Source organism: Panthera tigris, chromosome C1 (assembly GCF_018350195.1).
Source record: "Panthera tigris isolate Pti1 chromosome C1, P.tigris_Pti1_mat1.1, whole genome shotgun sequence".
Taxonomy (NCBI): domain Eukaryota; kingdom Metazoa; phylum Chordata; class Mammalia; order Carnivora; family Felidae; genus Panthera; species Panthera tigris.
In genome coordinates, this window is record NC_056667.1 from 2,065,754 (window position 1) to 2,171,926 (window position 106,173).

General features: G+C 61.2%; 4 protein-coding genes and 1 non-coding gene across 9 annotated transcripts; 2 read left to right on the plus strand and 3 right to left on the minus strand.

Annotated features, from left to right (window-relative positions):
* The first annotated feature begins 8,409 nt into the window (after window positions 1–8,409).
* On the plus strand, window positions 8,410–12,423 carry TPRG1L (tumor protein p63 regulated 1 like). Its single transcript, XM_042996195.1, has 5 exons — window positions 8,410–9,040; window positions 9,151–9,242; window positions 9,328–9,504; window positions 10,309–10,462; window positions 11,075–12,423. Exons 1-5 carry the CDS (start codon window positions 8,843–8,845, stop codon window positions 11,267–11,269), a joined length of 816 nt encoding a protein of 271 aa, XP_042852129.1. The 5' UTR covers window positions 8,410–8,842; the 3' UTR covers window positions 11,270–12,423.
* Window positions 12,424–13,004: 581 nt separating this feature from the next.
* WRAP73 (WD repeat containing, antisense to TP73) lies at window positions 13,005–35,224 on the minus strand. 2 transcript variants are annotated; one of them, XM_042996193.1, is made up of 12 exons: window positions 35,066–35,224; window positions 31,409–31,561; window positions 30,795–30,911; window positions 25,477–25,549; window positions 24,114–24,217; window positions 23,314–23,400; window positions 22,871–23,005; window positions 22,714–22,791; window positions 15,133–15,238; window positions 14,276–14,401; window positions 13,657–13,848; window positions 13,005–13,312 (listed from the first exon to the last, which is right to left on the minus strand). In XM_042996193.1, the coding sequence occupies exons 1-12, from the start codon at window positions 35,132–35,134 to the stop codon at window positions 13,170–13,172; spliced, it is 1,383 nt and encodes a 460-aa protein (XP_042852127.1). In that variant the 5' UTR covers window positions 35,135–35,224; the 3' UTR covers window positions 13,005–13,169. The 2 variants fall into 2 exon arrangements, with proteins under 2 accessions (XP_042852127.1, XP_042852128.1); XM_042996194.1 differs by lacking the exons at window positions 30,795–30,911; window positions 31,409–31,561.
* Window positions 35,225–35,397: 173 nt separating this feature from the next.
* Window positions 35,398–39,045, minus strand: LOC122241365. Its single transcript, XM_042997272.1, has 3 exons — window positions 37,933–39,045; window positions 36,062–36,633; window positions 35,398–35,426 (listed from the first exon to the last, which is right to left on the minus strand). Exons 1-3 carry the CDS (start codon window positions 38,232–38,234, stop codon window positions 35,398–35,400), a joined length of 903 nt encoding a protein of 300 aa, XP_042853206.1. The 5' UTR covers window positions 38,235–39,045.
* TP73 (tumor protein p73) lies at window positions 37,502–99,787 on the plus strand. Of its 4 annotated transcripts, none has more exons than XM_042996212.1 (14): window positions 37,502–37,620; window positions 57,085–57,179; window positions 57,508–57,628; window positions 77,919–78,161; window positions 89,596–89,782; window positions 90,136–90,251; window positions 92,248–92,357; window positions 92,675–92,817; window positions 93,054–93,142; window positions 93,417–93,541; window positions 97,222–97,370; window positions 97,622–97,757; window positions 98,084–98,177; window positions 99,381–99,787. In XM_042996212.1, the coding sequence occupies exons 2-14, from the start codon at window positions 57,118–57,120 to the stop codon at window positions 99,705–99,707; spliced, it is 1,902 nt and encodes a 633-aa protein (XP_042852146.1). In that variant the 5' UTR covers window positions 37,502–37,620; window positions 57,085–57,117; the 3' UTR covers window positions 99,708–99,787. The 4 variants fall into 4 exon arrangements, with proteins under 4 accessions (XP_042852146.1, XP_042852147.1, XP_042852144.1 ...); XM_042996213.1 differs by lacking the exon at window positions 37,502–37,620 and adding an exon at window positions 48,624–48,725; XM_042996210.1 differs by lacking the exon at window positions 37,502–37,620 and adding an exon at window positions 51,890–51,961.
* On the minus strand, window positions 44,204–44,288 carry TRNAR-UCG. Its single transcript has one exon. It is a non-coding gene; the product is annotated as a tRNA-Arg (tRNA).
* Window positions 99,788–106,173: the final 6,386 nt, after the last annotated feature.

The window sequence follows — 106,173 nt, forward strand, 5'->3', positions numbered from 1 at the left end:
CAGATATGTTCAAGTCCTGACCCCGCTCCCGCGAGTGCGGCCTCATTTGGAGATAGGGTCTCTGCAGATACAGCAGGTCAAGATGAGGGCATGGGGTGAGTTCTCGTCCAACGAGACACACAGGACACAGGGGACAGGGCCATGTGACAACAGACGCAAAGGTTGTGGGCATGAGGTCCCAGGCGGAGGGACACCGAGGACTGCCAGCCACCGCCAGACTCTGGAGAGGCCAGGGCTGTTTCCCCACAGGCTTCAGAGGGAGCGGAGCCCTGCAGACACGCCGGCCTCGGGCCTCTGGCCTCCAGCACCGGGGACAAGTCCCTGGTGTTCAGACCCCGGAGTGGGGGTGGGGGGGACCTCCGTGTGGCAGCCTGGGAGCTGGTGCACCAGCCGATGCTATTTGTCACCTACCACGACACGCACACGTCATCTCTCGTCATTTCCGCAACTTGCGGGCCTACTGGGTGCCCCCCACACCCACCCGAGGCTCGGGCACCGGGCCAGCATCCTCCTCCTCCTCCTCCCGTCCATTGCTGCTGCCATCCTGGGGACCTCAGGACCCACCCATCTGACGGGTCCCGGGCCCCTGCCTGCCCAGTCTTTCGTGCCAACACCGCAGCAACCGGTCCCAAGACAGAGACTGGGGCTGGCCACCACGCAGAGCGTCCTGTCTGTGGCATCTCGCTGCCAGCACCCACCCGTGGGCCACAGCGCCCGGTCGCCCAGCTCTTTCTCTCCCTACACCGACGCGCTCCCTCCGGGCTCTGGCTCTTCGTACCTCCCTCTATTGGGTGGCTACCTGGCCCCCGTATGCAGAGGGCAGGGGGACCCCAAAGAAAGAGGCAGATGCTCCCGGCTGGTGATTGGTGGGCAGCAGGTGTGATAAGCTACTTACGAGGCTGGTCTTGGGCGCCGCAGGCCGAGGGGATCCCCGCGCCCACCCGCCGGAATCTCACGACAGAGGCCTCCGCGGGGCTCCCGCTGTGGGAATGAGGGGTCACAGCCCACATCCGGGCGGGGGTGAGGGGCCGGCTCCAGGGTCCACCGGCGGTCACGTCCTCTCCGTGACCTCCTCCCACGCCAGGCCCCCGGTGACCCGTGACCGGCTCTCGGTCTCACAGGCCCCCTCCTCCGCAGCGGGCCCTGCGTGGTCAGCAAGGGGCGGCACTAGCCTGGAGGGGGCTCGTTCGGTGGCTTTCTGGCTCCCCTGGGGGCAGAGGCCACAGCAAAAGTGTGGGCACATGCAAGAGAAAACACACATCGGGACGGGAATTCCCAAAATAAGTGACAGTGTTTTCCACCGAGAGCCCCATGATCGGACCCACTGGTTTATGAGATGCCCTGGGCTGGGGGTCAGACGGTTCAGGGCGCTGCCCTGTGTCCTCAGTGTGACTTCATGAAGACGACGCCGTAGCAGACCCCTCGGGTCTGAACACACAACTCCTCGAGAGGCACGAGGCGAGTCCAAGGCCATCCTATATCCTGTTCCGGAGCGCGGCTCTCCTGTCAGGGACCCCGCAGTGCTTTGTTGGCTGTCCCTCACGGCTTGTGGGCGGCTTTGGCGAGGGCCTCTGCGCGCTGTGGCGCCTCCCGGCCCGTAGAGGGCAGACACGGCTCCCGCCGACCCGACCCGCTGGAACGAGCACAGCTGGTCTCCGGGTGGGGGAGGTGCTGCACACACGTACGTGTTGGGGGGGGCAGGGCGGCATGGTCAGGTGTGACGACTGGGCGGGTGGGTGCACCCGGCCAGGACCCCCCGTTTCACGGTGTGTGTTCCATTCCAGCCACCGTGCGTTTCCACCGGCCCAGCTTGTGCCAGATACAGGGGTCCCAGGGAGACTGCGGGGGCCCCCCTCACGCATTCCGGGGCCACCCCATCGCAAGCTCAGGCAGACAGCTCCTCTCCCAGGCGTGACGGGCCCAGGGTTCCCGGTAGCGCGACGCGTTGATCCAGGGTCCGGGGGCAATGGCTGCTTCCCACCCGTTCCACAGGGGGCCGGCCGGTGTTGGGTGCCTCTGCGGGGGTCCCCAGGCTGGCCCGTGGGGCACAACAGGCCCTGAACTGTGTAAGAACCCGACAGTAACTCAGCGACCGGCAAAGTGATTACCTGTCGGGAATTAATCTGTGGGTTCCATATCCTATGTTTCCTTCCTACGACCCCTGCTGCTTGCCGGTTAGGGGGGCGGGGGCTCCACATCGTGGCCTTTGAAATGTGACCCCCAATCACCGTCTGTTCGACAAGGGTATCCATCCGTGGTACTCAGTGGCCCAATGGTGGCAGCCTGGTTTGTGTGGTGACAGGAGGCCTGGGTTGGGCCAGATGCAGCCTCCGCGCGAACCGGGGCTTGTAGGGAGCCTCATTCAGAGGGCGGCACCGGTCTGTCTATAACGTGCCGGTCCCTTACTAGCCGGGGGTTCCGGAGGACGGCCCCAGGCTCCTTGGCCTCCTTGGCATTAGGCCACCTCGCCTGGGCACGGTCGTGGCCATTCTTTCTGGGCGTGACCTCTGCTGGGTCTACTGGGGGTCACCTGCTAGGGTTCATCCTCGGGCTAGGGTGTCAGCTTCCTGATTGCGGGTGGGGGGGGGCAGGGGGCCCAGTGCCTCCCGAGACAGGATGCGGAAGACGCTGGTGGACCACCTGAAGCTCTCACGGCTCAACCCGAACGTCCTTCCACGTATCCTGACCCCACAGAGGCTCATTCACGACCGTCACCCCTCGGCTTCCGAGCCCGAAGGCCCTTCCCTTTCCAACAGCCCGCCAGCACAAAGGGTTAACGGCCAGAACCCACGAGTGGTCACCAGCCAGACCGCCGAGTTCCGCCCAGAGGCGGCTGTGGTTGGTCCCTGTTGCCGTCCACACGGTGTCACTGTTGGGCTGAATGGTAACTACGGTCCGTGTGGACGGATTGCCTTGAACAGACCCGTCCGTACAGTGGGCGTCAGCGGGCGTCGGCGGAATCCGTCATCTGTCTCATTCCCTCCCCGCGGGCTGGCACGGGGCGGGGCACGTGAGGATCGGCGCCCGCGGGCTCGAGTGGCACCCGCATCTCCGGAGACGGCGGGCTGGCGGACGGGGCGCTGCTCTGCGGCACACAGACACGCCGCTTGCTGAGCGTGGGGGTTTGCGCCCGGCCGAGGTGCGCGGGTGGGCGACGTCCTCACCCACGCGTGGCGGGCGGGGAAGGTCTCGCCGCCATCGGCTGTGCCTCCGTGGGGCGCTCCACTGGAGGAGCTCGGGGCACACCGCTCAGGGCTGCTGCTCTCGGGGGCCCCTTCCAGAGCTGGGACCAGAATCCTGGGGACAGTCGTTGTCTCTGCCACAGCCCCCAACTGGTACCTCCCGGTGACACAGACACGCCCTACTGGAAGGGCGGCCCTGCTTGGGAGACCCCAGACCTTTCACCTGCTTCTCTCGTGTTCTCAGAGGCTGCTCCCCGCTCTGTCTCCGGCCCCCCATGCCCCTTCTTCCCCAGGTGACCGAAGGGACAGAAGCGCCGTGCCGGGTGGGGATAAAAGTCCTCCCAAGCCCCCAAATCCCTACACAGGCTCGCACCTGTTTCCTGTCCCCAGGGGTTGGATAGGCTGGCATCTGATCCATCACACATTCTGGGAAGGTGTGCATCTTACACGACCACAGCTCCCCAAAACCTTACGGGGGGGGTGCCTGGGCTCCACCTCCCCCCCCCCCACACACACAGGTGCTCCAGCAAGGCCCCCAGAGTGTCCTGCTGCAGGGACAAGCCTTCACATGCAAACGCCGCATCACCAACGTAATGGGGGGAGGACAGGGACAGGACCGCTACCCCTTGACATGGTGGGGGGCTGGCAGGTAGCCCCCGGTCCGCTGCTGCCCCTCCCGTGTGAAGGCAAATGGACTTTAGTTCTCACAAGCCTGCACTCGCCCGAGTCTTTTCCATGAATCTCCTTGAAGAGGAAGTACGTTTGCCAAGCGTTCGAGTAAAGCCATACGCGTCTGCACGTGAGAAAACACGAAACACTTACAAATCGCCACATCTACACATGTGCTGAGGGGGCCTTGTGACGCACCAAGGAGGAAAGTTGGACATTCCCGTGACACGTACCGTTTTTTTTTTTTAATGTTTATTTTTGAGAGAGAGAGAGAGAGAGAGAGCACGCCGGGGAAGGGCAGGGGTGGGGGGCGGGACAGAGAATCCCAAGCAGGCTCTGAGCTGAGCACAGAGCTCCATGCGGGGCCCGAACCCATGAACTGTGAGACCACGGCCTGAGCCGAAGTCAGACGCTTAACTAACTGAGCCACCCAGGCGCTACCCCCCCCCCCCCCCGTGACATACGCCTTAAAATTATGGCTGATGCCTTCTTACCGGGACACATCAGATTTTTAGGAATTTTGTATATAAATCTGCCCTAACACAAGTCTAATGTCCCTGCTCTCTTGACCGCACTTCCCACGGGAGTTAACGTGTCCAGTAAGCCTCATTAGCATAATCTCTCTCTGCCAGGAGAGAGAACCCGTCTTTTGAGATGTTTCAGGGACCTCCGCAAAATCCCAAAGATAGTTCAAGGCCAACGAGGCTTCACCCAGAATTTGACTTTTGGGATCAGCTCTCCATTTAATGAAAATGACAATGAAAGGGGCCCTGGGGGGCTGGACCGGTGGTTGAGCGGTAACTCTTGATGTCAGCTCTGGTTAGGATCTCAGGGTCCGTGGGTTCAAGCCCCACGTCTGCTTCAGATGCTCTGTCTCCCTCTTTCTGGCCCTGTCCCACTCACGCACTCTCTCTCTCTCTCTCTCTCTCTCTCTCTCTGAAAAATAAATGGTAAGAAATTAAAAAACATAAAATGACAATGAAAGGCTTCAAAGGCAATACGGAAAGTTACACAGTTATTAAAATAAACCCTTAGTTCTTTTAATAGAGAAGACTCCATTTCCGGAAGTAATCAAAGACCTGATAAAAACAGCGGACACAGGCAAGTATTTTAATAAAACACAGAATCTTTGTCTTCTAGGTAGATGACCTAAAAGGTAAAGGAAAACCTTTCATAATTCCATCAAGAGAGACCAATCACCCAAGAAACTTTTGTCCTTTCACCAGACGGAAGACAATTTTCGATTCTTCCTACGAACATCATTGATACGAAAGCGTATTTTTCTGTAAGGCGACTGAACAGAGCCCTTTTACAAATTACTTTCCACAGTACCCTCGGGGGAGACAGACGTCGCACACAGGGAACACTCATCTGTACACGTCCACAAACATGCAGACGGGCACGGACACTCCAGCCGTGAACCTCACAACAGCGTAACAGTGGAAACCCACCGCAGGGGCCTCGGGCGCAGGAGCACAGGCTCTGAACCTCGGGGCATCCTAGCTTTGTGGACGGGACAACCTCTCTGGGCTGTTTGCTCCTCGGGAAAAGGGGTATCCCTGCCCCCCATGCATGAGTGTTGGGAGCAGAGGCAGTATCTGCGATACAGCGGCACTCAGGACCAGCGTAAAAAGAGTAACCACCGGGGCGCCTGGGTGGCTCAGCCGGTTGGGCGTCCGACTTCGGCTCAGGTCATGATCTCACAGTCTGTGGGTTCGAGCCCCGCGTCGGGCTCCGTGCTGACAGCCCAGAGCCTGGAGCCTGTTTCGGATTCTGTGTCTCCCCCGTTCATGCTCTGTCTCTGTCTGTCTCAAAAATAAATAAACGTTAATTAAAAAAAATTTAAAAAAAGTAATCGCTGACACAGACACGGCTCTTGACACGGGCCCGGCAGAGTGCCAGCCGCGTCACGGGCACGGTCTCATTTGGTCCCCCCGTGGCCATTGGAAGTAGGAACTATTATCTCCCAGAGTCAGTACGAAAGCAAACGGGGGCACAGAGGGTTGAAGGGAGCTGGCCCTCGTGGCCAGAGGTAGAGGAGGCAGGGTCCAGGCCCAGACAGCAGGGCTCCCGGGCCCCCACGCCAGCTGCTATCCTTGATGGGTCCCCGCTCTGCTCCAACTCCCCTGGGTGGTGACAGGAGACCCGAGAGAGGGGTCAGCAGGCCCCCCAGGGGCCCACCCCACAGGGACAGGGCAGAGCATACTCAGCCCCGGCTGTGGTTGCCAGAGAAGAGGGGCTCCCCCAACCCCCGCGGGGACAGGGCCCAAAGAGGGCGTCACCGGCCCTGGGGTCAACAGAAGGCAGCAGCGTCTGTCCCACCCTACCTCAGCAGGCCAGAGGGGATAGAAGCACTTTGCCGCCCACATTTGCACATTCACTTAACACTCTGAGATCTCTGTGTTTTTTTGCAGGGAGCCAAGTACCAAAACTACGCTGGTATTGACAGAGTCGGAAGTTAGCTAGAGAGGAGCTGGGGTCAAGGTGGCAGTAGGAGTGATTCTGTGGTTTCCAACCTCCGGGGCGGGGGGAGGGGGGCTAGCCACCCAAGAGGAACAGGTGACGAACGTGCGCCCTGCTTCCCAGCCTCGCCTAGCCCTTAGTTTCACTACAATATATTGACATTGCCGTCTGGACCTCTCCCCGCCCCCACTCACGCCTCAGGGGGGAGGACGGGCCTTGATGGTTCCAGCCAGGACCTAGTAGGGCCCCAAACTCCCCCTCCCAACCGACAAGAAACCACCTCAGCGGGAGACCACCCTGGCTGTGAGCCATGAAAGACAGCCCTGCACCTGGTACGGTTGCCCCCCTGGGCCCGCCCCCTCCCCCATCCTGAGAGTGCACCGTCCGGGACAAACCGCTTTGTGCTCGCTACCTTCCCTCTGGCTGTCTGTACTCGAGGCAGAGTCCTCACATATGTCTTTTGCCGAGAATGCAAGCACCGAGCCCTCTGGTTCCCAAGAGGCAGGCCCTCCCGCCAGTAACGGTACCCGTGGAATCTGGTGCCAGCTTGGCGATGCTGACATTCGAGGGCAGCAGCCGGTGGTGCCGAGGGCCCGCTGTGTGCGGGGCTGCAGCGCCCTCCCTGGAGGGAGGTCCTGGGAGACAGGAGGTTGGGCCATCCTTGAACTGTGAATCTCGTACAAACCGAGAGGGCATCCGAGTCTGCACGGCCCCCGGAGGGGCTTAGCTCGTGGGCAGAGCTGTGCCAGCCTAGGGGATGTCCCCAGAACTCTCCGAACCTGCTCTTGCACCTGTGGCGTGTGGCCAGCCCTGGGCTCTGGTGAAATCTGAAGAACTGTGGCTGTAAACCCCAAGGTGCAACCATATGCAAAGGGCTGGTTCCACTGAACTTTCCTAACTAATAAGGCACGCGCACAGAGGAAAAAGCGAAGAACAAAACAGTAATCGAGTCATGGTGAATGGCGACGTCTCCCAGGGAGGGTGGTCTTAGACCCAGTGTGGCAGGATGGACCCAGTAGGGGTGAGGCAAGGCTTTCGGGGTTGGGGGAGTGGGGAAGTAAGAGGGTGGCCTGAGTAGAAGCAGCGAAGTCCCAAGTGACCAACTGGGGGAGGATTTGGAAGGGGCTGCAAACTGTCACGGATGCACAGCCCTTGGGTGCAAAGAGGGTGGTGAGGAAGTCCTGGGGCCCGTGGGGGCAAAGGCCGAAGCTGGGGCCCCTGACAGGGAGGGCAGATGCCTAGGGTGGCACCAGCCCTGGGCAAAGAGGTCACCCACAGGAGGAACACATGTGGCTCTAGTGTCCAGAGGACAAGAGCTGGGACCTGCAATGGATCTTTGACGCGTGGCTGTGGTAAGTGACCCGGCTGTGTGCCTCAGTGTCCTTTTCTGTGAAACAGGGATCAGAGGAGGGCAGCTTCCTAGGCTCAGTGAGGACTCTAGGCTGGTCACGGCGCTGGGCGCACCGCCCGGCTGCTCCATCTCGGGCGGCGAGCTGTGCTCAGGACAGAAGCGGGCCCGCAGCTCCTCCAGGAAGCCCAGGCCACCTCGGCCTTTTTGGACAGGGCCTCTAGAGCCCGCGGCCCTTCCCGGCATCCGGGCGCGTCCCGGGACGGTGAGACGGGGACCGCGAGGGAGGGTTGGGGGGCGTCCCGGGGGGAGGGGCGGTGACCGCGGGGGGCGGGGAGGGACACGGGTCGGGTGTGGAGGGGTGGGGGGGGGGCGGAGACCTCTCGGGGCGCGGGGGACGCGTGCGGGGAGAGGGGCGGTGACGTGAGATGGTGATGGAGGAGGTGGGGCGCGTCCGATGGGGAGAAGGGGCGGTGACCCGGTGGGGGGGGGGGCGGTGACCGCGGGTGTTGGGGGGGGCGGGGGAGACGGGTCCGGGGGTGGAGACCGCGGAGGGGGACACGTCGGGGCGGGGGAGTACGGAGATCGCGGAGGGGGAACGGGCCAGGGGCGGTGACGGCGGGCGGGGGACGCGTCCGGGGGTGGCTGGCAGTGAGCAAGGGCCGGGGTCGCGTCCGGGGGACGGTGAGGTGAGACGGTGATCGAGGGGGTGGGGCGCGTCCGGTACGGGGAGGGGCGGTGGCCGCGGGGGCGGAGACCAGAGACTACGGGCGCGTCCAGGTTGGGGCGGTGACGAGGGGCTGGTCGCCCCCTTTACTGGGATCGGGCACAGTCAACTCCTGACGCACCCTCTGCGTCTCCCTGGCAACCAGCCGCGGCCCCGCCCCTCCCCTCGCGTCGCGTACAGAGGAAATGGGCGTGCGCGCGGCGTGCGCTTCCGGCTTGGCGAGGGGCGGGAGCGATTGTGAACGGGCGGCGCGTAGGGCCAATCGCGGAAGACGGCTGGGGAAGAGCCAATCGCCAGGGCCGGCGGGCGCGGGTAGGGGGCGGAGCCTCGGGCGGGGCTGGCGAGGCCGAGCCAATCGCACCGGCCCTCGGGGCGGTAGCTGCGGCGACCGAGACGGCGGCCTCGTCGGGCCTGGGTCCGGGGTCGGGGTCTGGGGCGGCGGCGGGCGCGGCCATGCTGCAGCTGCGGGACTCGGTGGACTCGGCCGGCACGAGCCCCACGGCGCTGCTGGCGGCCGGCGAGGAGGTCGGGGCGGGCGGCGCGGGCGGGGGGCGGCCGGGGGCGGGCACTCCGCTGCGCCAGACGCTGTGGCCGCTCAGCATCCACGACCCCACGCGCCGCGCCCGCGTCAAGGAGTACTTCGTCTTCCGGGTGAGGCGGCCGTGGGGCCGGGGCGGCCCGGGAGGGGGGTGCTGGGATGGGAGGGGAGCGGGGCGGAGAGTGACACCTCCCCCCCCACCCCCCGCCCTCTGCCCGCGCAGCCCGGCACCATCGAGCAGGCGGTGGAGGAGATCGGCGTGGTGGTGCGGCCGGTGGAGGACGGCGACATCCAGGGCGTGTGGCTGCTGACCGAGTGAGCGGGGCGCGCGGGGCGCGGGGACCGGCCGGGTGGCCTGTGCGCGGGGCGGCGCCCGGTGACTCGTGTCGTCTGCGGGCAGGGTTGACCACTGGAACAACGAGAAGGAGCGGCTGGTGCTCATCACAGACCAGGCACTGCTCATCTGCAAGTACGACTTCATCAGCCTTCAGTGCCAGCAGGTGGTCAGGGTCGCCTTAAACGCGGTGGACACCATCTCCTGCGGAGAGTTCCAGTTTCCCCCCAAATCGCTCAACAAGTAAGACTGTGGGACACAGAGCCTGAGTACCAGGGCCTGTAGCAGGTCCGTCCCAAATCGGCCCCCTGGTTGTCCTGGGTCTGCCATTCTGCGCCAACATAAAAGCGTCTGCTTCAAATCGATAGTTTCTTAGAATAGAAGCAAGTGGGCAGCAGGTGCATTAAAAGGAATTCTGGCACAGAAGACAGCTATCAGGCTGGTAGTAAGATGAACTTGAGGTCTGTTGAAGCAGAGCTGACGTGGTGCTCTTAAGATGAGAGCCACATCCGGTGTGTGTCACCTCTGTCACATCAAGCTCTGCTCCGGTTAAATTTTAACAGAAAAAAAAAGCATCGCTTTTATTTACTGATGTTACTAAAGGTAGAAGATAGTTACTGACCTGCTTTCAGAAGGGCGGATCTTGAAATACGAGAAGCCTGGACTTTAATACAAGGTAGAGCTTTGCTGCAGGGATGTGATCGGGGCTGTACCCAAGTCAAGACCGCTAACCGGCCGTGGGGCCTCCTGGACAAAGGGCCTGAGGCTACAGACAGGTTGTTCTCGCGGTTAGCCTGCCTGCAGCGCCTTCCCGTTGCTGTTGAACTGCACTAATAGCATAAAGGGTGTTGGGCCCAAACCAAAACAACGGCGTCGGTTTGTAGTATTCAAAGTGCTCGGTGCAGGTGACTGGAGACCCCCGGCTCTGAGTGACACAGGTCCTGTCCGCGGTCCCAGAGCAGCCTCCTAACGTCACACCCCGTACCTGCCAGGCTGCCAGGGAGCGCTGTGGCCTGCTGGGTGACGTGAAAGCTTCTTTCTTTGTAGGCGAGAAGGTTTTGGGATCCGCATTCAGTGGGACAAACAGAGCCGCCCTTCCTTCATAAACAGATGGAACCCCTGGTCCACCAACATGCCCTATGCCACGTTCATAGAGCACCCCATGGCTGGTGCGGATGAGAAAACAGCGTCTCTGTGCCAAGTAAGACCGTGAGGGCAGCGCTGTCCAGCCGTGATGGCGACACTCTAGGCCTGTGTGGCTGTTGAGCACCTGGACTGTTCTGTGTCCTAGTAAAACTGAGAAAACAAACTTTTAAGCTTTAGACATTTTAGCTAACTTACGTGTAAATAGCCCCATGTGGCTAGTGGCTCTTGGTCAGGGTAGCTGTATGACATAGCCCCTTGTGGCCATGGTCACCTTGGAGAAGGGCCCGGAAGGGCTCTGGGCAGTCTGTGCTGGGCCAGCAGGCTGCGTGCTCGCCGGCAGAGGAGGCCCTGGGGCCACCGGTGAGGGGAGTTGGGCCTCCCTCGCCAGTCGCGCACTTGGCCTGCTCACTAGTCTGGCGGGTGGTGGTGAGGATTGAGTAGGTCCCTGACGACACAAGTGCTCTGTGAGGCCTGTTGTCTGTCCCAGTGAGCACAGAGCTAGGATCTGACGTTTCCAGAGATGCGAATCGAGGAGCTGAGGGGAGGGGCTGCCAGGGTGTGGCTGGAAAGGCACGTCCTCCGAGGGCAGGGACGGGGCTGGCACAGGAAGGGGTGGTCCGTTCCACGTGTAGACCACTGACCGGCAACATGATTTCTGTCTTTACAGCTGGAAAGTTTCAAAGCTCTGCTAATCCAAGCTGTCAAGAAAGCCCAGAAAGAGAATCCTTTGCCAGGACAAGCCAGTGGCGTGCTGGTCTTGGATCGTCCCCTCCTCATCGAGACCTACGTGGGACTCATGTCCTTCATTAACAACGAGGCTAAACTGGGCTATTCCATGACCAGAGGCAAAATAGGCTTCTAGATGGCGCCCAGAGGTAGACTTGGGGACGCGGGGCCTCAGACCCGGGCCAGCTCCGCTGCACCGGCAGAGTCGGGGCTGTTAACCTCTAGGGATCTGAGTGTGATTAGAATAGTCGAACGCATTCCCTGCTATCCCTGGCTTTTGGAAGTCTGGTAATAGGAGTCACAGACAAAAAAGCAAGGTGAATCCAGCGGTCCCGCTCGTGGCTGGTGTTCCGTCTTCTAGAACTTGTTTCCGTGTTTCTCCCAGTGTCTCCATTCGGCTTCTCGTGGTCCTGCCCAGCCCTCCAGCATGTGAATAAACATGTACCCCCACCAGAGCCTCCCCCCTAGCACTCCACCCGAGTGGATGGTTCCATCCAGGGAGGGCCCCAAACCCCAGTGCCTGGAGTGGCAAATAAGTTTATACTTAGTGTCAAGTTTTGTATTTGGAAATCTAATCCATTTTTTTAAAGCTAAGTGCAAAACAAGCCAGCAGACTGGTGAAGTAAACAGGGGACAGTCTTGTCGGCTCCCAGATGGACCGTTGCTTTTGTGCAAATACGTCTTTGACCTGAAGTCACGCTTTTTCTGAAGTTATATCGTGTTCGTATTTGTGGCATCTTTTCCAGGCCCTAAAGCTTGCAGGAAATCATTTTTAGACAATTCATTAATTTGAGTCACCTTGGTAGGTAGTTGTTTGACAGCCCTACGTGCTTTACGTTTGTACGGTCACGTTCGTATTTAAGATGGGGACTGCTCAGTTTGCTTTTGGAGAAATGCCCTTTTGAAAAAGGAACCGTGGTATTAGATTCTCATGAAGCCCCTAACGCCCGGCTTGGTTACCGCAGTGCCCACGCAAATGCGAGGCTTTACTGGTGTTGCCCTGAACGTGCCTGGGGCTTGGCGGCCCGCCGAGCACGTCCGTGTGGGAACCGTGGCCCCCCCGCCCGTGGCACCCACACATCGTCGGCTTGCTGGCTTGACTGGAAGCTTTGATATCAACCCCAAGCGCTGGTGCAGGGCGTCCTCCCCATTTACAGCTCTGGTGTAGCTCTAACCCACGTGGATGTGATCCAGATCATAGCCTGTCCACGTCGAGAGGCCGCCGCCTCCATCCTGCCTGGGTCCTGAGCCTTTGCTTTTGGTCTCACAGTAAAGACGTTTACAACCGAATGGACATCGTTCTTTCTTTGAGATCGTTATTCAAAGTAGGGGCGACAACCAAGAAAAGCCACCTCTGAAGTGTGTACGTTAAAGCTTTGTAAACCTGCCACCTTGCTGTGCACGTTCAGGAGGATGCTAGGGAAGTATGGTCCCCTGAGTTCGCTCACAGAAAAACCCAGAGTGATGTGCCAACTGTCTAGCTTTTAGGAAGACGAGTCCAGGTTTGGAGCCCTGCTTCAGTCATCACAAGCACCTGAATGTAGAGGTGGGGGGACTCTGTGCGGAGCCGGCCTTGACCCGACGGCCCTGGGGCCGGCAGCTTCTGTCCCCGCGCCCCAGCACGCACCCCATGTGAAAACCGAGCCCGCTCTCCAGAAGGTTCAGTGACCAGGAACGGGGGCGCCAGAGCAGAGCAGGATGTCTGTCTGAGGGGGAAGTTGCTGCTTGGGGTCAGTGACTTTCTGTAAGACCGTGAACCCAAAACCTGAAACAAACCAGAAAACCTTCCTATGACTTAAACCTGTCACGAAAACAAGCATCAGCCGTCTCATGAGTTAGCAAATGTTTATTTTAAATAAAAATTAGTCTCATACCATACATATTTACAGGAATGCTATACAAAAATAAAAGCCGGTCATTTCATCTGGGCCACTGTTGGGGAACGCCCCCGCCCCCCAGAAGCCCCGCACCTTCCCCGTAGCTGCCACGTGCCACGGTGTTCTCTCGTCTCGGCTGGGCCTGGGCACTCGCAGGTCCTACGTGTGGTCACCCGGCCGTCCAAAGGCCGTGCCAACCCCGTCCTCGGTTTCCAGGAAACACAGGCAGAAGTGGTCCTTACTGAGGAGGGCCAGTGAGTCCCCGTTTAAATGCCAGCACAGAGAAAGCACCTGAAAGTCACCTGGAGAAAGACAGGCAGCCGGAGGGTGAAAGGGTGAGGCCAGGGTCCCAGGGTGAGCGCGGCCCCAAATCCTGTGGCCGAAGGACAGGCCTGGAGAGACCCAGCTGCAGCCCCAAAGCTCAACTCGGGTGGGCGTCTCTGTGTCCCGTGAGAGCTCGAAGCGGTGGACCCCCACCCGGTGTGTGACGCCGGGGACCGGCCTGAGGTCTCCCTGGATGTGCCAAGAGGGACCGACCGTACACCCGAGGCGGTCGCCCACACGAGCCACGGTGCCCAGGTCGGCTGGGAGGGGCTCATCTGTTAGGGTTCTGCCTACAGCCGGTCACAAGCGCCACCGCGCTCACCTTCCCCAGGCACCTGCACGGACACGCAGCCCGCTGGCGACCACAGGTACACCTTGCCGCCTCCCGTGCAGATGGCCAGCCGGGGCTGCTGCGGGTCCCACTGGAAGGAGCGCACGGGGGACAGCTGCTCCAGCACCACGAAGAGCCTCAGCTTCTGAATGTCCCAGATCCAGACGGCGTTCGGGACACTGTCTGAGGAGGGAAGACGCGGACACCCTGCTTCAGTGTCCCCGCCTGTGATGCACGCTGGGGGGCAGGCCCCAAGCCCCGTGGACGTGGCTGCTCCGGTGTCTACGAGCCGGACGGTCCCCCCGCCCAGGCTTAGAGCCCACAAGGGCGGGTTTGGCGGTTTTTACAGCCCTCAAAACACGTGAGCCCCCTTCCCGCACGAAACGGGCCGTGGCTGTGGTGGCGCCCGGACCCTGCTCTTCGCCCGACGGCAAGCAGCAGGCGGAGGCACCGAGACACCGCACCTCCGGAAGCTTCCGTGGGCACAGCCTCCCGGCAGGAGGACGCGACGTGCCGGAAGCCCGTCACCGGGGTTTCCGCTCACCCGGTCTTCATGCCTGGGCACCGGAGGAAACGAGGAGGGGCACGGCCCGCGAGTGCGGCCACTGACCGCTTCTCGTCGCCAGGAAGTAGCTGTCCGGGCTGAAGGCCAGCGCTCCGATGCCGATTTTCGGGTTCGCTCTGTCGGCAACAGGCTTCAGGGTCTGTAAGGAGACTGGCACGGAGGCGATCTCATCTAGAACACGGAAAGGGAGGGGACAGGAGCCGCTGGCCTCGTCCACTCAGTTCAGACAGAAGGAAAAGAGGACTTCACGTTAACCCATGGAGGAAGATTCTATGGAAACAGAGGCTTAAGGGGACCCGGCCACGGCGCTCGCTGGAGCCCCCGTGGCGGGGTCTGTGTAGTGGAGAGGACACGTGTGAGCGGGCAGGGGCGTGGCAACTCTGTGCCTTCCCCTCAGTTTTGCCATACACCTAAACTGCTCTAAAAAAGTCTTAAAAAAAAACAAAAAGCCATTATAAAACTCACGGCAAAAGGTGGTAAGGTGACGATGGAAGGCCAGGTGGGCGGGTGTGCTGGCTGTGTGTCCCCCCCCCCCCCCCGCGCCCCCATCCGGGGTGCTTACTGAGCGGGGCTGGGCCACGGACACCACACGACCTGGGGGCTGCTCCCCCACCTCCTGTACTCGTTAGCCCACCGGACGGATGCCGGGACTGAGGCACAGGCCACCTGCCCAGGACCCGCGGCCAGTTCCGCAGCCCCACCCCCTCTGGCTCCTCCAAGGGCATCTTACTGGTCCTTAAAGAACCACCTGCAGGGCGGTGCCTGTCACACTGGGACCACCAGCCCTCCCGACGCGACGGAAACATCCCCCCCCTCCCCCCCCCCCGTCAAGCGAGAGGACGCAAGCCGGGAGGTGTCGCGGTCAAAGGAGGGAGCAATCCCGCCCCCCCCCAGCTGCTCACACTTGGTCTCTGCAGGGGAGGCCACGCCGGCTGCTGCTCTGGGCGGGGGGAAGGCCAGGCGGCCCGGCGCCAGCCGCGGAGTCTTCTCGGCTTCCTTGTACACGACCTGGAAGACACGACAGTCCTGCCACCACCACCGCCCGCACATGACACGCAGGAGCAGAGGCGGTGACGCACCGGGTAGTGGTGACGCTGGACCTGGACGCGAGGCGCTGCCGTTCCTGGTGACGGACACAGAGACGCCGGGCCACCGGCGCCCACTCCCCCGCGGGGGCGCCCGGCGTGGGTCCCACCCCAAGCCCCACCCCGAGCCCGCCCCTCGGGGGAGTGGCCTGTGCTGGCTGCGGGTTCGTACGCGCCCAACCGACCGCTGGCCAGTGAGGACACAAGCATCTCAGTAGTGCCAAGTCACAGACACAGGTCCTGCGAACGAGGGGACATCTGTGTCCCGAAGCCTGATGGGCCCATGAGGCCGAGGCGATGAGGCAGCCCGGCTGCCCCCTGGCCTCAGAACAAGCTTGGGCTGCAGGCCAGGAGGGCCGAGCAAACCCTTCACGGCCAGCGTGGTTGGCCTGCTCCGCCTCGGCCTCCCACAACCATGGATGGCTTCACCCGCCTGCACCTCCAGCCAGGTCCCACCTCGGGAGCTCCGCCCCAGCCTCGCCTCCCCAGCCTCGCCTCCCCAGCTGTCCCCTCCCCCTCCCCTCCCCTCCCTCTCCCCTCCCCTTCCACACGGCTACCTGCAGCCCTACTCCTGGTGGCCTCCCTCATATTTCCCACACGTGGGACAGCTCCCCAAGGTTGGGGTCTGTCTGTCCCCTGCTAAAAAGGACACACATGCCCACCTCAGGCCCTTTGTACTTCATGTTCTTGCTGCCAGAACTGCTCCTCCCTCCGATGCCGTATCACTTCTTCCTGGCCCCTGACCCCGTGACCGTCCCTGCCTGCCCCAGGGACACCTGCACCCCACTTCTCAGGTCTGCTTCTCCAGCCCCAAACGCCCGGTGCTTGTGGGTGAGGGACCCTGGGTACTCTGCCGAGGGCAGGAACAGACCTGAGAGTGACCCATCTGGGGAGTGGGGAGGGCAGGGCAAGGACACCACTTCGGGTCCTTTGGGAATTGGTTGAGTCGAACATTTGAAATGTTACCGTAACGGAAGTTTCTGGTGATGTGAGTACCGACATCATCATGAATAATGTAAAGTGAAAAAAGACTTTTTCTACCTCCCTTCTCCAAATGTGGCTCAAATAGAAACCTGCATTCCAGGGAGGGAGGAAGATGGCGGCGAAGGACGACGCTGGGCTCAGCGCGTCCTGCTGATCGCTTAGATTCCACCCACATCTGCCTAATTTACCCCGATAACCACGAGAAGACTAGCAGAACGGACTCTCCGGAGCCGAGCGCAGACGAGAGGCCCACGGAAGAGGGTAGGAAGGGCAGAGAGGCGGTGTGTGCTACACACGGACTGGCGGGAGGGAGCTGGGGCGGTGGAGGGGCAGCCAGCCCGCCCGGCAAGGCAGAGCCCCCGAGTCTGGCTGGCAAAAGCGGAGGGGCCGGACGGAGTGTGTTCTGTCAGCCAGTGAGACATAACATCTGGAAGGTTATAAGCTAACAGCTCTGCTCGGAGAACGGGAGGGCCGGAGGACAACGGAGGGAGAGTTGTTGAGCCCCGGACGACAGAGCGCGGCTTGGCGGGGAACAGAGGCACTGGGAAGCGCCTTCTCCCTCGCCCATCCCCCAGCCAAAATCCCAAAGGGAGCCGGTTCCCGTCACGGAACTTGCTTGCACCGCGCAAACACCCAACGCTGTGCTTCTGCGGATCCATCCCTCCGACGGGTCGGCCTCCCTCCCGGTGCCGCAGGGCTCCTCCTGAAGCGGATCACCGAAGGAAACGCGAGCTGAGCCTGCTCCTCCCACCCCTGTGCGCCTTGCGGATCCACCCCGGCTAATAATACGCCAGATCCCATCGAAGCAGCACCACCAGCCGGGCAGTGTGCACACAGCCCAGACAGGGGCCACACCACTCCACAGTGAGACCTGCCCCTGGGAGAGGGGAAGAGAAGGTACACACCAGTCTGACTGTGGCCCCAGCGGTGGGCTGGGGACAGACAGCGGCTCTGACTGCGGCCCCGCCCACCACCTGTCTGTTACTCCAGACAGCACGGGGGAAGTGCCCTGCAGTTCCGCGCCACCCCAGGGACTATCCAAAATGACGAAACGGAGGAATTCTCCCCAAAAGAAACTCCAGGAAATAGCAACAGCTAACGAACTGATCAAAAACGATTTAAGCAATACAGCAGAAAATGAATTTAAAATAATAGTCATAAAATTAATCGCTGGGCTTGAAAACAGTATAGAGGACAGCAGAGACTCTATTGCTACAGAGATCAAGGGACTAAGGAACAGTCAGGAGGAACTAAAAATGCTATAAATGAGCTGCAAAATAAAATGGAGGCGACCACAGCTCGGATTGAAGAGGCAGAGGAGAGAACAGGTGAACTGGAAGATAAAATTATGGAAAAAGAGGAAGCTGAGAAAAAGAGAGATAAAAAAAATCCAGGAGTATGAGGGGAGACTTAGAGAACTAAGTGACACAATTAAATGTAATAACATATGCATAATTGGGATTCCAGAGGAGGAAGAGAGAGGGAAAGGTGCTGAAGACATACTTGAAGAAATCATAGCTGAGAACTTCCCTGATCTGGGGAAGGAAAAAGGCATTGAAATCCAAGAGGCACAGAGAACTCCCTTCAGATGTAACTTGAATCGATCTTCTGCACAATATATCCTAGTGAAACTGGCAAAATACAAGGATAAAGAGAGAATTCTGAAAGCAGCTAGGGATAAACGGGCCTTAACATACAAAGGTAGACACATAAGGGTAGTAGCAGAGCTATCTACTGAAACTTGGAAAGGAATGGCAGGAAATCTTCAGTGTGATGAACAGGGAAAATAATGCAGCCAAGAATCCTTTACCCAGCAAGTCTGTCATTCAAAATAGAAGGAGAAATAAAGGTTTTCTCAAACAAACAAAAACTGAAGGAATTCATCATCACTAAACGAGCCCTACAAGAGATCCTAAGGGGGACTCTGTGAATGAAATGTTGCAAGGACCACAAAGGACCAGAGACACCACTACAAGCATGAAATCTATAGATAACAATAACTCTAAACCCATATCTTTCTATAATAACACTGAATGTAAATGGACTAAATGCGCCAATCAAAAGACATAGGGTATCAGAATGGATAAAAAAAACAAGACCCATCTATTTGCTGTCTACAAGAGACTCATTTTAGAGCTGAGGACACCTTCAGATTGAAAGTGAGGGGATGGAGAACTATCTATCATGCTACTGGAAGTCAAAAGAAAGCTGGAGTAGCCATACTTCTATCAGACAAACTAGACTTCAAATTAAAGGCTGTAACAAGAGATGAAGAAGGGCATTATATAATAATCACAGGGTCTATCCATCAGGAAGAGCTAACAATTCTAAATGTCTATGCACCGAATACGGGAGCCCCCAAATATCTAAAACAATTAGTCAAAAACATAAGCAACCTTATTGATAAGAATGTGGTAATTGCAGGGGACTTTAATACTCCATTTACAACGCTGGACAGATCATCTAGACACAGGATCAATAAAAAAACAAGGGCCCTGAATGATACACTGGATCAGATGGACTTGATAGATATATTTAGAACTCTGCATCCCAAAGCAACAGAATATACTTTCTTCTCGAGTGCACATGGAACCTTCTCCAAGATAGATCACATACTGGGTCACAAAACAGCCTTTCATAAGTATACACGAATTGAGATCATACCATGCATGCTGTCAGACCACAATGCTCTGAAGCTTGAAATCAACAACACGAAAACGTCTGGAAGACCTCCAAAAGCATGGAGGTTAAAGAACACCCTACTAAAGAATGAATGGGTCAAGCAGGCAATTAGAGAAGAAATTAAAAAATATATGGAAACAAATGAAAATGAAAATACAACAATCCAAACGTTTTGGGATGCAGCAAAGGCAGTCCTGAGAGGAAAATACATTGCAATCCAGGCCTATCTCAAGAAACAAGAAAAATCCCAAATACAAAATCTAACAGCACACCTAAAGGAGATAGAAGCAGAACGGCAAAGACACCCCAAATCCAGCAGAAGAAGGGAAATAATAAAGATCAGAGCAGAAATAAACAACATAGAATCTAAAAAAACTGTAGAGCAGATCAATGAAACCAAGAGTTGGTTTTTTGAAAAAATAAGCAAAATTGATAAACCTCTAGCCAGGCTTCTCAAAAAGAAAAGGGAGATGACCCAAATACACAAAATCATGAATGAAAATGGAATTATTACAACCAATCCCTCAGAAATACAAGCAATTATCAGGGAATACTATGAAAAATTACATGCCAACAAACTGGACAACCTGGAAGAAATGGACAAATTCCTAAACACGCACACACTTCCAAAACTCAAACGGGAAGAAATAGAAAGCTTGAACAGACCCATAACCAGCGAAGAAATTGAATCAGTTATCCAAAATCTCCCAACAAATAACAGTCCAGGACCAGATGGCTTCCCAATGGCTTCCCAGGGGAATTCTACCAGACATTTAAAGCAGAGATAATACCTATCCTTCTCAAGCTATTCCAAAAAATAGAAAGGGAAGGAAAACTTCCAGACTCATTCTATGAAGCCAGCATTACTTTGATTCCTAAACCAGACAGAGACCCAGTAAAAAAAGAGAACTACAGGCCAATATCCCTGATGAATATGGATGCAAAATTCTCAATAAGATACTAGCAAATCGAATTCAAAAGCATATAAAAAGAATTATTCACCATGATCAAGTGGGATTCATTCCTGGGCTGCAGGGCTGGTTCAACATTCGCAAATCAATCAATGTGATACATCACATTAATAAAAGAAAAGATAAGAACCATATGATCCTGTCAATCGATGCAGAAAAAGCATTTGACAAAATTCAGCATCCTTTCTTAATAAAAACCCTTGAGAAAGTCGGGATAGAAGGAACATATCTTAAACAGCATAAAAGCCATTTATGAAAAGCCCACAGCTAACATCATCCTCAACAGGGAAAAACTGAGAGCTTTTTCCCTGAGATCAGGAACACGACAGGGATGTCCACTCTCACTGCTGTTGTTTAACATAGTGTGGGAAGTTCTAGCATCAGCAACCAGACAACAAAAGGAAATCAAAGGCATCAAAATTGGCAAAGATGAAGTCAAGCTTTCACTCTTTGCAGATGACATGATATCATACATGGAAAACCTGACAGACTCCACCAAAAGTCTGCTACAACTGATACATGAATTCATCAAAGTCGCAGGATACAAAATCAATGTACAGAAATCAGTTGCATTCTTCTACGCTAATAATGAGGCAACAGAAAGACAAATAAAGAAACTGATCCCATTCACAATTGCACCAAGAAGCATAAAATACCTAGGAATAAACCTAACCAAAGATGTAAAAGATCTGTATGCTGAAAACTACAGAAACCTTATGAGGGAAATTGAAGAAGTTACAAAGAAATGGAAAAACATTCTGTGCTCATGGATTGAAAGAATAAATATTGTTAAAATGTCAATACTACCCAAAGCCATCTACACATTCAATGCAATCCCAATCAAAATTGCACCAGCATTCTTCTTGAAGCTAGAACAAGCAATCCTAAAATTTGTATGGAACCACAAAAGACCCCGGATAGCCAAAGTAATACTGAAGAAGAAAATCAAAGCAGGAGGCATCACAATCCCAGACTTTAGCCTCTACTACAAAGCTGTTATCATCAGGACAGCATGGTATTGGCACAAAAACAGACACATAGGGGCGCCTGGGTGGCTCAGTTGGTTGGGTGTCCGACTTCGGCTCAGGTCATGATCTCACGGTCCGTGAGTTCGAGCCCCACATCGGGTTCTGGGCTGACAGCTCAGAGCCTGGAGCCTGTTTCGGATTCTGTGTCTCCCTCTCTCTCTGACCCTCCCCTGCTCATGCTCTGTCTCTCTCTGTCTCAAAAATAAATAAATGTTAAAAAAAAAAAAAAAAAAAACAGACACATAGACCAATGGAATAGAACAGAAACCCCAGAACTAGACCCACAAAAATATGGCCAACTCATCTTTGACAAAGCAGGAAAGAATATCCAATGGAAAAAAGACAGTCTCTTTAACAAATGGTGCTGGGAGAACTGGACAGCAACATGCAGAAGGATGAAACTAGACCACTTTCTCACACCATTCACAAAAACAAACTCGAAATGGATGAAGGACCTAAATGTGAGACAGGAAACCATCAAAACCCTAGAGGAGAAAGCAGGGAAAAACCTCTCTGACTTCAGCCGCAGCAATTTCTTACTTGACACATCCCCAAAGGTAAGGGAATTAAAAGCAAAAACGAACTACTGGGACCTCATGAAGATAAAAAGCTTCTGCATAGCAAAGGAAACAATCAACAAAACTAAAAGGCAACCAACGGAATGGGAAAAGATATTTGCAAATGACATATTGGACAAAGGGCTAGTATCCAAATCTATAAAGAACTCACCAAACTCCACACCCGAAAAACAAATAATCCAGTGAAGAAATGGACAGAAAGCATGAATAGACACTTCTCTAAAGAAGACATCCAGATGGCCAACAGGCACATGAAAAGATGTTCAACGTCGCTCCTCATCAGGGAAATAAAAATCAAAACCACACTGAGACACCACCTCACGCTGGTCAGAATGGCTAAAATGAACAAATCAGAAGACTATAGATGCTGGAGAGGATGTGGAGAAATGGGAACCCTCTTGCACTGTTGGTGGGAATGCAAACTGGTGCAGCCGCTCTGGGAAACAGTGTGGAGGTTCCTCAAACAATTAAAAATAGATCTACCCAATGACCCAGCAATAGCACTGCTAGGAATTTACCCAAGGGATCCAGGAGTGCTGATGCAGAGGGGCACTTGTACCCCAATGTTTATAGCAGCACTTTCAACAATAGCCAACTTATGGAAAGAGCCTAAATGTCCATCAACTGATGAATGGATAAAGAAATTGTGGTTTATATACACAATGGAATACTACGTGGCAATGAGAAAGAATGAAATCTGGCCCTTTGTAGCAACGTGGATGGAACTGGAGAGTGTTATGCTAAGTGAAATAAGCCATACAGAGAAAGACAGATACCATATGGTTTCACTCTTATGTGGATCCTGAGAAACTTAACAGAAGACCAGGGGGGAGGAGAAGGGGGGAAAAATGGTTAGAGAGGGAGGGAGCCAAAACATAAGAGACTCTTAAAAACTGAGAATAAACTGAGGGTTGATGGGGAGTGGGAAGGAGGGGAAAGTGGGTGATGGGCACTGAGGAGGGCACCTGTTGGGATGAGCACTGGGTGTTGTATGGAAAGCAAGTTGACAATAAATTTCATAAAGAAAGAAAGAAGGAAGGAAGGAAGGGAGGGAGGGAGGGAGGAAAGGAAGGGAGGGGGGGGAAGGGAGGGGAAGGGAGGGGAAGGGAGGGGAGGGGAGGGGAGGGGAGAAAGAAAGATGCATTCCAGACTTACTATTTTGGGATTGCTAATGGTGGCTGGGTGCCCGAACTCTGTGATCATTTTCCAAGTCACGTGATTAAGGATGCGCACCTGAGGGGGGAGAGTGCGCGTGAGGGCCCCTGGCGGGCGCCGTGCCCGCAGCATCTCCACGTGTGCTACTCGGTCTCACCTTCCCGTCATAGCTTCCGATGGCCAGGAACTGACTGCTGGGACTCCAGGCCACAGACTTGACGCCCAGGGACCACTCGTAGGCACAGTACGCGGACAAGAGCCGGCCGTCCAAGGAGTAGAGCAGGACCTTGTACTGCAGGAGACCGTGCAGATGTTGACACTCACCGTGACCGGAGCATGGGGGGGTGGGGGGTGGGGGGGGGATGGGGACACAGCCGATGGCCAGCGGGAGGTCAGAAGGAAGACCGGTGGAGCAGGACAGGCCCTCCCGCACAAGGGACAGTGGGGACCTTGGCCGCAAACATAAGGACTCGCTGGTCAAAGGGCTGGGCTTGGCCTCGGAGCCTGGTGAGCCGACCGAGCCTCCACATTCAGAAAGCCTCGGGTAAACACAGGTCAAAGCGCCCCAACACACAGGGTCTGCCTGGTCACCCTGCATACCTCCAGGCAGGTGTCCCACACTGCCAGCACACAGCCGTTTGGGGCCCACTCGATCCCTGCAAGGTCCTGGGTCTCTGTGTCAAAGTGCTTCCAAAGCAAGACAGAGAAACATTAAATTCGAAAGTGTTTTCTTGAACAAATACACATTTTATCACTGACGTTGGGAACACGTTTAGTATTTAATTTCCTTGTACAGAAGCGGACAATGTCTCCAGCCCTGTCCTTCTGTCGTTAAAATCCTGCCTGAGCACTCAGGAGGCCCCAGGCGGGCCCAGGTGGAGCCCACCGGGCAGGACGGTGCCCAGCACCGCTGGCTGTGATGCAGCTCCCGCGGCCTGGCACCGCCCCCCACTCCCTCCCGGTTCCGGCCTGGCTCGGCCTCACTCCTGGAAGATCAGCTCCGCGAGATCCCGCCAGGACACCCCGTGCCCGGGTCGATGGGGCCGCCTCTGTGCTCTGGCAGGAGGGTCACCGCCAGTCCGAAGGCCTCTCCGTACCCACCCGGCCCGTTTAGCTGAGCCCGGCCAGGGGAGGAGGGTCCCGCGCACCCGGCCAGGGCCCCTGGAGGCTGACCCAGAGCAGACCCTCCCGGGGCAGCAGCCCCTGGGCGAACCGCACGGCCCTGACAAGAGGACAGCGGCTCACGCCAATGGCCTGTGGCCGCCCTGCTCACCGGCAGGCCCACCCCCCCCGGGGCGTGCCCTCCGGTGACCCGCCCTCCACGAGATGGCGCTGCCGCGACCCCTCCCAAAGGTGCCCGGGCCTCGGAGACGCCCCGTGGCCGGCAGGGCACCCCCTACCCGCAGGAGCTGCCAGTCGCTGCAGACGAAGACGCTCACGTGGTCCTGGCAGTCGCGCCGCTCCGCCAGCGCCATGTAGCGGCCGTCCCGGGTAAAGGAGACCCCTGGCGGGAGGAGAGGGACACCCCGCTGCAGCCCCAGGGAGCGGTGAGAAACCAGAGGCAGGGGTCACGGGGAGGGACGGGCGCCCGCAGCCAGACGGCGGGGCGGAGAGCGAGACCGCGGCCTCGGTGCAGCAGCCCAGGGACCCCCCGACCCCCAACCCCCAACCGGCAAGGGACCTGACGGAAAACCGCAGGAACCGGGCCCCCGAAGAACCACAAAGTGTCACTGAAAATGCAGCTCCTGACGGATCGTCGTTTTTGGAGCACAAATCCTAGGGAGCTCAGCCAGCTTGTCAGCTTCTCATTACACCCAGTTTTACTTTTTTAAAAGAATATCTTATTTACTTTTGAGACCGAGAGAAAGCAACAGCTGGGGGGGGGGGGGGTGGCAGTGGCAGAGAGAGAGGGAGACGGGAACTGAAGCGGACTCCGCCCTGACAGCACAGAGCCCGACGTGGGGCTTGAACCTGGGAGCGGAGAGATCACGAGCTGAGCCCAAGGCGGACCCTCAGCCGGCCGACTGAGCCACGCAGGTGCCCCAACTTCCTACGTGTACTTTTGAATTTACTCGGGAGAAGAAAACGTAAGGTCGGAGTTTAGAAATAAGCTTTGGTTGAAAATGTGAAACCGTATTTTCCGTTCTGTGTTAGTCGCAAGGCCCCAGGCCACAGCTCACACTTCGTGAGCCACAAGAACACACGAGGCACTGCTGTCTGCACACATCGCGGCAACTTTACGATTCAGGGATGGGCACCCCACTCGCTCTCCACGGTCCAACCGAGCCCCGCGGTGGCCGGCTGGGCGGGGCGGCCGCCCTCTCCCCGGCACAGAGACCACAGAGCTGGCCAACAGAAGTCTGGAGGCTTGAAGTGCAGAACTGGGGCGGGGGGGGGGGGGGGGGGGGGGCAGGTCCTGGGACACACATCAACCGAAGGGACCTGATCCCCAGTCCTACGACAGGAAGGGAACCGCACGTAAAGCCTACTTCTCTGAGGTCCTTTAAACCACTGTGGTTCTATCTTGAAAGGGGAGCCCTTGTCCTCGGGAGACACACACGGAACTATTCACAGACGAAGCATCAGCAGGTCTGGGGCGTAGAGAAAGAAGCTGGCCACACGCTGATAAGCCGCTGAGACTACTGTGCCCGTAAATTTTCTGTATTAAAAAAGTGTCCCTCTCCCCCCCACCCCGCCCCCGCCCCCGGGCCCTGAACAAAAACAACAAGGAAACGGCTTCCAAATCAGCTTCGGCCGACTCACCCTGCTGGCAGGCTTTGGGGTATTTGATGTAAGACACGGACTTTGTGCACAAGGACCAGACAGTTATCCGCAGCTGTCGAGGAGAAGGGGTAAGAGAAACGGTGCAGGTTTAGCAGCCGGGAAGACGGCGGTTAAGTCACAGACAGGCATCAGTGACCCAGTAAGAGGTTTACTGCAGAATTAAGAACAGTAGCTGCTCCTGGGTGTCTCCCCCCCCACCCCCAGTCTCCCGTCCTTTAATTTCATGCTCCTGGTGTTTGGTTTTCTTTTTGTAACAGTATTGCGTGAGCGACACAAAGTCGAATATAAGTGCATTTAGTTTAAAATTTCAAAGTAACTGCGGTTTTCCTCTCCTAACAAACGTGCAGATGCCGGCAGGCAAGCTGTCCAGAACGGTGGGTGTCCCGGGGACTGAGCGAGGTCAACCTGCTTGGTCCTCTGCCTCAGCAGACTCGTGAGCAGGAGGTGGGGGCAGAAGGGCCCGTGTGGTGGCCTCTCTGCATGGCTGCTTCCCCACAGGGTTTCTGGGGGTGACCGCTCTGTCAGCCGGCCGTCCCCTCCTCTCCCGGCCCGCGTGCCTGGCGGGGTGGTCACGGACACCCGTCCCCAGGAAAAGCCCACAGTATAGCTTTTAAGCGTTCAAACACCCGTCTACATTTACATCTAATATTGAGGTTCTATGACCCCCTAGATCCCATTAGAGTTTAAAAGGGAATAACCAGAATTTCTTAACCCCGATTCCTAGTTTTGTTTCTAAAAACGGTCTCCGTGCCCTTCCCGTTGGCTGACGTGGCAGTTCACTACTTGACGAGCGTCCAACAGCTGACTCTGAACAAGGACAACACTGGAAAACACACTGACCTGGTTTCCAGATTTACTGTAAAGTACTATAATCAGAGAGTATGCTGTTCGCACAAAGCGAGGCTAATAGGTCAATGGAACAAGACAGAATCCAGAAACAGACCTGCACACACACAGGCAACGGGTTTTTGACAGAAGTGCGAGTGGAAAAGATCTAAACTCAAAACAGGTCCTATGTTTACACTTAGGAGCCCAAACCATAAAACTTCTAGAAGAAAACAGAATAAACTCTTTTCAGATCTTGGGTTGGGTGGGGATTTCTTTAGATGCACAAAACATAAAAAAAACAAAACAAAAAAACCTGATCCGTTAGACTCAATTAAAAGGAAACATTTCTGCTCTTTAAAAGAAGCTGTTAACTAACTGAGAGGGCAAGCTGTAGGAGAAAACACTTGCCAGGTGCGTGTCTAGGAAAGGACCCGCCTCCAGAATATAGTAGAAGAAACTTCACAGTTGAGTAACGTGACTAGCCACCCGGTAAAGAAACGAACAGACAAGTCCTACGATAACGGGCATGTGACAGAGGCCTAATGGCATTAGTCATGAGGACAATGCAAACTGAAACCACAGGCAGGGGCGTCTGGGAGGCTCAGGTGGCTGGGCGTCCGACTTCAGCTCAGGTCATGATCTCTGGGTTTGTGAGATCGAGCCCCATGTCGGGCTGTGTGCCGACAGCTAGGAGCCTGCTTGGGATTCTCTCTCTCTCTCTCTCTCTCTCTCTCTCTCTCTCTCTGCCTCTTCCCCATTTGTGCTCTCTGTCTCTCTCTTTCTCAAAATAAATAAACTTAAAACAAAAACAAAAACCACAGGGAGACACCACAACACAAGACTGACTACAGTAGAAAACCACACTGACGCGTGTCGAGGGTCGTGAGAGTGTGGACACCTGAGCTCTAACCTGGGGGGCAGCCACGTTAGCAGTCGGCAGTTTCCTGAAGCGTTCTGCACGTGCCCCCCCTGGCACCCCCTCCTAGGGATTTACCCGAGTCAAATGACGTGCGTCCCAGCAGCTCGTTCCGGACGGCGCCCAAGGGAAAGCGCCCACGGCCTGCCAGATGGTGGACGGAAAGCAGATGCCGTGTCCCCGTGCCACGGAATGGCGCCCGGCCACGAGGGACCGCCGCTGATACCCTCAGTGACAGCACAGCGCTGGGTGACAGAGGCCAAACAGAGCCCCCCACGCCACGTGGCCCCACCGACAGAGAATGTGGACAGCAAGCAGGCAGTGGCTATCCGGGAGCAGCGGTGGGCGCGGACGGGGCTGTCCACGTTCTGGCTGAGCTGCGCGCCTCAAGGGGTGAATGGTGCTCGTCGGTGGTTTTAACTGGCTTTGTGGACACGTAAGAAAAAGGTTTTCGGCTTATTTTTTTTTGAGGCAGCTACGGGCTGTTTACAACACAGACAGACACTGAAATTTAAGGACACGGGAAGGTGGAAAAGTAACAGGAGTGAAAAAGAAAAACCACGAGAGCCACAAGCTAGGCGAACAGCTGACAAAACAGGTTTGTGAGGCAAAAAGATCCACGAGGGACAACGAACGATGAGTTACAATCAAGGCTCCACTGGCGTGAAGACCTAACATCCTCAGTCCGAGCGCAGCTGGTAACAGCACCCCACAAGTACAGTAAACAAACCGACACCACAAGGGCAACGGGAGGGGGCAGCCCCACAGACACCGACACGCTACACACCCGGGGGCGTAAACAGTGCGGCCCGGCAAACCGGCGTGCCAACAGCGGAAGAGGAAGGAAAATCGGAAATTTTACGTAAACATAAAGAAATTCCGTTCTTGATAAACGTCGTTGGGAAAAAGATAGACGTGGATCCCTTCCTCACACCACACAGTCCACAGGAACCTGAAGCACATATTAATCAAGTGTGCGAGAGTGTGCATGTGTGTAAAACAAGGTATGAAAGCACTCAACCTCACCAATAGTCAGGAAACGACAAGTGAAACCACAATGCACTTCCTCTGTAGCTCCACTGGCCTGGCACCTACCTACCTATCACCTACCTATCTATCTATCTATCTATCTATTTTTGAGAGAGACAGAGACAGAATGCGAGTGGGTTCGGGGCAGAGAGAGAGGGAGACACAGAATCCGAAGCAGGCTCCAGGCTCCGAGCTGTCAGCACAGAGCCCGACGCGGGGCTTGAACTCACAGACCGTGAGATCACGACCCGAGCTGAGGTTGGACGCTCAACCGACGGAGCCACCCCCGTGGCCCCAAAGTTGTTTTTTAAAATTAGATTCATGCTGGGGCACCTGGCTGGCTCAGTTGGGGAAGTATGTGACTCATGATCTCCGGGTTGTGAGTTCAAGCCCCATGTTGGATGTAGAGATTACTTAAATAAAAATAAAACTTTAAAAAATAATAATAGTAAATAAAATTAGACTCGTGTTGTCAGGAACTTGAATGAACTTAGAAGGAAATTAGAATTTCATTCTTTTTTTTTTTTTAATGTTTATTTAATTTTGGGAGAGACAGACTGCTAGCAGGGGAAGGGCAGAGAAAGAGTGGGGGGTGGGGAGGAGACCGAATCTGAAGCAGGCTCCAGGCTCTGAGCTGTCAGCACAAAGCCTGACTCGGGGCTCAAACTCACGAACTGTGAGGTTATGACCTGAGCCAAAGTCAGACGCTTAACAGACTGAGCTCCCCAGGCGCCCCAGGACTGGCAGTCAGTTTAAATCCTGATAAAAAGCTTTGGAAAGTCGAATGCCATCTACTATAAGCAGGCAGTCCCCCAGGCTACCCCCGACAGGGTGCCTCAATATAGATCACGTACAATATACTCCCGGCACCATGGCCCCTACCCCCTTGAACACCGGCAGCAGCAGAGGGCAGACGGGTGTGCCGTGATTTCCCCTGCGAGGAACAGCAGAGTGAGCCACACCTTCCAGACGGACGAACACCGAGGGCGAAGAGAACCACCCCAGAATACAGAGGACGAACTCGCGTCAGCAAACTTGAAACAGATGCAAAGCAAGCAACAGTGTATACGCTCGTTGTGCATGCGCACACGTGCACACACACACACACACACGACCCAAAGGAAAGCAAGAACGGGTTAACACAGAACGCAGGGTCCGTCCCGCCTCTGTGGGGCATGCAGGCAGCCCTGCTCTGGGCCTCGGGGGTGGGTTGGGGCACACAGTGCTTTACCCTCGGGGACCCTGTGCAAAGGGCCTGTCACATTCGTGTACGGGAGGCAGGGAGGCCCTGGCACACGCCCGTCTGGACACTGGATTCTGGCCCCAAGAATTCTAATCACGAAGACTGTCGGGTGAGGCCGTATAAACAGTTCAACACGTCTGAAAACTTCCAAGTTGCAAACGTCTTTAAAAGGCCAACGTGTGCAGCTCTGGGTCTCGGTCCACTTTCTGTCTGACTCCGGATTTCAGCTCAGGTCATGATCTCGCGTGAGATCGAGCCTCTCACTGGGCTCTGCACCGAGCATATGGAGCCTGCTCAAGATTCTCTCTCCCTCCCTCCCTCTCTCTCTGCCCCCCACCCCCACTCTCTCTCAAATTAAAAATGAATGAAAGAATGAATGAAAAGTCACCATGTGCACCGCAAGGAAACCAAGTGCCCTGTGTCCTGCTCAGTCTCCGACAGCCTGTATGAGCAGACACCACATCAAAAGCGGGTCTGAAACCGAAACAGAAGGTACGTGAAGCCACACGGCCGGCAGCCGACTCAGCCGCCCCCTCATGGCTGGACAGAGACCTTCTCCCACATGATGCCAACTTGAAAAAGACCCGATGATGACATCCCACAGGGTCGCCCGGCACCCTCACGGCTGGGCACAGACACTCGCCCTCGCCACACGCATGCACTGTCCCCTCTGCAGCCTGGGGCGGGGCTCCTGCAGGGCACCGGGCAGCCCAGGGGGTTCGGGCCCACACGCTGGGTCATGACGCCCCCTCAAAAGGCGGCACATCGTTAACGGGATCTGCGCATTTTTCTGTCTTTGAAAACAACACTGCTGACACCAAAGACCTTCTACCCCAACACCTTATATGTGCAAATTCCCTAACTTTGGCGGGGGGGGGGGGGGGGGGGGGGGGGAGGAGCCCCAGCGAGTCTCGGACAGGACGCAGCAGTGACCGCGGTCACAGGACAGGTCAGGCATCTTAAAGATGTAAAGCTGATCGTAGTGAATTCATCTTCTATCGCTGAAGTAAAGGAACTGTTTAATTCTTAAATCCTGTCATTTAAAACCCGCGTTACTTTTCCTTAAATTTGGGCAGAAAGATCATATAACAACCGTGTCGACCTAAGACACACATCTTTCTCCGTCTCTCCCTCTCGAGATCCCCATATATGTATATCTGAAAGATACACATCGTTCTCCAAAATTCACCCGCCTGACCGCTACCCAGCAACTTCCGGAGAAAGGCGCGAGGAGTCACCCTCCTCTGCTCGCCGACGTGTGCCCGGGGCCTTTGCACTTACGTGGAACTCGGTTGTGTTGAGGATGTGGCGGCCGTCGGGGCTCCAGCAGGAGGCCACCAGCCCGGCCGAGCCCTCGTCGATCCTGCAGTGCCACTCCGGCTGCTCCAGGGACCACACCTGGATTCGCAACGGACACAAACGCAGACCCACAACATGAGCGCACGCGCGTCAAGCTGGAAAACAGCCGGTTCAACGGCACACGGCCAGGACACAGGGCGCGATTCCACATCCGCCACGAGGCAGGGCTGGAGCCGGACCGCGGCACAAAAGCCACGCTCCCGGGGGACCTCACAGTGTTGGTTTTAAAGCCCTTCGCCAGCCCTCCAAGCTCCTTCGGGGAAACTTCAGATCTGCTAGAAACGCGTCTTCGCGCTTCCCCAAACCCGTGGGGCCCAAGCTTCTAGACAGCTGTCTGCGGACACTTCCTCTTACTGAATTCTACCTGATGACACGTTAAGGCTAGTTAAGTGTTTTCCTGTTATAATTTTAAGAGGAAACCGGCTTGAGCCGCCTCGCCTTTTTTCTCAAACTACAAGGGCACAGAAGAGGCTCGCTCCTTCCCGGGGTCACCCTCAGGCAAGAGCCCCTGGCTCGGAGCCCCGCGGGCGGCGCACCTGAACCTGCCCCCGCTTGTACATGGCGCACAGGATGAAGAGGGAGTCCGCCGACCACTCGATGTGCTGGATCTGGTCCAGGCACGTGTACAGGTGGAGGATCTGGAGGGTGTGCACATCCCGGACCACTAAGCGGTACTGGACGCAAGAAGCCTAAAGACGGGGAAAAAAAAGCCCACGATGGTCTAACAGTCTCAGGGAAGGGAGCTCAGGAGTCGGTGCTCCCCGCCGTCCAGGAATGCTAGCTCCCTCTGTCCTTCCGGATGTATTTCCTGCCTGGACGGCCTCATGTTCCCAGACTGTCACCCCCTCTAAGGATAAGGGTTCACGAGAAGACAAGGTTGAAATACACAAACTATGTGTTGACACTGCTCCAGGATAAGACGTTCTGTTAAAACTCTCTACTAGGTCATTTTTTACTTTCTGACTCGCGTATTAAAAACTAAAGCAGGACACAGCGTGGGACCAGCTCTTCTGTGAACTAAGCCAGCACTCTGCTGCTTTAACCACCGGCAGACAAGGCACAGGGAGTGCGGACGGGGGCCTCAGGGTCCTTGGTGAGAAGGACCACGGAGACGTAAGGACGAGGCAACAGAAAAATACGTATTTGTCCCTGCCCCCAGGCCCTGGCACAGGACTCCTCGGGTCCTTGAAACGTCCTGGGTGGTAGGAGCGTCTTTTGTTCTAACGAGGCAACTCTAGGTGGGCTCCTGGCCACCAGAAATACCAGCCATGATTAGAAGCTTGGAATGTTCAGTCCCACTCCCCCTTCTCCAGAGAGGGGAGGAGGGCTAGAAGCGGAGTTAATAATTCATCACGAGGAATCCTCTGTAAAATGCCAACAGGACAGTGTTCAGAGAGCTCCAGGCCGGTGAACACAGGCACACAGGGCAGGTGACGCACCCACCCCCACGGGGACAGCGGCTCCTGCACTCGGGACCCTCCTGGACCTTGTCTTCTGGATCTCTTCACCTGGCTGTTCACCTGGATCCTCTCTGGTCTCCTTTAGCACAAGTGTCTGAGTTCTGTGAGCCACTCTGGCAAATCAGCCGAACCCGAGGAGGGGCCTGTGGGAGCCTCTGACTGGTGGCCCAGGCAGACAGAAGTTGTGGGGAGCTCGAGGACCCGCAGCTCTGGCTGGAATCTGAAGTGGGGGGCACAGGGGCGCGTGGGGGGGCACAGCTGGTGAAGCGCCCGCCTTCGGCTCACGTCACGATCTCACGCTTCAGGAGTTCCAGCCCCACATCGGGCTCACTGCTGTCAGCACGGAGCCCGCTGCAGATCCTGCCCCCCTCTCTGCCGCACCCCTGCTCATGCTCTTTCTCTCTCAAAAATGAAAAAAATAAATAAATAAATAAACAAGAAAATAAACATCAAAAAAAATGCAGCGGGTGGGCGGTCCACCTCGGGTCTCCAGGGGGACGGTGCCAGAATTGAGCTGTGTGGCACCCGCTGGTGGCCTGAGGGCTTGTGTGCTGTGACACACCCCCAGCTCCTGGCAAACGTGACGGGAAGTGTCAGCAGTGCGGCGAGTGTAACAGCAGCCGCGGGACAGCAGAGGCGAAGAGCGGCAGCAGGCTGACGCTTTCCCGACACAGGAGGGGACGCAGGCAGGTTTCTCTTCCACTGCGGGGACTTATTCTGAGTACTGACCGTGAAGATGTTTAAGCGTTAATCCTGTTTTCTTGAAGAGGCAGTCTGTGTCCACGTTTGTTAATAATATCTATATCTAAGCAAATTATTTGGGTATACTTATCTGATTTTAGATTATATTATAGTTTAAAAATCAAGAACTGGTTTTAAAAAAAATTTTTTTTAATGTTTATTTATTTTTGAGAGAGGGAGAGAGGGAGAGAGGGAGAGAGGGAGAGAGGGAGAGAGGGAGAGCGAGCGAGCAGTGGAAGGGCAGAGAGAGACAGGGAGATACAGAATCCGAAGCAGCTCCAGGCTCTGAGCTGTCAGCACAGAGCCCAATACTGGGCTCGAACTCATACACCCTGAGATCATGACCTGAGCCAAAGTCGGACGCTTAACTGACTGGGCCACCCAGGCACCCCAAGAACTGATTTTTAAATGTTAATTGCTTCGTTCTTATCAAGATCAAACTCAATTATTGGTTTGTGTTTTACAAACCTTTTCCTTTCCTTTTCCAAACCTTCCTTTTCCTTTTGAAAAAAACCTCGGGGCGCCTGGGGGGCTCCTTGTGATCTCGTGGTTTGTGAGGGAGTGTGAGTTCTGTGAGTTTGAGCCGTGGGCTCCATGACGCTGACGAGGAGCCTGCTTGGGACTCTCTCTCTCCCTCTCCCTCCCTCCCTCCCTCCCTCCCTCTCTCTCTCTCTCTCTCTCTCTCTCTGCCCCTCCCCCACTCGTACGCTCTCACTCTCAAAAATAAAGTTTAAAAAACACACCTCATGAGTTTTCCTTGTAAAAAGGAGAAGGGGAGGGTAACTTCAGCTGAGAACATGTGTCACATTGTAGCTTTGTCATCAGTTACAATGAGCTCCTTAAGACAGGGAGTATGTGTCATGGCATGGAAAAACCATTATCAGATCTGTTGCAAGATATTAAAAACGGCAACACAGACCTACTTTCTTCAGGATTTAGGATAGAGCTTCGAAGAACAAGACTCCAGTAACACCATATTTCCACTAGGGTGGAGAAGCCAAAAAAAAAAAAAAAAAAAAAAAGCACCAAAATGAAGCAAAGGAACATAGTCTTTCTCTTTATAATTCACTGGAATTTTCATAGACGATTTTTTTAAACAATGAATTTATGGGGAGCATTTCAAAAAATACGCCACGGTTTCTGGGGGTGAACTTTAAGCTGAAGACATTGTGTATCTCTTAGCAGAATGCTAATTTATGTATTTAGGATAATACCTCCACAAAGGAGTTCCAGTTTCAAAGAGCTGGACAAAGAACAGGAATGTTCAGGTTCAAACTGAAAAGTCATGAAGCGTCGGTGAGTTAACATACAGAACTAAACAGACACACTTTTTTTTTTTTTTTTTTTTTTTTAACAGACACACTTTCTATAAGGCTGATCTTTTCCTGAATGGACTTCCAGTGCCAATCATACCGCCAGGTCCGGAGGATACACACTGATGATGCTGGTGTGTTTCCTGCACAGACTGGCTCAGAGATTTCAGCAGCATGTGGTCGCCCCCCTCCCCTTCCGTGATGAACAGCTCGAATCCCAATCGTTCGAATAAACAGCAGTGCGGACGACTGGACTCATCCGGGCAGAGACTGCTGGTTATTTCAATCGCTTATTTGCCATATGGTGGGGGGCGGGGAGGGCTGGCAAAGACAAAGTCCCTGCACCAAGTTACAGCCAACAGAACTAGGTATGTCCCCCCATGTGTCAAAATAACAACAACGAGCTGATATCCTCTGTACCCTCAAATGTGTGACGACAACACTGCCATTACCTGCCTCTGACAGATGGAAACTGGGGTGTAGGGAGGCTGGCACCTGCCCATGCCCCATTCCCCCGGAGCCCCTGCTTGGGGCATCTGTCGAGTCCCCAGCCCCGGTGTCCGCCCGGGTCACGTGCCCTGGGTCCCCAGCCTCGGGTGTCAACCCGGGGTCCCTGCTTGAGGCCCGCACCCGCGGACCCCCAAGCTGCCCCCTCCTCCCGGGCCCCGCGGCCGCTCACCAGGTACTTGCCGTCCGGGGAGAACTTGCAGAGCAGGCCGGAGAGCTTGAACACCTCGGAGAAGTTCATGGCGGCCTCCGACCCCCGGCCCCGGGCGCTCCACTCCCGCCCGGCCTGCGGCAACCGCCAGCACCGCGACCGGAAGTGATGGAGGGCGGAAGCGCCTCGCGGCCTATCAGGGCCCCGGCTGACCGCGCAGCATTGTGGGGCTTGTAGTTCGCACGTTCCCGCGCCGCCGCGCTTCTCGCCACCAGGACGATCCGCCCCTCAGCGAGGGTTGACACCGAAAACGCGGGACGCGCGCTCAAGTTGAATTTCAGGCAAACAACGAATCATTTTTGTGGGAAAATGCTCTCAGATACTGTATGGGACAAACACCAAAAAAGTACCCGCTTATCTGAACTTCAAATGTAAACGGGCGTCCTGTGTGTCCGCTTACGTTTGAGTGTTTACACTTACACGTGAATACGCTTAGATGTAACTACGTTTACGGACACCTACGCGCTTCTATCTAAATACGTAATAGTGTATATACACACATTGTATGTTATACACGGTGAATAAGTACGTATTCGTTTTCTGGGTTTTTTTTTTTTTCTTTTCTTTTTTCTTTCTTTTTGGCTGAATTGGGCAACCCTGCCTGCAGGGAGGCCCTCGCCTCCCCTCGGGCACTACGCAGATCTGGGGAGAATGCCTTTGGCGTTTGCACCCGCGCGGAGGAGAGGGAGAGCGCAGGGCGCGACCCGGGACCTGCCCACGCAGGACGGCGCGCGCCTATGTCAGCGCGAGTTTTGCGCACCTTGCTGGCTCCCCCGCGAGTGCCTTGTCCTCTCGCCCTCTGGGAACCCCTGGTCCTCTTCCCCCGAAGGAGGCTTGCCCCATGACCCGACCAGGCCCTGCCAGAGCCTCCGCAGTCTACCGGGGCCGGCGGACCCAGACACTCACTCTCGCCCCTCCCTTCTGAGAACCCAGACCCAGCCTGGGCCCTCCCCACACCTCTGTGCTCACAGCCCCCGGCCTGCAGCCTGCCGACGTCCCCCGCCACCCCCCTTTGGAACACACGGGCAGGGGATGCGTGCACGCGTCCAGCTAGGCGGTACCAGACTTTTCTGTGCCGGGCCAGCTCCATCCGTCTTTGTGTCTCCAGCCCGCGCGAATCTAAACCAGTGGGTGAGCAGTAAAGGTGGGTGGAAGTGAGCCAGGTCCGCCAGGTGAACGCGGACCCAGGCGGCCGGAGAACCCAGTTTGCACCAGCCCGGCTCGTACGCAGTTCCACAGGCGACACTGACACGAGGGTCACGCGGGCCTGGGGACGCCGGCTCGGAGGCCGATAACGGGTCCCGAGAGCACCGGAACGCAGTTCACGGCAGGTGCACGCCGCGAGAGCCTTTCCAAACGTGTCCTGCGGGTCGGGTTCTCTGGCCAAGGACCCGCCCAGAGTGGGTCCAGACCCGTGGAGCCGTGGGTGACACCGGTCCGAGGGAAGACTCGGCCCGAGGCCGGTGTCTGAGCGTAGAGAGCAATTCCGAGTGCACGATCCACGTGTCGCCGTGGACGCCCACGCGCACCTGCGCGAAGAAGAGAAACCAGCGCTGGGGGACGGCAGGCGGCGGCCAGGGGAGGGAGGGAGCAGGGTGCGCGCCGCGACCTGGGAGTGTTTGCGTCACCAGATCCTCCCCAGGGGCCAAGGGACACAACCTCCGCCCAGGATGAGTGTGGGCTGGGGCCAGACAGTCGTTCCCAGAGGGTCCCTGCGGATCCGTAATGCCGAGCGGAGCCGGGGAGCGGCCGTGACCTCGGCTCGGTGTCAGTATAGATGGCGCGCCCTCCTCAGAGTCTCACTGGAGCCCCACGGGCGCAAACGGCCCCACCCAATCCCCTCGCCCTGGGACCGCGCCCCTCACCCCTGCTCCCGGCAGCGAGGGCGGACACTCCGCGGACCAGGACGGCTCTTCCCCTGCTCCCGGGGGTCTGAGCGCCCCGCGCACGGAGGAGCCCAGCGCCGGCGGGGGCGGGAGGGCCGCCCGGGGTGTCGGGAAAATGCGGCGTCTGGGGGGTGGGGTGGGGTGGGGCGGGGGGGGCAAGGCGTCGGGACGCGGAGCCTGCTTGGCTGCCCGCCCTCGCTCCCGCGCGCCCTCGCCCGCGGCCCCCAAGCTGGCCGAGGGTCGCGGTCCCCATCTCGCCTGCGTCCGGCCCGGGGTAGGCGGCCCAGCGGGCTCCGCAGGGGCGACGCGCGCCAAAAGGCGGCGGGAAGGAGGCGGGGCAGAGCGCGCCCGGGACCCCGACTCGCACGCGGCCAGCTGGGGGGGCGGGGCGCCGGCGGCCACCTCGGCCTCGGCCCGGCCCCGCCGCCCGCGCTCCTCCCGCCGCGCTGAGCGGCCCGCGCTGCCTTCCCGCCCGGCCGGCGGCGCCAGGCGCTAACTTCCGCGGCCGCCCCTGCCCGCGGCGCCTCCCCTCCGCGCGCGCATATAACCCGCCTGGGCCGCCCGTGCCCGCCGTGCACCCACTGCCGGGCCGGCTCCGGCGTCGATGCCCCCGGGCTCCGACTGCACCAGGTAGGAAGCGCCGCGAGCCCGCGCGAGGGGGCCTGGGCGTGGCGCCGCGCGGCCTGCGGGGGCCGGAGCGCGGGGCTGGGGGGCACACGGGCTCAGAAGCTAGGGGTTGCGAGGAGGGGGCGAGCGTGCAGGAGCTGGGAGAGAGGATGACGTGGGGCACCCCTCCGGGGTCCGACCGGCCCCTGGGACGCCGCGCGGGTGGCAGGGAAGTGGCCGGAGTTCAGCCCGCGAGGAGATGGGGGGAGGGGGGGTGCCTGCCAGCAGTGGCTCTGGGGGGAGGAACAGCGTCGCTGGGATTCCCGGAGGGCCTACCTCCAGCTGACCCCTCTCCACCCCAGCGTCTGAGGGGAGGCTCCGAAGGTGACGGGGAAGAGGCCGGGTCGGAGTGCAGGTGCCGATGGAAGTTGGTGAGCGTCCCTGTCGCTGACAAGCTCCTCCCCGCCGGTGCCCTCTCGCTCCGTCTGCACCCAAGAGGGCTGTAGAAATCCGGCCGCGTTACTCCCCGCTTCCCCGAGGCTGAGACCCAGTGCTCCCCTAGACCCCGATGCTGGGCGTGACCACCAAGCCACATCCATGGGGTCAGTCACTAAAGAGCCAGGGTTCCAGAGGGACATCTCCAGGTGGTTCCGAGCTGGCCAAGGGTGCCTGGTCTGTCTTCTGAGCCTGTTTCAGGAGGAGCAGAGTCAGGCCCCCGGCCCACCCTGGGGAAGCAGCTCCTCTGTCCTGGCTCCCTCACTCCCTACCCTCCTTCCCTCGCATCCACTGTCCTTTCAGCCTTTGGAGGGAGGGAGCTATCCTTACTTTCTTACTCAGCTTGCATTTTTGTCTGGTCCCTAACCGGATATGCAGAAAGTGTGCACATGGCTACATAAATAGACCGGTGACAGGTAGACCATTGTCAACCAGCAAGGGACCAGGGAGACAGTGCATGGTTAACTTCTGACCGGAGGTCAATCGGTCCCAACGATTGTTTATTAAATCACTGGACATTTGGGAACCGTTAGCACAATGGTTTGGTTCTGTTTGCTCTCCTTGGTGCTGTTTATTTGTATAGACTTCATAATCACCTTTGGAAGAAGACGAGTACAGAAATGTATCGCATTCCCAGGCTGGGGTCTCCTGTTAGGTCCAGCCACCCATCTTTTGATTTACCCATTAAAGATAAAAAGGCATTGCACTGAGAACAATTTGAGATTTTGCAACATGCGAATTCACGGATTGTGCGTGTGATTCGAAAAATACAAGGCTGCGGGGCTGTGCCTGCTCAGCGGCCTGTCGGCCGGGGCTGCCGCAGGTGAGCTGGCCCGGCAGCTGGCACTTGGAGATTGTCCGCAGTGCTTATGCCCTACTCGCTGTCTTTCTAGTGAAGGCCATGGGGAACAGGGTCGTCTCTCCAATTTCTGAAGGGTAGCCCATGGGAAGGCCAGTCTGAGACAGAGATGAAGCAGGGGGATGTGGAAGTCAGAATGCTGGGGTTCGAATCCCCTCTCCCCAATTACAAGGCAATGCCTGCCTTTCACGAAGTGGCTCAAAAGTGATGGCGGATGGTTCCAGGTGCCGCTGCCCAGCTGGGAGAGCCAGGAGCCGGGGCGTGGGGGCAGCTCTGGGGCGGCCAGCAGGTCTCCCCTGGGAGGGAATGGAGTGGCTGGCATCCAGGCAGGAATCTGCCCAGGGCTTGGGCGGAGGCTGATGGCCCCCAGTCAGGGGCACTGCCTCCAGGATGCCTCAGTTGGGGATTTATTTATAGAGTATGCCCCACCCACATCTGGGAGTGGATTTGTAACATTGAGCACATGCGAAGACACAGCTAGGGTGGAGGTGGAGAGCCTGAGGACATAGGGAGAGAGGCAGACCTTCACCCCCTGGGTTCTGACACCTGAAAGGGAACCAACTCGTGTCATGGGTGGGAGGGTGGGTGGGGGCGGCATGTTCATCCACGTGGGAGACAGTTTTGAGGGGAATTTACCCTCTAGATACTTGTATGAAAGACGTCACTAACATGAAGTAAAATAAAATAAAATAAAATAAGATAAAATAAAATAAAATATAAAATACAAAATATAAAATAAAATAACAATAAAATAAAACATAAAATAAAATATAAAGTATAAAATAAAAAATAAAATAAAATATAAAATATAAAATATAATAAAAAATAAGATAAAATAAAACATAAAATAAAACATAAGATAAAATATAAAATATAAAATAAAACAGGGGCGCCTGGGTGGCTCAGTCGGTTAAGCGTCCGACTTCCGCTCAGGTCATGATCTCGCGGTTCGTGGGTTCGAGCCCCGCGTCGGGCTCTATGCTGACAGCTCAGAGCCTGGAGCCTGTTTCAGATTCTGTGTCTCCCTCTCTCTCTGCCCCTGCCCCACTTGCACTCTGTCTCTGTCTCAAAAATAAATAAAAATTTAAAAAAATTTAAAAAATAAAAAAATAAAATAAAATAAAAATAAGATAAAATAAAATATAAAATAAAGCATAAAATAAAATATAAAATAAAATATAAAAACAAAATACAAAATAAAATATAAAATAAAACAAAATATAAAATAAAATAAAACATAAAATAAAATATGAAATAAAATAGAATAAAATAAGGGGGGAAAAAAGACGTCGCCCACACGGTGAACCTCCGGTTTGCCAGAAAGGCAGAAACATTTTCCAAGTGGGTTTCTTCCATCCGGCCCCCACGAAAGGGGAACGTATGCCTTTATTTCCCAGTTTGGGTATTTCTGTGGGAGTGGCGAGTCAATGTTTTTAAAATATGTCATGTTCCGATGTATTACCTTCATAGAGCAAGAAAAGGGAAAGGAGCACATGGCATCTCCCTCGCCACCCTAGGGGTCTTCTCTCCAGGTGGGACCGGCTTTCTTATGGACTGGTTCCCCCTCCCCCTCTCCGCCTACCCCTGCCGAGTCTGTCCAGGTCCTGCCCGGATTTCTTTCACAAACGCAGAGGACACATCAAAACACACAACCACGTCTCCTTGACAAGTTGCCTCTGAAGCAAGTTACGTGGGACGCCTGGCAAGTCCTTTCCTTGTGCGTTAGGTAGAGGAAGGTGGATTCTGGTTTCTAGAAAAGTTCCCTCCGCTCACTGGGCTTCAAGTTAAAGACACATCATAGCCAAGTGGGCTCCAAGAGAGAAGCACAAGTGGTTATAAACTTTCCATGTGTCCCCCCTGTCCGCCCAACCCCCCACCCCCCCCCACCTCTGCCCACTCTGACCAGGATTCCTTAGCAGAGCAGACAGTTGCTCATCAAAAGTGCTTTCTTTTCCGGGACACGCTGCCCTAAATCAGAGACCCAAAGAGAAAAAAAAAAAAAAAAAAACTTCAGCCCAACAAGTTTTGGTTGAACACCTCTGATAATACCTAACATCGAGCGGTGGCTCAAGCTGGGACTGAGCTGAATGCTCGGTACATTCTTTCCCTGTAATCCTCACAGCCCGCAGAGTGGGTGCTCGCTTACAGAGGGGAGGTGGAGATGTCGGAGACTCGCGCACTTGCCCAAGGTTACAAACAGCAGGGTGCAGGAGTCGGGGCTCCAGGGCAGAGAGCTCAGCCGGGACTGGAGCCGCGGGGCTGCGACCTCAGGACACCGCCCGACCCTGGTGCTGCGGGACCATCTAAACCGGAATGTAGGGATGCTGTGACCTGCGGTGGGGAAAGACGAAACCTTTCTTTGTATCATTTCTGCAGCATGAATTTCAGCATCCCGTCCGATTGTGGACGTGACAGCAAACCCCTATCTGAGTGGCGCCTGTGACTTTTTCTGTGAGAGGAATCACCGATGTTTTCACCGTGCATCACAGTGGCCGTAGAAATTAAAAAATTTCGTTTCTGCTTGTCACCAAGTTGAAATGAGGAGTTATGAGACCCGCAGTGGGACTTTGTCATTTCATGCGTACAGAAACAGGTCCAGATTTAAGTCACAAATTTTCGTTTTCAGTACTTTGATAGCTGTGGTGGTTTTCTGGAGCACCGACCGTAACAGATTACAGAGACCGGGCGACTTAAACAACAGAAACTTACTCTCTCTGGGTCTGGGGGCCAGAAGTCTCAAATCAGGGTGTGGCTGTGACTGCTTGGCGGGGGAGGGGCGGGGGCAGAGCCTGAGCGGGCCGTCCTGATCGAGGGGAGTTCCCAGGGTGTTCACGTGTATGGGAGCTGTGGGCCCGCCTGCCTCACCGTCTCCCTAGGGAGACCCTCGCCTTTCCCTCCTGTGAGCTGCCCACGGGAACTCACCTGGGATCCCCGGAGGGCAGGATTCCCCAGGGAAGCCTGGTCCAGCCCCCTCCCGCCCTCACCAGGCAGGCACAGAACACCTGGGCACTGCCCGTCCGGCCGTTCCAGCAGCCATGGTGCGGGGCCCGAGCGCGCAGGGCCAGGCTGGGAACCCGGTGCAGCCAGGGACATCTCTCCTTTGTGATCCTGCTCAGAGTGGCTGCATGCAGGAAGTTCCTGTCCCTGATGCCCGCCCAGCACCAGCTGGTGAATCGCTCCCTGTGGCCCTGGATGCCTGTGGGGAGGGGGCAGGGGCTCTAATTGCTCACCTGCTGCTCCAAGGTGCCAAGCCCTGGGGGAGGGGGCGGACATCTGGGGAAGCCTCTGGCTAATTGGGCAGGTGGCTTCTCCCTGGGGGGGGGGGGTGCACCGGTTCCTTTAAAATGGGCAGGGAGGATGTCCCCTCACCCCTCCTGTCCCGTTTCCTGGGATTTTAGAGGTGACTTCCTGGGTTCCGTTTCCTCCATTGGTCTGCACCACAGGAGCAAGATGCAGAGGTGTCTCTTCTGAGGCTCACCTGGGCCGTGCACACTCTGGCGGGGCTGGGTGGGGACGGGCGGAGGTGGGGGGACGGGTCCTGGCGTGGGTCCTGCCCTCCCACCAAGCGATGCCGAGTAGAGGGGGCGTAAGGATTGTGGGCCACCTGCCACAGAGACAGGCGTCACTTTTGCAGAGGTGGCAGGTGTCACGAGGGAAAGCTCATAAGTGTGGGCGCACAGTTAAATAAACAGACCCGAACGGTGCTTCCCCAGACCGCGTGCTCTGGCATCTGCCCTATGCAAATGTGGGTCTGCGTTAGGGAGCGGAGTGAGGGCCGCTAGGCATTGGGGTGTAAACCGAGGCCCTCCGCGTTGAACCGCTGTGACCCGCACCTTCTCAACTGCCCGCTCCCTCTTCCTGGCCGTTTTCTGCTTCCCGCTGGCCCCGACCACCAGCAAAACCCTGTAATTAGGCATCTCTTGTCGGGTTTTTTTTTTCTTTCGGAGGAAGGCAAGCCTCAACTTGCTTCTGGGTTCTTAATTTTTGATCAGGGATGCTCCTTGACTAATTATTTGGCAGTAATGAGGGAGGAGGCATCGAGTGGGGGACGTCTCCCTGAGCTTTCAGACCAAGCCGTAAATGTAAGGACGAGGCATTTGGTAAACAGGACGCTAATTGGATTAATGCGAAACTAATGAATTCTAGAGAAAATAACAGAAAAGACGATTGTAAGATTGAGGTCAAGGTAATTCCAAGAACACTGTCCAAATCTCCCTCTGGTTGATTTGATCTTTGAAAATATTTAGAATGAGACAAAGAGTCTACTCTCCACGGTGAAATGTGTAGGAGAGTAATTTCTGGACAGCATGTTTTAAAACAAGAAAGGCTCAAGGGGAGTGGCACGGCGTAAACGGCTGGGAACCCTGGCCGGCTGCTTTTCCAGAGTTTCCGGGACTGTCTGGCCCCAGATCAGTGTGAGTGACCAGCAGAGCTTGAGTTACTGACTTTCTCCTTCTTCCAGTTACTGTAGTGAAAACCCCTCCGTTTGCTTTGTCTCTCCAACCCCCTTCTCTGGTGGCCAGGACAGCCCTGCCAAATCCAAGAGGCGGGGTGTGGATCAGTGCTTTGCCCTTTGTGACCTTTCGAATTTCGTGCTATTCGAAGCCATTCCATTGACGAGAGTTCTTGATGGTAAAAGGTGACAAAATCATGATGAGGGTGGCCCTGCTTAGGAACCGGCTAGAAAGGGGCTCAAATTCACCCCAGATGTGCTACTTATTCATGTGATCTTGCAAAGCTTGGCTTTTGTAGGGTGAGAGGAAGAAATGTCTTCCCAGAAACACTGTGGTCCCAGAGTGCCACCCACAGTCCCTCATCTGGGCCCCTCATCTGGGTGTCATACTGGGGGCCACTGGTGTTTCAGAATTCAGATTAAAAGAAGAATACTTTAGAAGAGTAGCACAGTACCTGCATCTTGTATTAAAAAATTTTTTTGAATGTTAATTTATTTTTGAGAGAGAGAGACAGAGCGTGAGCAGGGGAGGGGCAGAGAGAGAGGGAAACACAGCATCCGAAGCAGCTCCAGACTCCCAGCTGTCAGCACAGAGCCCGACATGGGGCTCGAACTCACGGACCGTTAGATCACGACCTGAGCCGAAGTCAGACGCGTAACCGACTGAGCCCCCCCAGGCATCCCAATGTTTATTTATTTTTGAGAGAGAGACAGAGACAGAGTGCAAGCAGGGGAGGAGCAGAGAGAGAGAGGGAGACACAGGATCTGAAGCAGCTCCAGACTCCCAGCTGTCAGCACAGAGCCCGACATGGGGTTCGAACCCACGGACCGTGAGATCATGACCTGAGCCGAAGTCAGACGCTCAACCGACTGAGCCACCCAGGCCCCCCCACCCGTGAATCTTGTATTTTAGAAACACCACCAACGGGTCCGATGGAAACGCCCCGCAGTCCAGCTCTCCCCCGTTCCTGCAGCAGAGTGCCAATGAACGTTTACACTGAGTGGGTTTAGAGTTCGCGTCTGCCCAGCGGAGTCTGCCCCAGACGGAGGGAAAGAACTCCCAGTTTTCTGAGCTCTCCGGATTCCCAAAAACGTACGGAAGTGAGGCTATGCTGTGTTCCACTGAAGACTTAATCTGCCCATTCATTCATGGCTCGTGTGTGAGGGGGTGCCCACCCTCTCCCTGCAGGGTCTGAGCAGGCAGGTGGGGGCCACACCCAGGACCCACCGGACCTTGGCACCCTGCCGAGGGCCTGGGAGCGGGCTTTGTTAATGGGGGTGGGGGGGTGTGGGGACGGGTCTTGATGGTGGGATGGGGTGGGGGGACAGCTGGGGGGCAAGAGAGCCCATCCCCACGGCTCCAGCAAGCCCCTTCCCTCGACATTTGGAAACCTGCACTCAGGAGGGCGGGTGGTCGGACACCTGATGCTCAGGAGACAGGAGCCCAGTGACGGCCTTGAACCGTGAAAAACAGAAACAGACACGGGAAGTACGCGTGCCGCCCGGGTGCGCCTGGAGGAGGCGGCTCGGTCACGTGATTTGTGCGGGGTTCATTTCCAGCCTCTAACCGCCCCACGTTGGAGAAGTCGCACGACCTCCGCGCCTCCCTTTCCTGGGGTGTAAGATGGGGTTAGTAGTTTTTCTCGTGGGGCTGATGTGAGGGCCTGGGACTAGGGCCTGTAAGACACTCAACACGGTCCCCGTGCAGAGAAAGCCGGGTGTCAGGCTGGAGCAGAAGGCGTCCCGGCCTGTGCGCTGCCTTGCGGCCGCTGTTTCGCTTTCGAGCACGTTTCCGGGGTCTCGTCCTTGTGAAGCAGGGGTGGCTGGTAAACGTGAGGGAGCAGGAGGCGCAGAGGCGAGGGAGGAAGGGCGGCTGAGCAAACAGCCACCAAGGTCCCCCCGCCCGACCGCAGAGAGGCGCGCCCTGTGTCTCCCCAGCAGAAGCGGGACCTTCCGCCTCAGGAATGAGTAAATGCCGACCCTGGGCCTTCTGGAAGAGTGGGGGCCCCCCAGGCACCCGTGTCCTAAGGCCCCAGACCTCTGGTCATGTTATTCACGCGGCCAAAGGGACAGTGACTCAGTCGGGGACCTGGAGGTGGTGATCACCCTGGAGCATCCAGCTAGGCCCATGGCACCACACAGGCCCATGTAACACGGAGGCTGGAGGGTCAGGGACAGAGGGGGCCGTGGCCGTGGAAGCAGAGGCTGCAGGCATGGGCTCTGAATCTGCAGGAAGGGGCCTCGAGCCGAGGGACATGAGCACCCTGGCCACTGGAAGAGGCCGGAAGTAGGAGGAAGCAGCCCTGCCACCATCTTGATTTTAGGCCCACGAGACTCCCCACACTCCGGGCTCCGGGACCCTGAGAGAGTGCGCGTGCGGCCACGCAGACGGAGCCTCGGGTGGTGTCCTGCTCTCATCCTGCTCGAAAGAAGCCCAGGCCCTGGGCCAAGGTTCACACCTGGACCTCGCGGATGAACATCGGGCCCCAGCCTAGGCAAGAGCGTCCCGGGAAGAGCTTTCCAAGAGGGTCTTGTGGTGGCAGGAAGTTGTGTAGGAATGCTTGTCCGGCTCCCCACTGAACACCCCAAGCTGGTGGCCATTCTCGCTGCCTCGACTGTGTCCAGAGGCCCGTCTGACACCACCACTCAGGGCCACCCACCCACCTTTGGTCTCAGACATGGACGTCGGGGGCTGTGGCAAGGTTCTGTGAGCCCTAAGTGTTCAGGGCTGTGTGTCCACCACCCAGCTCAGAAGGCAGGGCCCCAGCCTCCGGAGTCAGGCCGTCCGTCTCTCTACAGGGGATGGGCTGGGAAGGAGGGCGTGCCAGGAGGTCACCCCCACAGGAGCCCTGGTGATGAGATCTCAGGCCATGAGATCTCACGGGCCGGGGTTGGGGGGGACTCTCCCGGGGTCGCATGGCTTCAATGAGGGCCGCTTCCCAGACGTGCAGGTCACGGGACCTACCTGCTGTGGTCAACAGCCGGCCGTGGGCAGCCTGGCATTGCCCGCTGGCTGCTTTGCCTCTTTTCCAGGACCAGGGAACACCTCCCTCCCGCCACCGCCCACTGTCCCTGCGTGGCCACGATGCCTCACACCTGCAGGCGTGTGCACACGCACGCAGGACTCCCGCAGCCCCATCCCAGGCCTGACACACGGGCTGCACACGGACGCGGGCTATTCTGCAGAAACGTGTCCGTGTTCAGCAGGAGTCGGGGAGCCCACAGCTGCAGGCCGACGCTTCCCCAGGAACAGTCAGGGAGCAGAGCCCCTCGCCCTGGGTGGCCGGCCCCCCCCCACCCCGCCCTCCCAGGGAGTCCAGGCGAGAGCACCCTGGCAGCACCCCTCAGAAGTGTGTGCGTGCGTGTGTGCTGTGTCCCTGAAGGGCGAGGGCTTTGGCTCCCGGGTCGGCCGCATCTTCAGTTTCCATCCAGCCCGGAGACCTTACCCTGCAGGGTACCCTGCCCCCCCGCCGAGGGTTTCTCCCCAGACTCCACGGGGCCGCGGGGTCTGCTCCAGGAAACCACTGCAAACAACGTTCCCCCAACTTGTGTTACGTGAGACCGGATTGGTCTCCTGTTGCCGCTGTAACAAATTACCACAAATTTAGCGGCTTGGAGCCCCGTGGATTTGCTTTCCCACAGTTCCGGAGGTCAGAAGCCTGAAATCCATCTTTCTGGGCTAAAATCAAGGTGCAGGCGCAGGGTGCTCCTGGAGGTTCGAGGGGGAGAATGCACTGCTTGGCTTTTCCAGCTTCTAGAGGCGCCTGCACTTCCTGCCTCGTGGTCCCTTCCTCCCTCTGCAAAGCCAGCAGGTCAGCACCTGTGCGCCCCCCTGACCTGCTGCCTCCCTCTAACCAGGACCCTGTGGTTATACAGGGTCCCCCCGCCCAGTACAAGATGCCTCCGCCCCTGGATATGTCCCTTAATCCTGTCTGCATGGTCCCTTCTCCCGTCAGGTGGCTTGAGCTTTCTATGCTGCTGCCTGTGGTGGGGGAAGGAGGGGCAGTGAGTGGTGACACAGGTTAGGGTCCCAAATCTGGGCTTCCTCAGGGTCCTTCTGGCCAGTTGTTAAAAACATGTGCTTGGAGCGCTATCGACAATAGCCAGACTGTGGAAAGAGCCCAAATGTCCGTCGACTGATGAAGGGATAAAGAACATATGGTTTATGTATACAGTGGAATATCACTCGCGACCAAAAAGAATGACTTCTCGCCATTTGCAACAACGTGGATGGACCTAGAGTATATAATGCTAAGTGAAATAAGTCATCCAGAGAAAGGCAGATACCATATGTTTTCACTCCTATGTGGAATTTAAGAAACAAAACATGATCATAGGAGAAGGGAAGGAAAAGCAATATAAAAACAGATACAGAGCAAACCATGAGAGACTCCTAAATACAGAGAACAAACCGAGGGTTGCTGGCGGGGTGTTGTGGGGGGATGGGCTAGACGGGTGATGGGCATTAAGGAGGACGCTGGCTGAGATGAGCACTGGGTGTCATATGTAAGTGATGAGTCACTGAATTCTCCTGAAACCATTAATACCCTAGATGTTAGCTAACCTGGATTTAAATTAAAAACAGATAAATAAATACATAACCCCCAAGACCTAGGTGCTAAGAAAAAAGAAAGAAAGAAGAAACAAAAACCACGTGCTTGGAAAATCAGAATCCGGTCTCGAGGCCGCGTATTACACTGAATTACCCGAATTTGCCGTGTGTGTGCGTGTACGTGTGCTCCCACACGTACTGGCAGCACAAGACGGTTGAATATCAACTTCCTGGTTGGACCTAACGTTGAAAAAGGTGGGTCCTTTTTCAATCACCCGCCGCTTAGAATCACCCACTGACACGTCGCGGGTGGAATGTCATGTGTATGGAACTCGCTGTAGCTGGAGGGCAGCCTGCCGCGGAGGCCGGGGGTAGGTTCACGGGCTGGTTGCACTGTGCTCTCTGTTTCTGTGTGCGTGTGGGAATTTCTCTGATGAGGACTACAGGGGGACGTGCGGGTGTGGCTGACACAGCCCCACTCCGAGCCCAGCTTCCAGCTCTGCTTCCTGCGGCCAGGGGCCTGTCCCCAGGTCGCCGTGCGGAGGGCATGGTGCTGCCCGCCAGCCCCAGGGCTCCCAGCCACGCTCCGCCCCGGCGGCCCCAGGCTCCAGGCCGGCCACGCTGCTTCCTTGGTTCCAATGTCATTGCCTAGGCGACCGGGACGCTGCCTCCACCGCCTGCCTGCCCAGCCACGAGCTGCTTTGGGCCTCCCAGCCGCCTCCGCCTCCACACCGACCCCGACCCACCCTCGGGGCCCAGGCTCCGCCAAGGTAGGCTTGGGCTCAGCCTGGCTGCCTCTCTCAGGCCTGAGCGTGGGGTCCTGTCCTGGCCTCCCGGCCACACAGCAGCCACCTGCTGGGGGGGACAGAGCCCCCTCCCCGCTGCCTTCCACCTGGCACCCAGGAGTGGGGTGCCCTGGGGGCACAGAGGGCAGACAGGGAGGCCGTGTCCGTGGTTCCCCTGATGGGCAAGGAAGACCAGCCCCTTCTGGTGGCACTTTGCAGAGCCCTCTGCCCCTGGGGGGCCCCGAGTGACCCAAAGGGCCCCAGGTGGGGGTGGGGGGGCAGGCTGGGTGGGGGCAGAAGCAGCTTCCTTCCGGCTGCCTCCTCCCCTTGGCCTGCTGGGAACTCTCTCTCTCTCCACTTCCTGCCAAGGAGGCACGGCCTGCCCAGGCCAGGCATCACCCTCCTTAGCTTCTTGTGTGGCTCAGTCGTGGTCGATAGGTGTGGCCATCCCCGCTGCACAGGCCAGAAAACAGAGGCCCCACATGTGCAGGCTAAAGGCACTGAACCTGTAGCTGGTTGCAGCGCGTGAACCGGCGTGAACCGGCTTGGAAGGGGAGGCGGGACACATGTCCTCATCCCCCTGCCCCTCTGTCGGCACGGTCCGTTATGCCATGCGCTCCCAGCTCGTCTGGACCCCGCCAAGGCCTGCCTCGCCGACCGCCTGCCTCTGGGCTCGCCGGGCCCACGTGTGCCTGCCAGGATGACCTTCTCCTCGAACGTCCTGCTGCGTCCCCGCTAGAGCTGGGCCCTGAATCTTGCTCCCCGTAGTCCACAGGCTCAGGGCCCTTTGTGTGGCCTCCAGAGGGCCCCGTCCCTTTTCCGGCCCACCCTGCTATTCCTGCTGTCCCTGACCTAAAGGCTGCCAGGGCCTGTCCTTGGCCGAGCTCCACCCTGTCGGTGCCCATTCTCCCCGGGCGCCCAAGTTCAGTGTCAGCTTGGGAGACCTGCAATGACAACGGTCATCTGGGCCTTCGCGCACCCTTGTGCTGACGCTGGCCGTGATCCACACCCCTTCACGGCGCCCTTTACACTAGGGGGTAAAAGCTGGTTTATTTGTCTGTCCCCCAATAGAGGGGACCTCCTGGAGAGCAGGGCTGCCTGGTGGGGACGAGAGTGGGCTCGGACCCGGTCTGCGCTTCCCAGCTGTGTGGCCCAGGGCAGGTGACCTACCCTCTCTGTGCTTCTGTGAGAGCGTCTGGAGAGTAGGGGTGCAGCCTGCTTTCCTTGCTCCTGGGTGATTGAGGTCAATAAATACAGAACACCCAGGCTGGAGCTGGGACGGAGAAAGTACACAGTAGACACCGGGCATCGTCGTCAGAAAGATAACCCCCAGGCTGAGGGCGTGGGGGGCAGGGTGGAGCCCGTGGGGCAGAGACAGCTCTGTGGAACGCTGATGGATGTTTCTGGAGCGAGTGAGGGATGGCTGGCCGGCTTGGGGGAAGTCACGTGGGATGTGCAGGGGACCTCAGAGCAGGGAGGAACATACTGTGGGAGTCGGACTGAGTGTCGGCAAAGCAGCTGGTGTCAGTGACTTTGGGGGGGGGAACCCCAGGCAGTTAGTGCGTTTCCAGGCCCAGAGCAGGCGTCCAGAGCGCCGGAGGGTCTGCATGGGGGTTGGGGGACACACCTGAGGGGCATCTCCTTCTAGGAAAGTAGAGGTGTCTAGAGGAGGGTGGCTGGGAGGGATGATGGTTTGGGAACAACCATCCAGAGCACGGTTGAAGGAGCTCACGGGCTTGTCTGGGGAAGAGGAGATTCCAGAGGACAGAGCAGGCGCCTCCAATGATGCCACGCTGGCCTGTGGAAGTGTGACCCCTCGGGGTAGAAACAGGGCCTGGGAGGGGAGGGTTGGAGGAGACAGAGAGGTCAGGGGTGCCTGGCAGCCCCGTGGGTGAGAGGCAGTGTCTGGTCACTGGCACCGGGCTCCACGGCCACCCCCTCCTGGCGGTCCCCGAGGTGGAGGCTCTTCCAGAGAGCCAGGGACTGTGCCGGTCACCTGTGCAGACAGGGAGCAGCTGCCACCTCAGTGTGCCGAGCGAACGCTCCCGGGCTCTGGGGATGCAGCAATGACCGAGCCCTGGGAGAGCTGACATCTAGAGGAGGAAGCAGGGGGCCCGTCCAAGCCGCTGGGGCATTCCAAAGCTTCCTCCTGTGATGGGACACGGGTCTGTCTCAGCCTGCAGGCGCCTCGTTCCTGGAGAGACCAGGATGCGGGGCGGGGGTTCTGCTAACGAGCCGGGGACGGGCCAGTGACCGTTGCTACCCCTGGGCCAAGGCCTGGCTTATGCCTCCACTGTCGCCTGCTCTGAGCGACCCCTGGCCGACTGCAACCCGCGGCTGTTTCTCGAGCTCCCGGTGTGTCTGGATCACCCTGCAGGCTTCTTCCCACACACTGCAGGAAACAGCGGCTCAGAATGGGCAATACACCTGTCCAGGGTCACACAGCTGCCAAACAGCAGAGGTGGGCTGGCTGGGCGTGGACGGAGCGGGAGACGGAGCAGAGGTGTGGGGCAGTGCCGAGCTGCAGAGCAGGAAACGACGGGACAGGAGCCGTGTGCCTCGGCAGGACCTGCAGGTGTTGGGGGGAAGGACTCCGGCAGATCTGCAGAGGGCAGGGGGGCCCTCGCCGCGGGTGGGGGCTTCGGGGTGGCGGGCAAAGAAAGGGCTGGGCAAGGGGCTTTCCAGGCAGGATGCTTGGTGTGCAGGTGGGGTTGCAGGCTGAGGAGGGTCGGGCCAGGTTGAGGGCAGGGGTCATGAGCAAGGTTGCTGGTCCCCAACTAGCTGTGTGCCCTTGGACGGGTGCCCTCGCCTCTCTGTGCGTGTTCCCACATTGATAGTAAAATGAGCCACAGATCTGCTGGTCTCAGCCCCCCCCCTCGGGGATGCCGTGCTGGTTCGCGAGGCTTGGGTGTTTCCGGTTTAGTTCCTGTTCCAGGAGCTGGTCTGCGACAGCCCTTTCCCACGGGGCTGCTGGGGCATCGCCGATCAGCCGAGCCCTTCTCCCAGCCGAGGCCTGAACTCAGCCCCAGGAAGCTTGTGTTACCATTGTTTCCTTCTAGAAGTGCACAAAGCCCACGTGGTCAGAGGCCCTGTCTTACGTGGGTGCAAAGCCAAGCCTAGACTCAAAGCAAAACTCCTGGCCACCTGACTCACAGTTCTCCGGGCGGGCCCAGGTGCCAGGGGAAGGAGGCCGTGGGCCACGACGGAGGCCGGTGGCCGGGGTAAGAGGCTGGCAGATGAGAAGGGGCAGGGCCGGGCAGGGGGGGCTCCTGGGGTGGCTCCAGAGTCTCCCCCCACCCCCTTCGAGTGGGCCCCAGCCCAGGAGGGAGAGAGGGCAGCTTAATCGGGTACCTCCAGCTGTTTTCATATTTCACAAGTGCACCCTGGCCCAGGGTGGGGAAGCTAAATTTGTCCCTCCTTCCCAGGGCTTGGTCTCCCCCCAGCGTGGGCAGAGGGGCGGCAGGGAGTGGTCTCCGGGGGACATGAGGCCCCTAGTCATGCCCCCCTCCCTGGGCCCCGCGGGACCCCGTCTCTCCGGGGTGAGGATCTGGCCGGCCCTGTCCTGACCCAGCCTATCCTACCCTGCGTGGCAAGGTCAGCCCAGCTCTCCTGTGGCCACGTGGCCCGGGCCACAGGCAGGGGAGGGGGGCGAAGGTGGCTGCTGCCACTGCCCCCGGCTCCCTGAGGAGGGAGGCACTCCAGCCGGGTCCTCCAGCCAGGCCGCCCCCCACGAGGCCAGGGCCACCCCTGTTGCAGTGGGCGGCAGGAGCGACAGAGGCCTCTCGGCCCCAAGCGCCCTGAATGCCCCGAGCGTCCTGCTGGAATTCAGCAGGGCCGCCACCCAGGGAAGGGCGCCATTTCCCAGAGGGGTGGCCTGCCCGCTCCGTCCTCCCCTGACAGCTGCCTGAGCCCTCCACCCAGGTAGGGGGACTTCCGGGTGCCAGAACGTTCTCAGTGCCCTTGAATTGGGGCCACAGGGGTGACTAGAAGGGGTCCAGCCCAGGATGGCCCGGGTCCCCTCCTGCGATGGTCAGTCTGCTGCGTCAGTGTTTACTGGTGGGGGAAGGGGCCTCGTCACGGCCCTTGTGACAGAGCGGAGGAGACGAGTGTTTGTGAGTGGGGGTCAGGATGGAGCTCTTGGGCCTCGTTTCTTAGAACTGAAGGAAGTTGCCCCTCCTGGTGTGTGGGCACCCAGATGGCTGGGGGTGGGGGGTGCGGGCCCCGCGTCGGCCCTGTCTCGGGGCTCTATAGGCGGCTGGGACTGCCGTTCCCACGCGTGGGGTGCCTCTGTTTGCGGGGGCCTCGCAGGGGCCCCAGTTTTTCAGATGTGGCGTTGGAGCCCGGGGCAGGCAGCGGGGACAGGCAAGCAACCCTCCCTGGCTAGCAAGGCTGTCCTGTGGCCACACGGCCGAGGGGTGCTCCCCACCTGCCAGTGACGGGGCAGAATGAGGGGCATCCTGGCTAGGAGTCAGGGAGGACAGATGCTTCCTAAGGAGGCTGGGGTCTGGCCTGGCCTGGGAGGATACAGGTGGGGTGGGGGCCACGTGGGGACAGGATGGGGTCATAGATGGGCCACATGCAGATAGGGTGGGGGCCATAGAGGGGATCCGTAGGGACGGGGGGGGCCGTGGAGGAGACATGTGGGGATGGGGTGGGGGCCGTGGAGGGGACCCGTGGAGACGGGGTGGGGTCACAGAGGGGCCACGTGGGGACGGGGTGGGGGCCGTGGAGGGGACATGTGGAGACGGGGTGGGGTCACAGAGGGGCCACGTGGGGACGGGGTGGGGGCCGTGGAGGGGACATGTGGGGACAGAGTGAGGTATAGTGAGAGGACATGAGGGGACAAAGCACGGAGGCAAGGGGGCAGGGGACACAGGAACATGGCAGGGAGCAGGGGAGACATATGGGGACAGGGTGGGGGCAAGGAGGGGACATGTGGGGACAGGTAGGGACAGAGAGGGGACAGGGTAGAGGTCAGGGAGGGGACACAGGGGACAAGGCAGGGGGCATGGAAGGGACAGGTAGGGACAGAGAGGGGACAGGGTGCCAGGCAGGGGGAGGGGATGCGTGGGGACTGGGTGTGACATGTGATGTGAACGCCCAGAGGCCCTGTCCAGGGCGTGGCCAGAAGCACCTAGAAGCAGTGGTGTGGCCGTGTCTCCCCTGCGCACTGACCTCCGGGCCTGTGGGTTCTCCGCTGTGAGGGGCTGCGTGTTCTGTAGGGTGTTGGGAAGCACCCCTGCCCCCACTCCCAGAAGTGACTAAAAATGAAAATGTCAGTAGATGCCAGGTCTCCCTGGTGAGAAAACCCGTGAGTCACATCGAGAGGCTGAAAGCGGGGAGGGTGGCGCCCCCGCTCGAGTGAGCTGGGGTCGAGGGCCCACCCCGCACGCCCTGCACCCAAAACCTGGATCCACCCGCGTGGCCCCTGGATCCTCGAGGGCGCGGGCATTTCCGTCCAGGGCGGCTGGCTCCGTGCGAGACGCTGCGTCGACACTTTACGACTCCGTTACTGCCCGAGAGCGTTTCTCACACCCCCCCCCCCCCGTACACATGTGGTTTTTAAGATGATTTGCAGCGTTTGCGAAAGCAATTTCCATTAGGTCCGAGAGCCACGTTTCCGTGGTGAACGTGGTCCCAAATTTAAGGCGCGGGCCTTCGGGGGTCACCGGGGACCCTTTGCAGGGAGAGGTTTCGGAGTCGATTTCTTTCTCTCACCTCTGCTGTCCGTGGCCGAAATGCTGCCGTGGGGATAGGGAAGACCGTGCCCCTGCCCCTGCCCCTGCCCCTGTCCCGTGGAGAGAGGAGCGGGGCCCACGGGGTCCTGGGAGGACGCCCGGGGAGGGGCCTGCGTGTCTGCAGCCCCGATCCTCGCCCGACATCACCATATCCTCACACCCTGGCAGGCGCCCCGGCGCCGACAGGGACCGGTCTGCAGCTCCGTGGGCTCATGGTCCAGGGGGGGCCTGGGGTCAGGGCCACCAGCTCTGGGGAGTTTCCCAGGGAGATTGGAAATCGCGGAGCACCGTGGCTTCCTGGCTCCAGCCCCACGCGTCCGCTGAGCAGGGCAGGGCAGGCTTCCGGACCTTCCTTTTGCCGGTGAAACACCTGAGCAGAAGTCACCGGTGGAGGCCAGTGGCCGTCCTCGGGGCGGACGCTGAAGGGCCTTCGGGACTGGGTGAGCGGGGCCTGGGGGATGCTCTCCCCGCGAGGGTCCGTCTCAGAGGCGTGGTGAACCCCGGGATGCAGGGTTCTGAGCCCCTCCGCGGGAGCCCCTTGGAAGAGGCTCAGTCTGTGCGTCTGTCTGCCATGGACACGCGGTGGGCGGAGTCCCACGACGCGTGGTTCTTGGCGTCAGCCTCTCTCACTCAACACGACGTTCTCGTGGCTCGTGGCCGCTGCGGCGGGTGTCCACGCTTCCTTGTGCGGAGTAATACCCCGCTGTGTGGATGGACCGTGTCTCTATCCATTCATCTGTCCTGCACACTTGAGCCGCTGGCATCTTTTGGCTCCTGGGGTCCGTGCGGCCGTGAACGGGGGCCTGCAGGGTCTTCCTGACCGTTTGCTGGGTGCCGTCGGCCAAGTGGTTTCCATCTCTGGGCTTGGACAGTCCATCTGCAAAACGAACAGAGTGGGACCCACCAGAGTGGGTGAGTCGAGCCTCGTGTCGGCACATACTACCCACACCGAGAGGCCGCTCCGGCCGGTCCCCGCTCCCCCGTGGGGAGTGGGTGAGGCGGGTTTCTGCCCAGCCTCGGCTGGGCGGCCGGCTCCGCAGCCAGGCAGCTGGCGCTGTTCTGCCTCCTACCAAACCCGCCCCATCCCGACCTCACCTCCGCTGGGCTTTGGGCAGCTCGGCTCAGGGTGGGAGTGACCTCCCCAGAATAGGAGGCATGCGAGTCAGCACTCCCCAGCCTTGCTAGACCCCTTGTGGGGAGAGCGTGTGCCGGAGGCGTGCATGCCGTCGGGGGTGACTAACTTAATCTTGAACTCTGAGGGGACCGCTCCGTCGTCCTCGTGCGTAGGGCTGTGCTGTATCACCTCAGCAGGTCACTGAATTTCTCTGAGCCCGTGGGAGAGTTGGTTTGGGGCCCGTGCTTTCTAAGCTGCCTGCCGCGGGCCATCCCGTTTGGCCTTCGCCCGGGGCCTCCTTTCGCCAGGGCCCGGCCCCCGAGGCGGCCCCGCTGGCTCGTGCCACTGCTCCAGAGACCAGCGGCCTGGCACGTGGCGGCCCCGGGAGAGGGCCACAGACCTCCACCAGCGCCCGCCTACCTGGGGACATGGTGACAGATTGCGGGTGTGCCCTCCCTCCCCCAAAGGCTCCGGGCAGGTCTGGGCCTGCCCGCTTGGTCACTGCCAGGCAGACGGTGGCCAGGCTGATTCTCACGGCCCTCTGCCAAGGACCCGGAGGCAGGCCCGGGGAGGCACCACCTTGGCCCGGGTGGGGCAGCGGGCAGGGTGGGCTTTGGTGTCCCTGCCCCTCCCCGCAGGGGGACGGGGGACAGGGGCCCCAGCTGTGCCGGGCCTGGGCAAGGCCATGGCGGGGTGGGGGCTGGGTGTGGATGCTCTCAGGAGAGGAAGCTCTGGGGACAAAGGCCGGTGTGGCCGGGCATCTCCCGTGACGGGAGAGCACCATGCGGCGGTCCTGCCGCTGTGCCAGCTTCACAGCCATGGCTTTGGGCTGCCTCGTGGGGTCCGAGTTGCTTTTGTGTCCAGGCGGGGGGGGGAGGACCCTGTCTCAGAGGCGGACGGCTGTCTCAACGTGCTGCAGCCTCGGGGCATAGCAGGACTCAAGCCCGGGGCTCTGCTCCAGCCTCTGGGCGTGCCCGGCACATGCCCTTCCCGAGAGGGAGTGGCCTGGGATCTGAGCCGTCCTTGTGTCCCGGGGCATCGGGATCCCCCGAACCCGGCTTGAGCCCCGAAGGCCAAACCCGGAGACACAGCTCAGAGCAATGGTGACCACACCCGTCGGGGCCTTATTGCGGTCCAGGCACAGCCCACTTGTATGCAGCACCTGTGTGTTCCCCAGCTCCCACGGGGCCCTGCGGCAGCCTCCCGAGAGGGTGCCGTGGTCACCCCCACCCCGTAGGTGGCAGCTCTGAGAAGCCCCTGCCGTGCCAGGCACCGCCCGCCCCCCCAACCTGGGTCTGGAGTCAGGCCCGCCCGTCTGCAAGGCCGGACCCAGGCCCGGAAAGCGGAGGACGGACGGGGGGGTGCGAAGGGGTGCCCTGCCTTCAGCGGCGTCTGCATCGGTGTCACGGGCCCTGCCCAGACCCCACGGATGCTGAAGGAGGGCGGGGACCAGCCTTCCCAAGCACCCACTGTCCTTCTTCCCTCCTCGCAGAGCCAGCTGCCCTCCGGGCCGGGTGCGGGGAAGATGTCCCATCCCGCCGCCGCCGCCGATGAGGGGGCCACGTTCGAGCACCTGTGGAGATCCCTGTGAGTACCTCCTCCAGCCGCCCAGGGCCGGACTCGGTCAGGGCGAGGCTCGGGGGGCTTTCTCCTGGGGGTGCGGCATCCAAAGTCCGGGCTCTTTCCTCCAGCCAGCACTCCTGGGCCAGGAGGGGTCCAGGGGACAGAGCTCACGTGTGGCCACGCACCCCGGGCACAGACACTAGCCCTGGCGAGGCCGGCAGAGGAGGGAGGGGGAGCGGAGGAGACAGGCGATGGGGTGAAGGGCTCCTGCGGGCAGGACAGGTGTAGGCCTAGCCCACGAGCTCGGGGCCTGGGTGCCCCGGGGCTGACGGCTCTGTTCCCCTCTTCCCAGGGAACCAGACAGCACCTACTTTGACCTTCCCCAGCCAAGCCAGGGAAACAACGCGGTGGTGAGCGGCTCAGGGGCCAGCATGGATGTCTTGCACTTGCAGGGCATGACCACGCCCGTCATGGTGAGTGGGGAGGCTGTCTGCGGGGGGTCTCAGGACGGGGTCGGTAAGTGTGGACCGTTCTGTCTGGGGAGCTTGCGGAACCGGGACACTGGTGCTCAGGAGTACAGCTTCCTCGGTAGGTTTGTGAGGACATTTCAGTTTCAAAATAGAAAACGTATCAGCTCATGAGACTGTTAATCCACGGGCAGGAATGGATTCAGGCATGGCTGGATCCAGGCGTAGGAATGGCTGGATTTAGGTGTTGCAACAGCCTCTGCGTCTCCTGCCCTGCTCTCTCCATGATGGTGCCAGGCTCCAGCAGCACCTCCACCCCCGCTCTGCCACCGAGGCCCGGACACCCTGCTGCGGTGTCTCGGGTCCTACCGCTCTTGCGTTCCTCTTGGCAAGAAGGCAGGGCTGTGCTAACTGGGTGGTGGCCATGTCCCTGCTTCTTTCTCTGGCCACCCGCTGCAAGGCACTGGTGCGCCAGAAGGAGGTTGCAGAATGCAAGAAAGGGGTGTGAGGACCCCTGGCCCCCGGGGAGATCTAGTGACGCCTGCTGTCCCCACCACATGCCTGGTGGTTGCCAGCCCTCCCCAGGTTGCTACATACCCCCAGACGGCAGCGGCGCTGGTCCCTGGCCTCTCTGTGGCCAAGTGTCTGTCTCAGGGCACCAGCACCAGGCTGAGAAACTGGGCCCAGGAAGGAGGCAGTGCTGGGAGCTCTAGAGGCCAGGAGGGCCTGGCCCCCATGCCCTAAAGCCCCTGTCCAGAAGTTGGAGCCCCTCACCCCAACACATGCCCGTCTGAGGCACCTTGAGCATCCGGCAGACAGCGAGGGCCGTGTGGGCTCCAGTGAGCGTGTGAACGAGCCACGGCGAGGCTGGGGTGGGGACAGGGGGCAGGAGGGTCCCCTGTGTCCTCTGTCGTGTCCGTCGAAGCCCACTGGGCTGGCCCACATGCGACTTGGGCCGTTGCAGCCGGGGGGTCGGGGTACGGCAGGCAGGGGGCCCCCGTGACATCCGTTCCCCTGAGGAACCTTTCACGCTGGATCTGAGAAAGCTGACTGTCCGGCCCGGCCTCCTGCTCGGGGACGCCATCACAGTGAAGGCAGCCCGCCTGCCTTCCACACCTGTTTGTTCCCATTTTACAGGCGGGGAAACCGAGTCAGGTGCTGGCAAAGGGTGGGCCTCGATGGGCTGGGGCAGAGTCATCCTGGACCAGGATGCAAAAGTGCAAGCTCTGTCCTGTCCCCCCAGAACCTTCCCTGTTCTACCAGCTGCTCCCCAGGGGCCAAGGGTCCTGACCCCTTGCCTCCCAGGACCCCCTCCTGGACCTCAGTGTCCTCCCCAGCATCTCAGTAGGGCTGCCGTCGGCTGGCTGCGTCTGGGGCACTCACCTGGGGGAGGCCCACAGGCATCTCCCCACGAGCCGGTGCTGCGGCTAGACCAGCCCTTCTTTGTTTGACAACAGCAGGACCCGTGTCATTGCTCTCAGGGCTGGAGGGTTCGAGGCGGGCCCGGGCCACGCAGCCAGGTGGCAGGTAGAGAGAGAAAGAGACAGTGCAGACTGGAGGTTCTGCCTTTATGGGGGTGGGGGTGCGGGCCTGGGTTTCATGGGCTCACTCTTTACTGGTGAATTTAAAATGCAAAAGCAGATTTAAAGCTCAGGAAGGGGAAAGCAGGGTCACCCGATGGTCAGTTTCTAGATCACTCAGGGCTTTCTCAAAGGGGAGCTACATCGCAGGGGTGGCCTGGCCCTTCCTCGAGCTGGGCGGCCGGCCGCACGTTTATTCCAGGTGGCCGTCTGCTGAGTGGCCACCTCGAGATCAAAAGCAGAACGTCAGGCACTTCTGTCACAATAAAAAAAGCTGACTGCCGGCGCTGGCTATGTCCACTGTGTGGAGGGGCAGGGGCTCTAGGGACAGAGGACCCTTGAAGAGTGTCCTAAGGGGTCTGTCTCCTGAGTTTGGGAAGCGGCCCAGCCTTGCCCTCGAGGGCAGAGGAGCCTGGAGACCCCAGCAGCATCAGGAGCGGGGGTAGGGGTGGGGTCTGCTCCCCAACGGGCAGAGGCAGCAGCTCTGGGTTCCTGAGGGGTGGGGCGTGCTCCCCCAGTCCCCCCGGGAGCATGCCAGGTGCTGAGCACGTCTGGGCTGGGAATGGAGGGCACATGCCTCCCACCTGCCGCGGGGGAGAGAGAGAGTGGCCTCCCAACCCTGCAAAGGGCAAGAGGCCTGAACCAGCCAGGGAGGGACACACCTCTTAGTAAAAGGCTGGGACTCCCTGACCACCTGGTCGGCCTCGGCCTCGTCCTGAGCCCTGCCTGGACCAGTGGGAACAGCGACTGGTCCGGGGCGGGCGCCATGCAGAGAGCTTGCCTTAGCCCCCCTTCACCCTCTCGTGGCCGACGCAGCCGGATGCACAGACGGAGGCAGCCCGGCAGCCAGGGCAGAGCCGGGTGCCTGGCCGCCTCGCCGAAGGGCCCTCCCGCTCCCCGCCCCGTGTGGCCAGGGCCCTGGAGCAGGTGCAGGAGGGAGCCCCCGGAGGACGCTCCCCAGCGGCGGTGTTGAGTCCAGCCTGGGGACCAGGAGGGCGCGGCTCTCTCCCCACCCAGCCGCTCAGGGGGAGGAGGGGTAGCCCCAGCCTGGTGACCTTAGACAAGAGGCTTCCCAGGCCGGGCCTTGGAACCAGTGACCCCGGCTGGCCACCGCTGCAGTTGTGACTCAGCATGAGGCGGGTGTAAAGGCTCACGCGCACAGTGCCCCCCACCGCTCCTGGGCAGGCGGCCTCAGTCATGGGGCTGGTCCGGCAACAAGGCAGAGCCTAGATGGGTGCAGTCCTTGAGTGGGGGACATTGGTCCTCCAGGGTGGCGCTTTCCACCGTCCGGGGCCTTCTTCCCGCGGGACGGGCCGGTTCCTGAGCGGCATCCCCTCCACGGTCAGAAGAGAGGCCACTGCAGGCCCACGGGATGCCCTTACCCAGAGCTTCAGTGGCCAGTGGGGACAGGCAGAGTGGATGGGGGCCCGCCTGAAGAGCCACTCTGTCCCGGGTTCAAGTTCCCCGTGACTCTGAGCCTCAGTGTCCCTGCCTGGACCCAGCAGGAGCTCCGGCCAGCCCTGCGGGAAGGACGGCTTCTTGTCCTTGGACCTCCCTCCCGCCACACGGGTCCGGCAGTCGAGAGGACAGGGCCCCAACAGGCGGGACTTGGAGGAGTCCTAAGCACAGATTCTTGGAGGGGCAGTGAGCTCCCGAGGTCCCCACCACACCACATGCTGAGGTGACACAAAGGGAGGCCGCTGTGGGCATGGGGAACTCTGGGACGCATCCCATCCCTATCCCTTTTCTGCCAGGGGACGCACACGGGGCCTCAGTTTCCTTGTCTGTACATCGAGCTGGGGCGGCAATATCGAGGGTGGTGCGGGGCCTCAGGCGGCGTGTGACACAGCTAGGTGTGAGGTGGGGGCGGCAGGGGAAGGGCCCCGTGTCCAAGAGCGCTGTTCCCCCCCCCCCCCGCCCAGGGAGGACCCGACGCCCCTTGCCCAGGGGTCCCTGCGGGGGGGAGCCCTTGCCCTGGGTGGTGGCCTCGGGTTCTGGCCACGTCCGCCTGCCGCACACGGCTTGCTCCCTGCCACAAGGAGCTGTAAGCTAGGCCTCCCGCATCCTGCAAGGGGAGAACAGAGAAAAGCCTATCGGATCCCTGGCGTCCCAGGGGCTCAGGAGGGCGGTGGGCTGGCATGGTGAGGGGGGCGGCCTTGTGAGGTCTGTACTGGCCCTGGAGGCCCCCCCCCACGGTCTAGGGGGGGCGCAGACAGGATGAAGTCCTTCATTGTGAGCACTCCGGGTGTCCCAGGCAGGCAGTGGGAATCCTGACTCCCGCTGGACAGTGCTGGGCCTGTGTGTCTCCTCTGAGTCTGTGTCCCCGGGGACAAAATGAAAGCCAGACTCTTGGAGGGGGGGAGGGGCAACTTCTCAGCTCCGATGATGCATGAAAGGGGGAGATGGCATGTGGCCAGCCTAGGCTGGAGGGCTCGCCTCCCTCCACCCCCTCCCAGCATCTCGCCTGGCAGAGTCCCCTCCCCCCTGCACCCCTTCCCGCCTCTCCTGGCGCCTCTTCTCTGGCGACAGCTGTTGTGGGCAGGTGGGCCACAGGGGTAAGGGCTGTGGCTGGCAGGGGCGGCTGATCCATGCTGGGGCCCCACCCCCACCTGCTGCACAGCCAGGCGGATATGCCCAGGGCTCGAGACCCCAGCAGTGACCCGGGGCAGGCCTTCCTGGCCTGGGGGTGCATTTCTCCCCAGGTGGGGAAGGGAGGGCACAGCCCAGCGTGTCCTCCCGGGAGGTGTTCCCAGGAAGCCGAGCTAGCCCACAGAAGGGGGCAGGTGCGCAGACAGAGGGGAAGGACGCCCCCTCCTCAAAGGGTCTGCAGCTCGAGGTCAGCTCCAGGACCCCCAGCCCACCTGCCCTCCGTAGTGAGCCCCGAGCAGCCCTTCCTTCCACAGGCTGTGGGGGGACTCCTCTGGGGTGCGTGGAGCTGAGTCCCAGCCAGCCGCCGGGTCATGGAGCCAGCTCCGTGGCATCCTCCGTGGCATCCTCCGTGGCATCCTCCGTGGGGTAAGCAGAGCCATCCTCCCGTGGGTGCTCAGGAAGGAGTATGAGGAGTGTGGCCCTGAGCTGGCACGTCGCTGGTGCCCTTCCTGCGCCCGTGGGAGGGGGAAGAAATATCCCACCCCCCTCTGCTGCCACGAGCCTGCGGAAGTGGTCGGTGGGGTGGAACCTCCAGTGAGTTAGAATCAGGACAGCAGGTGCCAAGGCCCAGTGGGGCTGCCTGGGAGGCCACCCGGAGGAAGCAACTGAGGACCAAGCGAGGAGGGGGCCCAGTTCTGAGGACAGAGTCCCCCAGTGCCCTGTCCCTGCCCCCTGGGTGGCCAAGACTTAGGACATGTGTGCAGGAAGTGGGTGCTGCTCGGGAAAGACGCTGGAGTCAGGCACGTCTGCATATGGTGTCTTGCCCCTAGTCGCTCTAGGACCCCAGCCTGGCCCAGCTCACGGTGCGGGGGACAGTGCTGGTCCTCAGGCCCCGGGTGCCCAGAGCCTCCTCTGTGCCGCCCCTGCGGCCTGGGTGGGGCACGGACCCTCTGCCTCTGCTTCCGTCAGGGGTCGAGAGAAGACGCCTTCCCGACCTGATGCCCTCCCTCTGGAGAGCATGCTGTCCGGGGCTTACGTGTGGCTGGCTTCCCCTGGGCCCAGCCTGTGTTCCCCGGCCATCCCAGTGGCCCGAGCGGCCCCACCCTCACCACACACTTGGTGGCCTAAAACAGCACTCGTGTGTTTCCTCATAGTGTCCGTGGGTCAGGAGTCCCGCGGGTCTCCCCTGGGTCCCCTGCTCAGGGTGTCAGCCAGGCGTGCAGTCTTGTCTGGCCCGGGGACCCCTTCCGCCCCCTGGCTGTTGGCAGAGTTCAGTCCCTTGTGGCTGTCAGACTGGGGCCCCTGCCTCCTTGCTGGCTGTTCCGAGGGCCACTTTTCTCAGCTCCTGGGGGCTGCCTGCCATCTCCTGCCACGTGGTGCCTCCACAGCCTGGCGGTGTGCTCCTAAGGCCATTTCGAGGACGTCTCCCTGACCTCTTTGAAGGGCTCTCCTGATTAGGCCTGGCCCACCTGTATACTCTCCCTTCTGATCAGCTCAGAGTTGACTGGGTTTGGAACCTAATCACAGGGGCTGTCATCACATCTACGGTGCCTCCCGAGGACAGGGGGCATTCAGGGCACAGACCTGGAGTGGGAATCTTGGGGCCACCTGAAGATTGAGTTCCCACACGTGGGTCCCCTGTGTGCCAACCTGTGCCCATTCCTGGGGTCTCTCACCTCAAATTCTTCTTTCCTCTCCTCTCCCCTTTGGGCTTTTACAAACCCAGCATGATTAAAAAGGCAGCCGACCTCCCCCAAGCCAGCTGTCCTGCATGGAGTCCCAGCTGGAGGTGTTGCCCTCAAGGGGGGTCGCGGGGGACACCAGCTGTGAGAGGTTGGGGTTTGAACCCTCCTCTTCTTCCCCTACCTGGCTCTGTGTCCCTCCATTCCGTCCTCCTGCCCAGCCCACCAGGCGCCTCCACCTCCAGCCTCCCTCCCTGAAGAACGGGCCCCCCAAGGGCAGCGGGCTCCCCACCCCAGGCCTTGCCATCTTCCAGCCAGAGCTCCCAACCTGGGCCCCCTGCTTTCCTCCCTTGTCTCATTGTGAGCGCCGGGGGCTGACAGCCACGGGCCACGGGAGTGAGTGAGTGAGTCCGGCCAGCCTGCAGAGCAGTGTCTCTGCTGCAGCCCCCAGGGCCCCCCCATGGGCTCTGCCTCCCCATCTGCCGGAGGAGCCTGGGGGCTGGGCTGGGCCTTGGGTGGAGTCTGCCTCTGCCCTGAGCCCCCCAGGAGGCTGGGAATGGCTGTGGACGCGACAAGAATGGGCTGGCAGACAAGGGTCTCGAGGATGTCTTTCCAGCACCTCAGTGGTCTTGGGGGGTGGGCGGGGCTTGGAAACTTGAGGGTGGCCTGTCCAATTTCACATGATTTATATGTAACTGTATAACTGATGTCCTGCCTGCTTCTAGGGAGGGCTCCGGCCTCTACCCCAAAGGCAACGTTGAGCCACAGATGGTTACATTGGGTTGGAGGTTCAGACTCCAGAAAGGGGGTAGTGGCGGCCCCCTCAGAGCCCCCGGCTAGGCGGGCCACCGTTATGCGGCGCCTGGAGGCCAGCACGCGGTCCCCCTCCTGGGCCACATCCCTGTTTCCAGGGGCTCGGCACCGGTGGGGACAAGGCCAGCGTCAGCCCGGGCAGGGCTGGGGCATCGGGACTCTGGTCCTCCGGCTCGATCCGCTGCCTTGGACCGCGCCTAGGCTGCTCGCTCTCGTAGCAAGGCTCCCTGCGGGTACCGGGGGAGCAGTCTCCTGGGGTGCCTCTCCTCTCTGTTCAGCCCTGCGGGGTGGCCCCGGTGGACCACACGCTCCCGAGGCAGGAGGATTTGCTCCGCCCAGGATGCCAGGGCTATAGCACCACGTCTTGGCTCTGGGGTGGCTTGGCCCCACCAATCTGGGTCTCAAGGGCCCGGGCTGGCCCCGTCGCGCTCAGGGGTGCAGGCCTGTGGCCCCGGAGCCTCCCGGGGGCGGTGTCCTGGGGGGAGCCGGCTGTGGCTTAATTGCGGAGCGGGCCGGTGGCCCGGCGTGCCGCCCCTCCCCGCGCGCCTCCATGGTGCGGTCCAGCACAGCAGTGGGCAAGCTGAGGCCTGCCTGGACTTTGATGAATAGGCATGAGGAATAAGGGGTGGGCCACCGGTTTTGTTGTTAGACGCAGCCGGTTGACAGAACTGGGAGATGAGGAGAAGGAAAATGCCCGCAGATAGCCCACATGTCCCGGGGCATCCTCCGCCCCCCTAGCCACGGCGTCCCTCCGCCTGGGCCCACCCCGCCGGGCGGCCACCACTCTCTGCCTCGCCCCCCGGCCACCCAGACCCATGCCTCGTCCCGCGGCACGCCAGCTCCCCGGCGTGTGCAGACCCCCGCGTGCCCACCATGCTGTATGTCAGTGACCCCGCGCAGCATTTTGCCACGGTAGGTGTGCCGCATCTTTCCGGAACCGTATCTCCATCCTCCTGGGGGAGCCTTGGTGGGGCTTTTGCCGTGATGGGGCTTAGGAAGTGCGTTCTCTCGTCTGTGTCCTGCTCAGGCATCCGGTGCTGGCTGGGTGCCGTGATCCAGGGTAAGCTGAGGCAGGCAGGATGCACCGAGGGGCTGGGGCAGGTCCTGGGCAGAGAGGCAGATGCCTGCCCATCCTGGAGAAGTTTTGGGACCAGTGCCCACTGGCCGGACAGGACCAACAGCCAGGGAGAGGAGGGCGGGTCATGTCTGGTCGGGGCTAGGCGGTTGCCTTGAGTTGTGGGGCTTTCCGCTGCTTCCCAGCTTTGGGCTGGCGGCTCGGTCCTGCCCGCACCTGCTTTCAGGTCAACAGCATCCTCTCCTGGGAATCTGCTCGCTAGGCTGGCTTGGTGTGGTCTGAGATCGAGGTCAAGGACTTGTGGCAAACCGGCCTCAAGGTGTCCGTCTCATGGCAGGGTACCAGCCTGGCAGAGGGAGGGGAGGGATGGCAGTGTTTGCTGGGCCCCTGCGGTCTGGGCCCTGGGGACCCGGGCTCATTTCCAGACTTGCCAGGTCCCCGGGGGCCAGGCAGGTACCAGGCTGCTAATTGAGCAGGTGGAGGCTGGGGCCGTCTTTCCTGCCAGGGATGCAGGTATAGTGTGGGCCGTTGGGACCTGTGGGAGACCTGGCGGCTGGCAGAGGCCAGGAGCCTGAGCCACAGAGACCTGGGGGTGCGGCAGCCTCTGGAGACGCGAAGGTTCTGGGCGGTGTGCGTGAGTGCACGGGTGTGCTTGTGTGCGAGAGAGCGTGTGTGTGCGTGTATTGTGTGCATTGTGGGTTTGGGATGAGCATGTGTGTGTGCCTGTGCACGTGTGTCCCCAGCAAGGTCGGGGGTGGGGGGAGTGACAGTGTGTGGCCCAGGAGGAGCTATCTGCCTGCCGCCGGGGCACCTGGTTGTCATGCGCACAACCCAAGGCAGAAGCCAGAAGCCCCCGGGGCCCCTGGAGGCCAGTGTCCCTGCGCAGCCAGCGGAGAAGCCTGGGCACGTGGGGACCTTTTCTCCCCAGTGAAGTGGCCCCCGCAGTGCAAATGTCGGGTGGGGCTGAGCGTGGCTGCTGCGTGGCATCTTCCCTGGGGCGCAGGGGTGAGGGGCGCAGGGGTGAGGGGCGCAGGGTCCTTCCCTGGACGGTGGACGGAGCGTCTACATTGCTGCTGCGGCCCACACCCTGCTCGGTTCTGTGTAGACGAGGACAAGTCTGTCCGCAAGGCTGGTGCGTTTGTGCCCGGGGCAGGTGGAGTCGCCCTCCTCTTCCCCTGGGGAGGGGGAGGGGCTGGGTCACTGATTTGTAAATGTGTCTGTTTCCTGTTTCTGTCCCAGGAGACAGAAACTTCCTGCTGCTGCAAGCCTCAGGAAAGAGGAAGTGAGATTTGGCCCAAAGCACCTGAAACCCCAAAACCAACAAACAGGGTTGTCCCGAGCTCACGTTGTCACGTCCCTTGTCGCTGGGAGCCCTTTGGGGCCGCAGGGTGTCTCCCGTGTGGCCCCGCCCTTGTCTGTGAGCAGGAAGCGCCCTGATGCTCGGCTTCGGTCAGCCCTGCGCCCGGGTCTGCTCAGGGGCTGCTCGGGGTCTGGGGCATCCTTTCTCGCTGCTGGTTTGTACTCAGGGTTTGCCTCCGCACCGTCCCTCTCCATCGAAGGCTGAACGACCCCTTCCGTGGCTCCCACTTACTGGGGGCGTTGGGCCGACACCGGTGGGGGAGCTGCTTCTCCCACTGTGGCGGGCCACCTACCCCCAACCCAGGAGGGAGCTGAGGGCACGGACGGTCCCTTCTCACCTGAGACCACACTGGAGATCGTTCGGAGCAGACACCTGGGGCCGACTTTTCCATGTTGATCTCTGTGATCTCCCGTTCACTATCCTCTCGGGCTGTTTCACTATTTAGCAAAAACTGTAGAGCCTCAAGAGATAAGCAGGGTCAATATTAGACCCCGTGGCTCTTTTCAGGCCTGTCTGTTGACCAGGGCCCAGGACTGTCTGGGCTGCAGAGTTATCGTTTTCTTGTTGTCAAGCATACTTGAGAGACAGAGAGACAGAACGTGAGCCGGGGAGGGGCAGAGAGAGAGGGAGACAGAATCTGAAACGGGCTCCAGGCTCCGAGCTGTCAGCACAGAGCCCGACGGAGGCTCGAACCCACGAACTGTGAGATCATGACCTGAGCCGAAGTCGGACGCTCGACCGACTAGCCACCCAGGCGCCCCTGCAGGGTCACAGGGTCATGTGGAGCTGGGTCAGCAGCGTCTGGCCGGTTCCCGCTGTCCGCCGGTCTGGTGGGCACTGGCAGGTGTGTGTTGTGTGAACGCCCGTGCCCACGGTCCTGGCTCAGCACTTTCCACCCGCTGTCCAGCAAGGATCCGGTCACTCTGTTCCTGCAGACTGTGCAGCCTCTGGGCGGGAAGGGCCCCAGGTAGGAAAAGCCAATCCGTGCGTCAAGAACTATGTCCTGAGCGCCTGCTGTATCCCAGGCACACGGAGGGAGGGAGGGACGAGATCCCACAAGGCTTCTAGAAGGGGCCCTTGCTGCAGTGCTCGGAGGAGACCACAGGAGGGCAGGGCCGAGGCTGGGAGCCCGAAGCCGCTGGCGGATCCTGCGGAGGGATGGTACCTAGGGCCAGGCAGGAGCAGGGGAGGCGGTGAGCACCTGAGTCCTGGACGAGATTTGCTGGTGGGCTGGGGGGTGGGGACGGCGAGCACAACCCAGGTTGGGCCCGGGGGGCTGGGTGAAGGGGGTCGCCCCGTTTATTCAGATGGGATACTGCAGGAGGGGGATTTGGGGTGAAAAGTGTGAACTCGGCTTTGCTTCGTGAGCCACTCATCACCTGTGGGGGAGGGGGCGGCGGGCCAAGACACCCCCCCCACCCCCCACAGCACAGCGCCTGCTGGAACACCTGGGGGCAGGTGTCGGGGAAAATGACAGTGAGGAGGGTCCTGGCATGGGAGGGGGCTGCACGCATGGAGAATGACCAGATCCGAGATAAGCAGAGACAGAGAGGGGCAGCCTGGGAGCCAGGAGGGGGGGCCATGGGGGACAGGAAGGGGCGGGGCCTCTGGGGACCTGGACCCGGCAGGAGGGGTTCCAGTGGCTGGGAGAGGACAGGGCTGGAGTGGCCAGGGGCCTGGGCTGCGGAATGGGACAGCAGCCACAAGGTGTCCTTTCCGACCTGGTTCAGGGCCGCTGGGGTCCGGGCAGGCAGGGATTGACTGTTCCGGAAGGGGAATACAGGAGCCTGCCTCAGTGGAGGTGAGGGATGGCCCCATTCGCCAGGCTCGCTGAGCTGCCCCGCCGGTGGCCAGTCGGCCAGTCGGGTCTCTGCTAGTGGAAAATCCCTTCTTCCCTTGCTTGTGGCCAAAACGCGGGAGCTATTCTGCAACAGCCAACGTCCCGTTCATTCGGAGCCCCCGACGTGACCTCTGAGTGTGCCAGGCCCTGCACTGCCCCACGACTGGTATCACGCCTTTGACTCGGGAGCCAGAGGGTCCCTGGGCTGAACCGCTCCCCCGCCTCCCATCAGCCCTTCCTCTGGCCGCAGGTGCTCTGCCCTTTGATCTCCAGCCTGGAAGTTTCCCTGCACCCTGCCCATCTTTCACTTCCGACGGGCTTCGCTAATCCTTCTCATGAGCAACCCCCCCCCTGCCCCCCGGCGTGAACAACAGGCTGTGTGTTCAGCCTGTTGTGAAGTCCCGAGCCCCCTACACACTCAGCGGCTGGTTTACTGGCTGCCATGGCCGCACGTGAGCACCAGCTCCCGCAGGGCATGGGCCGCCTCTGCGTGGTGCCGCCCTCCCCCAGCACCCGGGAGACCCTCACCCGCCAGGAAGCTTGTCAGGGCTCAGAGCCCGCAGGAGGGCCTGGTGTTGGCCCGTCTGTCCGCCCCGGAGCCGTGAACTGGGGAGGTGATGGCTGCTTCTCCATCCCCGGGTGCTGGCCGTCGAAGTGACCACCGCCCCTCCCCCCACCAGAGTCCCGCCTCCTTCGCTGTGCTTGTTGCTGAGGAGACCAGGGGCCGCTCAGTGAGGTGCTGTGCACAGGCAGGGCCTGTTTAGCGCCTGCGGATAGACAGACGGACAAGGGAGACGTGGGCGAAGGAAGTCAGGGCAGACACCTGGGTCAGCGTCAGGCTCTGGGAAGGCTGACTGTCCCCCGTGGGGCTCAGGGGCGAGGGGTCCCCCACGAGCTGCACCCCACCTTTGCTCCAGGCCCCGGGCACCCTGGAAGGGGCTGTTTTCTGGGGGTCAGTAAAGTCTGTGCATCCGTGGGCCTCCGGCCTGTTCACCGGCGGCCCCGCAGACGCCGTCAGGGAGTCGCATGGGGACCCTGCGCGGCTCGGGCTCCAGGCCGCCGCCCCGGCTGTCTCAGCAGCGCTGTCTGCAGGCAGAGGCGAGCAGGGCCATCCTGCAGACACACGCCTCGGCAGCTGCAGGAACGGGCTTCTGGGGGCACGTTTCTCCAGCGCGAGGTGTGGAAAGTTCCACACGGCCCTGGCGTAGGATTGGGCGAGGAGGGCGCGCGCATACTTCCAGGAGGGGAGGGCGCCTCCCCCAGCACGAGTACGGTCTTGTTGGCATTTCCACCCATTTACTCAGACTCCGGGAGATGCTGTGGGAAACACCGCGGGTGGAGGTCTTGCTCCGAGGGGGACGGGTTCTCTCCCCCTGAAGCCCGGACGGCATGCCAGCCACTCACCTCTGGGTGAGGCTGCACCCAAGCCCAGACATGCCTGCCAGAGAAGACCAGGGGGCTCGGAGTCTCATGCCCTATGAAACCTCTGGTATCAGTGTTCTGCGGAGAGCCGGGGACGCTGGGGTCAGAGCAGAAGCCTGCGGGGGGTGGGAGGGAACCCCCCAAGGCAGAGGCCTCTGAGATCCGTGGGGTGCCCGCCTGCCCACCCCCGGAGCCCACAGCAGGGGCGAAGGGGCCGCAGAGCTGAGGCCCCGTCTCCCCAACTCCGCACACCCTGCCCCAACCGTGCGGGAGAGAATGATGCTCGCACCCCCGTGCCCCGGCTCAGGCGGTGCCGCGTCCCAGGAGTGGGGAGCGCCGAGCTGGCCTCACCCCAGGAGGTAACATCCGAGGGGGAGTCAGGGGAGCCTCCTGAGCGGAGGTCTGGGGAGGACATCCGGGCAGAGGGCCCGGTAAAGACCCTTGTATCCACCTCTCCAGTCAGATCCACTGTGGTCCCATGAGGAAGCCACGGCCGACACCGTTCACCCGTTTTCCACAAAGACGGGGGCCACGCAGCCGGACGGTGACGTGGTTCCCACCCCGGGGCCGCCAACCTGGGAAAGGATCCATTGCTGTGTCTTACTGTTGGGCTCAGCTCCAGCCCTAGCTCCTGGCTGGAGGGGCAGCCGGGCCAGGATGCTTCCTGGGGGAGGTGGCTCTGAGGTTGGAGGCTGGAGGGCAGAACCTGGCCAACGGGATGGGGAAGGGGCCAGGGAAGCCAGGGCGGCTGTCTGCCAAAGGCCGACTATTCCTCCCGACTGTTCACCTGCGGCCGTGAAGGGAGCTGTGTTTGCCGGGCCCTCGGGCAGCACGGGATGCACGCGGTGCCGCGGGCGTGGGGAGCGGTGGACACGGCAGGCGGGGCGGGGCGTCGGGACCCAGCAAGGCATGCTGGGGAGGGCAGGAGGCAAGGAGGGAGGAGAGAGGAACCCGTGAAGCCTCAGGCCAGGTGCATCGCCGCCTTCCACGTCTGCGAAGGTCACGGGTGGACTCTGTGACGAGTTGCATTTGGACCTCTCGGCTTTCTTCGGAAGTGCTTGGGAAATGTCCTCACCCCCATGGTCAGGAGCCTCAGGGGGCAGATAGAGGACCCTGACAGGACCGGCTCTGCAGCCTCGCCTCCCCTTCTGGACACTCGGGGGTCCCCCGCGTGACACCCAGGAGGCTGGCCGGGGTCACAGAGCGGAGATACAGGCAGCTGACTTCACTTGCTGCTCTCGGTTCAGAGCAGCCTCGGCCCGAAATGCAGCGAGGGAAGTGGGCTTTAGTGTCCAGAAAGAACTTCCTGAGGGTCAAGGGTACACGATGCTGGACGAGCTTAGCCAGGTCGGCTGTGGAAGCTCTTTGCTGCAGGTTTTTCAAGAGGCGTGAATAGACAGTCAGAGCTGAGCTTTGGATAGCATAGCTTGGAACAGCTCAGTCTTGTTGGCTGTGTTTTGTTTTTTACTAAATACAGCGCAATACTGAAATGTATTTCCTCTTCCTTATGATTGAAAAGAAAAAAGCTTTTCAAGTTATCTATTTATTTTGACAGAGACAGAGACAGCGTGAGTGGGGAAGTTCCAGAGAGAGAGGGAGACAGAGAATCCCTAGCAGGCTCTGTGCTGAACTCACTAGACCGTGAGATCCTGACCCGAGCTGAAATCAAGAGTCAGGTGCTTAACCGACTGAGCCACCCAGGCGCCCCTCCTTATGATTTTCTTAATAAAATTTTCTTTTCCCTGGCTTACTTCATAGTAAGAACATGGTATATGACCCATGTGGCTTATAAAATCTGTGTTACGTGACTTTATGGTATCGGTAAGGTTTCTGGTCAACAGTAGGTTAGTAGTAAAAAGTCATACTTGCATTTTTGACAGCGTGGGGTATCGGTGCCCCTAAGCCTATGTTGGTCAAGTGTTTCGGGGTTAAGCTGTGTTTCGGGGTTAAAGCCAGAGGAAAATGGACACCCACGAGGTATGCACCCACAAGGGTGTGGGTCATGGTGTTTGTCACACTACCCAGAAAAGCGGGAGAGAAAGCCCCAGAACACAGAGGCAGGTGAAAAGAGCCAGGGAAGCTCCTAAGAGGAGGTGAGCCTTGAAAGGCTTTTCAGGTGGCAAGGAGACAGACAGTGTTCCAGGAGGGGGACAGCAGGAGCAAAGGCCCTGTGGTACGGACAAGAGGTACAAAGGAGGCTGGGATGGGGGCTCCTTGGGGGACCCTTTATCAACGCCGCCCCCCCCCCCCCCGCCAGAGGCCCAGGGGCTCTATCTTTTGAATCAGTGTTTGAGCCCAGTGTCTCCCGCTGCTCCTGCTTGGCCTGGTGCAGGGACGAGTCTGGAGGTCTCCTCTCCCTCAAGTCCCCTCTACTAGGTGAGTCAGCCTGGAACTGAGCCTCTGGGGACATAAGAAGAGTCGTCTGAAGTTTTACTGACAAGGTTTTCTGTTACGACTTTCACTAGAAAAATAAGGTCCACCCGGGGATGCTGCGTGCGGCAGCTGCCCTTGGTCGCGGGCCGCGTGCTCACAGCCAGTCTGACTTTCCCTCCCGTCTTACTAGCCACGGGTGCCGGGAAGGCAGGGGAGGCCGAGGCAACCGGCACACAAACTTTAAGAGCAGTTTGCTTTCCATCTACATCCCTGAAACCCGCTTGAGATGGTTTACCGATTGTCAGTAAACACATAAAATGAGAATCTTCTCCAAGTGCAAACCCGGCCGTGCGTTGTGGCCGCTCCCGGAGGCAGGACCTGCCTTTGACCCCAAAGAGCACCCAGGGCAAGAGCGGTGCTGTGGGCCCACGTGTGTGCTGAGTTCCAGGGTCCGTTTCCTTCAGCCCAGAGTTTTCTGAGCCTCCAGTCTGGGGCTGGGCGCGACGGGACGGTGGGATGTGGCCTCTCTGGGGTATGGGGGCCTCCCCGCTCACCCCCTCCCTGTGCCTGGCGCTCGGCCCTGAACTCTGAGTGGGGAGGGTCTGGGGGTGGCCCAGCTTGTTTCCCTGCAGCCCTTACCTTGTTGGGCCTTTGTGCGGAGGAGGGGGAGGGGAGAGGGGTGTGTCCAGCTCAGTTGGCTCCCTGGCTCTGGGCGGGGCCTCCTGGGCAGGGGTCATTCCTCCTGATGTACAGTCACAGGTTATGGCCTTCCTGGACCCTCCTGATCCCCACAGCGGTCCTATGGATGGCTTCACCCCTACTTTGTAATAGAAAGCTGAGGCTGAGAGCGGTGGAGTCCCGGCTGGGTCACATTGGGGGGGGGGGGCCTCGGCCCCCAGGTCTGCGGACCTCAGAGCCCTGCTCTACCCTGCTGGACCTGAGGGGTCCCTCCTGTCCTTCTCCTTTTGCCCCAGGACACGGTCCTTGTGGGTGGCACTAATCCTGGACCTGGGCACATTAGAGAGTCCTGTTCTGGAGGGTGTTAGGTGGGCAGTGGGATGGCCAGGAGAGCCCTGCGTTCTGGGATCACCAGCCCAGGCACCACCACCTGACCACCTGTGGGGACCCCCGGCCCTGGGGGCTTGGGCGGCAAGGTCTAGCCTGTGGGGCAGGGGCTGGAGGGCTGGGCTGAGCTCAGGTTCCCGGGAGAGGAGGACCAGTGGGCAGGCCGGACCCTCTGCTGCCTGTGGGGGTGCCTGGGGCACTGGGGCCTGGCTCCCGGGGCCTCTGAACCCCCCCCCCACCCAGCCCCCATTCTCCGCTACCCCCTGGGCAGGGGCAGGGGCTGAAACCTGAGACCCTGGCCAAAGTGAGTGTCCCCCCTGTGTGAGGACAGTGCAGCCATCCCCAGCTTGATGCACCCCCCCTCCCGCCCCCAGCCCCATGCTAAGCTCTGCTGTTGCTGCTCTGTGCTGTGACAGCCCCCCGCGGTCTGCAGAGCAGGGAGGCCCCGAGGCTGGGGATGCAGGGCAGGGCGGGCTGGAAGCTGGGACACCCCCACCCCAGGGCGGTTCCTTCTGTCCTCTCCCTACTGCTCCTGGGGTAGGACCCCCTTTTCCTGGGACTCCACTCGCTGTCCCTGCCAGAGACCAGCTCCTTTCCCAGAAGAGGGCCAGACACAGACACAGTTCAGGACCTCCACGCCGGGGGTGGGGCCTCCCATCGGGCAGCCTCCTCCCTCTGCTGGAGGCCGCAGCCTGAGGTCTAAGCCCCTTGCCCCTTCCCAGCGAGTGTTCTGGGCCCTGCGTGTGAGCACACTCGGGCATGTGGCCCCGAGGCCTATGTGTGCCCTTGCCTGTGTTTCTGGACCCAGAGGTGCCGACCCTGGGAGCCAGCCTGGCCCCCTGCAGAGGCTGTGGGATGGATTCCCTGGTGCACTGGCCAGAACTGCCTGCACCCTGAGGGCACGTCCACCCTCTCTGCCCCTGCCCGCTGTCCCCTCCAAGTCGGCAGAGAGCACCAGAAAACATGTTTGTGGAGCAAATGGACAGAGACTGTTGGGGGGCCTGTCTGGCCCTGGTGGGAGGAGCCCCCAGGCCATCTGCCAGGGTCCAGCAGGGCTCACTGAGGATCTGGGGGGAGATGTACTCCCCCGGCCCCAGCCCCTCCCGGAGCCCGGGCCCGGTGCATCCTCCGCGGGACCTGGAGGGGAAGCCGCCCGCCCGCCCGCAGCCCTGCTTGGGTCGGGCCGAGGAGCCCTGCACGCACATGTAGGCACATGCGGGCCGCCCCGGGCTGGGCATGTCCTAATCAGCCCGCTCTCTTGGGAGTTCTGCTTGAAAGCAAACAAACCAAAAAAGTCCTGGTTTTGCCCGAGGTTCCTCCCGCTGCCAGGGGCCTCCGGTCTGGACGAAGGGCACCCCAGGCTTCTCTGTGGCTGTGCTGGGCCCGGTTTGGACAGCGAGGTCGGGTGGGGCTGGTCCCCAGGGTGCAGTGCACCCCATCCGACTGGGAAGGAATGCAAAGGGAAGGAAGGAAGGACCTTTCGGGAGGCATGCAAAAGCCGCCCCACTTCCTAAGCAGCGGGGTTCCCTGCAGCAAAGCGGAAACGGCACGAAGCAAACGGGACAGAAACCTCTGCCCTCTGCCATTTCCTGGGGGTGTGGGTGCAGGTGTCCCTGGGGAAGCAGGACTCAGAGGAAGGGTAGCAGGGATGGCCCTGGCCCCGCACAGGGGCCCGACGCTCTCCTAGGGAGGAGGGGCGCCCCTCAGGAAGCTGGACCACAAAATGCCACGGAGTCACGGGGCGGGAGGGAGGAGGGTGCGCACAGGCCACCGGCTGGCTCGTGGGCAGACAGAGGGAGCCTGTCTGAGGCGCCCGCCCGGTGTGCAGAGCGCTCCCTTCCCGCTCACGAGGGCTCCCGCACGCGGGCCCTGCCCCTTGTGGCTGCTGGGTACATGATGCTATCAGCCTTGCTCTTTTGGTTCAGTGACTAATTCCCTGGCACCCGCCGCAGATCGGTAAAGAATGTGGACAAGTTAAAATCTGAACAACGTTGTTGTCGTCGTGGGGCTGTCTCTCATTTCTGGGAGGGGGGGGCCGTGGGGGCCCTTTGCCCTGCTGGCCTGGGCCGTCCCGTCGGGAGGGGGCAGGGAGGGGAACAGACCTGCACCCCGGGTTGTGCCGTGCTCCCCGAGGCTCCCACAGCCCTTTAGTCGCCCAGGGCGCAACTGGCACCCCAGTCGCCCAGGGCCGCGGCTGGTCACCTGGGAGGGAAGAGAGAGGTCACGGAGCCTGGGGAGGAGGGTGCAGGCTGGGACCCCCGCCCTCCCCCCCGGACCCGGTGGGCTCTCAGCCTCCTTGAGTGGGAGGGCCGGCTTCCCACCTGGCCTTCAATCCCGGGCATCGGTCCGGGGGAGACGTCCTATTGCCTGGCACACCCACGCTCCGTCATTCATTCATTCATTCACTCACTCACTCGCTCACTCGCCCGCTCGGCAGGCCTCTCGGGAAGCACTCTGTAATGAGAGCCCGTGGTACCCCGGCAGGGGCTGGGCTGCTGATCGCAGCGGTTGTGACCTGCTGACACACAATTCACCCATTTCAAGTGTGCAATTCAGTGGGTTTTCGTATATTCACAGCTGTGTGTACCCGCCTTGACGGTGAATTTTAGAACCTCTTCATCACCTCCGAAGGAAACCAGCTGCCCCTTAGCCTCTGCCCCCAGCCCCACCCAGGCCCTGGTGGCCAACTGCTCTGCCTCCGGCTGGACTCGGCCGGCCGTCAGCGGGGACCCCACGGCAGGCATACTCGGCTCTGTGGCTGGCTTTGTGCCCTCGCTGGTGGCGCTCCCTGTAGGGCGTGTCTGACTCCGGAATGGTTGTGTCCCACTGCTCCCTCAGACGGACCCCACAGTTTGCTCATCTGGTGCCGGGGCCTCCCAGGTTGACAAGTGAAGGCACAGAAGGCTGTGGGGAGCCAGAGCGGGGAAGGAGGCCTCTGAGGTTGCCCTGCAGGGGTCCCCTGTCCGCCGCCCCCCTGTCCCGCTGCCGGCCCTTCCCCAGGTTCACAGCGGGCCACGGCTCCGGAGGTCCAAACGGAAAAGGCCTGAGGCCCGCCCGAGGGGTCCGTCCGATGGCAGTTTCAGCCGGGGGGGGCGGGGGGGGCTCAGGTGGCTGTCCCCTGGGGGCTGGAGCATCCTGGGCTCCAGGAGCCACGAAGCCATGGCCACCTGTCACCTTCTTGTGCTCCATCAGCCCTTGTGGTAAGCTTCCTTCAGACTGGCAGTCTTCGGTAGAGGCTCCAAGGACCCTTGTCACCAGCAGGCCCGATGGGGGAACGTGTGCTTTCCAGACGGATGCTGAGCTGGAGGGGCTCTGGGTTATGCACACCTCTCTCCTGATGGAGGAGGCAGAGAGGGGCTGAACAGCCGGTCACCCTGGGGGATGCACCCCTGTGCTTTGCAATTTGGAGAAGGCAGGCTGGTGAGGCGGGGGCTGCAGGGCAAGCCCCCCACCCCACGCTTGCTGCTGGTCTGTCCCTGCCCCCCAGGGGGACCCCAGGCCCTCTGCCCACAGTTCCCACCATCCCCACCCGTGTCCGGGGCTCTCGGGGCCACTGCCTCACCCCAGGCCGGTCACTCCCTCTACGTGCCTCAGTGTCCCGGTCTGTGAAACGCGATAATGGCAGTGTCCACCTCGGGCCCCTAGAGAGGATTACAGTAAACCTCACCGCCATCCTGGCACAGAAAGCAGCTCACAGGTTTGCAGGTAGGAGCCCTTCTGGCCAATATCAGCTGCTCTTTGCTCTGTCAGCCCACCTGCCGCTCGAAGCCTCCAGATTGGGAAAGGCGTCTTCCTTGCCGGCCCTCCAGGAGGAGTCTGATCTGCCCTAGATTGGGCTGGTCCCCTTGCTGGGGCCTCCTCAAGCCCCAGGCAGGGGCTGGCCCATCTCGGGGTCCCGGGACCCCAAGGGGGTGAGCTGGGGGTGCACACACACAGTACAGCTTAGAGTCCCTGTTCCTCCTGTGTGGGGGTGGGGTGGGGAGGGGCTGGGCTCCCGGGTTAGGGTTAGGATGTGGACCAGTAGGAGGGGACTATGGGCCCCACACGCTGGGGCCACCCTCTGCCGGGCCCGCCTCTCCCACAGTTGGGCTCTCTGGGCCTGGGGTCTCCCCGCTTCTGGCTGGAACACAGGGTGGGAGGCGAGGGTGTCCGGCTGGATACCGCCCCCTGGAGAGTGCCGCTGAGTCTGCTGGCCTGTGAGAGGGTCCGGAGGGCCGGGCGGGGAGCCACCCCCACCAGCAGCTCCCTCCAGGTGTGCTTGGTGGAGCCCCGGAAACCCTGGCACCCGGAGCCGATGGAGGGGGGAGGCGAGGTGAATATGTCAGTTTATCCCAACACAAGCAGTGACCTGTCGGGTGGGGGGGGGGGGGACGGGGAAATATTTGGGATGACTGAGCTGCTGGCCCTTTAAGTCTCCTGTAACAGGACACCTCTGGCCGCGCGTTTCCACTCTCCAGCCTGACTGTGTGTCCCCCTCCCTCCCCCTTCCCACGTTAGCCCCAGTTCAATCTGCTGAACAGCACCATGGACCAGATGAGCAGCCGAGCGGCCTCGGCCAGCCCCTACACCCCGGAGCACGCCGCCAGCGTGCCCACCCACTCGCCCTACGCGCAGCCCAGCTCCACCTTCGACACCATGTCGCCCGCACCGGCCATCCCCTCCAACGCCGACTACCCCGGCCCCCACCACTTCGACGTTACTTTCCAGCAGTCGAGCACGGCCAAGTCGGCCACCTGGACGGTGAGTTGTGCGTCCGCTGCCAGGGGCGCCTGCGGGGTGTGGGCCGGGGAGGGGTGATCGCCCCGGGCGGCCCGCCGGGTGTCCGCGCGCGGGGTTCCCGGCCGCCTCCGGGAGGAGCGTCGGGCAGGAGGCGGGTCTGGGGCTGGGCAGTCTGGGCGTGCCCACCCCTCGGACGGACACGGCCAGAGCGGCCAGCCTCCGCGGGGCCCCAGAAGGGCAGACCATCCTCAGGGGGACCCGCCGGCATCCCCGCAGCCCGGTGGGGTTTGCGTCCTGTCCTGGGTGATCAGGAGGCGCGTGGATCGGCACCCCCCCCCCACCGGGGTCTGCAGAGGCCACTTCCTGCGGGTGGTGCGGGGCGGCGGGGAGGTCCGGAGTCCGGCGGTTGGCGGGCTTGGGCTGTGCCCGCACAGTCTCTGGGTTGTTGTCTGTGAGCGTGGGTGTGAGGCCGGGACGTCAGGGCTGGGTCGGCAGCTGTGCGGACTTGGGTCTCTGGCGCCGTGCTTGGGGGCATTCTGGCCCCTGGTGGGGACGTTGCCAGCTCGGATGGCATCCCGCACACCCACTGGTGCTTCGAGTTTACTCTAGAAACCACCCAGCAACGCGCGAGATAGAATCTGTTATCGTCCCATTTTACAGCCAAGGAAGGAGGCACCGGAGGGAAAATAGCTCGCTCGGAGTTACGCCGTTAGTAAGGGCCAGCTGGGAACCCCGTGGCCGGCTTCCCGGTCGTGGGGTCACTGGGGTTACGGTCCTAATCGCTGAACCGCGCTGCTGCGGCTGCGAGGGGAAGGGGCTGCCAGACATGCCCACGGGGGCAGGAACGCAGCAGAGACCCGGAGATCCCCAGGACGGACCACAGGCTTTCCTCTGAGGGTAGGGCACGCAGGGCATTGGCAGGTCACCTGCCACCCCCCCCCCCCACAGGACAAGGACAGTGAGCCTTGCCCAGTACCTACCCCGGACACATCTAGGGGGTCCTGGCCACGGGACAGCGTCACCTCCTGCAGGGGACAGCAGCTCCATGGTCTCCCCCAGTCCGTGGAAACAGGACCCTGGAACAGGGAAGTCTCCAGGCAGGGTGGCTGTGTCCCTTCAGGAGCACCAAGCGGGTGACCCGGGGGCTCTGCTGCTTTAAGGGGGGGGAGGGGTCCCACGATCCCCACTGCCCTGCTGGGCTGTTTCCCACGCTTCTGTGGGTGGGGGTGGGGTGGAACCACAGGGAGCTGGTCAGGCTCTGCAGGGGCCAGTCTGGGTCTGGCATCCAAGTCACAGCTTCCCCTGACACCCCAGCTGCTGACCCATCTCTGGTCTGGGGCTCCCACCCCGTGGGCGCCCAGTTTTCCTCATTTGCGACTTTTTCCTGCAGTGTCCCTTGTCGCTGGTGGTAAGGCTTAAAGGGCTGTTGCCCACGCAGCTCGGGCTGGCACAGTAGGAGCAGTGTGTCACCTTAGCGGCAGAGCTGGGGATGGGGTGCCATAGGGCTGGTCCTCCTGGGTGAGGTTCTGAGGCTGCAAGTGCTAGAGGGTTCTCTTACTGCCTGCGGGGTCCTGGTCCTCCCACCCCGATTTGAGGTTTGACTGGGTGACTGTAAGCCAGGTCAGGAGGCTCCTGAGGCATCCCCACACTGGCACACCTCTGGTGACAGGAGACTCACTACCACTCCTACTCCATGTTCATACTGTTCCCCGAGCCCTTCCTCCAGCTTCTCAGGGGAGGGTCCCAGCCTCCTGCACCAATGCTGTCACCCAAGCCTGAGCTGCTGGACCCCTAGGAATTTTGGCAAGCACTGGAGGGGGGTCCCGGCTGTCTTCCTCCCCACTGTTTGAGGAGGCAGGAGGGGTCTCTGCAGTGTCCTGGGGGACTTGGAGTGCCTTGGATGGTCTGAGCTGGTCCTCAGCAAGGGACAGAAGCTGTGCCTCGGCTGGCTGTCCCCCCCTCCCCACCCCCCACCTAGGGCCTCTGTCCCCACCTCCCCTGGCAGGGGAGTGACATTAAGGGTGGAAAGCCCATGGCTGGGTCACAGTTGTCTGCTCCTAACTGGCCCCATGGGGTGGCCTGCCCCGGCCAGCCACACCAGAGGGCAGGGGAGGGCTTACCTTTGCCCAGCGGCTCTGCCCACAAGCCCCGACCAACCCTGCCCCGCGTGCCCGAGCCCCGATCCCCACCTCCCTGCCTGGGCCCTCTGCTTTTGCGTGGCTGCTCTGAGAAGGAGGTGTTGTTGTTGGAGCACACGGGTCCCCCCCCCCCCCCCCCGCGCCAGACCTCGTCAGTGCAGGGGGTGGAGGTGGGACAGACGTTGATAATGAGATTTTTGGCACCTTGGCTCTCTGGGAGAAGACCCCCCGTAGGCTCCTTTCCCTGCCCGGGATCACGGTGCAGGACGGGGACTGCCCGGCCGCCCGCCTGCTCGCAGCTCTGGGGGTCTGGCTGCGCGGGCGCTGCCCGGACTTGCTTCCCGGGCGCGCTGTCTGGGCTCCGCACCGCGCGGTGCGTGGCTCCCGCCGTGCCGGATGCCTGGTAACTGATAGATAATTCATATTTTTCTCAAGTACAATTCCAAATTGACTGTTGCCTTCACTCCTGTCCCCGCTCGGAAAAAAACACCCTCACCAAGTCCCCAAGGGACCGCAGCTGTTAATGGGGTCTTTGGCCTGTGCCTGGCCGAGGCCCCCTGCGAGCACCCCCACATCTCACATCCATGCTCCTTGGGCACCGAGGGGAGCCCTCAGCTCACAGGCGTGCGTGCCACACGCGGATGCACATACGGAAACACCTTGCACACGCGTGAAGACAGGCACACGCAGACGTGCACAGGCATACACAAACACATGTGCACACGTGCAGCCTCTTCTGGTCCCGACCCAGGGTTCTGACAACCCCTCCCGCCCACAGGCCAGGACCGGCGGGTCAAGCATAACTGAGCAGACAAGGGATGTGTGTTCAGCCTCCAAGATTATAAACTGGGGGCCAGGGACGGGACGAGGTGGGAGAGTTTGGCTGGCAGGGTCCAGGTCTCGGGTCTGCTGCACTTCTCTGGGCCTGGGTCTGAGGGTGGGGTCGTGACAGGACAAATGAGCTGCCTCCTGGGACCACTTCTAACGGGGCCTGGAGCCCGGAGAGCGCCCCACAAACCGCTGCTGTTGAGCCGTCCTGGTGAGGGCCTGTCCCGTGTCGGCGCTCCTCGGGGATCTGGGGGCGTCAAGGAGAGACCTACATTGAAAAGGTCAGGGCGGCGAGTGAGGGCTGGCACCCGGGGGCGCTGATGCTCTTTGGACCGGTGGACAGTGGAGCCCGGCCGGCGATGGCACTGATTGTGCCTTTGTCGCTGTCCCAAGCCCTCCCCGGCACCCTCCAGCCTGGCCTCTGGGCCCTGACGGCCACTCTCACCCCGCAGCCCCCCCAGGGATTGGCGGTGACACGGACGGCTGGTCCCAGGAGCCTGGAGGAGCAGCCGATGAGAGGGGCATCTGGATGCCGTCCAGCCCAGCTCAGTCTCCCCCGGCTCCTAGGCTGGGCCTCGCCAGGGAAGAGGGCTGTCCTTGGGGTTTGGTAGGTTTGGGAGGGGGGTCCGAGGCCAGGCAAGAGGCTTGGGACGGTCGGAGCCCCGGCCCAGCTGGGTAGCGTGAGGCGTGATGGTGAGGGTGCACGTGGCGTGACGGCTCAGCTAGTCCCCGGGGGGGCCTGGACACAGCCCCCTGAATGACCTCCAGCCGCCCCACACACGAGCGTCAGTCTGTCCGTCTTGGGGGCCAGCCAGCTCACGCAGCGTGAGCGCCACCCTCCTGGCCGCGGAGGCTCCTGTGGAAGGCAGGCGGGAGACACAGAGGTTCTCCACGGGGTTCCTGGCAGAATGTGGCTGAGTCAACACTAATGGATTCGGGAGAAAACTTTCCAGCCCCTCGGAGGTTTGCGAGCAGGAAAATAATAGTGGATGTGTCCCGACATGATCACAGTATCAATTGCGTTATCCTAAAAGTTTATGGAATGCATAAGTGGAATTAATACCTTTTACTGGCACCAGAAGCAGTTACACGTATTTAAGGCCGAGGGAAGAGCTCTCAGTGTCTGTGGAGACAGAATGAGGAGCGAACAGGGGAAGTTGAAGCGATTGCCTGCATTGTGCAAAGCTCCTGGGGCGGAGACCCGCTTCCTGCAGGCTGGCCCTGGCTGGTGTCGGCGCCCTAGCCTGTGGCCTGAGCTGGGGATCGCTTCTCTCACCACCCTCTGCAGCCGCTGGGGCCCCTGGGCTTGGAGGTCGCAGAACTTGGCCTTGGAGGCCGAGTGGGGCCGGGGCTGGGGCCCGGGGCCCGGGGAGTCGGGAGCGGGGCCTGGGAACAGCCCCTCCTCGCCTCTCCCTGGGCATCTCCCAGGCCCTGGCTGCCCAGCCAGCATCGGTAGCTGCCGTTATAGGGGGGACAGCTCCTCCTGGAACCGGGGCTGAGGAGGCCACGCGGTCCTGAGGCTCCTGCCCCCGTCCTGTGGACTCTGGGCAAGGGTCTCTGCTGAGCGACCAGTGAAGCTTTTCAGTGGTCAGTTGCAGGGGAAATCCGTGTCAGGATTTTGGAAGCGGGGCTCGAGTTCATGGACCCCAGGCCCCAGAAGTCCCCTGGCCACGCCTCCCCCCCGCTCCCCCCCCCCGCCTTGCAGGGGTGATCCGTGTATTTGTCCAGGCGGCCCCAGGAAGAGGAGGGGGCAGAAACCCGAGGGCGGCAGAGCTGGGGTGAAGTGTGAGGCCCCCGGGCTGGACAGGGCCACAGGGCTGCTACGCTCGGGCTCGTTTTAGGGCAGGAGCACCGCCTCGCACAAGTGACTAGCGCTCCAAGCTTCAGTAAAGTGGAAGCTCAGGGGTTGCTGGGGGATCCCGCGGTGGCCTAACGCCCAGGGTCCCCCTGGGATTACAGACCTGCCTCGTCCACCACGGCCCCGGGGCGAGGCAACCCCTCCCCTCTCCTCCTCGTCCTCCTATGTGAGGAGCCAGCTGGCTCCTCCGGGGCCTTGGGGAGGATGAGACGAGGGGGAGCCACATGCTCACCACCTGGCACTAGGAGCCACTGCCCTCTGCAGGGCAGTCAGATGTTCAGGGTCCCAAACTCTCCTTTTCCCCCGGGGCTTCGCCGGGTATTTATCTTCAATTCCAGCCAACCATTGCCTTAAAAGCTGGAAAATGCCCATCCCCACGTGTCCGGGGCATCCCCGAGCTCACTGGAGAAGCTGTGGGCTCCTGTCCTGCTGGCAGAGGGTGCAGTTTCTTAAGAGTGAAAAAACCATGCTCACCACTGCCTGGCCAGAGGGCAGGTCTTTAACTGAGGTCCTGAACTGGAGACTGACCTGTAGCTTCCATGGCAGGAAGGTCAGAGGCAGGAGAGCCCGTGCCCAGGGCCCCCAGCTGGAGCCGACACAGGGCCATCGAGGCCATCCTGAATACCCGTCCCCACTGTGGCCACGGCCGGGCCAACCTCCCCGCTCCCAAGCCACCTGCAGCTGGGCCGGCCCCAGTCCCAGGCCATCTGGAAGCTTCTGGGCCCTGGGGGCAGGAGCTGGCCCACCTGTGCCTGCACCCACCAGACTGGCAGTCATGTCCAGAATGGGGTGCCTGCAGTCAGAGGATCCCAGGACCATCCTCTGAGCAGAAGGTGCCTGCTGGCCCCCACACCCTGCCCAGGCGGGCTGACCCTATGAGCGCTACATTGACAAGGCCAAGCAGCTCAGAAGGGGAAGGTGGGCGTTAAGGGTCATAGGGGATCTTTCCCCTGGCAGTTGAGGGGACCCTCTGTGGTGAGCAGAGCCGGGCTGGTGGCCAGCCTCCTCATTCTGTCCCCACACGGGTAGTTCTCTGGTCTGGCTCACAGCCATGCCTTGCTGCATTCTTACCAGAGTGTTTTCCCCATGGGGCCAGCCAGCGGGGTGTCTGCCTTCTCTGGGAGGCCAGGACAGACAGGCTTGGGCTCTCCAGCTGGCAAAGTCAGAAACCAAGTTCACAGGCAGAGGAACTATGTTTGAGCCTGGCTGAGGCAGATCCTGGTGCTTCAGACGTGGCCACCATTTGTGCTCTTGGCCAGGAGGGTGGCTCCTGGTGGGAAGGCTGGGGCTCCCCGCAAGCCCAGCTGGGTCCCCAAAGACACATCCTGCTTACCCTCTCCATCCTCAAGGCCCCCTCCTGAGGGTCCAGGGGAGGCCAGATGGCAGGGCCTGGGTATCTGAGGCCAAGGGCAAATCCCCGCCCATTGGCCCCCTTGCCCTGACCCCAGGCCAGAGGAAGAAGCATGTTGTGCCTGGCACCTGTGTCCTTGCTCTGTCCCCCTGCATGCTTCTTTGAGTGGCAGTCTTCCTGGACCCAGGGCTAGCCTGGTGGAGACAAAGGGGACCCAGGGGTCTCAGTGCTCCTACCCCTGATGTTAGCCCAGGACAGAAGCCACCAGAGACATCCTTCCCGGCTTGCAGCCATGTGTGGGAGGAGGGTGGAGTAGGCCCAAGTCCCTGTGGCCTGGGAGTGCCTGAGGGGGATGCTTGCCACTTCCCAAGGCATGGTCCTTCCAGGTCGTGAGGGTCCCAGGGGCTCCTGCTCCCTTGATTGGGAACAGGCTCTAGGATGTGGGGGGGCAGGCTCCTGAGGGGTGTCGCTGCCAGCCCCAGGCCCACCTCTCACAGGTAGGCAGCCTCTGGCCCACAGCCTCTGGGGATGCCCCTGGATAGTGGTCAGCGTCACTCGGCACCCGCAAAGCCCACTTTTGCCTCCCGTTTATCCTTCTCTGGGCTCCCGGCGAGGGAGCCCCTGACCAGCCTGTGCAGGGTGTCAGCAGATGTGTGTGTGTCCTCCCCTAGCCAGGAGCTCTTGAGGATTCTCGGCAGGCTTCTTTATCAGGCACGGTTGCAGCCTACCGGCGTCCAGGAGCTCCCAGGAGCCTCCAGCCAGCAGGCCTGTGGCCAAGGTGGGGCGTTGGCTGTGGGTTTCCTTGTGCAGGGACCCTCACCGCTTTCTGTCCGTGGGTGCTCTGAAATGGGCTGGGGTGATGGTTACAGACTGGCACCCTCCCTGTTATCCTGCCCAGACCTCCCTGACATGTCAGAGCCCACTCCATGTCCCAGCAGCTCTCCGTGGAGTAGGGGAGGCCACCAGGAGGGGGTGTGGCAATGTGGCTTGTGTCACTCAGGGGCCCCTCCTTACCCAGGAGGGCTGTCAATGGGGGCTGTTGACCTAGGCCCCCTGTGGGTCTTGGGGGTCACCCTATGAACCCACACAGCTTCTTGGTAAGTGTTCTTGTGGGAGTTTCTCTAGGGAGGAAGGGAGTCTGTGGCCTTGGGTAGGTCCTCAAAGGGGTCCATAACCTGAGAGAGGAGAGAAATGTGGCTCTGAACACACATGCACGCACACACACACACACACACACACACGCGCGCGGGAAGCAGATAAAAGTGGGCTATAAAAAAAAATCATTTAAAAAAATAAAAGCCCCCCCTCAAGGCCCCGTCTTCCAGAATCTGTTGTAACAGATTCGCCCAAGCTGGTTAACGGTATTTGCGGTTTGCAAGATGCTACACGTCCCTGGAAAATGACAGACAACCTATTATCACCTCTCCACTCTCCTCCTGTCCAAACCTGCCCATGCCGGGCACCCAGCTGCTGGGGAGCGGGTGCGAGGAAATTAACAGCCACGGAGCCTCGCCTGCCACCCGCCACCCTCTCGCCTGCCACCCCCGCGCCAGCCCTGCCAGGCCCCGGGCTCCCAGCCAGACAGGGCCCGTCGAGGACTCTAATGGGGGGAGGGTCCGGTGGGGGAGGGCAGGGATGGGCAGACACCAGCATTTGGGCAAACCGTTTCCTGCAAACACGAAGGGATACATGCATCTCGGGGCAGGCAAGTCTGGACGGCTCTGTGTCAACAGCCGAAGATAAATAAGATTTTATCAGCTCAGAATCTGTTGAAACACATCCATCTAGCGGTTCTAGGGAAGGAGAGGCAAGAGGGAGGGAGAGGAGGCGTCTTCACGTGACCTTCTCTGTGGACCAGGCAGGACCCAGGAGTCTTCCTCCCCACCTGCCCATGCCTGAGTCCCAGGAGCTGCTGGCTGGGGGGTGGGGGCTCACGCCTTCTTAGACACAGGCTACTCCACCCTGACCCCACCCTGGGTTTGGCCACCCCACGCCTCCCCCCTCCAGGCCCCCCTCCCGCCCCTGTAGCCCAGCAGCTGTGCCCCTGCAACATGCTACCAAGTGTAGGGAAGCCTCAAGGCATCCCTCCAGCCGGCCGTTCGCTGTTCTACCAGGACCGGGCTAGACATTTGTGGCTTCAATCCCCGCAGGGGTGGGGTGGCCGGTGTATGTGCCCACGGCCATATTATCAATCATCTTGGGGTGCCACTAGACTAGGGACACCCCTGTGGGGAGTGGGACCAGGCCCAAGGCTGGGGGTCGCCCTGCCAGGGACGCAGAGGGAGGAAGCGGGGGCCCTCTCTCTTCGCCCACCCTAGGCGGCTCCGCGCTCCCAGCCCAGCCTGGTCCGGCGCGGGTACCACGGACAGCTCCCCGCGGCTCCTCCCCAGGGCGGGGCGTCCTCCGCGCGCCCCTCCGTCCCCGCCCTTCCTCCACCCGGCGCCGGCCACGTGTCCCTGCGTTTTCCTGGGACCTCCTGCGGCCCCCTGACACGGAGAGCACCCCCGGGCGCCCCCATCCCCGCCTGCCGGCCACTCGCCCCTGCGTTTCCCCCGGACCTCGGGGCCTCGGTCCGACGCCCAGATACGGACACCGAAGGGGCGCCCCCACCCCTCCGGCCACAGGGCCTGCAGAGGAAGGCTCACAAAGTCTCTGCCGGTCAGGGGCCTTGAAGCCCCGCCCCACTGTCAGGACAGGCCTGCGGGGCTGCACCTGAAGTCCTGCTCCCTCCCTGCTGGCTGATGAGCCAAGGCACCTGGCCCTTGGGGGGCCAACAGACCCCATCTCAGGCCGTGGATGGATCACGAGGTCGGAGGACTGACTGATGGGAGCCGCTGGGTAGTCGCCCCAGAGAGGGGACTGGAGGGCCTGCTCGCAGAGGGGCGGGGAGCCATCCGGCCTGGAAGTGACACTGCACACTAGGCCATGGCCGGACGGCTCAAGGGTGTTAAGTGTGGTCAGCCAGCGGGCCGCCTGCCCAGCCTGGGAGAGGTCTGTCCAGTGGAGTATAGCATCCCGCTGACAAGCACCAGGACCCGGGGGCCATTCTCCTCTTGACGCTTTCAGGCGGGAGCCTCCAGTAAGTCCAGATTCTTCTGAAGGTTGAAGGGGCCTCAGAGCCCATTTTCTTTCGTGACTCTGGAGCCTGGCAAACGATAGGCACCCCACAAACACTGCTGCAGGGATGGCCCTCTGGACCCCGGTTGCCCCTATCATTGGTTCTGTTCGGGTCCCTGCAGGCCAGCCGGGGCTCACAGTTCCCGGGGGGCCTCCTCCATCAGGAAAACCCCCTGGGTGACGGCTCTCCTGCTGAGCCTCTCCTAGGGCCTCCAGGATGCTTGCCTGGAAGTTCCCTGCCTGAAACCACCTGCACACTTGTCTGAGAGCCGGGGACCTGTTCTGAAGCCTCACTGTGGGTCGACAAGAGAGCGGGTGCCGAATGGGCACCCGGTGTCTGCTTTGGGCCGGGCAGGTTGCTGCTGTCCTGGCAGGGGCACCCAGCTTATCCCCCAAACTGGTGCTTCGGGGAGTGAAGGGGCAGCATTTGTACTGATGAGGACGTCGGAGGTCAGCAGTCACCCCCTGGGAAGCAGGACTGAGCCCCACAACAAGCAGGCTGCCCTCACTCCCTGAGCCCTGTTTTCTGCTCTTCCCAGAAGGGCCTCAGCAACCCCCCCCCTCCCCAGGGCTGTGTGTGATCATTCTTTCCTGCACTGTAAGCAGGTCTGGGGACTCTGCTTCTCGCCAGAAGTGGGGGTCCCAGGTATGGGGTGGCAGGCTGCACCTGGCTCCAGGGAGCCTGGCGAGTGGGAAGGGGCGGTGAAGCCCACGGCATCCAGTTTCCTTCTGTGATGGGGGTGTGAGGGGCGGGTACTGAATTCAGCGCCAAGCGAAAGCTGAACAAGGTCCAACACCCCGACAATGCCTTGAACTCCACCCCAGGGATGGGTGTTTCCAGGAGGGAGCCCCGGTCAGCTCATCAGGGGAGGGATGGCTCACACTGTGGGGCCAAAGGCTGTGAGGGCACCGGGGACCCCCTGCTCTGGGGCTCTGCGTAAGTTCCATCTCCCTGTGTTTCCCACCCCTTGCTTTTTGTACACTTAGAGTAGCTGAGGGTCCATTGTGTGCCTTGGTGGCCAGAGGGGGGGCTCTGGAGGCCAGTGGGGCCTTACCTTTGCAGTGTGAGGGTGTCGGGGCCCCCAGCTTCCTTGGCAGAAGCGGGCTGTGACCTGCCCCTTCTCTGGCTCTGTCGTCCATGTGTCCGGCCTCAACGGCCCTGACCGTAGCACGGTGGGTACACTTCCCGCTGGGAACCGTGGGCCCCAGCCTGTGGTCGCCAGTCCCCTGTGGTACACCTGCCACAGTGGTGGCCGGACCCCAGCTGGGCGCCTGTCTGAAGCAGTGTCTCCTGGTACAGTACGGTTTCTCTGACCCCACCATGGTGGGGTGTGATGGGGCACTCTCCGGACTTTGTGTCTGGGGTGACTCCAGGTCACCGGGGATTTGTGGGGGGGCAGGGAGATTGTGGGGTGGGGCCAGGAACCTGAGACCAGGAACACTGTCCCTGGGGGAAGGAGGCATGAGGAGCCCCAGACGGGTCTGCCCAGAAGCCAGTCAGCTTGGAAGCTAGTGGCTACCCCCGTGGTCACCAGCAGGTCTCCTGTGAACTCATGCGAGGGTCCTTGGGTGGGCGACCTGGTCCCCCGGCCACTGCCCCCAGAGGCCCCTGCCAGGGTCAGGAAGGGTATCATCGACCCTCCCTAGGACAGGGTCCCTGGGCTGCAGGTACTAGGGCTTTGAGGTCCCCGTGGCCCATGCCACGCTGCAGAGCTCAACCCCTCGGACTCAATGTTTCACATTCTTCTTCACTCGATTGAGAAACATATCTGAAAAACACTATAAAACTTCCTATTTTTAAAGGGTAGGCTTTGCAAGCGCTCTTGCTGGGCCCTGGGGGCCTACGGTTGACAGCGCTGGGGGGGTGGGTGGGGAGGAGCCGGGCTTGACAGGGCACCCCTGGCTCCCAGCCCCCGCTCTCCATCAGCTTCCCCCTTCCCCGGCCTTTCCTGGCCTCACCCGTGAGATGGACGTAATGGTGCTAACCTCTCCAGCCAGCGATGGCGGGATGAAAGCCGTCTGCTCTCCCTGTGCCCAAAGCAGCCGGTGCTGCCGAGTGGGCGAGGGGATGCGGGGAGGGGCGAGACTCCTGGCTGGGGGTGGGGTGCAGCTGAGCGAGGGTGCCGAGCCGGGGCCTCAACCCTGCCCCCCGATCCCCACCAGTACTCCCCGCTGCTGAAGAAGCTTTACTGCCAAATCGCCAAGACGTGCCCCATCCAGATCAAGGTGTCCACCCCGCCGCCCCCGGGCACCGTCATCCGGGCCATGCCCGTCTACAAGAAGGCAGAGCATGTGACTGAGGTGGTGAAGCGCTGCCCCAACCATGAGCTCGGACGAGACTTCAATGAAGGTGAGGCCCCGGCCCCGTGCCCAGCAGCCAGGGCACCCCGGGAGGGAGGGCTCGCCTCGGGCGTCCATGCTTGGAGACAGCAGGGGCTGACAGCGTGGACCCGGCACGTCCCCTCCCCAGCCCCTTTTCCTCCCAGCTGTACCTGGGGCCTGGGGTGCAGGTGCCCAGGGGACAGTGGTCAGCAGCGATGCTGGGCCAGGCACCCTGAGGGCATCAGGGCCGGCGGCCCGAGCCCCACCTGGGAGGCTGGTGGGGCTGGCCTTTGCGGTCCCCAGTCTGCTGCGATGTGTCTGGCACAGGGGTGACCGGGCCCCAGCCGAGCAACCCCCTGAAGCGGTATCCCCTCCCGGCAGGACAGTCTGCTCCGGCCAGCCACCTCATCCGCGTGGAGGGCAACAATCTCTCACAGTACGTGGACGACCCTGTCACAGGCAGGCAGAGCGTCATGGTTCCCTACGAGCCCCCGCAGGTAGGTGGGGGCCCCTGCAGTTAGCCACGAGGGTGAGGGTCCGGTCACGGAGCACTCATGTCACTTCAGATGGCCAACCCACTGTCCCCAGCGCCTCCGGGTTAAGTCTTGCTGTGGAGCAACTTCTTCACCTCCTGCCCCCACCCCCAGCCCCTGACGCCTGGCACTCATTTCTGGTCACTTCTGTGCAGGTCTAGGTGGGACCCCCCTCGGCCTCTCTGGCTACAGGGGAGAGGCCTGGAGATGAGGGTAGAGGCCAGAGGTGGCCGGTGGGCGGGGTGGAGAGCTGTGGGCGGGGCTCTGCTGTGACCTGAAGGCAGCAGAAGGTTCTGGGGCTGCTGTGAGGGCCCAGCCAGAGAAGCTGGGGGTGGAGCCAGGTGGGGGTGGGGGGCTGAGCAGTGACGGTGGGTTGGGGGTGGGCCCCAGTTGGGCCCGTGGGCCATGCTTCCACGGGTGAGGGGGCACAGCGAGCCCCACCTTTCCTCTACCTGGCTCTGACCCCTAGACCCCCCAAACTGTGATCAGTTCCCCGGACCCCCAGGCCCCAGCCCTGCACCTGGCCCCTTAAACCCCCAGCCCCCAGGAAGGGGTGTGACCACCCTGCACTCCCTCCCTCCCTTGCCCTACGTCACCTGCCAGGAAATCAGGGCTCTCCTGTCCCCTGGTGGCTTCTGTGTGCCAGCAGTTTGGTGAAAGGCCAGGTTTGCCTAAGCCAGTGACTGAGTTTTATATCCTGACCCAGGGAGACCATGACACCTGCCCATTTTGTGGTCCTGGGATGCCCAGGAGTCGAGAGCCCTGGATTCCTTGTGCAGCTGTCCACAGACTCCCTGGGAAATGGACACATGTGCTGGAGATGGGGGTCCACTCAGATGGCTCTGGTCCCTCTCTCTGCCAGAGCAGTGCCATTCACCTTTCTGCCCACGAGAGCCTGCAGCACGCAGAACACACCTTTGTGCCCACAGAGACCTGTGCACATGCCCGCTCACACCCAGCCTCCAGGGCTTGACCTCCAATCTGTGTTAGGAGACGTGGTTGGGGCAACCAGACCACAGGACTTTGGGCCTCCGAGAGCCAGCACAGAGCATGGCACTCAGTGTAGTGCATGACTGGGTGGGTAGATGAGAGGTATAAGTGGATGAGTGGTTGGAAGGAAGGAAGGAAGGAAAGATGGAGGTGGAAGAATGGGTGGATGGATGGATAGATAGGTGTAACTGGATGAGTGGTTGGAAGGAAGGAAGGGTGGATGGATAGAAAGATGGATGGATGGAAGGAAATATGGGTGGATGGATGGATGGATGGATGGATGGAGGTGGGTCAGTGCGTGCAAGTGAATGGTTGGATGGATGGGCGTGTGGACAGAAGGTAGATGGATGGAGGTGGATGGATGGATAGATAGGTTTGACTGGATGAGTGGATGGAAGGAAGGAAGTATGGGTGGATGGATGGATGGATGGACAGAAGGAAGGAAGGATGGATGGATGGGAGAAAGGAAGGAAGGATGCATGGAAAGAAGGAAGGAAGGAATGATGGATGGAGGTGGGTCAGTGTATGCAGGTGAATGGCTGGATGGGTGAGTGGGTGCACAGAAGGTAAATGCATGGAGATAGAAGGATGGGTGGATGGATGGATAGGGGTAACTGGATGCGTGCTTGGAAGGAAGGAAGGAAGGAAGGGTGGATGGATGAATAAAAGGATGGATGGATGGATGATAGAAGGATGGATGGAAGGAAGGATGGGTGGATGGATGGATGGAGGTGGGTCAGTGCGTGCAAGTGAATGGTTGGATGGATGGGTGGGTGCACAGAAGGTGGATGGATGGAGGTGGATGGATGGGCGCATGGGTAGGCAGATGGGTGGATGCCAGAGGACCACAGCGCAGGGGCCTGCCTCTCCCCCAGGCCCACCTAGAGTCGGGCCTGGCCCAGAAGCACCCGCCTCGGCGGGTGGGGCCTGCATGCTGATAGCACTGCTTCCTCCCCTCTCCCGTGTGTAGGTGGGGACAGAATTTACCACCATCCTGTACAACTTCATGTGCAACAGCAGTTGTGTGGGGGGCATGAACCGGAGGCCCATCCTCATCATCATCACCCTGGAGACCCGGGAGTGAGTCTGCTGGGCTCGTGGGGGGGGGGAGGGGTGGACGGGGACCTGGGCGGTTTTTGCTGGGGGCTCGGCCTGCAGAGGGGCAGGGTGAGGAATGGTGCTGGCGCTGGAGGTGAGTTTCAGAGGGAGGGCTCCCCCTGGCTGCGAGGGCTGCTGGAGCAGGGCCTGGGATTTGGGAGGACGCAGGGGACCTGGTGTCTCAGAGTGGCTGGGTGCTCCGCCTTGGTCCCCTGGCTCCTCAAGACCCCGCCGTGGGGGCCGAGGTGGGTGGCGCAGGCCCCCGAGGCTCACGGTTCTGGCCGTGCCCGCCCCGCCAGCGGACAGGTGCTGGGCCGCAGGTCCTTCGAGGGCCGCATCTGCGCCTGTCCCGGCCGAGACCGCAAGGCTGACGAGGACCACTACCGCGAGCAGCAGGCCCTGAGCGAGACTGCGGCCAAGAACGGGGCTGGCAGCAAGCGCGGTGAGTGGCCTGGGCTGGGGCGTGGGGGCCGCCTGGGACTTCAGGGCCGAACGTGCCTCGATGGGCGTGACCCACGGGCTGCCGGGGCTCCGGCCCCATCCAGCGTGGGCCCCGCCTTGGGTTTGCCCCTCTTGAATGGGCTACTGGTCTCTGGGCCCATCCACGCTGCACACTGGGTGTCAGGGGTCCTATGGCTTGATCTGCAAGTGGCCTGCCTCCCCTGCCTCCCCTTGCAGCCTTCAAACAGAGCCCCCCGGCCGTCCCCGCCCTGGGCACCAACGTGAAGAAGAGGAGACACGGGGACGAGGATGTGTACTACATGCACGTGAGTGTCCTCCGTCTGTGACGCCCAGGCTGGGGCGGCCGGGGAGGACGCCACAGGCCACCAACCCGTCGCATCTTCAAGTTCTCCAAGAACGATCGAGGCCCCACGTCTGTTGGGGGTGCAGAGCCCGGGGAGGGGAGGAATGGTGGGCGCTCACTGGGTCCCGGACCTGCTCCTGGGGAAGGGGGGAGAAGGGGTTCCGGGGAGCCCTGCGGAAGAAGGGGCGCCTCGCTGCACGAGCACCTGTGCAGAGGGTCCCCCGGTGTGTGCTCAGGTGCGGGGCCGAGAGAACTTTGAGATCCTGATGAAGGTCAAGGAGAGCCTGGAGCTGATGGAACTGGTGCCACAGCAGCTGGTGGACGCCTACCGGCAGCAGCAGCAGCAGCAGCTTCAGAGGCCGTGAGTGCGGCGCCCCGAGCCCCGGGCCCCCTACGCCCCCAGGCCCCGGGCCCCCCACCCCCCGGCCCCGGGCCCCCTACTCCCCCAACTCCGGGACCCCCCTACCCCCCCCAGCCCCGAGACCCCCCTACCCCCCAGCCCCGAGACCCCCCTAACCCCCAGCCCAGGGCCCCCCCCTACCCCACCAGCCCCGGGCCCCCTACCCCCCCAACTCCGGGACGCCCCTACCCCCCCAGCCCCGAGACCCCCCTAACCCCCAGCCCAGGGCCCCCCCTACCCCACCAGCCCCGGGCCCCCTACCCCCCCAACTCCGGGACCCCCCTACCCCCCCAGCCCCGAGACCCCCATAACCCCCCAGCCCAGGGCCTCCTACCCCCCCAGCTCCGGGACCCCCCTACCCCCCCCAGCCCCGAGACCCCCCTACCACCCCAGCCCCGAGACCCCCCTAACCCCCCAGCCCAGGGCCCCCTACTCCCCCAACTCCGGGACCCCCCTACCCCCCCAGTCCCGAGACCCCCCTAATCCCCCAGCCCCGAGACCCCCCTAACCCCCCAGCCCAGAGCCCCCTACCCCCCCAGCTCCGGGACCCCCCTACCCCCCCAGCCCCGAGACCCCCCTACCACCCCAGCCCCGAGACACCCCTAACCCCCCAGCCCAGGGCCCCCCTACCCCACCAGCCCCGGGCCCCTTACCCCCCCAACTCCAGGACCCCCCTACCCCCCCAGCCCCGAGACCCCCCTACCCCCCCAGCCCCGAGACCCCCCTAACCCCCCAGCCCAGGGCCCCCTACCCCCCCAGCTCCGGGACCCCCCCTACCCCCCCAGCCCCGAGACCCCCCTACCACCCCAGCCCCGAGACCCCCCTAACCCCCAGCCCAGGGCCCCCTACTCCCCCAACTCTGGGACCCCCCTACCCCCCCAGCCCGGAGACCCCCCTACCCCCCCAGCCCCGAGACCCCCCTAACCCCCCAGCCCAGGGCCCCCTACTCCCCCAACTCCGGGACCCCCCTACCCCCCCAGCCCCGAGACCCCCCTAACCCCCAGCCCAGGGCCCCTCCTACCCCACCAGCCCCGGGCCCCAGCCCCGGCCCCCTACCCCCCCAACTCCGGGACCCCCCCTACCACCCCAGCCCCCCACCCCACCAGCCCCGGGCCCCCCACCCCTCCAGCCCCAGGACCCCCTACCCCACCAGCCCCGAGACCCCCCTACCACCCCAGCCCCGAGACACCCCTAACCCCCCAGCCCAGGGCCCCCCCTACCCCACCAGCCCTGGGCCCCCTACCCCCCCAACTCCGGGCCCCCCTACCACCCCAGCCCCCCCACCCCACCAGCCCCGGGCCCCCCACCCCTCCAGCCCCAGGACCCCCTACCCCCCAGCTCCGGGACCCCCCTACCCCCCCAGCCCCGAGACCCCCCTAACCCCCCAGCCCAGGGCCCCCCCTACCCCACCAGCCCCGGGCCCCCTACTCCCCCAACTCTGGGACCCCCCTACCACCCCAGCCCCGAGACACCCCTAACCCCCCAGCCCAGTGCCCCCCCACCCCACCAGCCCCGGGCCCCCAACCCCCCCAACTCCGGGACCCCCCTACCACCCCAGCCCCCCACCCCACCAGCCCCGGGCCCCCTACCCCTCCAGCCCCAGGACCCCCTACCCCCCCAGGCCCGAGACCCCCCTAACCCCCCAGCCCCGAGACGCCCCTAACCCCCCAGCCCAGGGCCCCCCCTACCCCACCAGCCCCGGGCCCCCTACCCCCCCAACTCCGGGACCCCCCTACCACCCCAGCCCCGAGACACCCCTAACCCCCCAGCCCAGGGCCCCCCCTAACCCCCAGCCCAGGGCCCCCCCTACCCCACCAGCCCCGGGCCCCCTACCCCCCCAACTCCGGGACCCCGCTACCCCCCCCAGCCCCGAGACCCCCCTAACCCCCCAGCCCAGGGCCCCCCCTACCCCACCAGCCCCGGGCCCCCTACCCCCCCAACTCCGGGACTCCCCTACCACCCCAGCCCCCCACCCCACCAGCCCCGGGCCCCCTACCCCCCCAGCCCCGAGACCCCCCTAACCCCCCAGCCCAGGGCCCCCCCTACCCCACCAGCCCCGGGCCCCCTACCCCCCCAACTCCGGGACCCACCTACCACCCCAGCCCCGAGACCCCCCTAACCCCCCAGCCCCGAGACCCCCCTAACCCCCCAGCCCAGGGCCCCCCCTAACCCCCAGCCCAGGGCCCCCCCTACCCCACCAGCCCCGGGCCCCCTACCCCCCCAACTCCGGGACCCCCCTACCACCCCAGCCCCCCACCCCACCAGCCCCGGGCCCCCCACCCCTCCAGCCCCAGGACCCCCTACCCCACCAGCCCCGAGACCCCCCTACCACCCCAGCCCCGAGACACCCCTAACCCCCCAGCCCAGGGCCCCCCCTACCCCACCAGCCCCGGGCCCCCTACCCCCCCAACTCCGGGCCCCCCCTACCACCCCAGCCCCCCACCCCACCAGCCCCGGGCCCCCCACCCCTCCAGCCCCAGGACCCCCTACCCCCCAGCTCCGGGACCCCCCTACCCCCCCAGCCCCGAGACCCCCCTAACCCCCCAGCCCCGAGACACCCCTAACCCCCCAGCCCAGGGCCCCCCCTACCCCACCAGCCCCGGGCCCCCTACCCCCCCAACTCCGGGACCCCCCTACCACCCCAGCCCCCCACCCCACCAGCCCCGGGCCCCCTACCCCTCCAGCCCCAGGACCCCCTACCCCCCCAGCCCCGAGACCCCCCTACCACCCCAGCCCCGAGACCCCCCTAACCCCCCAGCCCAGGGCCCCCCCTACCCCACCAGCCCCGGGCCCCCTACCCCCCCCAACTCCGGACCCCCCTACCACCCCAGCCCCCCACCCCACCAGCCCCGGGCCCCCTACCCCTCCAGCCCCAGGACCCCCTACCCCCCCAGCCCCGAGACCCCCCTACCACCCCAGCCCCGAGACCCCCCTAACCCCCCAGCCCAGGGCCCCCCCTACCCCACCAGCCCCGGGCCCCCTACCCCCCCAACTCCGGGACCCCCCTACCACCCCAGCCCCGAGACACCCCTAACCCCCCAGCCCAGGGCCCCCCTACCCCACCAGCCCCTGGCCCCCTACCCCCCCCAGCCCCAGGCGCCCTGCCCCACTGAGTCCTCACTGGGTCCCAGACCTGCTCCTGGGGAAGGGGGAAGAAGGGGTGCTGGGGAGCCCAGCCCCAGGCGCCCCACCCCACTGGGTCCTCACTGGGTCCCAGGACCCCCTACCCCCCAGCCCCGGCCCCCACCCCACACCCCCTGCCGGCCAACACCTGGTGGGAAGTATGGGGCCACTTCCACCCGCCAGGACGGGTGCCCCCCTCCTCCTGAAGCCTCCCATGCTCAGTGGCCATCTGGGCTATCCCTCCACCTCTCCCGCAGGGGGGCCTAAGTGGCCGCTGACAGGAAGGCGAGGGGGGCAGGTCAGAGCACGGCCGACTCTGGTGGCAGGAGCCGGCTCTCCCTCCCTCCCACCCCAGGCCGGGTCCCGGGGGACAGCCAGCGGCCGGGTGTGGCCCAGGTGTGGGTGGGAGTGCTGGGCGAGAAGGGAGGCCCCCAGCAGCCCGGGACATCATGTGGAGGTGAGCACAGGGGGATGTGGCCGCCTGGGCCTCTCACCAAGAGCCGTTGCTGTCTAAGCAGGAGCCACCCGCAGCCGGCGTCCTACGGGCCCGTCCTCTCGCCCATGAGCAAAGCGCACGGGGGTGTCAACAAACTGCCGTCCGTCAACCAGCTGGTGGGCCAGCCTCCCCCGCACAGCTCGGCGGCCGGGCCCAACCTGGGGCCCGTGGGTGAGTGGCCCGGGCCGTGGGGGCACAGAGCAGGCCGGGGAGGCACACGGCAGGGGGTCTAGCTCGAGACACTTCTGCACAGCTCAGGGCTCTCGAGGGCAGCCCCCCGCCAGCAGCCCCTGTCCACAGGCGGGGGGCACAGCCACGGACAGCCCCCCGTGTCCATCGCCCACCTCAGGGAGGTCCCGGTCAGGCGGAGCGTTGCGGGGGGCGGCCCGGCCCAGCTGGCTCTGACTGTCCCACTTGCCCAGGCCCCGGGATCCTCAACAACCACAGCCACGCCCTGCCAGCCAACGGCGAGATGAACAGCGGCCACGGCGCCCAGTCCATGGTCTCGGGGTCCCACTGCACCCCACCCCCCTACCACGCCGACCCCAGCCTGGTCAGGTACGTGGGCTGCTGCCGGGCCCTGCCTCGAACCCACTGACCTCAGCCCCTCGTGGCCGCCGGCCAGCTTGGCCCCCAGCCCTGCGGGCAGTCCCTGCCCGCTGTCCTGTGTGTCCTCACATCCACTCTGCCACCACGAGGACAGACACAGGCGGAGGAGAGGTCAGGAGTGAGAGTCCAACAGGTGCCGGGGGAAGCACAGACACAGGGTTCCGTGGAGGCTGAGCCCCAGGGTGAGCACCTCGCCCGCGCCGGGCTCCCAGCCGGACAGAGCAGCCGCGGGCTTGGAAGTTACTGCCGCTTTATTTCCCACGTTGTCTCTGCAGTTTTTTAACAGGATTGGGGTGTCCAAACTGCATCGAGTATTTCACCTCCCAAGGCTTACAGAACATTTACCACCTGCAGAATCTGACCATAGAGGTAGGAGCCCCGCCCGCGGACCCAGAGGCCAGGGCCCTGTGCCAGGGCAGAGCGGTTCTCCGCTTTGTGGGCCACTCTTTCCTGCTCTTGCTGAGGGAGGGAGGCGCGGGGTGGGGGGTGGAATCTGGAAAACCCTCGCTCCCACGACCGAGCTCAACCAACTCCCTCTCGTCCGGCTTCCTATGGAGTCAGCCCTGGAGAGAGAGTCGTGGGTGAGCTGAGCTGCTCAGGCAGTGTCTGGACGGGACGCCCGCCCGGGGCCCCTGGCAGCGGGCCGCTCACTTGGACTTGGCTGCGAAGCTGCTCTCACGCACCCAGCGGCCCGGCTGCCTTTGATTTGGGGGACAGGCTATTTCCAACTCTCCAGAGTTGTGAAGGTCAAGGCCGGAAGGGTCTTGGGGCTGGCACGCCTCAGTGCCACTTACAGAGGGAGAAACTGAGGCCCAAAGAAGACAAGTCACACCTGCGCGTCCTGGGTTCAGATTGTGCCAGGCTACAAGCATCCTGGGCACCGTGACCAAACAGCCGTGGCTCACCTCTGGGTCGGGGGACAGTGCCAGCACTGAGCCCCTCCTAAACCACAGAAGACCGCACCTGCTCGCAGCCTAGGGCCGCCTTGAGCTGTAATGTACCATTAGCCAAGGGACGCGCAGGCCTCAAGAGCCCAGAGAGGCAGAGGCCACCGGGGACACTCCAGCCCGGGAGCCCCCGCCCCCTCCCCCCCTCCCCGCCTGCCGTTCTGTTTCCACCCAGGGCCCCAGGCCAGAGGGGCGCACGCAGTTTGCCCAGGGGCTGGGGCCACTCGTTCAGCCCTGACCGTGTGCTGTGTCCACCGCCGCCCTCCTCCTCCCCCATCCCCACTGACCCCTGCTGGCCCAGCTCAGTGCATGTTAACCCACCCCCCCCCCACCCCCCCACCCCCGTCCCTGTGTGACCTGCCTGCCTGGCTGGTGCGAGGAGGCCCCAGGGGCTTGATGGTCGGCTCCGGTCCCCCAGGGCGTGCAGTGGAGGCGTCGCAGAGCCCAGGAATGACTTCACCCCTGCACGGGGGCGCGTGCGCGCGCGCGCACGCCGCTTCTTAGCTCCCCGGTCACCCGTGGCCTGGCAAATGCGGCGCCAGAGGCTCCGTTGTCCCACCGCCAGGTCCCGGAAGGGCGCCTCCGGGGCGGGGCGGGGGCGGGGCCCTAACGGCGGCTCTTGCAGGACCTCGGGGCCCTGAAGATCCCGGACCAGTACCGGATGACCATCTGGAGGGGCCTGCAGGACCTGAAGCAGAGCCACGACTACGGCGCCCAGCAGCTGATCCGCTCCAGCAGCAACGCGGCCGCCATCGCCGTGGGCAGCTCCGGGGAGCTGCAGCGGCAGCGGGTCATGGAGGCCGTGCACTTCCGCGTGCGCCACACCATCACCATCCCCAACCGCGGGGGCCCGGGGCCCGACGAGTGGGCGGACTTCGGCTTCGACCTCCCGGACTGCAAGTCCCGGAAACAGTCCATCAAAGAGGAGTTCACGGAGAGCGAGATCAACTGAGGGGCCGGGAGGGCGCGGCGGGGTCCCCGGGCAGCCTCGCGTGGTCTCCTCTTCCTCGTTTTCACAAACCGCCCCGGGAAGCAGGACCAGCAGGCTGTGCCGGGGGAGGGGGAGAGGCGAGGTCCACCCGGCGGCTCCCGGACAGCGGCTGGCGTGTCTGGACGCGATCTGGGCGGGGGAGGGTCGGCCCCCGGAGCCAGCGCCTTCCCCACCCGCCCCGTCCGTGCGTCCTCCTCCGGGCTCTGCGGCTCCCAAGCGAGATGCTCCGGGGACACAAGGATCGCCTCCGCTGACGGACTGCCAAAAAGTATTTTTCGATGTCTTTTGTTTCCTGGCAACGAGCGGCCCCGTGATTGTGACTTAAAACACGTTTATTTTGGGGTCAGCGCTCCAGACCCTGTCTCTGCCGAGGCGGGGTCCCTCTGCTGGATTTGAGGGTCCGTCTACCCCTCACACTTCAAACCCACTGCTACCTTCCACTTCCCGCCCCAAAACGAGAACCGGAATTTCCCGGGATTTGGAGCCGACTGGGGAGGAGGGCGTCCCTCCTTGGAGGCAAGGAAACTTCTGGTCAGTTGCCACCAGCCAACACCCGAGCCAACACCACCGGCCACGGCCAGAGCTCTCCAGTGAGCTTCTCCGCACAGACACGGACGGCATGCTCCTTAGACTACTGGAAATTGTCAATATTTGATAAAAAGATACCCTTTGTACTTGGTGGGTCAGCTTTTTTTTTTTTTTTTTTCTTTCATTCCTAACATTCCCTTCAGGGTTCAACCTGGCGGGCATTCCTGGCATCCCCGGGTCTGTCTAAACAAGCTGGACGAAGAAAGCAGAGGGCAAGCTGGACAGGAGCATGGGAGAACGGGGCAGGTCCGGCCACTGTTTGGCTGGGAGGCTCTCCACTTGGGACAGTTCCAGTCTGGTGGCTACTGTGGCTAGTTGGGGGTAGGGCTGTGGGTTGCCTTTCTCGGGGAGAGTCCCTCCAGCGGGGAGGGAGCAGTTGGCAGGAAGGTGCACCTGTTGGGGGCTTGGAGGGAGGCGGGGGCAGGAATGAGGCCGGTTTCATTTGTAAGGAACCTCCGGAGCCTTTGTGGCCAGAACCCAGACAGACCCAGCGCACTGCCCAGGGCAGGAGACAGGACAGGAGAGACGTGGGCGATGGGTAATGAGGCCAACACCCCCGGTGGGAGGGTGCCTGATGTGTGAGGCCTGAGACAAGCCTTGGGTGCGGCCACACGGCACTTCCCAAGCACAGCCCGGGGAAGCCTCCAGGCCAGGGGAGGGTGTAGACGCAGCCCTAATCATCCTCTGGGTCTGTTCTCGTTGCCATAAACCACCCAGAAGATGCCTCCCTCCCGGGGAAGGCAGGACGGACTCTCTTCAGGCCGCGTGTTCAGAGGTGTCCCCTGGGAGCGGGAGCACCGTCCCCCTCCATGCTGAGCCCAGACCGCGTTAACACTCCAGCTTCTTTCTTAGCTGTCCCCACTGGGAAGACGGCGGCCGGTGTTCCTTGTTTCACAGTGTTTCTCGGAGACTGGCCAGCAGGGGGAGGGAGCCCCACAGGCTCTGAGCCCATCCCGACTCCCTGAAGGAGCCCGGAGCCAGCTCCGTCCCAAGCTCGCTCTCCGGCCGTCTCCAGACAGGACTTCATCTTGCAAAGTCATGCCTATACGTGTCTACGGTCTACACTTACGTGAAAGCGCGGTGTGTGCAGACAGGAGTGCCTGCGTCTAGGGTAACGCGGCCATCCTCCCCCTCCACCGCACACTCTCTGGGGAACCACCTTGCGGGGTGTCAGAGCCCCCCCCCTCGGGCCCTAACCTCCGGCCAGGGCTCCGGGGCCACGGGACCAGCTCATTCCAACGGGCAGCAGGCTCTGCTCACCAGAAGAGGTGTCCGTGCCCACAGGGACCTGCAGTCCCCCCAGGGTACACCCCTACTGCACCCACAGGAGCCGTGGACTCAGGACTACCGCGGGTGCGTGTGGCTGCCCCTGCCCCCCCATCCCCCGTTTTCTCACACCCCCTCCCCCCTGAGGCTGGGGAAGGAAGTACACTGCCCGTGCCATTTCACAGATGAGGAAACTGAGGCTAAGTCTGGGGTCTCAGGCATCACAGCTGGGCTGGAGTCTGGCACTTGCTCCAGTGGCCATATGCCTGAGCCCCCCACCCCCCGTGTGCCCCCTTGTCCCACCTCAGGAGCTGGGGACCCGTCCCTCAACTCGCTGGGGTCCATGAACCTGGGCGCAGGCCCAGGCGTCCCGTGGCTCTGTCTGCTCCTGGAGGCCAGAGTCCGGTAAGGGAATGCCACAGCCCACCCCCCACCCCAACCTGTGTGCCCCAGAGAGGGTCAGCGCGGGGCAGGAGGGGCCCCAGCTGCACCGGTGCTCGCCAGACCCCACACAGGGTCCTGGAGCCTTTCTCCCACTGTGCTGGGGGAGGGGCACCTCGGGAGAGCAAAGCCAAGAACTCACCGCATGGAGGAGAAGCGCTGTGTGCTTAGAGGAAAACGCAGATCGATCGATGGGAGTCACCATCCCTGGGTTCCAAACTCTGGTTCTACAAAACTCAAAGGTTCAGAGAAAATAAACCTTTAAGGTGTGAAGAGGTGGGAGGGACGCTCTCTCTCGCAGGGGAGCATTCTGGAGAGTGGGGTGGACCTCTCTCTTCAACACCGACACCAGCCACTCTGGGGCGAGAAAGCGTGCCATTCCCCCCCCCCCCCCCCCGCCCGCCCCAGGGCCCCAGTGTACGACCACCAGGGACAGGCCAGGGTGTCAGGTCAGTCGCAGACTGCCGCGTCTCTGTCTCCATAAGTTAAAGCACTTTAGTGCTTTAAGGCTAAAACAAAAACAAAAAAACAAAAACACCACCCATGTTTTTAATGTAATTAATCCTTTTCAAGCAGTATTAATGGATCTATTCCAATGATACTAACTTTTTTTGGTAATGTAATCTTGGGAAAACGTGTTATTTTTTTAGCTGTGTTTTGGTGGGAAGTTTTGTTTTTGTAACATAATAAAGCCAAGTTCCGAAGGCTGTCTCTGAATAACTCCGCTAAGACAACAGCACGCACGAGAGCAGCAGCTCCTGAAGCCCCCACGCCAGGCTTGAGCAGCGACCCCCACCCCGCCCCGTCCCCGGTTTCTCCCGTGTTTTCAGTGGGAGGAGCCCGCGGGCGCCCTCCTCCCCAGGGCTATGTGCTCAGCGGTGCCCGAGGTCACACAAGAACGGCCCCAGGGCAGACACATGGCTCTGTCCTTGCAAAGCTGGTGAACCTCACAGGCCTGACTTGGGCCTCAGCCTGCCCACTGAGCCCTGGAAGAGCAGGCTCGTCCCAGCTCCGTGGGGGCCGAGAGGGGGGTCTGGACTTCAGAAAGGTCACGCGGGGCCCGGGGAGGTCACAAATTCCCTCCCAGCAAGCGGCCTGGAGTCGAGCACATTCACGTTTCCCTGCAAAACTTAGGAAAAGACGGCAGAGAGCTCACGTCTGTTCAACCGGGGCTGGGCCCACGCGGGCTTGTTTCCATGCTTCTAGTTCTCAGGTTTCCGCATTTCAGAACTCGAAGAGTCAGGGGCGCTGCCCCAGCAGAATAGGGCTCTTGAATCTGTTCAACCTGGAGGGAGGTCCAAGTCTTTTTAGACCTCGGGCTGAAACGAAGCACAAGATAAAAGGGACAAAGGCCACATAGAGCCATGCCCACAGTCCTCTGGCACACACCGAGGCAGGGACACCACATGAAGGCAGGTCAGGAGAGGCCAGGTGGGGCCAGGAGAAATCAGGTGAGGCCAGGAGAGGTCAGACGGGACCTGGAGAGGCCAGGGGGGGCCAGGAAAGGCCAGGAGAGGTCAGATGGGACCTGGGGAGGGCAGGGGGGGCCAGGAAAGGCCAGGAGAGGTCAGATGGGACCAGGAGAGGTCAGGGGGGCCAGGAAAGGCCAGGAGAGGTCAGATGGGACCAGGAGAGGTCAGGTGGGGCCAGAAAAGGCCAGGAGAGGTCAGATGGGACCAGGAGAGGTCAGGTGGGGCCAGGAGAGGCCAGACGGGACCTGGAGAGGCCAGGCGGGGCCAGGAAAGGCCAGGAGAGGTCAGACAGGACCTGGAGAGGCCAGGTGGGGCCAGGAAAGGCCAGGAGAGGTCAGACAGGACCTGGAGAGGCCAGGTGGGGCCAGGAGAGGCCAGGTAGGGCCAAGAGAGGCCAGGAGAGATCAGACAGGACCAGGAGAGGCCAGGTGGGGCTAGGTGTGGCAGCCTGGGCCCCAGCTACACCTTTCTGGTCGGGCCCATTCATTTCCTTTGAGCAAAACCTGTTCATCCCTCTCCTCAGTTGTCATCTGTTCCAGGGCCCACTGTGGCGGGCTGAGCGGAACGTGCCCTCGTCCCATCACAGAGACAGGAATCCCAACACACCGACACCTCTGAACTGGAAGGGAAACAAGACTCAGGTTGTTTAAATAAAGGCAGCTTCTGAGGCGCCAACACAGCGCGACAGTTTCCGCACGAGGGCGCCTTTAATATCCTCGCTCAGAAACTTTTGAAAAGTAGGGTATGAGCGACGCGTCCAATTACTTTCAAACACATAAAACACCTCCAGTATGCCTGCGGTGTAATTTAAGAAGAGATCCGGGCTCCGAGCAGACCCGCCACTTTGCAAGGCTCTCTTGTTCCGGGAGCGTCCACACCACCCCTAGGTAGCTGCGGAAAAGAGAAGACAGGGCCTGCTTCGGAAGCGTGTTCCCCGCCCCTCGGGAGGAAAACGGTGTCCATTCGCACCCCCACCCCACCTCCAAAGGGAGCCTAGATTCGGGCAAGAATAGCAAACAGCAAAGTGGGCTTTCACACGGTGTCAGGATAGTTCGTCCCATCTCCCAGGACAGTGCTGCACATTATCGTACGCAGACACACGTCTCCACGGGTTCTCCAAGACATCTGTCTGGTTTTTATTATTTTTATTTTTTTAAGTTCATTTATTTTGAGAGACAGGGAGCAGGGGAGGGGTGGAGAGAGAGAATCCCAAGCAGGCTCCGCACGGGCAGCGCAGAGCCCGAAGCACAGATCCCACGAACAGTGAGATCACGACCCGAGCCGAGATCAAGAGTCCGACGCTTAGCCGACTCAGCCCCCTAGGTGCCTCGACTGTTTGGTTTTTAAATACTGCTACCACTGCTCAAAACGCCCCAGTGAGACCTGCAGCCTGCCGCTTGCACGTGACATTTAGTTTCGAATATGCCCCACCAACCTCAGCTCTGCTTTCTAGAATCCACACTATCAACACCGGTCTACACCTCAGGCACAAGAGAATGACCGAAGAGAAAAAGGGCTTTGGCAAAACGAACTGCAAAAACGCTGGCAGCGAGCACGCCCGGCTTCCGGCTCTAACTTCCCGCCGGGCTCTGAGGAAGCACGCAGCCCCGGGTCAAGCCAGAGGACCACACAACGCCACAAACACAACCCCGGTAAGATTTTCAGAGTAATGATGTGCTGAGCTCCCTCAGTGATCACTGAACTGATGGTGCTGGGTCTGGGCTGGCAGGGGGCCCGAGGGAGGTCCCGGGGACATGGCGACATGCTGGGGGCTGGTCACATAGGTTGTTCAGTTTGCAAAAACGCGCTGAGCTCAGGCACCTGTGTACATGCCGTGTACCAATGTGTGTTCTCTGTGTGTGTTATGCTTCAGTTACAAGGGTGCAAACTCTCCTAAGAAGGGAGCCACCAGGAAGACAGCACCACAGATCATCTAAAACTACAATCTGCCAGCTTGCCAAAAACCCACACATTTTAAACACTTACACACATGCTTAGGTGATGAAAACAAGAGTAGCACGTGCTATAGCATTCAGCCGAACCCTTTCAGAACGCTGTTTGTGCGTTAACGAGTCAGGATCAAGCCTTCTTAACCCGTTATTAGGAATGGATTTCCCATTAGGAGTAGTTAGGGACTTGGGAGAGTCAGGTGGGCAGGAACTACAGGCGCTACAGCAAGCCTGGCGGCCGGGGCGCACCAGCCAGCTCCGGGTCAGCAGGCACGGGGGCGGGGGCCCTGCCCCCCCCGTGGCTGGCTGGGCCGCACCTGACACCGGCCGGGCTGCTGCCGTGGTGGCAGCGGGTCCGGATGGCTGTCACTCCCAGTGTTAGGCTCAGCTTCTGGAGATACTGCTACCTGACAAGGGCTCTCGTCCCCCCCCCCCCCCCCCCCCCCCCCCCGGCTGTGAGTTAGGGAGCAGGGCTCTGCGTTCAGAACACCTCAAATCCAAGCCTGAACTACTGCGGCGTCCCAGGCCCCGCCCCGCGTCTCCCTCCCTCCTTCCGCCCCTGGGCCGCTACCGTGGGGTCTTCCGAAGGGTGCAAGGACCTGCTGGAACAATGCTTGCAAAGCTCCAGCCGGGTCAGTCAGCCTTCCATGCGCCGCCCCCAGGGGCTTCCCAAGGACCGAGCCACGGAGCACCACCCGAAGCCTCTGTGCC

Coding starts and splice junctions, on each gene's coding strand:
- WRAP73 (XM_042996193.1), bottom strand. CDS start 35,134: ATGAACTTCTCCGAGGTGTTCAAGCTCTCCGGCCTGCTCTGCAAGTTC. Junction 31,562..35,065: donor CCCCGGACGGCAAGTACCTG/GTGAGCGGCCGC, acceptor CCCCGTCTTTAG/GCTTCTTGCGTCCAGTACCG. Junction 24,218..25,476: donor CCCCAAAGCCTGCCAGCAGG/GTGAGTCGGCCG, acceptor TCCTCCCGCCAG/GGGTCTCCTTTACCCGGGAC.
- TPRG1L (XM_042996195.1), top strand. CDS start 8,843: ATGCTGCAGCTGCGGGACTCGGTGGACTCGGCCGGCACGAGCCCCACG. Junction 9,041..9,150: donor AGGAGTACTTCGTCTTCCGG/GTGAGGCGGCCG, acceptor CTGCCCGCGCAG/CCCGGCACCATCGAGCAGGC. Junction 9,505..10,308: donor CCCCCCAAATCGCTCAACAA/GTAAGACTGTGG, acceptor CTTTCTTTGTAG/GCGAGAAGGTTTTGGGATCC.
- TP73 (XM_042996212.1), top strand. CDS start 57,118: ATGTCCCATCCCGCCGCCGCCGCCGATGAGGGGGCCACGTTCGAGCAC. Junction 57,180..57,507: donor GAGCACCTGTGGAGATCCCT/GTGAGTACCTCC, acceptor CCCTCTTCCCAG/GGAACCAGACAGCACCTACT. Junction 97,371..97,621: donor GCCCAACCTGGGGCCCGTGG/GTGAGTGGCCCG, acceptor CCACTTGCCCAG/GCCCCGGGATCCTCAACAAC.
- LOC122241365 (XM_042997272.1), bottom strand. CDS start 38,234: ATGTCCCTCTGGAACCCTGGCTCTTTAGTGACTGACCCCATGGATGTG. Junction 36,634..37,932: donor TGGAGAGGGGTCAGCTGGAG/GTAGGCCCTCCG, acceptor TTCTTCGCGCAG/GTGCGCGTGGGCGTCCACGG. Junction 35,427..36,061: donor CGGGGGCTGTGAGCACAGAG/GTGTGGGGAGGG, acceptor TGTCCCATACAG/TATCTGAGAGCATTTTCCCA.